We start from the raw sequence: 121,279 nt of genomic DNA, 5'->3' as shown, positions 1-121,279 counted from the left end.
TTCAAGTACCTTAAGACATTTTTGTTCATTAACTTTAAATGTGCTGCACCAGACTTTTTCAAAGTCAAAGAAACTTCTCCTTTTAAGCAAAAGCTGAAAGGCTAATTGAAGTTATATAATAGGAATGTTTTAGCAGTAATACTTGCAAGTGCAGTGTATGGCTTGTGGAAATACTGAGTTTGAATGAGATACTGATGCTGCTTGCTGACGCTGCTGAACATAATATGCTACCTGAGCACTTTTCCATCTCAAATTTGATCTTACAGTTTGCAACATTAGACTGAGACTTTATTGATCCCAATTTGGGAAATTCTTTTGTTGCAGCAGTAGGTTAAACATACACATAAACAGAAAATGTATACAATAAAGAAGAATCAGGATGAGAATAAAACTAAGACAAAAGAATGTTCATAAAAAATAGAACGAAGTATATAAACATAGAATAATAGCGATGACTAACGTCCTAGTGAGAGCTTAATATGGCATGCCTCTGCGTCATTTTTAGTAACAAAAATTGTGAACTGTGAAATTTTATTTTGAAGGTTGGGACCAGAAGTTGCGTGTCTCACCCTCGGCAATTGACTGTGGTCATAGCCTATCAAACACAGAACAATGGACCGTGCAGAGGAAGACCGACAGGGGAGAGAAGGGTGAGGAGCCTGCGGTGGCGGGGCGGGGAGCAGCTGAGCCAAACACCTCAGGGTCCTAAAAACTGGGCAGACACACAGCAGACAGACTGGAAGATTATGGATACAAAGCTATTAATGGCAGCAAATATAGAAACTTGTTGAAGAAATAGCCATACAATTTCCATAATCTGTGTATTTCTTACCTATAACAAATTAACTGCAAATATTTCCCAGGTATATTTTCAAACACATGTATTCAGCAGTTGTTAGTTTCAGAATTTGAAGTCCTTCTGGCGTTTAAAAATTAACTGTAGTTGTATTGATACCCCCCTGGCTACCGAGCAGAACTCTTAGATAGCTGGGGTATTGGGAATACCAATGATAATCAAGAGACCCTTGGAAGGACCAATCATCTTCTGATTTGAGGAAGCGCTGGCCAATCGGCATCAAGAATCACTTTGCGTGGGCTTGCGTGCCCTTGAATGAGGAAGAAATCACGATAAACCAAACCTCTCCAGAAAGAAGCTTACTGATCAGTAATTACATCATCAGGTCGTTTATTTATTTCTTAATTGGTTGACTTATGATGATTGTTAATGAAGTTTTGCTCTAGTTGTTAGCTGGCTACTCTTTTAACAGCTTAAGTTTTCTATATTCTGTGGATGGATTGCTAATGGGTCTTGTCCATTAGCAAGCCGTAAGATCCATAACGTCAATCGGAGTTCGTCCCCTTTGCTTATATGTCAAATTTGTCTGTTGGGCAGACTTTTAGGTTACTGTTATTCTAATAATATTTTTAATTAGCAGTTAGTCTGTTTAAATAAGTCCGATAGTGGATGTTTGAAATACTGTAAATTAGGTTATATAAGTAGCTAATGCTAAGTTTAACGAATTAGCTAGCTAGCTTGATTTGGGCTTGTAGCTAATTTTGTCTCCCACACAACAGGTCTCTCTGCCGAGAAGTGTTAGTGAACACAGTCAAACCAGCAGGTTGAAACCATTCCTGGTGCCTCTTTGACTGAAAATGGCAAAGGGAAACACAGATGTGGACAGGTAAAGTTAGCCAAGCGTAGCAGTCTGATTGCGTTTTAGCTAACGTCAATTCAAAAGCCTCATGTCACAAAGACAAAGTCAGACTCAGATTTGGGTATGGAGCCTGAAAGGCATTTATCAGGCACGTATTTTGCTAATTTAGAATATCACACACACATTAGCAATAAAGGAAGGCGTTATTTAAAATTCATAAGTGAGAGATGTCAAAGATGGCACAATGTTCTGCTTAATAGCCAAAACTCCAAGTATATATCCACATAACTCAGTCCAAATACAGAATAAAACTGTATTAGACCCAAGTGGCTCATTGAGATTGTCCATCATGAGCATGCATTTTATGTTGTTTACTTGCACTAACAGATTCGTAGCATGTGTGCACCTATAGCAGCTAAAACTAGCTATCAAAGAGAGTTGATACAATAGTCAGTGTGCAGTAGAAGCTATGGAAAAGAGGGTTGAAGGGACAAGAACAAATCAAATAAATACAACTGCAGTAACAGTTTCATTCTGGGAGATCCTCACTAACTGACCGGACTGGTCATGCTACAATAACTTGAGGGGTACAGACTAGTAACTTGGTTCCCGAAATGATCGAAATTATCATCACAACACATGCCCAGCTCTGTAGTCTTGTTAACCTTAGGAATTGTTCTTTGTTGATGCTCAGATTTGTCTTGATTAATTTTTCTTTCTTGTCTGTTAGTCTTGAGAAGTCTGACGACTTCTCAGATTCTGGCAGTGACTATGAGGCCACGATGAAAGCCACAAAGCGGAGAAAACAGGCAGTCCTTGAACCTCAGGTAAGTTATCTTATTCTCTCTCAAAATGGTTAACTCTCACTTAGATGTTATTCATTTAGATTATTCTCAAGGGAGTAGATCTGGGCTAAGACCTTGTCTAAGATTGGTATTATGATATTGAATCAAGTCGTAACTGCTGATCATCTTTCTATTTTTTACAGGAGACCAAAAAAGCTTAACTTGAGTCATAATAACTGCAACACTGTGGTAGATGTTTGATTTAAGCCTACACCTTGTCGTGGCTATCACTAATTCAGTTGACTGCGTCAGTTCACTTTAAATCCGCCCCCATTTCTCTTTGATCTCAAGCCACCCAAGAGACCCAGGCGTAAAACTGCAGTGAGGGTGACGTCTAGCCCCAGTGGTAGCCCCATCCCAACTCCCCCAGACCCCTCCCTGCAGCAGCTGCACTCCCGGGAGATGCGCAGGCAGGCCTCCCCTAGACCTGTGACGAGAGTGAATGAGGGGAGCCAGGTCATCAGTGCAGGGGATATCTATGATGCTGTCTGCTCTGGAAAGACTGCCATGGTGGTGAGCAAACCCTGAGCTGCAGAACACAGGGGGAAGGGGGTGTAGAAATAACCACATGAGGGGAGGGAGGTGCTGAAGGAGGCATGCGTAATGAGAAGAGAAACAAGGCTCTAAGAGCCAACAATGAGAGCGATTATCATCTGCCGTCAGTGGCTGACTGATGTGACCCTACAGAATTGCCTTTGATAGGCGAAGAGGAAAAGGTGGGTTCACTCGGTTGTGTAGTCAATGATTGACGGTGTGCGTCCATCCCAACCATTGTTGTGCTGTGCCCAGTCTCTTCTGATTAAAGACTAGAAAAGAAGGACCACATAACAATAGAAAGGCAGAAAAAAAAGTGGTGAGCAACAATAAAAAGAGTCTGTCACTACAGTATAGAGCAGCAGCACAATACAGATGGTGATTCTGGGTGAAGGCCCACTTTCATACAGCACATTCAGCAAATCTGGCAAACTGCAGTTCATGAGATTTTCCTCTGCTACACAAAGGTTTCTCAGTTCTACGCTAAATTTTCATCCTGCTTCTGCTACATTTCCAGTTTATTTCACCTAACAAACACTATGCTGTTAATATCAACATAACAGATGTTTTGAAGTCGTCTCTTTTTAAGTGTAATGGTGCCATGGTTGCCAAATATGATTATGCAAAGGCAATAGTGAATGAAACTGGAATTTAAAATGAAAATATAAGCAGGGGAGAAAGTTGGGCCATACGGACCCACATATGTTACTGAGAAAAAACACAAAAGGCTGCTGATAAGAAAGCTTAAAGCTGGGATCCATACTGTTTAAATGATGTACTGTTATTATATCCATCTGCCCTTTCATCTGAGCCCAGGCTTCTCATTGGCTGTTGTCTCCCTGTCAATCTTTAGACGGTGGTGGACGAGTGGCTGGACAGCTACAAGCGAAGCCGAGAAGCGGGCCTGCTGGTGCTCATCAACTTCATTGTTCAATCCTGCGGATGCAAAGGTCAGTGGTTGAGAGGAAGCCCTGAGATGAGGGGTCGGGGTCAAAGTTCAAGAGATTATCTTTCCAATTTCAGCTCAGGCAATGATCAGCAGTCGACTATTGATCTCCCAGTATGGTAACGATGCAACATCTAGGTGCTGTGTTAATCCTCCGTCTATTGGCAATACACCATTCATTCATAATGTGAGACGCTGCATGAACGTTTCATTCTTTGGTCCAGGTGTGGTCAGCAGAGAGATGTTTGACACCATGCAGAATGCTGAAATCATCAGCACATTAACCAAAGAGTTCAATGAGGTGAGAAAAGGAAAAAACTCGTTCAGAGACATAGTTGACATTTTGCTCTAAATAAATAAATAAATCCTCAAAGTAGATTATTCTCACAGGTCTGCAAGTGTGAATCTAGTTCATAGTCTTTGAAATATCCTCTCATTTCCAACGATCCAGATGGAATTTGCAGAGAAAGTCAAACCGCCTCCATATCCCACAAGATTATGATCCAAAGGATGGGGTACAGCGTGATGGAGCACACTGATTAAAATCTAATGCTGATAAATGGACATATTAATGAGTTAATTACTTTGTTTGGCTACTGATGTGATTGTCATTAGCAGGGCCAACGACTGGCTTCTGCCTCAAATAGCTATACTAAGCACAGTGTGAGATGTTTCCTCCATTTCTTTTGTTTCCTTTCATCCTTCAGGATTCAGTGAACTACCCTCTGTGCACCCCAGGCCCCCAGCTGAAGCGTTTCAAAGCTGGCCTGTTCGAGTTTGCTCGGGTTCTGGTGCGCTCCTGTCAGAATAGCTTCATCTATGACGAGTACCTTTTCACCTCCCTGCTGGCCCTGCTCACCGGTCTGTCTGACTCCCAGGTCAGAGCCTTCAGACACACCAGTACCCTGCTTGGTAAGCACATTGGTACAATATAGGCCCATGAGGAGGAAAAGTACACTCACGCTCAAAACTAGTTTCGTAAGGAGAATTTTTTTCACTTGCTGTAGAGTCAGTATGGTGCAAAGCTGCCCTCCACCCTCCATGCCTGTGATACTGTAGGTTTTGCTCCTGCTTTTCTGGGAGGCAGAACAAACTGCCCCATTCAGCTGACATCTGTTTTAGTTGCTGGAGAAGCTCTTTTGTTTCTCAGAGTGTGCTCCTCCTGTATAGCTTGCTTTTGTTGTTACTCATTGTTTTCTTTTTTCTTCAAAATCTGATCCATTTCTCCCCTCTGTTAAACCAAACCACAAAATGAAATACAGCATCTTATCTTTAATGTGATTAGGCTGTTAAGCATTGTGCATTAGTGGCGAGGATTTGCCTTTGGACACATGCTGATAGTGTATCGTAAATAAGCCGCTGTCTAAATATGGACAGTGACGATACCTATTGTGTGCAGCATTCTTCTGCATTATAATAATGAAATCTAATTAAAAGAATGGATGTCATGTTTAGTGAAAGCAACAAATCACCCGCCTTTCCCCCTCACATTGACCCTGTTTATATGTACTTCTGTCAGTGTTATCCAGCCTTGTCGATCTGCATGTTTTTCTCTGTTAGCCATGAAGTTGATGACTGGGCTGGTGGAAGTAGCTCTTACAGTGTCTGTTCAGCTGCGGACCACCCAGCGGCGATACGACGTGGAGAACAGCAAGAGGGCGCATGATAGATCCTCTGACAGACTGGAGGAGCTGCAGGCCTCCATCAATGAGGTGACACATTCACATAAACACTGGCATGAGTGCAGGCACAGCCACTTTCACAGACTAACAATGACAGGACATGAAGTGACATCGGCTTTGTAGACAGACCCTTAAAGGACAGCGCTGAGAGCCAACGTCTTCGAAGTGCTAAAACTGAAATACACAGATTTAGACTGTTAAGCATGTAAACCCTTTGAGCAGGTTTTTGTAGGTCCTTGGTAACAATACACCAACGCTTTCAATGCTCGACACAGATTGTTCATTTGAAACTGGGTTTGAAATGATCGTTTTTTACCGCCCAAATAGATTTTCCAATTAGAATAAGTCAAAAGTTGATGATTTGCTAGCCAGAGCCTGGATAATTGAGTAGAGAAGGTTGAGCCAGAATGCATAAAAAGTCCAAGATCTGAAGATATGTACTTTAATCAAGGACAGCAAGTAGTTCACGTGCTTAGTGATACTGATAATGTCGGTGAAGTAGCATCAGGAATGAAACAAGGGATATTTTCGCATGATGTTTTGTGTGTATGATGTCGATGTGACAATAACAGTATCACTCCTACCCTCACTGATAGATAGCGATCATTAGAATGATAAAGACGAATGGAGTAATTGTGAAATTGAATCCTCAGTCATTAAAAATCCTGGAAAAAGGTGGATAAGAGGAACATTTGTAGCTGTGAGGAAACAATGATTGCCCAGCCGAACCGCAGACTCTGTACAGAGGAGGTTAAACACAAATAGAACAGGAGTCTGGGCCCGAACCACTGATTTGCATGTGTTTCAAATGTGTGTGTTGTAGCTGTGTGAGAACAAACAGGAAATAGCCTCCATGATGAACAGCACATTCCGAGGTGTGTTTGTGCACCGCTACCGGGACCGGCTGCCTGAGATCCGGGCGGCTTGTATTGAGGAGTTGGGCATGTGGCTGAAAATGGACCCTGAAGACTTCCTCAATGATGGATGTCTTAAATACCTGGGGTGGACGCTGCATGACAAGGTAAACACATACACAGGTCTAGACGGTGGACAATTCATGACAGAGCGAAGCGTCTTTAATGTCATTTCACCACTCTGCTGCCCCCCGCAGGCCAGCACTGGAGATAGCAGCATATAGGGAATAGGGTTTTCCAAATTAAGCAGCTTTTTATTTTATATTCATGCTTATAGGCTTTGGCAGCCTGTCACACCAGACCCGACTGTACAATATGTGCAAACAGACACAGAGAGGCTCACATACACACACTCACACAAAGAGAAATGTCCACAGTGAGCAGACTTGGGCATCAGTCTGCATGCAGGTTGTGGAGGGTGTGTTACTGTACGCTCTTCTTCTTTCCCTCAGCAAAGTCCAGTGCGTCTGCAGTGTGTGCGTGCCCTGCAGGGTCTGTACCAGGAGAAGGAATTCATTGGCCGCCTGGAGCTTTTCACCAGCAGATTTAAAGTGAGGCTTCCCTCTGGATTGGACTCACATCTCATTTAGTGCCTCTTTTCTCCCTCCTTGTTCCCTCCTGTCTGTCTGTCTGTCTGTCTTTCTGTCTGTCTGCCTCAACATCTCTCTTTAATCTATTGTTTCAGCTTATTGTATTGTTTCTGTTTTGTTGCCTGCCTCTGTCTCTCCACTGTCTCTCTTCACTGACTTGTGTGCCCCATCCTCGTTTTTTTTTCTTCTTCTATTTGTATTATTTTTGTTACTGTTATTCATATTATTCTACTTTTTATTTTTTGCCTTTTTGGTTACACTCCCCCAATTCCTGTTTTTTTTTTTTTTAAGTCTCTTCCTTTGTCTGGGCATGTCTGGGCGCGTTAATTGCTGCCAATTACTGATTTTTAATAAGCTCTTCTCAAACACATAAAAACCCTCCTAAGCCACATGTGCTGCAGCAGATAAATGGTTTTGGCTCAGCCATTAGAGTGTGTGTATGTGTGTGCGTCTATGTCTGTGCGAGTGGGTGCATTTTTGCATATCTGTGCGTGTCTCTTTTTATGTCTGATGGTCTGCTGGCATGGTTGTGCTTTTGTCCGTGTGCATGCGTGTGCCTCTTCATATCTGAATGTCTGTGTGTGTGTGTGCGTTTTAGGAGAGGATGCTCAGCATGGTGCTGGACAAGAACCCAGACGTGGCAGTGGAAGTGGTCAATCTGTTACTGCTCATCCAACAGTGAGGGGTTTCTCTGTCTCTGGTTGTTCTCTGTGCCACTATCTTCAGCATACAGTACAGAAATTTCATTTTAGTAGATCAAAGCAGACCAAATATGGTAAATTTGGCTCATCCAAGTTCCCGTTCTTCTGCCCATTTGAAGGTCAGAGGATTTTGCATCAAATCCCTGAATGATAAACGCTTCAAGACCCCTGAGTAAAACATTTTCTCTCTGAAAAGTGGTGCGCACTCACACTCAAACAGAATTCTCACCTGAAATGTAAGGTGAAAATAACCAAACACTGTAAATATATCCTGGGTCCACAAATGATTCCAAGTCCAGTTTCTCAGCACTCGAAATGAAGTGGTTACTCATAACTGTGATAACACTCTTTGTCATTTATACTGATTACTCACAGAATGAGTCACGGTGTCTCACGCTGGCCCACATCTCGCACCACTGACTCAAGTCCGATATAAATTAGATGTTTTTAGGATTCATTAAAAGAGAGATGAAATGTGGTAGTGACATTTAATCACACAGAAAGTGCTGCACGAATCTTTCTTAGTAAGTACAGTGTTTGATGGCAAAGTGTGTGAGTGTAAGCTGAGTTTGGGTTTTGACCTGTGTGTGTTTTCATGGGTGCGTGTGTGAAGGAGGACAGAGGAAGGCCTGAGAGAAGAGGAGTGCAGCCACATCTATCCCCTGGTCTACGCTTCACACAGGGGCCTGGCGTCTGCAGCCGGCAGCTTCCTCTACAACAAGTACATTTCCATCCATCCTTTCTTTCTCCATGCCATTATGTAGTTATTGATTGTGTTTTCATTTCTTCATTTTAGAATGTGAAAATTGTTTTTGTGCGTGTGTCAGACTGAAAGGTGTGATTGCCAGTGACAGCCTGGAAAGTAATAAAAGTGACAACGCAGGCTTCATTCAGATCCTCATCTCCTTCTACATTCAGAGCGAGGTAGTGTCTCTTTCAATCTCCCCTCTACTCTAATCTGTCTCTCTCCCCCTCAGTTTGAAAGTAGAAAAATTTGACAATATCATAGAATGTATATGTATAATTTTCTTTAATTAGTTCTCCACCTGCTGTGGGATTTGAAGAAGCACTGATTCTTTCACTGACTGAGCTGGAATATTTTCTCTGTGTAAATTTCTCATACGTTTTGCTTGTAGAAAATTGATTAGTTGTCATTTTGTTTTCATTATTAATTATAGAACAACCGTGCCAATAATTTTAAGTTCCTTATGAAGTGCTTCACTAGCCACAAGGCTCAGCAGGAAACGTTATTCTTACACCAGAAACTACAAACATCCAGCTTATTGTGGCCAAATTCTCTCCAAATCCTTCTTTTTTAATGGAAACAGGCCATTTAATATCCTGTTGCAAGTAATTAAAGCATCTGTATGCGTCAAATAGTTCAGTACAAACACTGACAACGATGGTGCACATGTACAAAAAAAAAACAACAAAACAAAACAGTCCCATAATGACTTTGTTTCTATACTTGACTGATCTGGTTTTGATCCGAACATTGGTCATGTTGTGGTTCCATGTTTCAGTAACTTAAAATTTCAAGGCAGTGGTGACTGATATTTTTATGTTGGAACAACTTTATATTTTTTTTTACAGTGCATAAATATTTTTACGGTGTAATGTTGGGCGCTGTCTTGTGGGTCACAGAGTCAAGTCAAGTCAAGCCTCTTTAGCTTTTTCCCTTCAAGTCAAATAGAGTCCAAGTCAAGTCCTCAAGTCTCCAGTCTCCTCTTTCACGTCTTAAATTCTGTATACTGAAACTCTGAATGGTGGAGAACATGAGTAGGAAGTTTTGTGTCTAATATTAGTGTCGAGTTTCAACCGTAGACCATGCAGTACATCACGAGCGACGTCAGTGATGGTGATAGCAGTTCAGAAACCGACTGGTGCTTGACAGCTGTGCAGTGAAGGAGTAAAGTTAATCTCAAAGTCATTCACTCTCTTGACAGTTCCATGAGCACGGGGCGTACCTGGTGGATAGTCTGTGGGGTGTAGCAGGATCTGAGCTGAGGGACTGGGAGACTATGACAGCACTCCTGCTGCAGGACGCTGGTGAGGAACAAGACATGACTGTGAACACACCAACTTAGCTGCATCAGTGCATAGAGCTCAGTTAAGCACCAGCGTACCATAATAATTCATAGACCTCTCATGTTGCTCCCTCGCTGTCTCTGCGTTGTGTAGTCCCAACCACCACCCACTCAGTTCTGCACCTGTTTGTCCCTTTGTGTTGTCAGGTCTGATGTATGAGGAGGAGGGTGCTCTGATAGAGCTGATGATGTGTGCTATCAGACAGGCAGCAGAGGCAACCCCACCTGTTGGGAGAACTCAGGGCAAGAAGGTGGTGACAGACAAATAGATGATAATTCTGAGTCGTTTGTGTTATGGAACTGTGGAGCTTGTGGGCGAGAGAAATGTCATTTGTTTTTACTTCAAATGGTACCGATCATACAAACCTCAAGAGTTTTAAAGCCGCAATATACAACTTTGTTGCATGAAACTGGAATAGATTAGATACATCACATCAGTCTGAACCAGGAAATATTGTTTCCTGATATTTTCACTGCAGTTCTCACACATTTGTTTTTGGTTACCTCAGCCTTGAGCTTCATGCCATTTCACAATAAGATATCACACGGAATGACAAGTGCTGCTCATGAACCTTTTTTTAAGATGAAAAACTGCATATTTTACCTCTAGATATTCACAGTGTTGTGAAAAAATGGATTCTTTTGTTGTTGGTAATTTACTCATCTGTAGTCACATTGCTTTGAACACATAGGAAACACACTCTGCCATGATATCTGAATGCCTTTAATCCTCACACATGCACGTCTACGTGGCTGAACTGCTGTCCTGTGACCCCTCCCTGAACGTACATGTGGGATTAGATCCTGAATATGAAGGAGAAGAAGGTCCAGGAACAAGACAAGAGACGTATCACTGCACACTTCGTCCCTCTACTGCCACAGCTGCTCGCCAAGGTACATTCTGCACCAAAGAGTCATGCAGTCTTACTTTCATGATATATTTCTACCTCATATTACAGTGAGAATGAAGGTGAAGTATACATATGCAGTATTTTTGTGCACTTGTCTTTTTCTCCTCCCCTCATTGACCTGCAGTACTCAGCAGATGCAGGGAAGGTGAGCCTCCTTTTCAAAGCTCCCCTCTACTTTGACCTGGAGATGTACAGCAGCGCTCCGCGGCTGGAGAAGGTAAGAGTGTGACCAACGTAATTCATTAACCTGAATATATGATTAAAATCTAATCGGAAATTATATCTTGTTCCTTCTGAATAATTACCCCGCTCCAAAATTTTCCCTCCATTCCTGCTTCAACAGGATTTTATTCTAAAGATGTCTGTATGAGAAATGAAAGAAGGAATTTAGCTGCTGGTGCTCAGAGAGAGACATTTTAATGATTTCAGTCGAATTTAGGCTTCACAGTTAAGGACCTGGCATGTTCAAGTTATTAATGCAAGCATAATAAATGAAAAATGGTTATTAAGCCAAATATTAGGGGAAAAATAACCAGAACAGAAAGTCTGTCACGTCAAAACGAACAAAGGTGAACAAAGACTAACCTGCTTGTCAGGCACACCGTGAGGCTTGATTTAATGAGCTCACCTGTGGCAGACTGCCTCAGACAGCAGACGCTGAAGCAGTGGTGGCGGGGAAGGCACATAATGGACAACCAGCAGGGATGTGAGTAAGATGAAGTAGGGAGGCACTTAATTCTGTCATGAAGTGAAATTTGTCACCACAAGACACATTTAGACAAGATGTAAGTGATTTAGTGGTAGTCAGGTGGTCATTGGTTGTGTATTATGGGAGGAATGCAGCGAAAATATAACACAAGAAGTGTGCTTCCGTAAAGATTTACCCACTGGCTTTGCCTCCATTCATGAAACATGAGGAGCCCAGCTCTGGTCTGGGCATTTAAGTTTCCCTAATAATCATTAATACTTTCTGATTAACATCAGTGTTGTTGAGCGAGGGGAGAAAAACTGCCCAAAGCAGTATGTACATGTTCTACTTTACCTGTTCTTCTTCCATGAGGACCTTTTCCTCCTCTCTCTGTCAGCATCTGGACCTGCTGCTGTGTGAGATATGTGGTATTGTGGCGAAGCACACAGAGGTCAAAGTGTTGGAAGCTTGCACCCACCTGGCCAGCACGCTTTGTTCCGACCGCTACACCTTCTCCAGCCACGCACACCTGGCGTTCAGCCAGCTGCTGGACGACCTGACCGAGCGCTTCAACACCTACTTAAGTGACATACTGCAGGTGGGAGAGCATGTCAGTGAGGCTTGCACGCATACAAATATGGCATTTTAACAAGTGCGTGATAAAATACTTTTTGTCCTCCCTATTTGTATCAATTCAGTAGAATTAACTGCAGCTTCCAAAAAGGTAGGAGTAACAGGAGGACTGTTGTATCAGACTGCATTAGTTTTAGCTAGGTGTTCCTAATAAACTGGAAACTGAGGGCATAACACAGGACATTACGATGCACCTGTTCTCTCTAGAGTGTATCTGTATGTGTGTGTTTGTGTACTTAGGGTAATGCAGATGATGATGACGTGTACAGTGCAGCCACTGCCTTGAAAAGGATTGCAGCCTTGAGCAGGTAAGTGTGTATTCTTACAGTACACACAGCAGTAGTACAGAGTATTTCTGGCACCGAGGTGTGTGTCTGTTTCCCAGCGCAATGGACCCGACAGGCTGGAAGCTGTTCGACTCCTGTCTCGAGCTTCTGAAGCGCAGGATGGAGTCCAGAGAGCTCGACGAGGAGGTCTGTGATGCAGTCACACGTTCTGATATTTGAGGGGGAGTGTTGCGTTGTGATACGCGTTTATACAACCTCTGAATTTGCCGAACTGAAGTAAGGACAGTTTTGTTTGGGCTAAATTAAGTGTTGTTTTGTGGAGGTTCAGACGTTTTCACCTCGTCTGTTTAGTTTCATGTGAAGTGGAAAACATTAAATGAAGCTGATTTTAATTCTCCTTTTGGATGATTGCAGCTCATGGTGTCAGCTCTGAAGTGTGCGGCCTTTCACCTGATGTGGGCTAAAGTGAATGCAGTCAACTCGACACCAGCTGAGGTGCTCATCTGACATCATTTATTGGATGTTTAGAAATAGTTTAACCTTCTCTCAGTCTGACACATACCAAGAGACATCACATACAAACTCCTGCCACCCTGCACGAGATGATGCGACCTGCCTGATAAGCACTGCTTGTCAAATCACAGGCAACCCATGGTGGCCATGTTTGTGGTCTGCCTGTGTGTTTGTAGAGCTCTTCTCATTCACGTTGTTCAACAATTCACCAACTGCGCAGGCAGCAGGCAATTAACACAACAATCTGTTAGTGTATATCCAAGCCCACGATGACTCTCAGACATCAAGTTTCCCACTGGTTCACACTTAATTGCACTGTTTCTGATAGTTACTCTTTCTCTTTACATGTTTGTTCTGTCTCGTTCTATCTTCACGATCTTGTTCTCTCTTGAGCTCATTTTCACTTTTTTTTTCTTTCACACACACCAGCGTTCCAAGAAGCAGCATAAAGTTCCCTTCCTTGTATTCATGCCTTTGCAAATTTAAGTCTTAACATAATTTAAATGAGTGAGTTATATTAAAATTCACCCTTGTGCCAGGCCGTAGACAAGTTTATTTCTGCTGCAACGTTAGGCATTTAATATGGGGGTCTATGGGGAATGACTATTGAGCCAACATAGCGTTGGTTTCATTTTTCAGCCCCGGAGGCTGCCACTTACCTGATGCTCAAAGGCCTGTTTTGAATCAGCTGACATTGCGTGTTTCTGGCTGTGCACCCCTGGTCATAATGTCCTCCTGATGACAGCAGACGTCCTTGCACCTTGTTCCTGATCTCGCCACCTCTGCTCTTTGTCCCTCCATTGCCATCTCCTCCAGGCGGAAGTGAAGCATCTGAAGAAGAAGGTGCATTCGTTTTGCAGGGTTTGTCAGAACTGTCTGTCTCTGAACCAGACTGAGATCAGAAATCAGGTAAGAACTGTGTTACAGTTAGCATCATCCCACTGGGAACTATCATTTTGAACACTAAGGTTTTATGTTTGTGACTTATCACAGGAAGAAAGGTTATTTTTCCTTTTATATGCTAACATTTCTGACCATACTTGTTACAGAGCAGGTAGAAGTTCTGGTCCTTGAGACTAGTTATCTCCTTTACCCTCTGACACTAAAAGAAAAAACACTTGTTGGCAAAGTTGGACATGCTGACAAACTCAATATTACCTCCTTGTACACATCTGAATTTTAATTTACAGAGCTGGTGAATTCTGCTAAAGTTTGCCCCCCCCCCCCCACAGGCGTTCGAGCTGCTCTGTGACTTGCTGCTCTTGTTCAGTGCGAGCCCAGCGCGTTCTGAAACTGCCCTCCAGACGCTGGTCCACCTGCCGTCTGATTCCCTGCGTTCTGAGATGGCTGCTTTCATCCTGGACTACGTCTTCTCTGAGACTGAAGATGCTGAGCTCAATGGTATGGTCAACACTGACCCTTAATAAATGTTTGCGTAAACTGAGGCACTTTGTTTGGTCTTTGTTGACAAAGTGAACGCTGTTAAAGATGTCATCCTCTCCATTTTATAGACTACTGAATGATGGTGTTCACAAAAGGATTTTGTTTTCCTCGTGGATATGTAGTGTTTTGGAAACTAACTGCTCAATTTCAACACTGCCAAAGTTTTCCCTGTGGACCCTACCATCATTTATGCCTGCAGACACAGTTTTTGATGTCTTGTTTTGAGAATCTGCTGCTGTAACAAATCCTTTTTTTTCCTGAATTTCACAATGTGCTGCCAATTCGCTAGCCAGACACCAGTCTTTTATCGTACACTCTGTTTAGCTTGTGTCTTATCAACACCTAAAAGCTTTCTCCATGCCTTTTCATGCTAACTATTGGTCTATTACTGCCTCGTCTCATGCCGTCCTCATTCTGGCTTTCCTCTGTAGCTGAGGGTGAGGAGGAGATGAAGATAACTCTTCTCCAGAGGAAGCGCAACCAGCTGGCCGGCTACTGTAAGCTGGTCATCTATGGGGTTCTTGATCTCAGCGCTGCCACTGACGTCCTCAAGTACTACGATAAGGTTAAGAGGGAGATAAAGGCTTTCAGGGATAATTAAGTTGTATTAGCTTAGCACATGAGATAGTATTTACATCATAAGCTCACATATTCATATTAAACGACCGGTTGTGTTGGTTGCACATGTAAGCAAAAATGTGTTAGTAGTTGAATTGGTGAGTTTAGAAATTGATAATTAATAGACCATCTTTTCTTGGAGAAATTAATTGGGATAGAAATACAGGAAACATGTTCATGAAAAATTAATAATTGGGAGGATGTGTAAGAGAGTGGAGGAGGGAGAGAAAATCCATTTTAGAACCAGCGAGGTGCCAAGAATGAGTCAGAGGGAGCAGTGGTTAAAAGAAGCACAGATGACTAGAAAAGACTGGATTATTTTTACAGGTATAGACAGTGTCATTAATTAAACAGACTATTATTCATAACTGAGGTTTTTTTTATTTCTCCTGGTTTTCTCCAGTACTTTAAAGACTTTGGCGACATCATTAAAGAGACTATAAGCAAGAGCAAGCTCATCAGTCCTGTTCAGAGCGCCAGGACTGTCTGTCTGAGTCTGCAGCAGGTTCGTATTCTCACGTCAGTAATCAGCCTCCAGTTATATCCCACTGAAATTCTTAATTTGTAGCATGATGCCAATGAACTTTTAATGAATACATGAAATACCTTGAATTTGTAGTCTGTGTGGTGGAGAAGCAGTGTGAAGAAACTTCGTCCAAGGTTGAATGATATGAAGGCACACAAGGCGGTGGCCTCCTGGTTAGATTAAACAGGATTGAATGCACAACAGATGGCACACAAGGTTCAGCAGTCGTTTCAGGTCACACACACAGTATGAGAATACTTAAGCTGCATTTTGTGAAAATTGTTAGCAGGTCAGTCAAGCTTTTGGCCAACTAGAGCTTGTTTTGCTTTATTTCTACATGCTGAATATGTCCAGAGGTAAGCATCCTATCATTACACGGTGACGGTGTCCCAGATAGAGTTTAATATTTTTTCCTGTTAATGAGGCATTTTCTGTCCTGGGAACAGAATTGGTATTCATCGTCCATATCTATACAACTGTCTGAATGGCATTCCTGTGGATAACATGTTCATGTAGAGTCATGTTTGTGTGTGTTCAGCTGTTCTCAGAGATGCTGATGGAGGACCACAGCAGGCAGGATCTCGCTGAGATTAGAGACTTGGCCAAGAGGCTTGCGATGAGCTTTGGCATCGATCTTCATCGTGTCCGCAAACCATTGGTGGCCCTGCACATGCAAGTAACACACGTGTCTCTGACAAACACTGACACACACCAACCCTATCAGGTTATCACTCTGTTTATTCAATTTTGATATTACTGTCTGACTTTCGTACAACTGTGAGTACAGTTTGTCAGCTCTTAGAGGCAGCCACAGCTCAGTGAATGTAAAAGAGACAAACACTTCACCTCAGTCAGAATTGGTGATGAACTATCACACTTGAAAGTATTTTTTATATTACAGCTGTTTGTTCTACGCTGGTCTTTATGTTAGAATGGTTGTGTGTGTTGTGTTTCCTCTTAGGGACGGGATACGTTTTGCATTTCGGGAGCCACAGGAGGGAGAAGAGCCTCACCCGAATCTGGCCTTCTTTGAGATCCTCAGCGAGTTCAGTTTCAAGCTGCTGCAGCAGGACCGCACCCAGCTGTGAGACGCTAAAACCCACAAACTCGTCCACATCCACGCAACCATGTTCACTCAAATATGACCATGTGTTTGTTACCAGGCTTTCAGTGAATCTCAGTACTGTAACGCAATCTAGAGCAGTATATGCTTGTAACAATGGTCACACCATCTCACTGTCCTGGATCCAGTGTTTCAGAGGTTTCATAGCTGCGTCTTATATTTCATTACATTCGCTGGCATCATTACAGGCTCACAGCAAATAAAGATAATTTTCTCCTCAGAGAGGAAAAGAAAGCTACAGTTTTGACTTTATTTGATATCTGAACAGTATTACAGTGAAACTTATTCATTATTAGTGATGTGAACGGGACTTTGGTTAATGTATTAGTCATTGTATTGAATTTGATTGTGTTCATCATAAATTTACAGAAACCTGAAGAAGCTGAATCACTAAATATTAACAAAGGTTTCTGAGTCTTTGTCCTCATCTCCCTGCCTCTCTGTCATCCCCTCCCAGGACCGTGTTTCTGAAAGCACAGTGTCCCAATGCTGCCCTCTCCTGGCCATCAGTCAGAATGTATCAGCGGTCCCTGGAGGCCCGTTCCTCTTCTAAAGTCAGAGAGCCGGAGGAGGGAGGTGCTGGCCCCTCACATGACACCCCTGTAGCTAAACGCAAGAGGACCACGGTTCAGGGTGAGATGGACGCACATCTGTATGGATACACAGCACATGTTACTTAAAAAGGTGCTACATGAATGATCTCACATTTGAAAGCCTGAAACCAGGGAGTGTTGGTATTCTCACTTGACAAAGGATCCTCTAATGGTCAGTCTCTCTTGGCTGACTAACTAATTGGCTCTTGGGAAATGAACTTCTGCCTCGTCCAGGTCCAGGTCCAGTGTCCAGCACAATCAGAGATTCCTGGTCGGACAGCAGCAGTATGCTCAGCCACCTGCACACCCCAGTCCTCACCTCCACCGTCCAGAGAGAGCAAGCCAAGCAGCCGGCCTCCAGGAAACCCAGAGCCGCAAAGTCTGATGTTGGCAGCGGCTTAACTGAGCCAGAGTCTGAGGATGAATTCTCCTCTGGGTTAGTTTAATTTTATCTTTTTCAGCGGTTCGGATATTACTGCCAGGCACCTGCCAAATGCTGAAAATTGCCAAAGGGCAATCACTTTGTCTGTCTACCAGCCAAAAATCAGCCACTGTCTGTTCAGAACAGAACAGACAGTGAACAGTTTGTGCAGTGTAACTGAGCAAAAGGCTGCTCAGTATTTGACTCCAGCAGTCACTGTTGTCAGTAGAAGAAAAGCCTTATTTCTCTGGGCTCATGTTGCAGCTGCAGATACATTTGTGACTGAAGACCCTGCTAACAATATTTTTGTGTTATCAGAATGGATTTGTACAGTTAATTACTAGATAAATACTGTATGTAGATGGGAAGACGGACCATTTTAGCACCTTGCCAGAAATTGTAGTAGCATCAGACAAAGACGTCACGGCTGCCAAATTTTCCTGCTGCTGTTCTGCAGGACCCAGATGCGAAAGGTGAAGCCCATCAAACGCCGCCAGCCCTTGTCCAGCAAGACCAACTCCAGTTTGGATCAGCAAGACCTGAACTCCCACCTCACCTTGTTAAGACTGATCTCAGAAGAGAATCCAGACTGTTTCACAGCAGAGTTTTTTAATATTTAGAGAATGTGAATCTTTGTCTCATGTCCTGATAGCTGATGTGCTTTTCTCTCCAGACTGTCTCTGATTGAGGACGACAATGAAGAAAGAGAAGAGCCTGAGATTGAAGATTACGACAGCGACTTTGATCGTGAATCTATTTATACACTGGTAAAAAATGTTGGTCATGCCATTTTAGAATAAATTCCACACTAATTTACATCAGGTTTACTGTACTTACAGTTAATGGGTCAGTTTTAAATTCTACATTTTAAAGTTTTTTTTAACTATTTTCACCACTTAACCTTGTGTTAGACAGCCCTTTCTGATGGGAAACTGTTGACACACACACATGCACACACGCACACACACAAAAGTAATTTAAGTTTAAGGGCTGCATTCCTGACAAGCTCAAGCTTTTTTCATTGTGTTTTTGCTTTGCAGCCCTCCACACGTCACACCTCGGCTAGTGTCCTGGACGAGCTCTTTGAGTGAGGGCAGAGACCCGGACCGTCCTGGGAACAGCAGTTCTTTTTGGTTAATGCATCTCTTCAACACCTCTGTGCTTTCAGTGATTTAAATACAGTTTAGTGTATTAAGTATTAGGACCACCTGTTCTTCTAAATGACCCCTCACTGAGTTCAATCAGATCTGTTTGTCATTCATTTTGTTGGAGGTCAAAGACAAAAGCAAATGGTGATTATGAAAGTTATCAAAGTTATCATTCGCTGTATTAGGAATGTTTATGTTTTGAACACAAAATACACCAAATGTCTGAGGCTGGCAGCAAGACGAAAGTCTCTTTCTGAGTTCCACGTTTTGAAATCAGTTTCTTTACATTTTGCACTGTTGTTGACTGAACTTTTTTTTTGAACACGTGTTAAGTTTGAGTTTATTAAAAGATGCTTAATTGAACAAAGCAACTCTGAAATCTGTCTTTGATAAAGTCAGCAAAAACGTGTTGAGCATAACAGAATGATGCACAGAAGTAAATTAAACACTATAGAAAGGCAGGCTCAGTACCGTTTAGAGAATGCACACAATGTACGATATGAGTAAATGAATATGAGCAGAAAAAGCTGGTTACCAATACAGTTTATGCTCCCAGGCTACTTTTCAGTAATTGGCTTTCATTTTTTTTAGTCCACAATGATAACAATTTATCACAGGGTAGTAAATTGCAGAGTACAGTACAAAGGGAAATTTTAATGAACATGGGAAAAAGCTGGTAAAATAGAAATAAAATACCAATAATTAAAAGAAGATAATGAACGACATTAAATGCAATGCACTCATTTCATACATTGTTTTTTTTATTGCAAGGATCTTCAAGTACTGCTCACATTTGGTGGTGGCTGTGCATGTATGAAACTGACAACGTATGCTCGTTTTAATCTTTTGTTTTCAGTGGAGTATATTCATAAAATAAAGCGAAATCCGCCATTACAGTTTCAATAATGAACTTAGAAATACTGAGACTTGCCACAGTGTTGCACAGTAACAATAGCGAAAAAGACGAGGCAGTTTTATTTAGTGTTTCACAGGATAAAAGTTGTGTACACCTTTAAGGACAACACCTTTGACTTATTTGTAATGAGGTATTTGTGAGGAAACTACCAACGTGAAGATAGTTCCTAACATGCCGCCATTAAGTGTCACTATAATGAGGAAATAGAGTTGTAATCGGTCAGTTTTGGACATGATTTCGTGTTTATGTTATTTGCACTACAATCTACAGTGTGCGAGTTCACGCTGGGGTCACTCAGTTATATGAAATCCAATGATCGCCTTTCGCGCCATTCCTGACTCACGGGGCGGAAGTTTGTCAAGTCACGTGACGTACAATCGCCCACAACTTTCGCGCCACCACGAAAGCCCGCCTCTCCCTACTGAAAGAAGCGACACAATTGGCTGCTGCAGACGTCAGACTCGCGCCACTTCTTGCATCGCGACTGGAGAGAACCGCAAGCTGCAAGTGAATGAATACTGGTCTCCGGTGATTGTGAAGTAACTAAACCGTGAATTTGAACTGTTTTTTGGATCGCTGGTGTCTTAGGATTTTCGAATCAAGTTATCTCACCTGAGGGTCGACGTGTGCAGCCATGGCTCGTAAGGATTATGCAGCAGAGAAAGGTAATGGATCAACATTCACAGTAACGGCATGGCAGCAACAGGTTGGCCTAAATGACTGAGCTTTTAACTGAATGTGTTCTCTGAAATGGCCTTTGTTAACATAAATTGGTGAATGCATAGCAGGAAGTGCACTGGGTATGAAGTCAGCTAATTTAACGTAAAGCAATCTCATTTCATTGTGTTAGTGCTGCCCGAAATAGGTATTCAGTCACTCTTCTGATAAAGTTGACGTTACATTATCGTTTTCCCCTTAGCTTAATGTTACTTCATTTATACAACACTGGAAATAATGTGTCAGTATAGTCTATTGTATGTACTGCACAATAGACCATATTTTACTTTGAAGTTGCACTAACTTTTCTGAACGCGAGCTAACTTCTTCGGAAGTAATGAAGCATTGTCTGTGAGCCTGTGACTACAGTGACCCGGATGGATCCGCTTAAACAAAGGAGCAGGCGCCACAAGCACATGTTCAACAACAACTGAAACGTAGTAACATAAATTAATGACGGCTGGACGGAATTTCGTAGTAAATATATATTAGATAGTTGGCATGACATACTCTTTTTACTCTTTAATTCGTATCGTTGCCATTTCAACCGGCAACGCACCTCACAATAAAGCAATTTTGAGGATAGTATAGCGTCAGGTATTGGATGATGCGTTCACAAACATGTTTGTAAAGTTACTAAGCCCACGTTATTTGGACCCAACTTCTTATTAGCTAACAATGATGTTCTCACGTACAAGGAACCGTTAGGCGATTTCTTGTTGTATTGCGTGAAAATAGACGTAAGTTAATTATTTTTACACCAAAACGTACATGAGTGAAGCTGTGGTTTTTATGTTGTATCTTATCCACAGTGTTTTAGAGAGTTTAAGGGTCTTAGAGTCAAGGTAGTCTCCCGCTTACGTTACACATCCACTAACTGCTGCTAGCTGCTCCAGTCTACGTTAACGTTATGCTAGCATACTGTTAGCCAAGTAGCTCTCTGTAGCTGACTGTCAGTTACACAAGTGAACACACCATTTTGTACCGTTTTAACATAATACCAACTGGTTAAGTCGACTTGGCCCGGTGCCTTGCTGAAAGGCCCCTGACTGGACTGGTTTATGTTGGGGTTTGACCCCACGCCTTTTGGGACGCAAATCTTATTTCAATGTTGTGCAAACCATAATGTCCATAATGTGTAGTCTTGCCTGTAACACCCGTAATTGTTGATTTAACATAATAAAGTATGAACTGCTCTCGCATGTATTTCAGTTGCTTAACCAATATGGATCAGTGACAAATAATTTGGCTATTAATTTTTCCCCCTGCTTAAAACCGAAACTTTACTATGACCTTATTCCTTTTCCAATCTGGGAATTGTTTAGTTAAAAGTTTTAGGGATTTGGAGTGTTTCAATCGTCGGAAATCTTCATCGCTTCACTTATTAGCGATCACTTATCGCTTTGTGATGACATTTAGAGCAGTAGCTTAGTTGATAATGATGGAGCTATGGTGTGTTCCACACAATTTAGCTAAGCTAGCGTTAGAAGATGGCTGGCCACGGTTTGAAAACAACAGCCAGGACTATTTTTAAGAGCGGATGGGACGCGGATGGATATCCCAGTGACGAGGCACAAAAGCCATGTGCTGCTTTGTTTACAATAACATCCTCGAACAGAGAAATAATAAACCACAGCTGCAGTTTTTCTGCTACACCGTCAAAGTAAGTGGAGTATTTTAACCGCCGCGCTTGCATTAGTTTCGTTTCTAGTAAGGTGGAATTGAATATTCTTAGTAGTTGTGGCTCTTTCGAGAAGTGAGGGATATTTTCTCTACAAAAAAAAAATGGACACTGAACTGAGCGCGACTGTTGTTGTATTTACATTCTTACCCTGAAGCTATCTGCTGCGTAGCCTCACTTATTTCTCTCTGAAACTATAATACTATGTACACTCGAGCGGAATTTGCTTCGTATAGCACATCGGTGGCAGTTTGTGCTCTACTGTAGGCAATAGTGACTCATCGAGATTACAGGATGCCATGTTACTCAACAAAGGGGGTCGTCGCAGGACAACAAATTAGCTCCCAGTCTCTAGGCCCACTGGTGGTGGTGCTAATCAACATTTCCAGCTTTTAAACTTACAAACTATCCTTAATATTTAAACACATGAAACCGTAGCATCAGTAAACAATAAGTCCTTTGTCTGTGTGTGTGTGTATATATGGCTAACAAAAAACCACCACCCTGTGTCTGCTGCATGTGGCCTGTGTTTTTCTGCTTAGAAACAGTCCTGAAGGTGTTTTTGTTTGTGTTTTGCAGACAAATGCAAAAGGTTCCTGCAGGAGTTTTACACGGAGGATGACAATGGGAAGAAGGTGTTCAAATATGGAGCTCAACTTGTAAGTGTAGTAAACAAATGGTAAATAGGCTTAGCTTTCTGAGCTGGCTGTTGTGGCCTTGATTTTAATATTTAATATTGCTGACTGATAGATGACATTGACATTATTACAGAAACATGAATAAACCAGGTGGGGAAAAAAAAGTATTGAGTGGCAGGATATTGATGCCAATTTTGTCCCATTTGATAAGATTTTTAGCCACTTTTTGTCTTTTTGGACTGTAGCATAACTTGGTGCACCCCTGTGCCTTAAGGGTTACGAAGCTACCTTTGGACGACCACATCAGGATTACCAGAACCTGGATGTCTTTAATGCACCTCTCTCAACCTTTTCACTATCACTGTCTAATGAAGGCATAGAACGTCAGGAAAGATTTTTTTTTTTTTTCAAAAACAACTTTTTCCAAATGATTGAATGATGAATTAATGAATGAATTGCTTTGTCTCCCCCAAAAGATTGCTGGTTCACACAACTGGCATATGACTTTCAGAGTTATTTAGTCTAATGTGATGGCAAAGCGAGTTGTTGCCTCAGTGTTCTTCAAATAACTGTATTACAGGACCACGTAATAACCTTGTATCTTGTTGCAGCCAAGTTTGTGGATGTGTTGCTGTGTCTTTGTCTGCACACACACGGCTCAATAATAAAACAAAGTGGTGTAATGAACTCGCTTGTGTAATTACTTGTCTGTGTGTGCAGGTGGCACTGGCCCACAGAGAGCAGGTGTCTCTCTTTGTGGAATTGGACGATGTGGCTGAAGAAGACCCCGAGCTGGTTGAGAGCATCTGTGAGAATGCAAAGCGCTACACGGGCTTGTTTGCTGACGCCGTGCACGAGCTGCTGCCAGAGTACAAAGAAAGAGATGTACGTTTGTTTGCACAGTGTATCCTGTACAATTTCTAAACAAGTGAAAGCATTTAGATTAGAATATCAGCTGTAATAATAAACTATAATCAATGTCTAAAAGCTTCCTGCAGGAGTTTTAAGTAAATATGGTGTGTGGCTCATCTCTAGCTCTGATGCTTCCATTACATATAAGAATGCAAAAACACTTTGGTTATATCCAGGTTGTGGCCAAAGATTCTTTGGACGTGTACATTGAGCACAGGCTGATGATGGAACAGAGGGGTCGCGACCCTGCAGACACCCGAGACCCTCGTAACCAGTACCCACCTGAACTCATGAGGAGATTGTAAGTTGAAGCTGAGTCATGGTTCAGTTTTATTAACACATTTCAGTTATTTGATAGCAGCACAAACGTCACACAAACTTCATCTTCCGTCCACAGCGAGATGTACTTCAAGCCCCCAACCACCACTAAACCCAAAGTGGTGCGTGATGTGCGAGCGGACAGCATTGGGAATCTGGTGACGGTTCGAGGAATAGTGACCCGTGCCACTGAGGTCAAACCAATGATGGCTGTCGCTACGTACACATGTGACCTGTGTGGTGCAGAGACATATCAACCAGTAAGATTGGTTTTAGTCCTGTAATCATTTACATCCTGTGACAATTACAGCTGTACCAAATGGTTCAAGCTTCAATCATTATGTTGACGTGAATTCCAGGTCAGCGTTTGACAGATGAGAGTTCTCATCACTCAGTGATTCACATCTGATTTTTGTTCTAGGTCGAGGTCCAGAATGATTGATGATAACAAAATAGTATTAGAACAATTAATGTCACATTTGTTGTGATCTGGTCAGCACAAAACTGAGACAGACGAGGCTGTTAGTCCATATTTATGTCTGACTTACTATATTCTCACAACTGTTGTGTCCAAGAGAAAACAGGATGTCATTTATCTGTGATTTAGGAACAACACTCGTTTAATGTTGCCATGTCAACTATAGACATGGTGGTGAACTTCAGTGATATCTGCTGCTTTACCTTTGAAGCACAGCTCCACTCGCTCACCAGAGCAACTCTTGTCGGTGCATGTGATCTGTGGCACAGTAACCTTCAGTGTTGATAGGCTGTTACTCATGATTGTAACCAATCGGATGGCTCAGCAAGACTACAGAGAGGCAGCTGCATCAGAGCACTAAATACGAGTGTATTAGGATGGGTTTATGTTGATAAAGCTGACAAGTTTTATTCATTAAAGAAATTTGATTAAAAAAAAAAAAAAATTAAAGACCAACTCATTCCTGAATCAAGGATTTTTATTATTTATCTGGGTGGTGGTGTCTTAAAATATTAAGACAGACATTCAAAACTTCATTCAAAAACCTCAAAGGAAGCTTTGAATGTCACTTAAGCACAAGCCCCAGTGACAATACATACATTTATCAGTAGTCCTTCATGGTGTTTTTTTTTTTCCCTCAGATCCAGTCTCCATCCTTCATGCCCCTCATCATGTGTCCCAGCCAAGAGTGTGTCACCAACAAATCTGGAGGTCGACTCTACCTGCAGACCAGAGGCTCCAAATTTATCAAGTTCCAGGAGCTGCGTATTCAGGAACATGTAAGGAACTGTATCCAAGAAAGCGGTTGCCTGCTGTTGCCATAGATCGTCTTGATTTTCTGATGAGTTTCTTCTGTTGACCTGCAGAGTGACCAAGTGCCAGTCGGTAATATTCCAAGGAGCATGTCTGTGTTTGCCCGTGGAGAAAACACACGTCTGGCCCAGCCAGGAGACCATGTAGCCATCACTGGAATCTTCCTCCCGCTTCTGCGCACAGGCTTCAAACAGGCTGTTCAGGTTCGTGACTTTTGACCTGAATTTAGGATTTGTCTGCTTGAACCCACACGGAGCTCAAACCTCTCTGAAGAAATTCAATCTGTGGCAGGAACTTTGTTCAGCGTTGGTATGTGAGATACGTGCATCTCTAACCTATCCTGATTTGGTCATTTCAGGGTCTGCTGTCAGAAACGTACCTGGAGGCCCACAGCATCACACTCATGAACAAGACAGAGGACGATGAGCTCGGCAACGACGAGCTGACCGATGAGGAGCTGCGTGGCATCACAGGTCGGTGCCTGGACTCGAATAACACTAGACTTAAATAACCGGTGTGAAAACCTGACACTGCTGATAATTTGTTTCTCTTGTAGCAGCTGAAGTGATTTTGTTTTGTGTTTCAGATGAAGGATTTTATGAGAAACTAGCCGGCTCAATAGCACCAGAGATCTATGGACACGAAGATGTCAAAAAGGCTCTGCTCCTGCTGCTGGTTGGAGGAGTGGAACAAGCACCTAAAGGCATGAAAATCAGAGGTGAGCACTAAATGTTAAATGTGTACATCACATGCATATCACCATTGCCCATCTTCTATCTGTGGAGCATTTCTCAAAAACAAAGCATCTGTAAAAACTGCAACACTCTTCCTGTTTTGGCTTTTGTCCCCTTAAGGCAACATAAACATCTGCCTGATGGGAGACCCAGGAGTTGCCAAGTCCCAGCTGCTGTCCTACATTGACCGTCTGGCTCCTCGAAGTGAGTATAGTCCCGTCTGTGGGAGTAAAAGTCCTGTCTGTGGTTTAATATTTTATCCAGTCAGGCATCCTCTTTCCATTAAGGCTTACATGGTCAAATATTAACTTTTGATGTCCTTTTCTGACTAGAGTGTAAAGGCTGTTTTTTTTTTTTTTGATGCCAGATTATAGACACTCGACTCATTAAACAACAAAGCAAGCACAACCAGTTTCCACTTTGATTGACAGCCTGTTAACAGTGTCTGAATGTCTTCGCTTTAAAAACGTATTAGACATTGTCTTCCATCGTAAAAGCGAAATGCATGCTTTGACCTCTTTCTTCTGTCCCCTCTCTGGTCTTCAGGCCAGTACACAACAGGTCGCGGTTCGTCTGGTGTGGGGCTGACTGCAGCAGTGATGCGTGACCCCCTGACTGGAGAAATGACCCTGGAAGGTGGAGCCTTGGTGCTGGCCGATCAGGGCATCTGCTGCATTGATGAGTTTGATAAGATGGCCGACGCCGACCGAACAGCCATCCACGAAGTGATGGAGCAGCAGACCATCTCCATCGCTAAGGTAAAGCCAACCTCACTTTTTCATTACTCCAACTGGTGGCTTAATTAGGCTAATTAGCTACGTTCAAATCTAATGCCTGTGTCACACCAGTAATGTTCCTCCCTCCTCTCCAGGCCGGCATCATGACCTCCCTCAACGCTCGTTGCTCCATTCTAGCAGCAGCCAACCCCGCCTATGGCCGCTACAATCCCCGGAAGAGCATTGAGCAGAACATTCAGCTGCCGGCCGCTCTGCTCTCCCGTTTCGACCTGCTCTGGCTGATCCAGGACAAGCCGGACGCCGACGCTGACCTGCGTCTGGCCCAGCACATCACCTATGTCCACCAGCACAGCCGCCAGCCGCCCACGCACTTCACACCCATCGACATGAAGCTGATGAGGTACAAATTTGCTGCAATATTAATATCTTTTAACATGTTGGAGCAGGCCATTCTCCTACATACCAGCTGTATACTAGGAAATATTATCTTAACAAACAAATGTCCCCTCAGGCGTTACATCGCTGTTTGTAAGAAGCGGCAGCCTGTGGTGCCCGAGTCACTGGCTGACTACATCACTGCTGCCTATGTAGAGATGAGGAAAGAGGCCCGCGTCAGCAAAGACACCACCTTCACCTCTGCCCGTACCCTCCTCTCCATCCTCCGTCTGTCCACTGCCCTGGTGAGAACTACACCTCAACTCTAGTGAGCCGTGGGTTTGCTGGGACCTCTCAGACACTAATAATAATACAAACTGCAACAGGGCTTTATTTCTTTTGTCAGATGTAAGAGCTTGATTACACTGATTCTTTTTACTTATTCTGAATATTTCTGTATTTATATATTTGCTGTTGCTAATCAAGTTTAAGTATGGTGGTCATCCTTGTGTCTTCATCAATAGTCCCGTGTGTGATAAAGTGCTTACAGTGCAGGTAGTGATGATAACCTGGCCTACTGCAGTGTGAGCACTTCTCTCCCACGCTGGACAAAAGATCGCCTGAACACTGGAGACACCTTCATCATTCCTCGGCATGACTGCAGCATCTGAGATGGACACGTGTATCTGTGATATATTGTGTTAATGGCTTTCTAAAAGATGCTAATATATCCTGAATTGTGTGTTTTATGGTGTCATCTCGGCCTCTGGCTGTTAAAAGTGCTGTTTGTGCAGGTAGCAGTCATCCACCTACTGCAAAACCAGCACTTCAGGCAGACAGAAGGCAAAACCAGCACTTCAGGCAGACAGTACGACAGCGTGCTGCACACAGATGTCCACACCACAAGGGGGCAAACTGCAAAATCCCTGTGTGAAAGAAACTGCTCTACCTGCAGTGCTGATGATTTAAAAGCTGTATCATTTGCACCGCACCTGCACATCAGCTGGACTCTGCATTGGTTCAGATGCTACAGATTTTTTTTTTTTGTCTGTGTGACCACATGAGTGGGCTGTCTGATCCCGGCCAGCTTTGCAGGGTGGGCAGTCAGCCTGCGTGCGTTTGGAGCCGCTGTGCAAACCCATGCAAAGCTGACCGTGGCCAGAACGGTCATCAGAAGGTCTACATGAATGTCTAACTCAAGCTCTGTCTTTGTTTTCATGTCAACCTGTAGAGAGACTAGCTGGTGTTGAGAGGCGGAGACTTGGGCAATTGCCGGCCTTCCCAGAGGGCATTGCACTTGTCTCGGTCTGACAGTGCCGGCACAGCGCAGCCTTCATAATTAAGACGGAACAAAATTTCCACTATGATGCACATTCACTTCACCTCATTCCATCTCAAACCACAAACTCCACTTTCCTTCTGTTGCCTTTCTGCAGGCTCGCCTCCGCATGATGGAGACTGTGGAGAAGGAAGACGTCAACGAGGCAATGAGACTGATGGAGATGTCCAAGGATTCACTACAAGCCGACAAGTCCAGCACCACAAGGTTAGTGTTAACACTGGATGGTGTTCTTAAGCCCCACCTGCACAAAACATGAGTGACCGGATGTGGCCTGATGCAGAATCCCCCTTTATGAGTTTCTCGTATGCCTGTAAGAGTAGCTGTGTATCCTGGAGGAAGCTGTAAAACCTCTCTGTTTTTATGGAGCTCTGTTAACACGGCAGCATGTTCAGAGGCAGCCTGGTGTTCACGCCCCTAAACCTGTATACTGTTCTCCTGGCAGTGCTTTAAAATTCCCAGAAGGTATTTTGTAACAATGGCCGGGAAAGAAATGCTATGTTTCTGCATTTAAAACATCATATTGACATGTTTTTAAACATGTGAAGCAAATAAAATTTTTACTTTATTGCAGAAAGTTGGATAATAAGATTAATATCACACCCATGTCTTTGTTGAGATTGAAGTCTGAGGCAGAGGATGTTAGCTTAGCATAAAGACTGAAGTCAGGGAAATGGGTAGCCTCACTGTTCAGAAAGATGACAAAAACCACCGACAAACACATCAAAACTTCACTAATTAACACAGTAAGGCTGATTAATCATACAAAAACTGAACTGTTAAAATGACAGATTGTAGTTTTGGGGCATCGTGTTACAGACAGACTCGAGTGGCAGCTGTCCTCAACTGAAACTGAATAACTGAATATTCCTTTAAAAGAATACTCACTTTCTACAGCTTCCATTTTGAACATTTAACTGACCTTCACCTTTGAATCAATGCAACGAAAGTCAAACAAACATTGAGGTCTCAAAACAACTCTTACTACTTTGTGTTCAGGGCTCAGCGCCCGGCCGACGTCATCTTCTCTCTGGTGCGTGAGCTCTCCACGGAGGGCGTGGCGGGCCGCGGCGGAGCCGGTGGGGTGGTTCGCATGGCTGAGGCGGAGCAGCGTTGCGTGTCTCGTGGCTTCACTCCCGCCCAGTTCCAGGAGGCCTTGGAGGAGTACGAGGAGCTGAACGTGTGGCAGGTCAACCAGGCCCGTACCCGCATCACCTTCGTCTGAAGAACCTGCAGCACGTATTCATGAGGGGAAGACTCTTTATTGTGGGCTTTCTGCAGACTCGACTTGAACTCTTCGTTTTTCCTCCTTCTGCATTTGGTGACACAAGTCGAGCAGAATGTGGACACTTTTTAAGCATGAGCATTTGCAAGAATTCTGCTGTTGGAGGCCCGTAGCTTTTTATGTTAAGAAGTAAAGCCGCTTGTAAATATGTATGTCAGATCTTGGGGTTGAGTAGCATCTGCAGTTTAGAGCTTAAAGCTTCCAGTCTCTTTGACACAAAGCATTTCTGTACATTTTATACGCTGAATTACAAATAACTAAGGCAAGATAAGATTAATGTTGAGTCTTGTTTGGTGACAGTAAAAATAAATTGATGGTTCAATACTGTGCTGTTTGTGGTTCATTTAGACTCCAGTGTGCACACGAAGTGGGATAAAGAAGCTGAAGTGTGCCACAGTCACCTCTGAACACCTGGTTTGTTGCTGGAGCCGCCTTGTTGACATAATTGCTGCGTTCAGGAACACGTCTCGCTTGTAAAACACACAAACATACAGGCTTGCAACATGTGATTATTTTCATTTGGTCCATAAAATGTCTATAATTTCCTGAAAGCCCAGGGCTATGTCTTCAAATATGAATTATTAGTTCATGGCTTAAATTGTGTTCAGTATTGTTTAATGTAGAGCTTGTTTCCTGATAAGTCATTTAGTCCAAAAATGGCAGATTTAAGCTCCAAGAGCACAAGATTCAAATGGTCTCACATAAGAAAAAAGTTGTAAATCTCAGTTAAGATGCTTGAACTTTGTAATTTTGCTTGTTAAATGAGTAACTGATCAGCAGATGATTCATTTATCTGCCAACCAAAAGTGGTTTACTGTGATTGTTTCTTGTATTTGTCACTTATGGTATATAACATGTGAACATCACCTCAACACTGCTGTTTTTCATGGGTGATAGTTGAATTTTGGATGGGCTGAACATGGTTTTACCCAAAAACATGCATTAAGTATATGACATGTAGCTCATGTTGGCATGACGGCATCCAATAAGAATGCAGCCGTGGTCTAATAAGCGCTTCACGTGTGTTGGTGAACATGCCAAGACACAGAAGAAGCCCCTTTGTTGCTCAGTGATTCGATAACCTAGAAAAGCAGATGTTCTCTGTGTGGAAACAACCACCTTTTGGAGCTGACAGTGATTCAGAAATCTCATTATACATGTACATTTAAGGCTGTGCGGGTTGTCATCTGTAATTTTTACTGTATTTCTGGCTGAGATATTGTGTTAGTCGGCAGCATTTTCCCCACAGTTGCAGTTGACCCAGCAGGTGATGCTTTCCTCCCAGACTTAATGGGGAGTTTCCATTTGAAGTCTGTCCTCTTTACGGCCTTGCTGCTAAAAGTGCAGGGCTTTTATTCCTAATTGGCGCCAAAGGCCCCATATTAAACGGTATTAAAAGAGAGGTGGAGACAGGATTTTGGTCTCAAAGTTGGTGGAGTCCTATTGGACGGAAGATAATGTTTCAGGAGGTCCGACAGAGAGGCGAGTATTTAACCCACTCGGCCCTGTTTGTGCAGTGAAGACAGCTTCCTGAGCCAGGTGAGTGAAACATTCTCAGATGATTTTAGTCATTTAGCGCTGACGATGCTGCTTAACTGCATTTAATTCAGATAAATGTTGTCACTTCATGTCCTGTTGCTGCTTTGTGTTACATTTAGAGGAAGGTTTGCTTTACTTTTTCCATAATCTATTATATACTTAAATGAGCCAGAAAATCTAATGTGAAAAGTCCCCATCGAATCCTCTAAAATGTGTCTTCTTTGTGAGTAGTGCTGTATTAATCTTCTGAAAAGATTAGATGTCATACTTCTTCATACTTGCCATGACGCACTTCTCTGTTGGCTGCAGGGGTTCGAGATGATTTCCTCGTTATGGATGGCGGGGACACTCTGCTGTCTGATGTTGCTCCCAGGTCAGTTCTGATTCTTTAAATGTACGACTGCAAAACCAAAAAAAGTGTCCCAAACGTAATAATGAACATCCATCACATGACTTGTCTTGTCTTCCAGGCCTGCTGGAGGCCAAATCTTTGCTGAATGCCCTCAAGCAGGAAGGTAAGTTCATCTGTGAAATAACTTCAGATGTACTTTATCATTGAAAGCGCTGAGCTTCATCTCCTCTTTTAACAGAGATGGTCCCCGTCAGCGATGTTAGTCTTGACTCGGAGAGAGCAAACGGCTTTCTGACGTACTCCAGACCGAAGCGCAGTGCAGACCCCAGGTGGTACAGAGCAAACCCAGACTTCCAGGCTTACTACCGCTACTACAGCAGCATCGGACACACCGAGGGGGTAACACACTATACTCTGGATCTACATTACCTCTGAGGATAAGGGATGTGTTCATATTCTTATTCTGAGAGACTCCAGTGAGAATCTAACACCTCATTCTGGTCGAATAACTTCCATAAGAATCATAAAAGCAGAAAATTATCCAAAACTGAATTCATCCAGTGATTCTGGACAGTTAAGTTTTTTAAACTTTTTAAATATTACATTCAAATGAAACTTGTCTGGCAATAGGATTCCTGCTGTGAAGCAAAAACACATTTCCAAATCACAGCAAATCAATCATTTAACATATTTTGTGTCAAGTTTTATCCAAAATCCAAGAGTAAAAGAAATGTGAGTAATGTAACACTGGACTGGGCTGATGCTCATTTGGGAGGTGAGATTTTCCACCGTCTTTAGTGGTTCTGGGGTGCAGGGTGGAGGCAGGCGTGATTGGAGGGTGGACAGTAAAAAGCTTGCGGGAGATGAGGGGAGAGAGTTTGTGGGGAAGCTAGTGGACCCAAATCAAGGATGTTCTGATTCCACAGCATCGGCCGGAGGTTTTAACCCGAAACCGTTGCACTGTCCTGACTTTGATCTTCATTTTGCATCGAACAGTGCAGACAACATGTACTTTTCCACAATGAATATTAAGCTGTAAAATGTAGAATATGTATCGTCTACCTTGATTAATCCTCATTAAAGGCCTCTGAATGTGTCTTCCCTCTCAGCTCTACGAGATCGACAAGCTGCGGATGCTCTACCAGCAGATGAGGTACCTGGAGCACACCTACGGCCCCAACGCCTCCTATTTCCAGAGCAAACTGGGAGTGCCAGTGATCATGTGTGACCCAGCTACAGACAAGAAATGCAAAGTCCCTCCTCCTCCTCCTCCTCCACCTCCGATGAAAGGGGTCCCAAAGCCCACAGAGCCGCCTCCTCCTCCTCCTCCAGCCATCTCCCAGGCTGATGTCCTCTACCTGTGCAACAAGAAGGACCCCCTCTGCAAGCCCCACATCGTCTACCTGCCCTCCGGCGCTGTGCCTGTGCTCTGCGACCCCCGCAAACACCCCCACTGCACCCCCAAGAAAGCCGTTGAAGAAGTACCCCACCTTCCTCCCCCTCCACCTAAAAAGTCTGCCCCACCTCCTCCTCCACCTCCACCAGTCTTCGTCAAGAAGTCTCCCCCGGCCCCCATCCGCACCTTCAAGGGCATGGAGTACGACTGTGACCCCTACTGGGACCCCGACTGCCTGATCGACAACCCGCCCAGGCCCATTAAGGGGAAAGTCGTGGTGCCCCCACCGCCACCGCCCCCTCCCGTGGAGGAGGAAAAGAAAGAGGAGCCAGTAGAGGAGCCGGCTCCACCTGCTCCCATCGAGAAGAAAGTGCCCCTCTACCCTTACCCTTACTACTATCCAATGCCCTACGACCCCAGGGATGACCTGTACGACCCGGTCCGCTTCCAGTACCCACAGCCTGCAGCCTCTGCTGATGAGCCTGCAGAGGACAGTCAGTAAAACATCCAGGATGAGCAGGAGGAAAGGTATTTTTACTTTAAAGGAAACAGACTTTGATTGGAGACATCTTAGATGAACGTTTGCATATTTGGGGGGATTTTAACATCTTGCACATGTACAGTCATGGAGCACAAACTGTACTAAAGCATTGAAAAGTGGCTGTGTAAACTTTATTGACAACAGTTCATGTATTTACCATCATTGTCAGCAAGAAAAAAAAAGCAGTTCTCAGTCAACACATGCATGTGATGCAAATGATTAACAAGATAATAAAAGGTCTCAAAACAGTTTCTCATCAGTGAGTGAATATTTTTTTTTACTTTTAAAAATGTGGAAGACAGAAAAGAAAGACGTTTGCTCCTCCCAGTGCCACATGGCCGGTAGCAGCAGACGTGCCAACGAGGCTGGGGGTCATTATGCTCAGTTCCGCTGTGCATTTAATACCCATAAAAATGCTGACTCCTGTTAAAGCCCCCACCACCACCACCTTTCCTGCCTGTCTGTTTAAACGCCGAACAGCAGGAACACGACTTCAAAAGACGAGCTAACTGCAAACACTCCTGACAATAAACCTGCAGCTCCACGTAGCTGACTTTCACGAGCTCATTTCAAGTGCAGGTCTGACTTTTTTACGAGCTGTGTCGCATATTTACTATAATGCGTACTATAATGTCTAGCCTGTTATAATCATGCAAGCTTAGAAAGAAGAGTCAAAGTCCCATGAAAAAAAATCATTTATTACACACAGAAACATGAAACAATAAAACAAACGGGGTAAAATAATATAACGATGCACAGGTCTGCGCATACCCAAGAACTAGTTGAGTGCTTCTGTACACATCTCTTGCTGATTGGTGTAATTAAGAGCTTTTAGACACACTTGTGGTTGACAACGGTAAACTGGTTTGAAAAGCTACTGAATTTGGTTTAGCTGACCAAAATATAAACAAACCAAAAAAAGAACAAAACAGAGAAAAATAGGAAACTGCAGTGCTCGTTCGTCTCTGCTTCGGCTAACCGCCAGCTCAAAAGAAGAGTCCTCTCATCCTCCGGCCGATGCCCTGTCTGTCGTACAGCACGTTGAACTTGTTGATGAACTGGTTCATACTGTTGCAGGTCTTGGTGATGGTGCCTAAGTAGGCCATGAGGCCCACGTCATTACATTGCTGCAGGGAGAGGGGAGGAAAAAGGCACAGTCTTAGAAAGCAGTCGCTTGGCCAAACAACAAAGAGGGAGACTGAGCTAAAAGCTGTGATCAGAACATCTAAGTTTCTGTCTGAGGTGCAAACAAATCTTTCACATCAAGCAGAAGTAAAGAGTTTATCTTCTGGATAACAGTGAGAACATCTAACCCTTGTCACTAAATTGAACACTGCATGTGATTTTCCATATTTTTCTGTCAATAAATTCCATGATAAGACCAAAACCAACAATGACCTCATCCTACTAACAAATACTGTCTGTGTATCCAAAGCCTGATATGCTGTATCTTAGTAATCTGTGCCACAGGCTTCAGCTATTCTCCAAATATCAAAGATGACCAATGAACGGCTCTGCAGCACTGGGTGACAATCTACATTACAACAAAAAAACAAAACATGGCCACCATTTTGAGTCAATCCCACAAACATCCATCTTACTCACCATCAAACAAAAATGATGTAATGTTTGCCAAAAACTACAGTGCCCAGGTGTTTACAAAAACAGGGTCTTTTGTAAAATATATATTTAGAAGCTCAGGTTTGTGCTTTGACAGAAACATTTTGAGAGCTAATCTCTGTGAATTCTAACACAAGCTAACACAAGAGCCTCAGGTCAGCATCATTATCAATAATCACTGTACTTCCATCCTCATGCCTGAGTATTGTTACTACGTGTAAAAACAACAATCAGTGTTAACAAAAGGATTTGTAATATTTTGAGGCAGTTTGGGGAAGTCAAAGCACTGACAGGTTGTCATAAGAGGCTGAGATGTCTCTTCCCTGAACACACATCAGAACTGTGAGTGAAAGGACTTTTTTTCACCCAGTCCTAGTGTGCTAATGTAATACACATGAGCTTTTCGAACAATGATTGAATTTAAGCTGCTGTTATTGTAACCAAAAAATGAAATCACAGGAATAAGAGTGACAGAATCAAGTAAAAGGTTTTTTAAACTGAGCTCAGTTATGAAATACAAGTTATGATTTTGGGATGTCGAATCAAGGGAGTCACGATTAATGATTCAACTACAACTAATTGTAGTCCTAATTGTTGATTTTTCTACAAATTGGTTTATTTACTGATTGATTTTCAATTATCCACTAAGAGATTTAAATCAGATTATGCTGTTCTGATTATGCTTGTCCTTACTTGTATGTATGTATGTATGTATTTATGTATGTATATACATATATATATATATATATATATATATATATATACACTATCTTATCTTAAGAACTATCTTAACTTATACTTTGATTATTTATTTGCAATTTGTGTACATATACATATATATATATGTACTTTGATACTTTGATTATTTATTTGCAATTTGTACACAAATTGCAAATAAATAATTAAAGTATAAATTAAGATAGTGAAGTAGAAGTGTGAATAGTAGAAGTGTTGGACAATCCTTTATTTTTACAGTTCTCTCATGGTAGTAAAATGTTGGTTGTGTGAAGAACATCTTAAAGGTTCTTAAAGATTGCTTTAGCCTAAAGAAATGAACAGACCCTTGGGGATTATCCTTGCACCACGAGAACCAGATCATTTAGAGGAGAGCTGCCATTAACGGCTGATATCTTGTTGCACGGTAGGCGCCCGGATGTAGGTAGTTAGAAGCTAGACGTGTCTCCTTGCCACCAGCTTAAGTAGTTCTTAGTTATAACCTATTAGGGTAAAACTCTGTAGGACTGAGAATCAGAGCCTTCAGATGGAGAACTGGTCCTGTATGTCCTGTCCAGGGGTGACTCAGGATCTTAACAAGGTGGACTAACGATTTGCAGGTTTTAGCCTTTTCATGGAAAATAAAACATGTTGTCTGTGAAGGTACGTAAAGCTTACTTACATCATAGAAGTCAGTTTTGAATTTTGTGGTGCTGAGGACCGGCAGTCTGTGGCACAGGGCGTTCGCTTCTCGGAGGATCTCGTGGTTAAACGGCACCTCTCCTGCAGGAAAGGGAGAAAAAAAACAGTTAAGGCTGCAAAACAGTGGAGTGAGTTGATGCTGTCAAGACAGTATCAAACGGGGGCTTGTAATTATGGAGCTGCTGTTCAGGGGCCTCCCTTAATGTAAAAGTGAGGACAGGAAGCATCTCATTGAAGAACAGCTGTTTTCCAGACTTATCTTCACATTCTTTGCTCTCGCGGCCTCATTAAAAAGCCCAATTATCCTCTCACCTGCTTCCACGGCTTTGACGTACTCTAGAATGATCTTCACCCGGCTGTGGAGCATCTTTATCGCACTGTGCTGGGCTATAAGGTGTTCCGCGACTGACGAGACACAGACAGAGGATTGAAACATTTTCAGACAGAATTCATTTTTAATGAGAGTGTCTGGTGTTAGGCAGCTCACAGGACAGCCACAGAGTTCATTCAGTGAGGGAGAATTCAGCCTGAAGTTTGCACCTTCACCATCTTTTAAAGACCTCTGCCATTTGATTGTATATTCCTTCTTGTTATATATGTGTGCGTATGCATGCTGTTTGTATGTAGGTGTTTATTCTACTGTTTTTTTACTCTATTACTCTCTTATTAGCAAATAATTATCTCTACAGATGATCTTGAATTTAATATGAGGCAGCAATCACAACACATCTGTAATTCATTAATGACTAATGTGCAATGGATAAGAGAGCCTGTTATCTGCTTCAACACCATGAAATGGCACAGGAGTCTTGCTTTCAGTGGTTACACATTAATTCCAGAGATATTTTTTTACCTGTCGAGTTTTCTCCTGTGCCTGTGGCTGTCATTCGAGCGACGTGGTCAACGCCGATTCTCTCTGCCTCCTCTGTGGCCAGAGTGTACGTCAGCTCAGCGAACAACATGGTAGCCTAGATAGGAAAAAATAAAAAATACATCAGGTAAAACTTAAAGAATTCTCTCTGGCAAACTGGCTCACTGCTGCAGGAAAAGATGTGTAAATAACATGAAAAAGAAAGAATACCTCGCCATTGATGATGTCAATCACAGATTCATAAACAGTAACAGGAAGCTGGAGGGGAAAGTGACACATTGTTCAAAGCAGCTGTATCTAAATGCACCATTATGTTATGTTCTCACTGTTGAAGTGACCATGCAGAGGGACTCACATCGGTGTGTTTGGTCATTGGGTTGAGTTTGAGAAAGAGAGGGCTCTCGATGATCTCGCACACCTGGCAGAGAAGAGGGGAAAAAAACAGAAGGAAAGTGTATCAGAAATAACTCAGGCGTTCACTTGTAATATAATGATGGCACCGTGTGAACTGTTTTTTTAAGTCGACAGTATGTTGGAATTCAGTGAACACAATTTCCTTATTGGCTGAACATTGAATCATTAACAACACATGCCTGAATCTCTGCAACATTAACACCACTGCTACGTTATGTGCTTTTCAAAGCAAAAGTTCTTGGTCAGGAATCTGAACAATCGAAGTCAATTCTGCAGCAGGAGAGCGTTGCTTAACTAGCCGTGCATGAGTGCCAAAGAAATTAAGGATGTTCATCTTAATGTACACATTGCACCTTTAACTTTTGCCTACCTGCTTGTGAATATGGATATCTGATTGGTCAGGAGGGCCGCCTGTGGTGTACCAGCCTAAGAACTCCATGTCTTTGAAGACCTGTTTGACTGAGAGACAAAAGGAAATATTACCAAAAAACTACAGCAAGCACCCGACTTTGCCGATGAACCACCTCTGATCATTTATCAATGACTGGATCTAATTTTGCTCTTCCCGGGTGGAGCAATGTGACACTGATGTTTCTTTAAAAGGATTTAGTGGGTGAGGACAGGTTTGTCATCCAAGTCCTGACTTGGACAACTAACATCACGTGTATTATTCATTACAGAAACCAGAAACACATTCGGGAACAGCTAATCTGTGAGAATGTATTTCAGGAATTGATCTCGTAGATGTTGGTTTAGCCAGCAGCATTAATTAATCACTTCCTGAAACACAGGCAGGGCGCTGAAGGCAATAACTTTTCTGTATTCTTAGACCAACACAGCCCTCAGAGGGAATCACTGCTGCATTGCGAAAATTAGTCAGAAAAGGAGAAGCATGAAAAAAAGCTGTATTCTCTATCTGGCACACATACAAAACACTTACATTGTTCTTCCTTGGCATAGTAATACTCCTTGTCAATATGAACTCTGTCATCTATGGTGTGAGACAGCAGCTCAAAGGAGTTCATCACCTCGATGTTTCTCCCCTCCTGCTTCCCGATCAGGGCTCCAATCACTAAGCAGGAGAGAAAAGTACAATTACAACCTGTTTTGTTACATCCAGTTACAACTGTACACTACATTACTGCTGTTTCGCGCACAGTGTTGTCATCATACATACCCTGCATCGGTCGTCCTTCTTGTGAGCGGATGCGTATCCAGTGGTCGGATATGTTGAGGATAACCAGAGGGTGTAAGGCCACAGAGACGCTGCCGGTGACCCCTGAGGCCATAACACTGGGGCTGGCTGCAGTCACATGGAAACGCAAATAACAGGGCCAACTTCAATAGTGCTGAGACAGGCGGTGGATTAACTGATCAGATGCATGAGCCTTAATCAGCCTTTCTGTTTTAGATCATTCTGCAGTGATTCAGTTATGTGTGTTTGAAGCCAGTCCAATATAACAGCAGGGCAAAAAACAAAAAATATCAAATCAAAAGTATACCATGCAACTATATTAAAATACAAATATTGTGATCAAAGGTTTTTGACTCTCAAACATACACACTGGCCTGAAAAACCTAGTCTCACAACCACAAACATCTGATAACATGCCATGCAGGGGGGTCATTTCTTATTTCTTATAATACTAATGACACGATTCCCTTCATCTGTAATATGTTGCCATATTTTACAGTTTGTCACTGACATACTACTGGGAAAATGTATCCCTAGAACAATTATCAGCATAATATTAGATGACGATATGAATTTCATTTCCACATATTGAACGATAGACATGGGCCGATTTGTCGGTACATCTCAGGGACAGCGGACGTCCACGACCATCCCTACTTGGAGATTGTGTTGTTATTACGGGTAGTCAGTGGGGTTTTCCTCAAACCTGCCTGCGCTCACCGGCTTGAGTTTACATGCCTGGTACAAACTCCAGTAACAGAGAAGAGGGTAAGACTGTCTCAACATTAACTGGTTGACAGCTTAACAGCAGAGCCATGTACGTTAACCCGCCTGTGTCAGCAAGCACGCTGCCGACCACCTTTAAGACCACAAATTCACCACTTCCGGCCACCATAAGGCGAACGTACAACACATGCTACAAACTGCACACAGGCTCAGGTTGATATCAGGCAGAAATAATAAGATAAGAGAGAAATAATCACCTGCCCCATCAACTTCCATTCCTCCACCATTGCTGGTCGCCATCTTGTCCGGTAAATCGCGCAGGCGCACTGTGCTGTTCGCCTAACGACCGTTAGGTGGCAGCAGCAGAGCCGTCGAATAGAAAGTTGGACCTCGTGATCACGTGGTTCACGAAACGCTCATTCTGAGTGACGTCACGCAGGCTGCGTCCATGTCTTATACGGTGTATGGATTTTACAGGGTATTTTCAGATCAGCTCTACCGCATATTATTGTCTTATATATGTCAGTTGTTTACAGAAAGCAAGACTGCTTTTAACCGAGACACGCCATGTTGCGTGTAAAGCAGCATATTTGATTTAATCGGCTAATTGCCGCTAGGTACGACAGTCGATGGTCAGCTGTTTCCTGGGGATTGCTGGTGAGAGCGCAACCTGTGTGCGCCGGAATATTAGTCCGTGTCCGAGGTTTAAAGAGTTTTGTTTACGAAATGGATGAATTTAAAGGCTGTAATCTGGACTACTTTCCCGAAAACATTTTAATTGATGTGTTATCGTATTTGAGCGTGCGGGAACTCGTCCGAGCCGGAAGGTAAGAGAAACGTAACTTTGGTGACAGTATTTTACCAGTTATTCGTCTTGTGAAACAAAAGTCAGTGCCAGCTCTGCCTTTGTTATGACTCATGACACGTTATTAAGTTATTTGTTGTATGTCACGGTGTTTTTTAGGGTGTGTAAGAGATGGAAACGCCTTGTTAAAGACCAAAGACTGTGGAGACTTGTCGATCTGACTGCATGGAAAGGGGTAAGAATATTACTGGCAATATGGCTTTATCAATTTATTCATTTGTCTTTTCATGCAGTGTAGTGTTCTGCCATCCACAATATTAAAAAACCTATATAAACTCATAAAATGGCCGTACAACACAACTGCTAACACATGCAAATCATACGTGCCAAAAAACACTTGCTCCAATAGCAATGAGTTTAACACTTTCAGACAGCGCTCAGCTCTCATCTGTGTCTTTGAAAACCAATTCAGTAATCTTGGTGTAATCAGGAACTCAGAGTTAAACTTTTTGTGTTATCATCTTTAAAAAAAACCCACAGGAGAATCAGAGGATTCCCTGACTGGCATGGCTTAGAAAAACTTCCAGCAGGTCTCACTTCAGATCTTTAAAAACACTATTCTCCAGGATTTTGAGACAAAGTAAGCAAGTGCATCAGAACTGAATGGATCTCGAATTGATCACCCATATACTGGAATAAGCAAAAAAAAAAAAAAAAAAAAAAAAGATAAATTCTTTATCACCATTGTGAAGCACTTTGAATTCCCTATGTGCTCTAGAATTACACTTGCCATAAGTCTCTGTTGAAGTGAAAGCAATTACATTTGGGTTGTTTGTGTACAGTTATTGACAGGAACTATCTCTCTTTTGCCTTCCATCCCCCATCCTCATCACGCACGTCATGGCCTGTCTATTGTGTGTTAGGTGACATCCCGTATACTTTGGCTCCTGCTGCGTCAGTACCTGGGTTGTGGACTAAGGTGCCTTCGGTTGCGTGGTCTGCTGCTTTCTGCCCGAGGGGGCACCTTCCTCTCCGAGTCTTGGCTCAGAGCTTTGTCCACTAAGTGCCCTCGCCTGAGTAAGCTCTATCTCTTGCATGCTGACCTGAGAGGCCTGCCCAGTTGCCAGATCCTACCTCCGTCTTTGCAGGTACTGGAGCTGCGTGGCTGTGAGCTGCCTCGCGAATTTTTCAACCAGACTCCTACTTCACCTGCTTGTTCCCAGGAAAGAGCAGAAGCCACATCCAGTGTTGGTGCTCAACAGCAAAGAAAGGATCAGAAAGGAAAAGGGCTTATACCATCAGGGACTGGTATTGAGCGGTTAGTCCTTAACAACGTGCCCTCTTTCACAGACCAGCATCTGCTGAGTCTGACATCATGGGAGAGGCTCAGTCGATTGGAGCTGCGTGACACCTTTCGTGTGACAGCTAATGGCCTCCGGAGCTGTGCGGCCAAGGATGGCATCTGTGGTGTGGAAGGGCTTTCCAGACTAAAGTTTCTGGAAATAGGCATAACTGGGCGGCAAGGTTACCAGTTGCAGATGGCCTCCCTTGGTCTTGGGGCAGGATGGCTTGGACTGGAGGAGCTTAGTCTGGGTGGTAAGGAGGTGGGGCCAGGTTTGCTCTGTGCCAGCCGTCTGAAGGACCTGAAGTGTTTGCGCCTGTGGGCCTGCACGCTCAGCGAGATGCAGATAGTGCGGAGCTGCAGGATGCTCCGTGGACTCCGCCGGCTGGAGTTTTTGGACGTGATCTTCCAGCCTCGGCAGTGTCCACCAGTGGTGGACGGGGAGGGTGGTGGTGGAGAAGAGCAGGACAACGAGGAAGCCGAAGGTGGCGATAACAGCAATGATGAGAACAAGACGATAGATATAAATGATCCCATTCCAAGTTTGCGTCGCTCACTGGCTGTCCTGCTGCCATCCTGCTCACTAGTTTTCACCAGCTGCTCTGTTCAGATCAATACAGACTAAATGAGCTCTCTTCTAGTGCTGTGCTCAAGCGGCTGATCTAGGTAAAAGTCTTTCACACAGGCATAAGTAATTTTATATAGCATTATGGATATCGTGAATGACGTGCTTTTTTGTCATTGTGTCATTCATATAATTGTGCCCAGTCAACATGGGCTTACAAGATATCACAAATTCAGAGTCAACTCCAAAATGCCACACAAACATTTTCAAACACTACAAAAAGTCAAAAAATAAAGAAAAAACAAGGCAATACATTTTCATAATTGGTTATTGTAACTTTCGTATCAACAAAATGTAAAAATTGCTGACCAAACATCAACTGTATAACACTGGAGAAATCCGAAATTTAATTAAATAGTCCATCTTCTCCTTCTTATTTTCCTAGCTTTTGAGACTGTTTTTCTCCTGAATATTTTCTGCCAATGTCAGTTGCCAGAGGAAGAATACCAGTTCTCTACTGCACAACTAAAAATCTTTGGCTTCTAGATAAGTGAAATGTTCCGTATGGTTTAGGGCCATACTTTTGTTTAATATGCATATATGTCTTTAATTTTGGTTTTGACAGGATATTTTCAAACCATTTTTCTTCAAGCTTGAATTAAAGTGTACTTTTAATTGAGCTATGTATTGTGACATCATACATCTATATGGAAAATCAAGTGAGAATCTTTTTATGGATGAAATAGCCAGATGAAATGCCAAATTAAGGTACTTCATCACACTGATGATGTCATTTTGTCACAAAGCGGTCATGGTCTGTTTGGGAAAAATTATGATTGTAGACACATTATCACATCTCACAGGATACATCACCATATTGTCCAACTCTACTGCTTTACCCTGTGTCATTAAAGCAAACCAGTGGGCAGTCTGACTTCCAAACTGAAGGGAAAAAGGCCTGGCACATGCAGACAAACAAGTTTTAGCAGCCTTTTTAAACTCAGTGACAGCATAAAACGAAACATGGACCTATCACTGCCGGACTGTAACATAAGCAGGTGCCAAGACAGAGAACTGAAGCATACTGCTGGCACTGAGCCACCTGTTTCCTGTTCCTTCAACAATTTATACATTCAGAAAATATATCTGTCACAAGCAGGTGTTTGGGTTTCTTGTTGCAGAAGAACAGCGTAACATATATTTAAACAAATCTTCATTATGTCCCAATTGCCTGTTACTTTCCCATTTTTTTCCTTCATGTTTTTTAGAACTTATGAAATAAGAAATAGTAATTGTAAATGTCTGTTTATTGTATTAATCAGGAAAAAGAAACAGGACCTGTGTCATTGACATGATATTGCATTTAAACCAACCATTATAATTTTAACCAAATGAGTAGTTGTTTCGAATAAACCTATTTTGAATAAAAAATCATTTCTCTCTGTGTTTTGTTAGTTAAATGCATCATTCTCCATATAACATAAAGACCTTTGTTTTGACTGAGAGGCTGACTTCCCATTAAACTCAGTGGTGATCAGCAACCCTGCACGTATTTTATTAAACCAGGTAACTCCCATTTACATCACAAAATCTCTTTTTTGAGGAAGCCCTGGCTAAGATAGCTCCATTATAGTGTTTCAAGTAACATACGTGTCAACATACTATATAAATATTATAATAAATAACCAGTCTTTAAAGACAGTTACTAACGTCACAGCTATAAACATGTTTATTCAGTTTTGTTAAGGAAATGCACGTGGCAATGGGCTTCAGTTAATGTGGCGAGGCTCACAAAACAAACAGTACAGAACCATGACAACAAACCCCAAGGAGCGAGGATGGGAGGGCGGGTCGAAGTGTGACCAGCGTTGCTGTACACCAATCACACGCTTTGGCTTCCAACAATTCTGGCCAATGGGAGCCAGAGGTGTTGATAGAAGCCTTCTGTGTCAGCCAATCGACTTCATGAAAGGTATTTTAAACCGTTGGCAGCCGCGGAAGTTCAAAATAGTAAGACTGGACTCGTTAAAAAAACGTATTACAGTTACTCTCAACAATGCAGGTAAGTTGTGTTTTTAATGTCTGATAGAGAAATAAGACCGAGCGATAAACGTGTACAGCGAAAGAATCATTAAAGCGCATATTGCCTGAATCGACAGATTTTGGCAAACTAACGTTAGCTAACTTACCTTCGAGAGCTAACGTAGCATAACTCCACATTATCCTGTGTTGTATGATTTATTTAAAAAATAAATGGCATGTCGTTACCTAAGGTTGTTAAACAGTTTAAAGGACAACGGTTCATGGTTACTAACGCTATGTTTTACATTAGTAACACACAGCACATCTTCCCGTAATATGGTGCTGAGCGTGTGTACATTGAAATAGCAAACCAGAAAGACAACTTGTACAGACCAGTGCAATCCAGTACAACAGAGCAGATCATAGATATGTTTTGAGGCTTGGAGGTGTTGATTTAACGTTAATTCTATGTGTCATTAATTCAGTAGTCTTTTGGAAGCTGTGTTAGTTTGTGGCATTGTTGTAGACTGTATTAGAGAAAGGTGTTTCTTCTTCTGTGTCGTCCACAGTGGGCAAAACCAGAAAAATAAATAGTAGTTACCTTGAGTAACTTCATTTCTAGGAGTATGTACGTAAACACTAACAGGGCGTCATTATTGGCTTATTGACTCAACTTCCAGGTCATCCTCTTTCAGGAGTGATTGGTATACATTATAAAATAATTGTCTAAAATAACAAACACAAGTCAAAGCTAAAAATGAGTTTGGTGGACAAGAAAATACACAGCTCAATTGCACTTGAAGTTAATGTTATCTGCACATTTATTTCTTCACAGAATAAGGAAAATTATGAGCCCCGCAGTGTGGTGGCAGGCCACTCTCTCTCTCTCAGGAAGGCCTCCCTGGCAGACTTTGACATCGGTCGACCACTCGGAAAGGGCAAATTTGGTAATGTTTACCTTGCGAGGGTGAAGAAGCTACAAGCCATTGTGGCGCTGAAGGTGTTGTTCAAGTCACAGATGGAAGAGGAGGGTGTGGAGCATCAGCTCAGGAGGGAGATTGAGATTCAGGCACATCTCAAGTGAGTGTCCTTAAAAACATTTCCATAATGTCAGTATATTGGCCTTCCTGCACTCTGCAATATCTGGGTAGGAGTGCATGAACTGCAGCTTGTGTCATTTGTGACAACTTCTCATTGACTGCAGTGGAGATGTTTTCTAGTTACTCGTTTTCATTGGCTTTATGGTTTTTTTGTTTTTGTTTTTAATATTGATTAATGGGCTCTAAATTAATGTTAATGGTGGTGTATTTTCCATAAACATTTTCTGTTTTTGCATTTGTTTTTTGTTTTGTCCATCTTATCAGGTGGATACGAGATGAATTCTTTAACTCTACTTTTATACACTTGACTGGCTCAAATAGGAATTTTGATCCAATGCTATGAACACACTGCCTTTAAGTTTATTTTGCTTGATTTTGGAAATGCAGTCTTAGGCTGTCTCAAAATATAATCTTCTTTTCTTGTCAGGCACCCCAACATCTTGCGCTTCTACCATTATTTCCATGATCAGAAAAGAGTGTTCTTGGTGCTTGAGTACGCCCCACGTGGTGAAATGTACAAGGAGCTACAGAGATGTGGAAGATTTGATGACCAGCGCACTGCCACTGTAAGACTTGATCTTTTTAGTTATGCTATTGTACTTTTTGTTGGTGAACCTAGTTTGTAAATCACTGGAGAGTAAATTGCTAATCCTTACTTGTTTGACCACTGAAGATGGTTACATCTATGTTTGTTTTCGATTATCTTGCATAGTTTGTATATTTTAAGTGTTAAAATCCTGTTGTGATCTGATGCAACCTCTGAACATTTCCAGTACATGGAGGAGATCGCTGATGCACTGATGTATTGCCATGAGAAGAAAGTGATTCATCGTGACATCAAGCCAGAGAATCTGCTTCTCGGTTACCGTGGAGAGCTGAAAATTGCCGACTTTGGTTGGTCCGTCCATGCGCCTTCTCTAAGGTGAGGAACCACAGCTGTTCGGGTTTCATAATGTCGACAGACCACTGTGTTCTGTCAGAAAGTGCTCAACGCTTCTGTATCACGACCATGAATGTGCTTTTTACTGCCTCTCTGCTTCCCGTGCTCACCTCTTTGTTTTCAACCTATCCAGACGTCGTACAATGTGCGGGACACTGGACTACCTCCCTCCAGAGATGATCGAGGGCCACACCCACAGCGAGAGGGTGGACCTGTGGTGCATCGGGGTCCTCTGTTACGAATGCTTGGTCGGCAACCCACCTTTTGAAACGGCCAGTCATACAGAAACCTACAAAAGAATTACAAAGGTTGGTGTTGGTGTCGGTGTCTCATATATAGGATGTTACAGTGTGTCTCTTTTAATCTAATTAATCCTTCCAAACCATGTTTTTGCATCCGGGCTGCTCTACAAGTTTTAATCTGGACATGGCTTTTTTTAACAATCAATTATTAATGAATTGAAAGGTCTTAAAATCCAAAGAGACTTTGTTGTGCATCCCTAATGACTAGATGTCATAGTTTCTACTGTACCGGGCATTCTTCAGGTGTAATGAATAAATACTATCTTCTTGTTTGCAGGTGGATTTGAAATTCCCCAGAATCATCTCAGATGGTGCACGGGACCTGATCTCCAAGCTGCTCCGCCACAACCCCATCGATCGTCTCTCACTACAGAATGTCATTGACCACCCGTGGGTGCGGTCCAACTCCCGCCGAATCCTACCCCCCATTTGCTCGTCCAAGAAATCCTGAGCCCACCTGGCCTGCCTGCTTGTAGCTTCCACTGAGGGGTGCTTTATCTGTCCTTCACAACAGACTATGAGCCAGCGTGTTTTGGTTTCACTGCCTGGGGCTTCAAACTGCCATTATTCTGGCACATTCTTATCATGGAATCAATAAGATTGACTTCCTGTGGCTCTTTACTTTATACTATCGTAACACAGCATTTATAGCCTTGGCTATGCTGCCACCTGGTGGAGATTACAATACACCACCAAAAGCAGTCAAAAGTGACCTGTACCACGAGAGCAGCTACTATAACAAGAACATTGGACAATCGACATCAGCTGCAGAAAAAAAAAAAAAAACAACTTAAAAATGTTTACTGTTTATATTGTCTTTTTGTCTGACACTTTTTTAAATGTTTGCAGCTTTATATCTTACGGTTTTGACACCAAAGTCTCATTGTCCAATAGTTCAGAACACTTTTTGAGGGCTGGGGTGGAAAGTCCCCCCCCAGACAAATTTCTAATAAATGTCATAAAATGATTTGTGGATATTTAAAATTGAAGTTGTACTTTTACATACACTTTAGCCAAATGCATTGACACTTACTGTTAATGTTATCAAAAACACTTGTCACTTTATTAGGAATAAACAAACTAATAATGCAGCAACCTGCATTAAATTCTACTGAACGTTTTTATAGAAGATATATTGTTCAGGGCTGCTTTAACCAACAAAACAGGGAACTGGGTGCACTCTGAAGTAAGGCATATTTCATTTGTATAAGTGACCAGGATCCACAGTGAATTACTGGCTGTGACCAATCTAAGTTTGTGCTTTAATTGCAGCAAATATAACGTGAAGGTGCATTTGCAAGTCAAAATTCTTAGAGCAAATATAACGTGAAGGTGCATTTGCAAGTCAAAATTCTTAGTCTCACTTCTCACTAATGGCAATGAGCCACCTGTTTCCTGTTCCTTCAACAATGTATACATTCAGAAAATATATGTCACAAGCAGGTGTTTGGGTTTGTTGTTATTGAAAAACAGCACAACATATATTTAAAGGAATCTTTATCGAGTCCCAATTGTCTACTACTTTTTTTTAGAACTCATAAGAAATGGTAAATGTCTGTTAATTGTATTATTTAGGAAAAACATTGAGGATCTGTGTCAGACATTATTTAAAATTATAAATGAGCAGTTGTTTTGAATAAACCTATTTGGAAAAAAATAAATCTTCATCATTTGTCTTTGTATGTTGTTACACACACAACATACTCTATCAAACATCAGCTTGACTCAAAAAAATTTCAACACGTGATACTTCTGAATGGGGAAAAGTGGTATATTATACAACATTAAGTTATTATTCAGACTCAGTTTATTTTATTCACACACATTTGATCTGCAACAAAAGGATATAGACTGCACTGAAACAATGAATCTATGGATCAAATATTGGATCAATAAAAAATGAATTGCCAATGTTGGAAAAACAAATGTTGAAATAAATTAATTGTTTCAGTCATTTTTCAAGGACCACACCATACTTTTTTGGTGAGGATTTCCACTTTTCTTTACTTTATCTATTTATATTCTTAAGAATCTTTGGATTTTTTCTTTTCTTTTCTTTTTTCTTTTTTTAAATCTTTTAATTAAACAAAACAACCAATCTGAAGATGGCACCTTGAGGTCTGAGAAATTAATTTGAGCACTTTTTCCCCACTATTTTTGATATTTCATTGAACAGAAGACTGATTAATCGTGAGCATGATCGGCAGATATTTCATGATAATAAGAGACAGTTGCAGCCTCAGATGTCACGAATTTTAACATCATTTCATACTAAGAAGTATTAGGTTTTTGTGATGATAGTAGTAACGAAAAGGCCTGAGAAGAACATCAATTAACTTAGAAACTGGCTTTAAAGATGGTAAATAATATCAGGTAGAAACATATTTCATCAGTTTTAGTTAGGAAACGTACATAGAAATGGGATTCAATTTGTCGAGGCTCACTAATAAGAACACAGCAACGAACCACCTTCACCGGAAACACCAAAGAGCCTGGAAGAGAGGGCGGGCCCAAGCGCTGTGGTGTACATTTGACAAGCATTGGTGCATACCAATCACACGCTTTCTCTTTCCACAATTCTGGCCAATGGGAGTCTTCGGTGTCAGCCAATCGGTTTCATTGAATGTAGCTTAAAACGTTGGCGGCCGCGGAAGTTCAAAATAGTAAGACGGGACTCGGTAAAAGTTGATATTACAGTTGTCCTTTACGATGCAGGTAACTTTTGTTTTTTCATGTTTCACTGTGGAATAAGACTAAGCAACAGATGAGTGTAACGAACTATTTATTGAAGGACATATTGCTGAAGTAGACACATATTTGAGCTAACTAGCTAACGGTAACGTTAGGGTTTGCTAGCTGACTTACCTTACTGAGCGAACTTAGCATAACGCCACTTTATCTTGTATTAATATGATAAGCAGTAATTGAGATACGCACACAGCAAATGATATGTATGAACAGGTATTATTTGTAAACTAAATTCACGTGTGGAGTGGTAGGCAGTCCCTGTATTAACGTTAGCTACATCCAACATGAGGCAAGGATACCTTGCCAGCGTTAGCCTACCCAAACAATGGCCGACTAAGCCTTTATCATTTTTAAATGGAGAATAAACCAAACTCACTTACTGAGCGCACAGGAAGCCCCTGCAGCTAATTTGACAATACAAGTCTGTAACTGAAAATATGACAATCGTGTGGTGTATGCGTTATTTAAATAAGAAAATGTATTTCGTTGTCTAAGGTTGTAAAATAGTTTAGAAGACAACATTTTAAGGTTACAAACCCCATGCTTTCCTTTGATACCATACATAGAAGATCTATTCGCAATATAGTGCTGAGTGTGTGCAAACCAGTGGGAAGACTCACACAGTCCAACGTAATCCATTACAACAGGATTCAGAGGTGTTGATTTATTTAATGTTTTTCATTCATTAGTCTTTTTGGAAGCTAGTTTGTGGCATTGTTGTAGTTGTTGTGTCATTTCATCCAAGGTGAACAAAGTATCAGAAAAATAAACGAGATCCCACAAAGATGCCAAAAAATGTCTTCTGTGGTAAACAGCTGTAAATACAAGCAACTGCTGTCACATTCAGGTGAAAGTCACAATAAATGTAGTCTTGACTCCCCAGATTTAGACTGTGGTTATGAACCTGTCATTGGCTGCTTATTACCAGAATAATAATGGGTGCAGCCAGGCCTTTCTGCAGCGCCAGCACAGTGCTGTGGAGATAGGTCTGACTATGTGAGACTTCAGTAAGCGGGAAGACAAGATGAGCCGTAACACAGCTGACTTGACTTTCTGGTTGTCATTCTGGTTTAATTAAGGTGGCTTGAGCAAAGCAACTCCTGCTAAAATACTGTAACCTTTAAACAAAGAAAAAAAACAGCTAGTGTGTGTTCCCTGGAGTCTTTTCAGGATTAACTGGTATGAACATCCTCCTTGCTGTGCATTCTAGAATACAAACACAACTCAAAGCTGAAAATAAGGCTGACTGACAGGAAAATACACAGAAGCTCAAATGTCCTGTAAATTAATCTTAGCTGTGTATTTATTTTTTTACAGAATAAGGAGAATTATGAGCCGAGAAGTTTTCAACGGCCGGTAAGATATGATATTTATTAAACAATGTTTTGATTTGCTTTCAGGCAATATTTGATTACCAGCAACTGTAGTTAGAATGCCATTATTTACTGATCAAGGTGTGGAAATATTGGACACTAGTATTGGCATAAAGAAAAACACTCAAATGCATTATTTATTTTTGTTTTTGCTTTTGAATGTCAGTTTGCGACTCCTAGCATGGTGGCAGGTCCACAGCGTGTTCAGGTGAAGCCACGGGCAGAGATGGACAGAAATGCCATCACAGGTAACTTTACCCTCCTCACATACACCAAACAACTCAGGAAAAGCACCTGTATTGATTGCATTCTCATTTTAGGCCCTGGGAGAGAGTGTGTTGCCTCCAGTTCAGCCTCAAAGTAAGTATATTCCAGTGCTCATTGAGTTGTGTATCGTTTGCTGGTTCTGTTTTTATGTAATGCATATCTAAGTGATGGCCTTGACCATCTGAATGGTTAACATGAGAGTATACATCTTTATACTCTTTCTCAGGAAAGTCTCCCTGGAAGACTTTGACATCGGTCGACCACTCGGAAAGGGCAAATTTGGTAATGTTTACCTTGCGAGGGTGAAGAAGCTGCAAGCAATTGTGGCGCTGAAGGTGTTGTTCAAGTCACAGATGGAAAAGGAGGGCGTGGAGCATCAGCTCAGGAGGGAGATTGAGATTCAGGCACATCTCAAGTGAGTGTCCTTAAAAACATTTCCATAATGTCAGTATATTGGCCTTCCTGCACTCTGCAATATCTGGGTAGGAGTGCACGGGTTCAGTAACCTGAAATGTAGCTTGTGTCATTTGTGACAACTTCACATTGACTCCAATGAGGATGTTTTTTAGGTAGAGATACTCAATTGTTGTCATTTGGGTTGTTGTTTTTTTTTTTTTTTAGTAATGATGAATGGCCTCTTAAAAGCTGACCAGCATATTAATGGTGCTGAATTTTCCACAAACACAAGAGGAATTTTGATCCAGTGCTATGAACACACTGCCTTTAAGTTTTTTTTGCTTGATTTTGGAAATGCAGTCTTAGGCTGTCTCAAAATATAATCTTCTTTTCTTGTCAGGCACCCCAACATCTTGCGCTTCTACAATTATTTCCATGATCGAAAAAGAGTGTTCTTGGTGCTTGAGTACGCCCCACGTGGTGAAATGTACAAGGAGCTACAGAGATGTGGAAGATTTGATGACCAGCGCACTGCCACTGTAAGACTTGATCTTTTTAGTTATGCTATTGTACTTTTTGTCAGTGAACCCAGTTTGTAAATCATTGGAGAGTAATTTGCTAATCCTCACTAGTTTGGCCACTGAAGATGGTTACATCTATGTTTATTTTCGATTATCTTGCATAGTTTGTATATTTTAAGTGTTAAAATCTTGTTGTGATCTGATGCAACCTCTGAACATTTCTAGTACATGGAGGAGATTGCTGATGCACTGATGTATTGCCATGAGAAGAAAGTGATTCATCGAGACATCAAGCCAGAGAATCTGCTTCTCGGTTACCGTGGAGAGCTGAAAATTGCTGACTTTGGTTGGTCCGTCCATGCGCCTTCTCTAAGGTGAGGAACCACAGCTGTTCAGGTTTCATAATGTCGACAGACCACTGTGTTCTGTCAGAAAGTGCTCGACGCTTCTGTATCACGACCATGAATGTGCTTTTTACTGCCTCTCTGCTTCCCGTGCTCACCTCTTTGTTTTCAACCTATCCAGACGTCGTACAATGTGCGGGACACTGGACTACCTCCCTCCAGAGATGATCGAGGGCCACACCCACAGCGAGAGAGTGGACCTGTGGTGCATCGGGGTCCTCTGTTACGAATGCTTGGTCGGCAACCCACCTTTTGAAACGGCCAGTCATACAGAAACCTACAAAAGAATTACAAAGGTTGGTGTTGCTGTCTCATACATAGGATGTTACAGTGTGTCTCTTTTAATCTAATTAATCCTTCCACACCATGTTTTTGCTGCATCCAGGCTGCTCAAGTTTTAACAAGTTTTAATCATGACATGTTTTTTGTTTTTTTGTTTTTTTTATTTAGCAATCAATTATTAATGAATTGAAAGGTCTACCGGGCATTTTTCAGGTTTAATGAATAAATACTATCTTCTTGTTTGCAGGTGGATTTGAAATTCCCCAAAATCGTCTCAGATGGTGCACGGGACCTGATCTCCAAGCTGCTCCGCCACAACCCCACTGATCGTCTCTCACTACAGAATGTCATTGACCACCCGTGGGTGCGGTCCAACTCCCGCCGAGTCCTACCCCCCATCTGCCCGTCCAAGAAATCCTGAGCCCACCTGGCTTGCCTGCTTGTAGCTTCCACTGAGGGGTGCTTTATCTGTCCTTCACAACAGACTATGGGCCAGCATGTTTTGGTTTCACTGCCTGGGGCTTCAAACTGCCATTATTCTGGCACATTTTTATCATGGGTATAAATGCATACCCACTTTTTTTTATATGTTTAGTATGTTGCCTATAGGTGTTTTGTATTTTTCTTGTCATTTCTTCTCTGACACTTTTTTTAAACGTCCACAGCTCTATATCTGCCGGTGCTGACACCAAAGTCTCCAATAGTTTTAGACACTGTTTGAGGATTGGGGTCGAAAGTGTTTTATTTTCCCCCAAGCTGTATTTTACATTTCTAATAAATGTTATGAAATGATTTATGTACATTTAATGACTGATTATAAAGGTTGTGGCCAGCTTGCAAACCTGAACAATGTTAATCATAAGATTAGGACCTAATAACTTTGGAAAAGTGTCATCAAATTCATTTGCTAGTTTATTAGGTATGCCTAACTAAATTAATACAGCAGCACCCTGCAAGACATCCTAGTGAATACTTTAGTAAACAGTGTGTAGTTCAGTCTGTGTTTTATAAGATTCAACTTTTTGGTCATTTTGGAGGCTATAATTTGTGATGTTTCTTGTTTGTGCATAGGCATTTTAATATGCACCCAATTTATATCAGTGAGGGTAGAGTCAAAAATAAGTCACCAAAACTAACCATTAGTGCCTTAGTGGAGGTAGAATTTATATTAGGGCAACTGCATTAGTTTTAGCGAGGTGTGCTCTGAAGTATGACATAGTTCATGTTTGTAAGTGATCAGAAAGTACAGCAAATCTGTAACCCTGTGCAGTCACTGCAGGAAGGCTCTGTTATCCTTCATAATGCTATCTGGCTAGTTTTGACACAGAAGGTAGCGTGGCCGAGCGGTCTAAGGCGCTGGATTAAGGCTCCAGTCTCTTCGGGGGCGTGGGTTCGAATCCCACCGCTGCCAACATGTTTTTTCTTCCTTTCTTATTTGGGATCGAAAAATGGCAGTCCCTAATTTCCAATGAAGGCGTGTATTTCGGTTTAATGCAGAGAAGTTTATACGATGCGCGAACTAATATGCTGTAACCAAACGTGGCAGTAAGAAACGTAGCTAGCGGCGAAAGTTTCGTTTGCTAAAGTTAATTGTTAGCGTCTAACACAATCTAAAGAAAGTCATTAATGAGGTGTTTTCTGTAGCTACTTATTAATCGAGTACACAAGTTATACCGAACAACATGAAACGAATATTTGGGAAATGTGGGTGTTTTTGTTATATTCACGCCGCTAGATGTCGCTAAATGAAAGTACGTTAAGGCAAACTGAGTTCCCTTAAATGTTCAGGCAGCATCATTTAGTATCATCGAGGATTTGCAAAATAGTAACCAACCATAATCTAACAGCTTTGGCAAAAACAGACTATTATAACTTTCATGATGATTGCAGCATATTATAATCGTTAAGAATTATAATTATAGCATCCATGATAACAAGCTGTACTATGCGTTAGTCATGTTTTGCTTTCTACGCCTTTCACTTAATAATTTTCAAAGACCGTTAGAATATAAATCTTGTTTCTCACTGTGAATATTTCCTTCATTCGGATGTTTTGAGCGGAAACGGTATGTTGTGTCTTTTTATAAGCTAAGTAAAACTACCTGGCACAAAACCTTAATCTTCTCAAAATCTTAATGACTGTCTCGCGTTATAGCCGTTTACACACAGCGGACATTTAATAGATTACTATGCTTTTATTTTGTTACCGAGACCCTCGTGTTCAAAGCTTTTCCGGTTTAGTGGACTAGTTATCGTTCATAGGATGAGATGTCCTTCCGGGTCAAATGCGCTTCGAACTTCACAAACCATAACAGAAGCGCGGAGCGTCTATGTCGGATATCCTCTAATGCATTGTCAATATTAACTGTTTTAATTATTCGGATCGAAGCTAACGCTACCAGCATTCAGACATGGCTGGTTTACCACCCGGGGACCCTCAGCTGGTCTCAATGATCGTCAGTCATCTAAAAACACAGGGTCTCTTCGACCAGTTCAGGAGGGAATGCCTGGCAGACGTTGACACAAAGGTAACGGCTGAAAACGTCTTCTTAACGTGTTTAACAGTGTTATGTGTAGCCGACCGATAATGTACCATTTAGTGTATTTTAGGGGACATTGAAAGCAGCGGTCTGTGCTGGGCTCTCAAAGCTACGATTCACTGTGAACACAACACATCACGTCAACTCAGTCACCTAGTACTAACTCAGAAATTATGCTAGCTGTCGTCAGTTACATCAGTTTTTTAAGATTTAAGCGTCCGTTTTTTCCGCTTTAGTGGCAGCCGTTGATTTTCATTCATTTTCTTTCATTTACGTACAACATAAAATCCAAATTACTTAGAGCTCAGCATGGACAGATGATGTTAACCCATCTCATTTAACATTTAAGCACTCTATCTATCACCTTTTTTTCAGGGCCAGTATACTATAGTTAGTTGGATTATTGGTTTGTGACAATATAAGAACTGCAAAATCAACCCGTTTTTACTATGCCAAATGAGAAAATTATGATATATGGGGTGTGCATTGACAAGTAATTGATTTGGTTGTCCAAACAGTCATTCACAAACAAAGAATTCAAATCCTCCATCGTGATGTTACCTGTGTTTGACTTTATTGAGTTCATGACTTTTTAACCACTTAATCAGTGATTACTTTTATCAAGTCTGAATGTCCGACAATTCTTGGTGATAGCTTCTCAACTGTGACCATTTTCTTGCTTGTACTCTTGCAGCCGGCTTACTTGAACCTGAAACAAAGAGTGGACAACTTTGTCTCTAATCACCTGTCGAACCACACATGGAGCCCTCATTTGAACAAAAACCAGCTGAGAAACAACATCAGACAACTGGTTCTCCAGTAAGTGAGAATGGAGCAATGTCCCGTTTCCTTCCTCTGTTCTTCATCTCTGCTTGAGCTCATAGTCCAGCATCAGGAAGCGTTTGTGATTTTTTTAAAACTAGTTTTGAGTGCCAGGAGTTAAACTGAACTGTTCCTCTTAGATCTGGGATGCTGGAGCAGGGAGTGGACAGGATCGTGGCACAGGTGGTGGATCCCAAAATCAACCACATCTTCAGGCCGCAGGTGGAGAGGGTGGTCCGTGAATTTCTGTCACCTGGCAGCTGCTCGGAGGAGCCACCGGTCCCACCGCCTTTAACAGAGACCAAACCAGACAGCAGCATTCTTGAGCAAGGTGCACAGCATTTCATCTCTTCATCAGCCATGACTGCTATTTTTGATGTTAGGCTGTTTGTGATAATAATTCTGACCACGTCTTCCTCTGTGGTGGTGAGCAGATAATGCATTTTGCATCATTTGGACCTTTCAGAGGCATTCATAGACAATCAGTCACACAAAACAAGCCAAACAACCAATAATTAAGTGAGAAAATATAAGATTAATAATAATCATACCTTAAGTTCTGGCTTCCACCGACAGTTAATGCTGACGTTACATTTTTTACAGCCTCGTCGTCTGCTCCAGCTACCACTTCAGCCAGCGACGCCATGTCCATCCTGGACACCATAACCTCCCTCAACCAGGAAGCCAGCGTCAGGGCCAGCTCAGGCACAGATAAAGGACGCAAAGGCCAAGCTTCAGATGAGTCCATGCAGGTGGTGGAGGAGGGAGAGCAGGACATGAGCGTTGCTGAGGAGGGAGACGGCCACCATGAAGGCAAGACACTGGAAGAGGCAGAGGAGCTGGCATCAGAGGTCCAGGCCTTAGAGGTGAAGACAGAGGACACTCAGGAACAGATGGGTCTTGGAAAAGAGGGCTTATTAGAGGAGGTGAAGATGGAAGAGGAGGAGCTAGGAGCTCAGGAGCTGACAGAGGAGGACAAAGATAAAGCTGCTGGCAAGACAACTGGGAAAGCCACCGAGGAGAGGCAGGATGATGATCTACTGAAATCTACAAGTCAGGCCAAGCAGAAAGCCAGAGAGAGGATTAAGGAAGGTGAGCTGTTGTACCCTCTGTATGTAAATAAGGAAGTAAAACACACAGTTACAAAGTAAGTCACAAGTATAAATACTGATGTGTCTTTGCCTTGCAGAATACTTTTTGGAGGACTCAGACCTGGAAGGCCTGAGCGACATCACCGTGAGCTCTGTCCACACCAGCGACCTGTCATCATTCGAGGAAGAAAGTGAAGACGAGGAGCCCCTGTCTGATTCCTCTGAAGAGGGGGAGCTTCCAGCAGATGGTCTCAACCCTTTTTTCCTGCCTTTGAGCAGTTACTGTATCATAAAGTGTTAAATACGGTCACTGCTCTCACATATATTCAGTTTTGAGCTCTTCTCTCCGTGTTGGATTGTAAAGTCTTCCTGTGTGTTTTCCAGATCACGGTGAGAGAACAGAAAAGAAGCAAGACATCGGAGAGGGAGGAGAAGAAGAACGCAAACCCCGCCGCAAGGCCTATGTTCACAAGCCCTTCCTCTACTCCCGTTACTACAGCGACTCGGACGATGAAATCACTGTGGAGGAGCGTCGAAGATCTGCGGTGAGTTCTGCTGATGTTAGCATTGAAGGCACAGCAGTACACTCGTCGTGAGCTTTAAAACCACAAAGATTTTTATGGTCGTTTGTTTTAATTGTTGCTTTGTGCTTTCTTGCTGTCTCTTTCTGGACTTAACTGTGTTCTCACAGGCAAAGGACAAAGAGGAAAGGCTGCTGAAGAGACAACAGAACAGAGAGCGAATGGAAGAGAAGCGTAAACAGAAGGCAGTGCAGGCTGAAGAACAAGGTATTTCTATCCGTCGTGTGGGCTTAAGTTCCTTAAATTCTCTCACCGTGGTCAGCCATTTCAAACCTGTTGATTTTTAATGTAATAGCTGGAGTTTCCTCAAGGTTTCTGGGTTACATGGTGTAAAAACTAGAGCAATGTGTGCTCACGTTCCTCACTTAGCTGTTCTCATCGAATGTTTTCCTGCTTTACATCACAAAATCTGTAAATTTTAGTGTGTGATGTCAAGTTTGTTGAGTCTAACGTGTTCTCAAAATAACTTTGTGAACTCTGAACTGCCCCATCGTTTACTAGGCATGATATCCAACACAGATCACAAAAAACAAAAGAGCGGGGACTCTGCTGGACTGGAGGGCCCCAGAGCCAAAGAGGCTCGCAAAGAGAAGAAAGTTCTGGAGAAAAAGATGGCTCTCAGCAGGAAGAGGAAACTGGACTCAAGGTAGGTGCTACCTGAACCGCTGCTGCTAAACAAAACAATAAGACAATATGACAAAATATCTCTCTGTAAAATTTAACAGCAAAGAAAGATAGGAAGTGCTGGAGGACTGTAGTATTAGACTGCATTTGTTTTTAGCTTGGTGTACCTAATAAACTGGCAACTGAGTGTGCTTGCATTGTACACTGTAAAAGCATCACTTTCATCCTTCAGGAAAGAGGGAGATGTTTCAAGCAAAAAGAGAGGAGATGCAGAAGGATCCAAGAAAGCGGTATGTGAAAGGAGTTCATCATAGGTAACAGGTTTGATTGGATTGCATTAGTGAGTTGTAAAAAGCATTTTTGTGTTTTTTTTTTGTTTTTTTTTTCCCAAAATCAGGAGGTGAAATCTACAACCTCCAAGACTCCACAGCCGAAATTGATAAGAAATCTGTCAGAATCGGCATCGTCTGATGAGAGGCACAGGAGGACGAGCGGCAGCGTCTCCGAAGATTCCAGTGAAGCCAAAAAGCTGTCTGACAAAGGCAGGACACACTCCTTCATCCTGGAGTTGGAGCAAGGTTCCCAAGAGGCTCTCAAACAACGTTCGATTGGGAAATTTGACAGGTTGTCCCGTAAAGAATTTCACTTTAAAGAACGCAAAGAGAAAGAGCGCAGCTTGTCAGACGAACGCGCCAAGCTCAAACAAAGGCAGGAGAAGAAATCCGAACATCAGACAGATGAATCTCAGCAGAAGGAAGGCGTTGCTCCTAAAGCATCCTCTGAAGACAAGGGTGAGAAGAAGCCTAAGATCAAAAGTGAGAAGAAAACGGCAGGAACCACAAGAGATGGAAAACCGTCTTTGTCAGAGGGAGTGGCAGACGAGGGTCCTAAAGATGCTGCTGTCAAGAAGGCGAAAGCTCCATCTATGGAGACTGCCAAAGCAGAGAAAGACAAGGACAAAATTAGGGAAAAGGAGAAAGATAAGGATAAAATCAAAGAAAAGGAAAAGGTCAAAGGAGAGAAAACTTCAGCGAAAAGTGATTTCAAGCTGCTCCTCCGCCCCGATTCTGCCGGTTCTTCTGAGGATCGGTCTGACATGGAGCCCGGGTCCGACAGCAGCAAAAAGAAAGATAAACACTCCAAGGAAGGCCTGAAAAGGTCGAGGAGCCACACCGAGGACAGGCCAGGAGACAAACCCAAATCTAAAATGGACAGTAAAGACAGCGAGAAGGAAAAGACTAAAGCAGATCAAGACGGCCAGAAATCAAACAAGCCCAGCTCTGAAACTGACAAAGATCCAAAGAGGGTCAAGCCAACAGAAAAGGGAAAAATCGTGGAAAAGTCTAAATCGAAATCCAAAGAGGAGACGAAGACTTTATTGTTACCAAAGACGGATAATAAAGTTCAGAGTTCAGAGGTGAAAAGTACAGGAGGTGCACCCGTCAGCAAACCTGAGACAACAAAGGAGAAGAAGAAAGAAGGGAGTGCAAAGGAGCAGCGGAAAGTCTCAGAGGAACCTCCCCATGAAAAATCAGAAATCAAGAGTGCAAAGAAAAAACTGGAGAAGAAGGAGAAAGTCCCAGAAAAGAGAGAAGACAGCCAAGAAGAGAAGAAAGTACCCAGAGAGGACAAATTGGAAAAGTCTGATAAATCCTCAAAGTCTTCAGTTTCCTCACTGAGTCTGGACGCGGAGGAGGTGCCGAAGACACGCTGTCTCCTCCAAGACACGAGCACAGACTCCGATCCCGTCACCACCACTGTCACCACCTCCTTCTCCGACGACACCTGTGACGCTTTGAGCGACATCACCCCGGAGCCGCCCGAGGGCGAGACGGAGTCACAGCTCAGCGAGGTGCCAGCTGTGCCGGCCGAGGCCGACGCTCTGCTGACTCTCATGGACGTCTGTACCTCGGCCGAGGCGAGACTCCCGCCTGAGAGCAGACGAGAGGACGCGACGCCCGACATGACTCTGCAAGATGCTGATATGAAGATGAAAGAGGCAGCTCTCACTCTGCTCTCCATGGATCCTGACAGTACAGTGTCCTCCAGCTTAATTTGCCAAGACGCGAGGGAAGAAGAAGCGGAGGTGAACCAGACTGCAGCACAACCGATGGAAACCGCTGCAGCTGAAGAGGAAGAGCAGCATCCTCCCATGGACGTGCAAACAGACCCTGAAAGTGAGCTCGCAGCCACCGAGCCGTCACCAGGTGCATCTCTGCAAACTGTTGAAGTTGTTGCTGAAAAACCAAACACTGCAGGTAAGTGAAAGACGGTGATGGCGAAATGAATAAGTTGCTACATAAACATGTCAGAATGTCTCTCTAAATAGAAATATGTCTCTCTTACAGATGTGTCTGAAAATTCAGAGAGTGAAATGGATGTGGCAACGGTTGAAACGTCTGAATCTGTTGCTCCACAGGTAAAGAAACACGTTTGTAAATTTAAACTGCCTTTGGCTTTCATTTAGCCTGTTTCACAACTCCCTGTAAGCTTCTACTGGATCACAAATATCCATGAAACAAGTGGAAAAGATCTTATTCTGCTGTGGGCTCTGTCTCCTACAGGAGGATGACACCACCTCAGATGAACGTCAGGCTCCTCTAAATGAAGATGAAGCCAAAGGTGCAGAAGTTGCTCCTGAAACACAGCCAGATGAAAAAGTGGCACCACCAGCAGCTGGCAAAGAAGGAGAAGAAGGCAAAAAAAAAAAATCATTTGACCGATGCAACTATTATATCTTGTGATTTTCAGTGTGTTAGTTAAAGTTAAATTCTTTTTTTGACAATATTTCAGCTGCCGATGCTGTTGTGTGTGAGCAAGAAGAGGTCAGAGAAGCCCCAGAGGGAAGCACAGTCACAGTTATTTTTGCTGCCGCTGAACAAGCCGCAGAGACGTCCAGTAAACAAGGTGAGTGCTTGAAAACACAAGAACAAAGTGTTTTTTTCTTTGGCTGATTTTTAACCATCTTATTCTTACTTTAGAGCAAACTGAGCCAGACGTGGAACTCACAAACACGAGCCCCAAGGTGAGGAGCCATTCATGGTTTACGATTGACTGTCTTAAAAATGTCATGTGAGACTTAAATTCAAAGTCCTGTCTCTTAACCAACAGGCAGAGGAGGTGGTAGCTGAGGACAGCGAGGCCAAGATGGACATAGATCACAGTGAGTGTTTTCTCTCATCTATCTTAGACATCAAAATCTCTAAGAATACTGTTATTTCATCTGGTGGAAGCTGCAAAATGGGTGACTTTCTAACCTTACTTCTTTTCACCACTAGGTGAAGCCGAGAGTAAGATGGAGGAGGAGGAAAGTGTTGCAGCAGAGGAGAGCGATCGACAAACGGTGAGTGTCCAGCCTGAGTTAGGCTCTCGTCCACTTTGTTCGACCTGTAACATTTGCACCCTCTGTTTTTGTTGATCTGTGTGTCTTTAATAAATTCTGTTCAGGTTGAACACGATGTCCTGGAGAAGACTGAGGAGATCAGAGGAAGTGAAGCTGAGAGTCAGTCCAAACTGGTCAAACAAATCAGTGAGTCATGTGACTTTAAGAAAATCCCCCCCGTGTTATAATTTCACTCAATCGTGGGTGTGTAGTTTCATCATTTTTAGTTATTTTTGGTGCTGTGTGTGTTATTAGGAGCTCACTGCACCTTCAGGAAGCTGAAGCTGCAAATGTTCATCTTCGTGTCTTCATGTTTTTTTTTCTTCTTCCTTCTTTTTGTCTTTCGTCTTTGCTCTTTGTTTGTATTCTTCAGGTAATGTCTCCAGCACAGACAGCCAGGGCGAGGAGAAGGGATCCGACGTGTCAGAAAAGGTAACACCAAACGATTTGTCTGAAGTTCAGCTCTTACAAATGCAGTAAATGATCACTGATGACACGGCGAACACCTTTTTGTCGTGCAGGAAGAAAAGACGGGGGGCAGAGGAAGACGTAAACGAAAGCTGTCCAATCAGAAGGCTAAAGAATCTGGTATAGTAGCTAAAACTATTGCTGCTGCAAGTTTGTGATTTAGAAGATGTCACAATGTTGTTTTTCTTCATTATATCAAACAATGTGTTTGCTTATGTTTTTGTAATTGATCAGGTGATGAGAGGGATGAAAAGGAAAGTAAAGAGCAACAATCTGCTGAGGTAAATATTCACCTGTATCAAAGTACAGTCGTGTCAATCAGTGAAAAGTCTGTATTTTGTGTTCTCTTTTGGCTTTCAAACCTTTTAAAATCCATAAAGAAACAGATTTGCAGGTGCATGTTTGTATTTGATATCTGTGCTCGTGCCTGATTTGCTCATTTACTACTTCTACCTCTTCAGGAAACAGATCAGGAGAAGGTTGTGGAAGTTAAAACACCACGCAGGGGTCGATCATCCAGAACCAGTGAGGACGAAGAGAAGGCCCAACCTCAAGAGCCGGAGAAGCTGGAGGAGACTCTGAGCCGCGGGCGAAGACCCTCAGGAGCTGAAACCACAGAAGCTGCTGCCGGTAGGATTGTCTCTATAATGAACAAGTTGGCTTTTTCTAAGCGAGTAGTTGATGAGTGATGAGTCTGTGTGATGTGATGTGATGTTATTTTAACGTCAGATGATCAGAAGAATGAGAATAAAGACGAGGAGAGCGCCGAAAAAACCCCATCAAGAACACCAGCCAAGAGCGAAGAGGAACACCAACAAACATCCATCATAAAGGTTAGATGCTCCACATTACTTAACATTAGCAGGTCTATACTGTCGTGTGTCACTACTCATCAGAAACCATGAATCAGATTTGAGGGCATGTCGCTGTAACTTATCTTTTACCGTGTTCTTCTCTGTATTTTTCCAATCTGTAGAAAACTGAGGAGGAAAGTGGGCCAAAGAAAATTGAACAGGAAGGAACTCAAGTGAATCCACCATTTCCTGTTCCAGAAGACACTGCAGCTGCAGGAAGCTGCGACTCCAAAGAGACCACTGACCCACGTACGTTTGTTTTTAATTCAAGTCAAATGAACGTGCTTTCCGTCCTGTTTTCTACTTGTTTGAATGACAGAACTGAGCAAGGTTTCCAGTGTGCAAGCATAGTATAAATGGTGACTAACATTAGTTGAACTGTATGGAGAGGTGCGGCTCCATGTCTGCCAGAGCATTACCAACTCTGAGAATAAGTGAGCCAAACCTCAGCAGCTAATTTGTGCGTTTCATAGCACGATGTTGTGAGTTAAACAAGTTTTATTTCGCTGTCATCGCTGTTAACAAGCTGTAAAATAGTATGAATGAGTAATTTGGCAATGATAGTTGACATGAGGGAAGGCTGGCAGCTTGACTTCAAGTTAAACTTTACAAAATGTTTTCTTCCTGGTCCCTGTATGTAAAAGAGATGATGAGATCCATTTCTGTCAGCTTTGACCTGTCGAATGTCCAATCCAGGTAAACCAGCTGTGAAGAGGAAGCGGTCAGAGGAAATGCAGGAATCAGTGGAGGTGAGATTTGTCATTTCTGATTAAAACATTGTCTGTATCGTGGTCCTACATCTGTATCCACCTCTCCGGTTACGTGTCTTGATGTGTATTCAAATTATAAAGCCACAGGAACCCCAGGCTGGAGAGGAGGTTAAGGAGGACGACAGTCAACAAGAAGAGAGCGAGCAACAACCAGAGAAAGACAGTGGTGAGAAAGCACACACACACACACACACACACACACACACACACACACACACTTTAAACACTTTTAAAACACCCCAATTTATATTCTGGATACTTAATGTAGAGAAAGAACATCACAGAGTCGTCTGAGTTACCTTGATTACAGTCTCTGCGTGTACATTTATCCTTTTGCAGGTGGCTCCCCTTCAGTGAGTCAGGCGGAGGGTCAAGAGGAGGTCAGAGAGGAGGTCAGAGAGGAGGTCAAAGTGGAGATCTGCAGTGAGAAGAACCCAGGGGATGTATGTTGGCAGTAAAATTTAAGAAACCAGTTGTTCTGTATGTTGTAAACACAGTATGTGCATCCATCATGTTCGCTGCACTGCCTCTGTAAGGCCCTAAAACACATCTTTGGTTCTGTACATCACTCACTCACCACCTCATTTAAACTCTCATTAGGCTCAAGGACTTAAATATTTGTTCTTATGTCTCCAGGCTGAGGAGGAGGAGCCTCAAGAGGACCAAGAGGTGACTCCAAAGAGGCGGAGGGGGCGGCCGTCGAAGGCAGCGGCAGCCACAGAGGATCCAGGTGAGGAAATTTAAAACCACAAACACGCTGCTCCAAAGAAGTGAGCTTCTAAGCTTGAGCAACGTTCACTGACAAATTAGTGCAAAATGAACGAAACTGTTGATTGCTGGTCAAAGAAAAAAATATTTTTAAGCTGCATGCTCCTAAATGCACGGATAACATGGTGGGGAAAGATAAAGGCTGTTTCCCATCTCAGTGCTGTGGAGGAGCCAGTAAGAGAGAGGTTTTTAAAATGAACGCATGTCAGTGGGAAACAGATCTGATATCAAACCCATCATCATCTCCCCACAGACAAAAAGGACAAAAAGGCAGAAGAAAAAGAGAGCGAGCAGAATGATGAAGAGGAGGAGGAGGAGGATGGGGAGGAAAAGGGGACTGCGACCAGGGCGACCACACGCGCCGCCTCTCGGCTGGAGGCTGAAAGGTATTTGAACAACAAAGACAGTAACTAAACGACCCCCAGTTCAAACTTAAGTGGAACTTTCTGATTTGTTTGAGGATTTTACGGTAAAAACCTGCAGTAAAAGTGAGTAATTAGAATTTAATAAGATCAATTAAATCTTAAGTCAGATGATGATTCGCGTCACAGCTCTGAGACGCTGTCAGTGTTGATGAATGAGCCTGGGATTGTCTCGGCGCTGAATGTTTGCACTCTGAAGCGCCCAGCGGGCATCGTCGCTGTCACATCCTATTAAATGAAAGCAGGGGAAGATTTAGCACTAAAGCAACAACTGTTGTTTCATATTTGTTTTTACTGCTCCTCAGGAACAAGCCAAGTAAACCATCCACCCGGGCAAGCCGACAGAACGGTAAAGAGGAGACCGCAGCTGGCACACGGTGAGTTTGTCTCATTGAGGTTCAGCAGAACGAACGAGCTTAAAGGGGAATCCGACCAAAACTGGCTGCTGGGCCGCCGCTCTGTGAAAGGGAACATTTTGCCAAACGCTTTCCCGGAATTTCTAAATGTTTTTGAGGTATTAACCCCAAAAATAAAAATAAGGAATCATTTTGCATATACTAAGCTGTTTTTAAGGAAGATATATTAACACATCTGGAGTTATACGACAGGTATGAGATCGCTGTAAAAAACAATACAAAAAACAAGCAAAAAATATGTGTGTGCGCGTGTGTGATGAATAATTTGAATTGATAATGTTTTTCTTTATTTTGAGAGTTTTTTAGATCCTCAGTCTGCTTTTTTTAATCTGCCTTCATCACAAATCCAGAGTACCCATGAGTCCTTAAATAGTCTTTAAATTTAAATGATGATAAACTATCAAAATCTACTACGTTTAACAAGTAGTGTCACTTTTTACATCACGTTGTTTGTGCACTCGATGTTCACTCATCAGTGTGTACAGAACAGGTTTGCTCCTCCAATACGAGTCTGTCCAAGTTAAAACGTTTATGGGTGGATTTTGATTTTTCTGCTTTTCTATTATTCACCACTTATACTCTGTACACAAATACTGCAGGTCATCATTAATACTTCATACAAAATACAGTCTTTACTCTTAGGGGATCCAGGCGTTTACAAGTGAAATTTAAATTACCATAAATACAAAACAGAAAATGTCAAAACAGCTTTTCAAAATATTTTTTTAGCAATTACAATTCTTGACAAAAATACCATTAATTATTTAATACAGAAAAACGTTTTTTTAACCCATCACTGGTTAAAAAGGTTGAATATTATTTTTCTAAATCTCCCCCTTGTGTCAATAAATACACCTAATCAGTACCTGTATGTTTAAGGGAACAGACTAGATGATTTATTTCCATCAATAGAATGTGCAAAAGTTCTTTTCTTAATCATATAAATGTGTCTGGAGTATCTGTCTTGTTTTTCTGGGGTTTTTGTTCCTTTTAATTCGGCCTATTTGTAGCTTCCGAGCAGATTTGTGCCTTTGTTTTGTTTTGGAACTCAAATTAAATTCCAGCGTTAACATTATGAAAGTCTTAAAGGAGTCTCTTAGAAATCTCTCCTCTCTGGACGGGGGGATGTGCACACGCCGAGCTCCACTCTGTGCTCTGGTGTCTCATAAAGGAGTGCCGCTCACTGCAACACCTCTCATGAATAACTCTTAACAAAGAGACATTTTCACAGCACCTGAACATGACACTTTAGACAAACGGACTGACACTTGCTCCTTGTTCCCCTCCTGCAGCGGGACGAGGGGCCAGGCTGCAGCGGCGGCGAAGGGGGGCCGTAAACGGGAGGCCAGCCCCCCTGTGGTGCGAACGCGGGGAGGACAGAAATCGGAGGAGCCCCCTTCCAAGAGAGCCAAACGCTGAAACCTCTGACGGCGGTGGACTGGTTCGCCCCTGCAGTGTTTTCCCTCCACTCCAAGTCAGTTTTGTTGTCGGGGGCTCTGCAGTCAGTCAGCACGTAAAGCTGCCTCTGCTTCTTTGATTGTGGATATTAAAAAGCTCTGGATAGTATTATACACTCTCCTCTGATAGCTGAGTGTAAACCTGAAGATCTGTGCAGGAATCCCCCCAGAATACCTTCTACTGCACTACGCCCATATGGTTTGGATCAGACTTCATCATTCCGCCGTTTATTCAGTAATGCCCAGTGAACCGGGGTATTTCAGGCCAATCAGACGCCTAATGTGCAGCAGAGTCGTGCTTTCAGATAAAGAGGGTGAATTGAAATAAGGCCAGAGTGCGTCTCAGCTCCTGTTTCACCTCTATAGACGAAACCATGATGCGTTCAAATGTTATCTGGTGATTTGTAAATCCACACACCTGTACACAGAAATCACTGTGTGTCACGTTCATTATGAATTTCATTATTTAATATTCATTCTGTGAATGACAGGAGGACTTTGCCACTTTTTTTAAGTTTTTGTTTTTATACTTAATATTCAGAAGGTTAGGGAAGTTTTTTTTATGTTTTGATTGCAGTATCAGCAGTATTAGACTCAGACATGAAAATGAACAGTTACTCTCTGAACTGAATCTTCTTCAGAACAACAGTCGCTGCAGACAGTAAAACAGCTGTTTCTTAGCGTCTAAATGGAGCAACTCCAGTCATTTGTAATGTTTTAAAGTTAACTGTATGTCAACAGAACGCCGTTGGATATCTTGCCTCCCTGTAAATGTAATTTTTTTTCATAAATGTAAATATACACAATATTGCTTCATTTTTTCATTGTATAAATCACTTCAGGTTCTTTTTCAACAGATTTAGTCGCACCACTAGAATCAAATTATATTTTTTATCGATTTTCAATTTTCAAGTTGTAAAAACAGCTTCGCAGCTTGTGATAAAACCCTAAATTTCGCTGCTTCTGTTCTTCAAGACTTGATGAAATCGTGCACAGAGCAGAAAACGCAGATCTTTAATAATCGACCCGTATTTTGTCTCAAACGTTATCTCCTCTGTGTTTCCTAAATGGATGTGCTGTCTGTAACGTGTAAATAGCCGGAGACATTAACCAATCACCGGGGAGCGGAGAAGACGAGAGGACATTCCTGCCTGCTAATGGGGGATAAAACTGACAAACTCAGAATGAAATATTCCACCATCATTAACACGTTAGGAGGCTTTAATCGCTGCACCTGAACTTACGGGATCCAAAAAAGCGCAGAGGGAGGTTACGGAAAGCCCGAGTTCTCTGGTTTGAGTTTTCCAACCATTCCTGCGGATTGCTAAATTTGATTCCTTAAAGGTGTACCTCTCAGGTATTTCCTGGTGCTGCAATCCAAGCCTTAAAATATTAGCCCAGCGGCTCTCATTTAAGGGTTTGGATCAGCTTTCGTTTAGCCACCAGCTCTGGCAGACAAACAGCGCTCCTTTCACTCGCCGATGCCGTTGGAGCGACTTGAGACGTCATTTTATTATAGTCGTTTGCATTGTAGTCCAAAATGATTTTTGAATTTGCCCAAGCAGGTTTCTGCTGCAGAGTATCAGCAGTTTGAGGCACATTAGACTGATTTATAGGCCGTATGTGTTACGTGTGAGGCGGAGGGTGGCTCTCAGCTCAGCGGGGACCTCACATCAAGAGGAGAATTTTAGAAAAACAGAAAGCGGCAACATGAGATAATAATGTAAAGCTGTTGGTTTAAAGGCTGCAGCACAAATCTGTGCAAGTGCTCTTAGGTGCTTTGAATCTGCTCTACCTGAAAGTACTTTTCCACGTACTGTAAGAAAGAGTGTCAGCACTCAATCACAAGCAAGGTACAGTTTTATCCTCGTTTTTACTCCCCTGACGTAGTTTCTAATACATCAGCCTGACTTTGAGAACACACACACAGCGAGGTGCATGTGAGACATCAATGACAGAATGTGATAATTTGCTAATCCTTTTTGACATAAAGTCAGTTGAAAACAGCACAAAAACAATATATTTAATGTCTGAGCTCATCAGCTTCATTGATTTTTGTAAAAATCTGCTTATTCTGAATTTGATGAAGCAACACATTTCAAACAAGTTGGGACAGGAGCAGCTAAAGACTGGGAAAGATGTGCAATGCTCCAAAAACACCTGTTTGGATCATTCCACAGGTAAACAGGTTCAATGATAACAGGTGATAGATCATGATTGGGTATGAAAGGGGCATCCTGGAAAGACTCAGTCGTTCACAAGCGAGGATGGAGCGAGCTTCACCACTTTGTGAACACATGACTGTATGAAGGATGTTACTACATGAGCTCAGGAACACTTTGTAAAACTGTTGTCGGTAAACAAAGTTTATTGAAAATGATTTAATTCTGTTTTTGTTTACATTTTGCACAGAATTCAGCTTTTTTGTATGTGGGTTTGCACAGCTTACAGTCATTGATCAGTCATGTTACTTATAGATCAACTACTCATGTTTTCTAATAATTTTTACAAAATACAATATTTACTCAGAGTGGATAGAGAAATATAAACGACCAAAAATACAAAATGTGTCAAACCACTTGAGCTGAAATCAGTCATTCAGTCATTAATGGATATACAGAATATTAATCAGCAACTAGTTTGAGAATCAATTATTCATTTCAGTAATTTTTTAAGAAAAAAAAAAGCAACATTTGCTGTTTTTCTTTATCAATTTTTTCCCCTTTTTTTGCATTTCACGGACAAATTGATAAACTGAGAAAATAGCAGATGAATTGAAAATGATAATTGTTCATTGATAATGAAATTAAGGGCAGCTTTTCATATTACGGCCAACTTTTCACAACATTCTTGGTCCCGTTCAGTGTTACAGTGTTTCGTTAGTTAGTAAAAAGGTGAAATCTCAGTTTTTTAATACAAAGCAGCCTTAAACTGCAGATCGATGTAGAAATTAGGATTATCCATAAACATTAAGAGATGGAAGAGCGTACTGTAATTCTGAAAATTAAGTATACAAAATAAAGATTTAGAGAGTTTCAGTTGTTTTGTAAAAGGGACATTCAACCTTTTTACCTGCAGAGTCCCAGTTAAGATAAAACTCTGAGTTTGTGTGTATTTGTACGTGTAAAAAAACTATTTTGAAAATGTGAAGGTGTTGTTTTGTATTGATGGAGATCAATAAGTCACATGGCTGATCACTGCACTGACGGAATATGTAAAGTCCTGCATTCAGAATATTACTTCATAGTAATACTTCATACTCAAAGTACCAAAAGTACTCCGAATGCAGAATGGCACATTTCAGAATCACATCTATCATATTATTGGATCACAACTATGGATGCATCAATGTGTAAACTTTACCTTAATGTTGCAGCTGTTAGTGGAGACTTTATACACTGCTGGTATCTATAGTATTACGTTAAAGTGTATTGATTTTATTATTTAATTACAATCTGCAGAGCAACTCGAGCTGCCAGAGAAATGTAATATGTTTGCCTCCAAAATGTGGCAGAGTAGCAGTATAAAGTAGCATAAAATTGAATTACTCAAGTATGAAGTACCACAAAATTGTACTTTACTGCATATTATAACAAATAAATTACAGCACTATTCAGGTAATCTTGCATTTACAGTCTGAAGTGCAGACTGTTCGTAGTGGGTGGTGCAGGTCATTTGGATTCTGGCAGGACACGCTGCACTGGCGTCTAAATGTGAGGGGGGAAAAAAACTGACTTTGACACAAGACACCAACAACATGAGCTGCCTAAACCTCCTCACATGGCCTCTGTTCGCCTCTTAAGCAGGTCTGCCGGCGGGTAGCGCTGCAGTTTATCCTGCAGAGAGCTGTGGAAAGATGGCGGTTTCACGCAGCTGTCAGCTGGAATAGAGGTAACTGTTGGTTTTTGAGCTGAGGGGATCCTCGCAGGCTGCGGGGATAAGGGGGCTCTCTCGCTCCTGCTGCTGCCTCTCCGCACTGGGAGTGGTCTTTCCTCTACTGGGGATTTAGCCAGGCCGACCAGCACCGAACATAATGCTCTCCCATTCAGCCACTCCTCTCACAAGACATAAAAGTTAACAGGTGTTTAACGTCAGAAGTGTTTCATATGAGAGTCATGGAAATAGCCAGCGACAGGCAGCAGGGAGGGGTGGCGGCTCAGACCCTTAAGGTTTTTAGGTTTTCTTTTTTTTTTTCTCATTCTTTTGCAGCATTGAAATAGTTCTGCAGTTGAGTCGAGATTTGGATCGACTTCTGGCATCTGAGGCTGCGACACACACACACACACACACACACACACACACACACACACACACACACACCAGAGCGCACGAATATTCCTGTAAATGTGTTTACAGACCAAAACTTTGGGGTCAAATTAAGTGGCTGCTGCATGTCAGGACTGAGTGAAGTTAAAAAGGCATCAAATGTTTGTTCTTATGTAACAGAGAATTTTAAAGAAGGAGCTTTTCTTCAGCTTTACTTTGTAAAATACTCTGTCTTCTGCTGCCATCTTTAAAACGTACTTTTAAAATGACAATGACTTGTTGTTGGCAGTAGATAAGAAAAGAACAGGACTGCGACACGTGCAGAGGGTTTGCATGCTCTATTTTCATTTAAAGCCCCTGAACGCCTCAGATCTCTCTCTACAACATCCACTATCTATATTTTAAAGCAGCAATCAAATCAAAGCTCAAAAGAAAAAAAAAAAATTTCTATCATTTGTCAAAACGTCACCTGGACTGTGTGTAGAGCTGCAACTCTTAGTTGACAGACAGAAAACTGATCAGCTGTTTCGATCATCAGTCACTCGGAAGCATTTTTCACGACAGATGGTTCATAAAAAACAGGATCGACAGACAAACTGACGGTGAGAGTGATCGTTACTGTAGCTGCAGCCCTAACTGTGAGTGTGGTCTGATCAGATTTGATTGACAATCAATTAATTTTGATTAAAATGTTGCTGAAATGTGATTGGTGCAGAGAAGTACGTGACCATCTTTTCACAAAAATGAACATATGAATGGGCTTGAAAAAACGGCGGCCTCATCCTCTAAGGCTTCTGTACAGGGTTGAAACAATTCACTAATCGATTGGTCAATAACAAATTGATGATCAACTAATCGTTTAAATCGTTTATCAAACAAAAAGACTGAACGTTGCAGCTTCACACGTCAGGATTTTCTGTTTCTGACTGTTTCATATCACCAGAGTTGATCATCTGTGTTTTAAACGTTTAATCGATTCATCCAAACAACAATCAGCGGTTTAATTGAGAACAAAATAATCAATATTTGCAGCCTCACTGCTGGACTATAAACTGCAAACACCTGTCACACAGGTAAATCTGTTCCCTGCAAACACCCAAAAAAAGCCGAGCTGCAGCTGCAGCCTGACACCCACTTCACCCTCGGAAAAGAAAAGGCCCATAATATCTCAAGAATTTCTAAATGGTCCTTGAAGTTTTCATAACTACATCAACTCGCATGTTCAAAAGTGCCGTTTCACATGAAACCACTGAAAGGGGTCTGTGGCTTTGACGGACGTCTTTATTTAGGCGTGAGCGCAGGAGAAAGGAGCCGGCCGCAGAGACCCGAGCAGGCAGGAGAAAGACCCTTCAGACCTTCACGAGCCTTTCATGATCTGCTTGAGCTGCGTGCATTATCTGTTGCGTGCCAGAGGCGGATGGAAGCTCGTCTGTCAGCGCAGCAGAGCCGAAAATAAACTATAAATCACGTCTGCCCTATCTACACACATTAATTGGACTGTAACAGCGGGCTGTCCCCCCACTTCTGCTCCTGTGTCTGCAGTAATGCAGCCATTGCTGAGATGTTTTGAATAGCTTCCAACAGACGGAGGAACCTCTCTCTGCTTGTCTCTTGGTTCCATTTACTGTATTAAGTGTTCTGTCCCAAGGGCTCTTCCATTTAGTGCTCCATCGCATGCAAGGATAATTTTTCTTGGGGATGGAGGGTTCAATTGTAACTTAGGAGACTAAAAGCATACTTAAAGCTGGCAGTAACCCCCCCTTCCCTTCCCTTTCCTTCCACTTTCCAGTGTTGAGGTTGATTAAGGGTGCTATCATGGAGGATCTGATATTTGGTGAGAAATCTAGAGGGCATTTTGGGAGCATTTACTGCAAATGAGTCTTGGCAATGCCCTCTCATGTGTTGCTCCATCTGAACACAATTTGGCAGCTATTCTCACATAAGAAGGGGTGGAGAGGGGGGGTGTATGTATGTATGGCGTGCTGTGAGCCTCCTTCTTCATACCAGCACGCAAGAAAAAAATCCAGGACCTGTCATAAACACACCCTGGAGAGGAGGGGAAACAGAGCTGTTACCACGGCGACTGGCATGTTGCTGCATCAGGCGAGATTTCTGTTGAAAACACGAGATGAAAGTAACAAGAAGAGGCAGGAAAAAGGGGGTTTGGGGGCTGGTGGGTGGAGGCAACCTTAATAGGCTAATATGCCATTAAAGTTTATTTCTTTACTGGAAAGGTGGTGGGAATTTAAACTGGAGGAGCGCAGACAAAGAGTCTGGGGTATTCAGGAATGGTGTCACTGTAGATAGAAAAAAGAGACGAACCTTTTCCCGGCAAGGCCATTATGAAGTGAGCGGCTCATCTTTCCTCATCACCGTTTTCAACGACAGCAAGTTCTCGTCCTCGCCAGCAGAGGGAGCCCTCGTGTCCAGAGACGGAACCAGTTTCAGCTTCGTGTTGACTGTAAACAGACAGAAAGGGTTTATATAAACACCGAAGTGTCTTTTTCATGTCCATGCCTTATTTTCATTATCAGTGCCATGCCATTATACAAATAATTAAACAAATATATAAATAAAAATGATAGAAATATTGTTTTTTGCTGCAATAAAATGACAATTTTCTACTTTAAAAACTACTATTACTTCGCCCACAACAACTAATGATGATAAAGATAACATTCATGATAATAAAAATGCATCATATCCAGAAAGCAGTGGTGGAAGAAGTACTTAGATCCATTACATGAGTAAAAGTAGCAATACCACACTCTGAAAATACTCCACTATATGTAAAAGTCCTGCTTTCGAAACCTGACTGAAATAAAAGTATGTGAGAATTTTAGCTAAATGTACTTACAGTATCAAAATAAAAGTATTCATTGTGCAGTAAAATGCTGCTGTAGATGTTTATGGTTGAGCTCATTTTAACTCCTTTATATTCTGTTGGTTAGTTTGATCTACAGCATCATATTCTATCAGATTATCATATGTTTGTAACATCGATACTGTGAGAAAAACAGAGAAACAGCCTGTTTTCATCTTGGTGATGATGCATTTTCCAGCTAATTCAAGAGGGTTTAAAATAGTTTATGTATTTTAAAGAAGTAGGAGAATTTTCTCAACCCATAAAGGAACATTTAATCCTCCAGGTTATAAGAATAATGTAAGGAAATATCTGGGGATACAAGGTTTTCACTGCACAGGAAGCATATGAAAAAACTGTAATCTGAAAAGTAACTAGTAATTTAAGATGTCAGACAAATGTAGTGGAGAAGAAAGTCCAAAATTTGCCTCTGAGATTGAAAAGAGGACCTGAAATACACCAATAATCATTAGATTTGAATGTACTGTCCATTCAGTGATGCTGGTCTGACATTGGATTATATTCTTAATTTATCTTATTTAGACTTGTTGCATATGAACTTTTCTAACAATAATAATTATTTTTCTCTAAAGCTGCAGGAGTTTTTTTTTTTCCAGATGAATGCAGTTAGATGTATTTTGAATAAATACATATCTGAGTGAATCCACCTCAGTTGCTCAGGTGATCGACTCCACTGTACTGGAAGTGTGATTCTCAACAAACCAGCTGTGTATCAGCTGAAATGCGCCTGCAGTTGTCTCAATGAAGCCAAGCTGCCGTCCGTGCTGCTGTTTACATTTCCTGCCACTTAAAGCTACTTACTGCTTATTACTCTTCCTCGCAGTGTGGTTACCAAAACACAGAGTAACCCGTGGAGCTCTGCTGGACATCACATTGATAGGCACACACTGACTCACTCTGTGGGAGAACTGGCCGACAGTTTTATTTATTTTGCATTTTTCCCGGAGCAAAGCCTTGTGTACGGGTCAGTTAGGCTGCTTTTAGGACAAAAGACAACAGCATGGCATGAAGGACACAGAGACAAAAACTTCTACAATGCAAGAGAGAAAGAAAAACTATGTAATGTACCACTTGTGTACTGGCCTTGGGTGGAATGAGCAGAAAGGAACAAGGGCAGAGTGTGTGAAAATATCCAGACGGTGTCAGTGGTTTGTGCTTTTCCCTTTTCCAGTTGTGTTTTCATTGCTTGCGGTGATGCAGGAATTCATGCCCAAGGCCACATCCAGCCCTGAGACAATGCCACATAATTTAATAATTCATTTTCACCGAGCAGGACGATGCTGTTCAATGAAGTCAGAGTGTTGAAGGGATTTACAGAAGTTTTTAACAGAGGCAGCAGTCTTTGCTGTCCTGCGCTGATAAACAGGATGTCATAATTTCAATAATGTCTTCATAGCTAATAAGGTCATTATTGATGGGGCAGAGAAGAGAAGCTGGGTGTGTTTTCTGAGCTGACCCCAAAGGTAGAAGATGTCAAAAAAGTCAAGATGAAGAGGTTTTTTCAGTGGCCACTAGATGGTATAATGTATGCATGCATGCAACCGGTTTGCTCAAGGTGACAGCTGCAGTCAGGTTAGAAGAATATTAAGACAATTTAATTTGCTTTATTGTTCTCATAATGTTAACGGGATCTAACAAAGGTCTTAATGAGCGCAATGATTCAAACACGCGCGTTTTTAGTGCGTAAATATCACAAATCAAGCGACGTGGAGGAGAGAAATGATTTATATTTTATTTTACGGGTTAATATTTAAAACACGGTGATTTAACCCGCCTTTTGGAGGACTTTTACAACAACACGCTGCATGAATCAGGCCTCAGGGAACTGGGAATATTGACAAAGCTTCAGAGATTAAAAAAACAACTTTAATCGAAGTTGAGAGGCCGGGAGTCGTTTTGTGTCTCAGAATCAGCTGCCGCGCGCTCAGTCTGCAGCTTCATCTGCGCTCAACGCAGAAATACTCCTACACCCCCAACGACTGATGGAAATTAAAATGATGAATTCATCAAAAACCTGTCTCCCTCCTTTCAATAGCTGATCTGCGGCCAGCATCATCTCTCAAAGGCGTTTCAGCTGTTGAGTTTTCGATTTTAAATCATTTTTTCTTATCAGCTGTAACGTTTTCCGTTTAGAAACACAAGCAGCGAACAGGTCAGCAGTCACAAGATTATTATCACTATCAGGCTCATAGTTATTATTATTAGATTTTTTATGACGTTGCTTATTAATTATTCAATGCGTCATTTTATAAAACAACACTTGCGCTTTTATGGCTGCAGCACTGAAGTCATCAGGGCACTTTAATTCATATTATTTGTTATAGACCAACAGCCTGATCAGTTTCATTTCACATGTTTTGATTACATTAAATAATTAAGAGGCTGGAGATTTTATTTATTACGGCGAGTTAAATTAATGAAGACTGATAAACCACGTGAAACAACGCAAAAGAAACACCGAATTAAAAGGACCAATTAAAAAAGAGCTTTATTCTACTCTACATATTCTGCAGGAGATGCGCATAAATCAACCATTCACTTCCTTTTAATACAGCATGACAGGAACAGAGTTATCAATTAACAACTGAATAATCTCCCTTTGTGCGTCCAATAAGTAAAACTAAATATTTATGTTATTTATCTGAACATAATCTCAGGGGATAGTTGAAGTTTTAGTAGTTAGTGCATGAACGCAGCGGTAAAGCTGTGAGATCTGCGCTGTGAGAAAGACGGCAGAGGTCACGGCGCGGATCTGCAGAGACAGATGTTTGTCCACTGGGACCGTGAGACAGACGCTTCATGTTTAATAAAAATGATAATAACTAATGTTCATGCACGCGGTTTCTGTGACGGATGGGGTTATACAAACAGAAGATCAACATCAGGTGCAAGAAAACGAAAGCAGTTTTCCTTTTACGCTGCAAAAAGTGTCCGTCTGGGAATTAATTCTGGCTTACAAATCGATTTTTTTAACGAGTCTATTATTCTGCTGGTAAGAGGAGATCAGTTCAGTTGTTTCCTGTGTCATTTATTTCAGAATGGTTCACAAACAGACGTCAGGGTTTAGGGGACGTCGCACAAGCTGACTGGCACTCAAACGAACATATAATTAACCTGTAACCTTTTATCACATGCATTGCCTCTTTTAATGACACATTTTACAGTATATAGAGTCAACAGTAGATGAAGTTACTTGTGTATTTTAACTCATATTCATCCAGAGCAGGATCTTGGTGCGCGCACAGGCTGAGGCCTACCTGGTCATGGCGATTCATGATGCAGGCTGTCATGGAAGGGGTAAAAATGAGCACTTGGGTGACTTTAAAGTTGTAATAAAACGTAGGAAGAGTGAATCGATAAGAACCTGAAACACGCTGGTCGGTGCCCAGAATATCACCAAAGAAAACCCCGCCGCATTACGCGTTACGCAGCACAACTGTTTGGACGGTGAAGGGTTAAGTTTTAAAAAAGATGACATATCCTACAAATTTATTGTCCTGGTGCTGCATTCAAGTGATGGAGGGAAAATCGGAGACACGGCGTTCCCGTTTATTTTCGAATGGCGTTGCTGCTAAAATCTGCTTTCTTGTGCTCTCAAAGTTTTACGCACAAGATTTAGCCTTGTGTTACAGGATGGATTTTGAACTCTGCCAGCACAGAAAGTTTAGCCAAATTAATCCTACAGCATTCATCAAAATCAACAAGCTGCTTTGTTATCAGAAGCCTGCAGAGGCGCAGTTTGCTCTCTTGCTTTAAATGAAGTTTCAGCTGAAATAAATTGGCGCGGCTGCAGTCAATTTAGCCTCCTGTGAAAAACTTCGACCAAACTTTCCTGGAACTTTTTCCCACACGGTTGAAAGCAGCATGACGTTGTTTACAGTGGCCAATCGTAAAACGGCTTTCCCCTTCTCCGGACCAATAGGAGGCGACGAGGAGGGCCTGTCAGTCACAGGTGAGGGTGGATGGTAAAAAAAAGTTGGGTGAAAAGGGCCGGAGACTGGAGTGAGCCTGGGCTGATGGCAGAGCTATGCGGAGGAGAAGCATCGCGCCTGCGGATGTAGCAGAAACTTTCCACAGCTTCTCCCGCGGGGATGCGACCAGGAACCAGAACTGGAGGGAAAACGTTCAACGACAGCAGTGCTCCGCGGAGGGAGTAGCCTAAAATGTGGATGAACTGACATTTCCTCCACTATACGGGCCGGTTAATTACTCAACTAGAAGAACCGAGCAAACTTCACTGTTTAAAAATGGCCGTTCGTGGCAACTCGCTGATGCCCTTCTCAATCCAAGCCATCCTGAACAAAAAGGACGACAGCCGACACTTGCCAGATTTGGACATGTGCTTCTCCAAGACGGCGTGCTGGAAAATATTTGGGGAGATGAACGGCGGGTCTCGGGGAGATGATGGGGAGGCTTGTGAGCCGACGGACCAGAAAAGCTACGACTCGGACTCGGGACTCAGCGACGACAACGACGGAAAGACCCCGGCCGTGTGCAAGTCGGAGAAAGACGGAGACCCTGCGTCCGATGTGCCGGAGGAAAGTTTGCAGGAGGAGACGGACCACGAGTCCGCAGCGGCGGAAAACACAAAGAGTGACAGTGAGCCCAATAATGCTACGGGTGAGTAGGACAGAAAGACTTATATGCAACTGTTTACAAAGCAAAAATAAAGTGTGACTCTGATTTGAATAAAACCGTAACGACGCAACGCAACGTCTGGCTTTAAATGCTTTGAACCCTTTTAACACTTCAGTCTAATTCTGCTGGTGCAGTTTTCCAGAATCGTAAGGAGTGCTGTGATTGTGTTATTGTAGGGTATCAGGCCTACTGGCAAAATCTCTCTGCATCCTGCTAACTTTTACGCACAAATTTCTTTACTTTTACGCACGATTATAATGGATAACCTGGCTCATAGTCAAACCCTGTCATTATAGCACTAATTGTTAATGGACATACTGGATTCATCGGGATTTAGAGATCATTTATTCTAGATTAGCGCGAGTTATCTTTGGACAACAGTTAGAAACTACCAGAAACACGCGTTTAATCGAAGCCTGTTTTTAAATAAACATCTGCACACTGCCTGTGGTGGTTAAGCCTGAATGAAAACTGTGATCAGATGTTTTCCACATTAATTTGAAAACGACAGCATCCTGCGAATTAAGATACAGATCATTCATGGCAGCTCACCTCTGAAACATAAAATTGAAACACTCTTCTGTATAAGTGCTCACACTTCTTTGAATCTGGATTTTTTTCCTTTTCATTTTAAGGAGAAACGCACCAAACTCCACTGAAATCAGCACAAGTGATTCCAGCTGTACTAAAATAACAAACAAATACAGGAATTGACTTGCATGTTGCATCTGCGTGTCTCCCTCTCCCAGACTCCAGCACCCTGGACGAGAAGAGCCTGGACCAGCCCAAGCAGCGGAAAAAGCGCTCCAGGGCCGCCTTCTCTCACGCGCAGGTCTTTGAGCTGGAGCGCCGCTTCAACCACCAGCGGTACCTGTCCGGGCCGGAGCGGGCGGACCTGGCGGCCTCCCTGAAGCTCACAGAGACTCAGGTCAAGATCTGGTTCCAGAACCGACGGTATAAGACGAAACGCCGCCAGATGGCCGCCGACCTGATGGCGTCGACCCCGGCGGCCAAGAAGGTGGCGGTGAAAGTTTTGGTGCGGGACGACCAGAGACAGTACAGCCCGGGAGAGATCCTGCGGCCCCCGCTGCTCTCCCTGCAGCCGTCCTACTATTACCCGTACGCCTACTGCCTCCCTGCATGGACACTCTCTGCATGTGCGGGGAATCAGTGAGAATGAGACTGTATTTATTCATTTTGGTTTTATTATTTTGCTCCCAGGAAATCAAACTAACTGTATTTTTTTTCTGACAAGAGGAGGAGACCCGAGGGGACGGTTTCAACTGCTCAGCGTTTCTGATTAAACTGCCTCATCGCGCCGCGCTCCCGTTTTTCCCTCAAATACTTAAAAACGACTCCTTCTTTCGTGTAGTAAGAGTCTGACCAGAGGAACCACGTTAAAGAAGATATTCCTCATGATTTAGGCTTTAAAGTCAGAGCTGTCTGAACTGTAGGTGCGCGGGAAGACTGGACCTCCTTATAAAATGTCAGTATGTTAACCTCGGAGGAGTGACACAGTAATAACATTAAAGTATTCCTCTCTTTACTCGGGAGCCCCTCAAAGACCTCTGAAGCCCCCTGGACCCCACTTTGGGACCCGGCGGCCTAAACAGACTGTCACCTTATGTTGGTTTATATTTTACATGCGCCTTCCTACCTCTGCAGTGATTGGAAATAGGCATATTCCATTGACTTTTCATGTAACTGTCTCTGTTACAGGTTGTGTTTTTTTTCTTGCTGTGTTTGTAAAGGTAAGATATTTCAGCACTTTTGAACATATACGTTGCATTATTTCAGTGTAAAACAAATAGTGTGGACATGTACGGTGTCAGAGCGAGAAGAGGCGCTTTCTTGTGTTATTGGCCGGGAAGTGATCGTGTGGCAGGAAGCGGGCAAAGACAGACCAACTCCTAAATGTAAATGTGTTATTTGTGTTAAATGACTGTTCAGATCGAAAAAAAAAACAAAAAAACATTAAAACATATCAGGCATATACCATCACTTGGATGCAATTTTATTTAAAGGTCTTCAAGTGTAATATTGGGAGGAGACATTTTTCTATTTGAATAACAGTAACAGAGCGGATTTTTACTAATAACGATAAAAATTAACAACGTATTTACTCTTCAAGGATGCACTGGTTTATAAATAAACTTTAATCTGACAATCGATGAGCGGTTGGCCAGGAGAAAAGACCAAAATACACGCTAAATATTAGTTGGTGCTTAAAATTGTAAGCTGCTACAACCTCGGTTTTGCAAGCCTTGTTTTCTTATACAAACGGATACAAAAACCTTTGCGCTTCTCCTTTCAAACCAAAAGGCGCCTCAGAGTTTAGATAAATTAAAACTGGCCTACAAATAAGACTGAAATGGCTTTTGGATACTTAAATTGCCATTTTGTCATTAGCAGATGGTTTCGGTCAGCGTTTTGTGATCTGTGAGCACAAACCTAATAAAACAGGAATGACTAAATATGGAATAAATAGATATCCATTCTTTCCTTTTCTACACCAGCTTTTAAAGTTATTTTTCCTGCGCATTGTCCATACAGACCTAAACCTCCCCATGATGTTCTTGCTGTGCACTCAAACCTCATAGGCGTCATGAGCCGCTTTGACTTTCTTCCCAAAAACACCTGTCAAACAATGATGAATAGCCTTGTGATTCCCGGACACGGCAAACTGACAGCTTCCTTTAGGGCTGCATGTCAACACGAGGAGAGGCATCTGAGAGGAGGATGCGGGGTTAAGGAGGCCCATGTCACTGCGCCTACATTGAAGTAAAAAACGGAATTTATTTGTTGTCTTTTTTCTGGAAACATGAAAATACTTGAAGCTTGTCTTTGTAATTTTAGGCCTAATAGTGGAGTTGAAGTATTACGGGAGTACTTTTAGCTGCTATTCTGTCTCCACTAAGAGACTGAATGTTAAGTCGGGGTCAGCAGGGAGCTGCCGTACATCCATCTTTGGCCTTCTAAAATACCTACACGCCTTACAGACACTAAGACCGTCTGCGGGATGCTGTATGTCAGGAATTAAAAAGGTATTATAGTTGACACTGACAGCGACGCGGTGATGAGGCCAAAAAAAAAAAAAGAGGAAGACGGATGTCCAAGAAATCACGATTGTTACAGCACAGATGTGACTTCTATGCGCTGATAGATGGACAGTGAACGCACCAGTGATCCAAAGTAACACGTGTCATTTACGTGAACGTAACGGGGAACATCTGTATTTCAGCACAGGCAGCACTGCGCAATGATAGTGCGCTTTTACGCACGTATACGCACCAACAGCCGGGTATATGCAGGGCACTGGCTGATCGGAGCCCCATCTTCTTTAACCCTGTATGGTGCAAACAGAAAGGCGCCTATATGTCCTAAAATCTGATCTTGATGCAGGTATACACGCCACCTGAGTCCATCTCCAGCGGCGACGATGCTTGTCATTGGCTGCTCTGAGGCTTAAAGGACAGAGAAGGATACTGAGGAGTGGACCGTCCCACATGACTTCCTCTCATACCTGCATGTGGAGATATCTGATATAGAGGGACATATCGCGGCTGTGCCTTTCAACCTCCGATCGTTGAAATGAAAACACCCCCATCGGTGTACATGAACCCCATTCCAGCGTCCCGTTATTTTATTTTTTTCACAATTTACGTTTAGTGCGTGGGAACCGTGATCATCGTATTCATTAATTAGGCTGTGGCTGTAGACCACATGTTGAGTGAGTTTTTCCCAAGGGAAGAAATGTAATTTATAGCGGAGGCTGCCCCAGAATATGTATTTTATTTGCACCCTATAACACCTACTAAATCAAGTGCGCACACTGAGAAAGTTTCAGCTCAAGTAACCTTTGCTCTCCATATGATTCTACAAAAACCGGCTCTCTGTAGATTATTTTAATCTCTTTAAGCGCGGTCTTTTCTGCAGCTGGAACAAACCGCGCAGTTTGGGAATTTTGATGTAAAAAACCTTCTGGAATTTCAGTTGCTGGAATTATGATTTTTCCCAACAGAAAGCCATCTTCATCAGTTCCTTGTTATTTGACATCTGTTATTTCTGTTAAACAAACTGATCTTTGCGCATGTGAGTCCAGGACATTCAGGCGTTTGCTTTTCGCTTTTGTCTCCTCAGTTGTTGTTGATGAGAGTGATGAAATAAAATTGGCGTTTAACACACATTATTTGACACAGAGCCGATTTATGATCTTGCCTTCTTGACTGAGATGAAGACTATCTTTACAGTTATGACTTTAAAAATACGGCTGCTGATGAGCAGTCACTGCTCACTGTCGGGGTCATTTTTTTTTAAATTATTATTGTATTTGCGTCTTTTTGTGGAGCGACCAGAGACTCAACCTTGGGAAATTTAATGGAAATGTAAAATACCCTGAGATCTCCGTTAAATGTCACCGCAGTTAACGCTTTACCACCAAATTACACTGAAGAAAATGCCCACTTAGCTTAACGTTGCAGAATACAATTTGGTTTTGATTGTCTAACTATGAATTAACCTTTGTTTAAAAAAAACTTTATTTTTCACTGATGTAATTCGCCCAAAATTAAGATTTACAAGTACCCTACAAGAACATACACACATTTATGGAACAAGGTCTTTTTTAAATTTTTAGGCTGTAACAAATCAAATAAAGCTCAAGACCTGAACATTTCTCTCCCTGCGATTTCAGATCATATACTCGAGCTGCGCGTAATAAACCAACAAATCAAAGAATATATTATAAAACTTATTAAATAGAAATAGACAGATACGTATAATGTGTGTAATTTTATGCTCACAGGTCGGTTTTCAGGTGTTTGAACAGTGTTATTGATTCTGCTCCCGGCTTATAAATTCCACATGTTGATTGGTGCTCTAGTTTTCAGCTGTTAATGTACATTTAGACTACATGTTCTTCATTTGCATAAATGCTATTCATCAGTATTTCGAGGACTAACGCTGTGCAAACTAGAAAACCCGCACAGGTCAGCTGCAAATCTCAGTTCAGCGACATTTTGCGTTTCCATGTAACTGTCTCAAATACTTACGATTTTACCATAAATATGATCACAAGCATTAACATTAAAAAATCTCCGGAAATCACAAATTATGATGAATCTATTTTCTCAGTTTCAGTGCATTTCCGTGGAACAGCCGAGCCTATGCAGAACACTTATGTTACTCATGACGGATAAATGCTCCGTCCTTCATTCATTCATGTTTAATCCATTTGCTCCTCCAGCTTTCAGATTCTTTTGTTCCTGAAGGGATCAAAATGAATAGAAGCAGCTGACAGAATTTTTGTCTCTCCACAGCAGCTCGGCCTTCATCATTTCTGCCTTCAAGCTTTTAAAAACAATTAGACTTAATTTGGCTCCAGCTCTCTGTCAATCACACCCTCATAAGCATTTTGGGTTATTCTGACCTGACAGTCACTGGCACTTGCTTCAAAGTGGCCCAGGTGCGAATTCCTCTTCATCCCTCATGTTACAGCGACATCCTCCTCCTGCACTGAAAAGCAAACGTGAAAGACGAGGACTGACTCAGCCTTTTGGCTTGTAGCTGACATTTTCCAGAAATATTACAAACATATAACATGAAGGCGAAAATTAATGATGAATCCATTTTACCAAACATGAGACAGGCGCTACTGACAGAGTAGACTTTGGGACTTCTGAAACTTTTCTTTCTTTCTTTTTGTGCGTACAGTAAATGCATCTCCGTAGACACTGTGTTTATAAATTGCTCAACATCACACCTGAGCTGCAGTGAGATACTCTTTTGTGTTTGGCTCCACAGGTTGTAGGTACCCGCTTTTAATGGTAAAACTGTTGAACAAAATCCCTTCCTTATCCTAATGGTCCTCTTTGACAGATTCATGTAGCCTATTATAAGAATGTAAGAGGGCTGGAGTTCAAGGCCGCTGACACAAAGGTTTATCCTTGTAATTCTTGATGAATTATTTTACTTGTTACTGTAGTCGAACGTTTTTAAAGGATACTTTGAGTGCAATGAATGTTTAATCTTCTGGACTGCAAACTGGAAAACACCTAAAAAAGACCCCCTTCAAACATGCAAAATGATTTCAAAAAAAGAATAAAGTTCGTGTTTCATGCAGAAACATGAAACTAATCCAACCCTGAATCATGATTCTTCCCCCAGTCGAGCTACCTTTTGTTTATGCTTACATTAAGCATTGAGTCTTGAACTACTTGGGAATAATTTACAAATACACTAGAGGGAAATTTCTCGTAATAATTGTCTGTAAATTTTCTATTTTGTCACTTTATCCAAGACTGGAGTTAAATTTGCCAGTAATAGCCATACTTCATTTGGTTAATACATCAGTGTGTCATCTGGAGCAATCACATTTCACAGCTGGTATATTCCTCAAAACTGTGGCAAACTGGGAGACTGTTCAGCTGTGAACTGAGTGGTGGAAAAAAAAAGAAAGAAATAGGTCTGTCTGTTGATCTATGAACAGGATGTCTCAGGAATAACGTTAACATTTGAAAAGTTGATTAACACCACAGAGTCCATGACAGTCTGAGAGCAAAAACCCTTAGAGGTGGCAATAAGTGATGTTGGCTCTCTTCAGACTTCACACTGTTGAACAGATGAAATCTGTGTTTGCATTAAGGTGAACCTAAATAATCATAATCGGCACCCCAAAGACTTTTGATTCAGCTGACATGAGCCGTGTGTATACATATGTGAGTGTGTGCATGTGTAGAGGGCGAAAGACAACCTATAGGATGACAACTTTAAGATAAGTAAAACTGTAAATCTTATATATTACAGATATCTACTACAGTCAAAAATGGCTTTATAGTTATTAGCAAAAAATACGTAGACTTGATAATAAGCTATGATGTAGTATAATATGAATACGTTATTTTAATAGTGTTATATTAAGTACAGTTATATTTATAAGTGTATGAACTGCATTGCTACTAAAGTAAATGAGAATTAAAGATAATGCATTGAGCATATTATGTACAAATGCTTGAATAAAGTAGGCACACTGTGAAAGTGTGTGTGTGTGTGAGAGAGAGGAATGATCAATAATTAATTATTTGAAAACTAACAATCTTAAATTTTAAATAAGACATATTTAGTGGGAGTATTGTGATCCCCTTTTCAAGAAAAAGAAACGATGGCACACTTTTTTATATAAAACACTCCTTTCAGAAAGTCACATATAGATTATTGGATTATTGTTGCTGATGCTTGAAGGTGTATGCAGCATTTTAATGTGTGTGGTCGAGGGGCAGCTTTTGATTGCTTGAGTTAGTGTTTGGTAGTTTATTATCATACTTCACAGGCTGATCATGTGTTGTGTGTGTAAACTGTGACTGCACAGAGACTCCAGCTGTCATTAAAACAAACAGTAGTGCAGACAAAAGTGAAATATTTCCCCTGAACTGTTGTGGAGTGAGAGTAGCAGAAAGTGGAAATACTCAAGTATCTCATAAATGTACAGAGGTACTTCCTGTGTTGTTTTGTTGAGGTAATCTCATTTTTGTTGCCTTTATACTCGCACTTTGACCTTTGTAGCCATGGCAACGGCAGCGCGTCACACGCCGGACGGAACCACAGCGCCGATGGTGGGGTTTCCGGTTCTGATCCTTTCCCGTGAAGGCAACGGGCTTGGTGGCGATACTGAAAATACCTGTAGGCTGACGTGCCATATGGCGGCCCCCGGCTTGTTTTCTGGTGGTTGTTAGCACCGTTTTAACCGAAAATCAGCGTGCCCCGAGGCAGCAGTGAGGGAGTGGATCGAGCCAGCAGAGCAGCAGCGTCTGTAGAGTCAAAATGGCGTCCGCCTGCCCGCTCCGCTGCCGTTTAATCCATCTGTGATTAGCCTGACACCGAGATTCAGCAACTTCTGACTCTTTTGTAGTGCTTCGGTTTTCCACAGACACAGTCGGGACACATTTTAACGACATGTCGGACTCGGAGGACGACAGCCAGGACAGGCAGCTTAAAATTGTAGTGATTGGAGACGGCGCGTGTGGGAAGGTGAGACCATCACAGACACTCCTGAGTTGACACACTCAGTATTAATGAAGAAGATAGACCTTAAAGTCTGAAGTATCCTCACCGGCACTGGTTTTTTACCTGTTACACAACCGTTTAGTCAGTGTCCTGCTGTTTACGATGCTCATCCTGACGCTGCACTGTCTTCACAGTCACCATGGCGACCGACGCTTATACAGCAACGTTAGCTGTGAAGCTAACAACAACCGCGGCTAACAGCCACAGCTAGACAACATAACGGCACATGAAGAGCGCCTTAGTTGTCGTTTGGGATTATATCGTAATTTAAACACGTTCTTTTGTCAAGACGTTTATAGGACAAATCCTCCCCAAAACAGAGCTCCAGCACGGTGTCGTGAAATGTGAAACAGGATTAAATGAAACATCATCAGCTTTGAGATGCTCGGAAATGCTGACTTTAATGCCAGAATACAGTCTAAAATACATTTTACAGTAAATCACCCTGGTTAGGACTCAAAGTTTTATCTCTATCAGCAGTTCAACATGATATCTTACACACTGTTATTTCTTTTTTTAAATTGAACATTAGGCTTCACTCCTTCTGCATCAGTAAATTACTCCTGCTTAAAAAGTTGCTAATTAGCATTTGCCGTTGTGGATAGGCAGGGAGATGTTGATAGTATTTTATGATTATGGTCATGCTAAACCTATTTCTGAACAGACAGATGTAAAGAATAGTTTGACAGGTTTTGCATGTTGTTGACCATGTGTGATTGAACAGCTTTGTTGGTTATTTCAGCTGTAGCCTACAGGAGGAGACACCCAGACTCAAGAAATGCGATTGTGAGGAAACAGTCCATATGGTGGATGATGAGATTTCAGATGGGAAGTTGCAGCTCACTGTAGTTTGCGGTGAGAGACATTGAGAGGTAGAGAGGCTAAAAGTGTGCAGCAAACCTAATATTGTATACTATTTATTGCTTAAGCTCACCTTTACTGCAGTTTAGTAGCAAATTTCTTTATTTAAGATTAAGGAATGTAACAAAATTAGTTACCAACTAAATTGGAAAATCAACCAATGTTACTACTAACAACATCACAAAGAAATTCTGTGATGGTTTAATGACAAAAAGTCTAGCATTAGGCCTGACAACAAGGTTGAGCTACTAGCAAGTCTCCCAAAACTGATAAGGTGTACATTTCTATACATAATGAGTTTTTCTGAGATTACCCATCCACACCGATCTCGGGTTGAGGATGTTCGTCCCAGTCAAAAGAGATTGAGATTGTTGAATTATTGATAGGAGAGAGTACTGAATGAGAAAACACTACAAAAATCTAAACCTAAATGTCAGATAATGGGCATGGAGGAATAACATTTCTAAAATGGCAATGCGTACCACAAATAGCAACTTAAATAGCTCTGTGGTACATGTGACTGCATAGTAAAATAGAGATAATGTTGGCGTTAGTAGACAAACAAATCATGTAGCACAAGAACTGCTCTCAGTAAAAATGCACTTTTGAGTGCAAAAACTCACTTTTGAGTTTACCTTGAAAATACAGACAGATTCTGTCTCAAAGATAGCATGGTGGATTTAAATCTGACACAAATCTGTCGTTGTAAACCTATTAAGTCTACCCAGCCCTTAATCCATGTTGCATGTGCCATTGAACGTAGTTGTAGGCTGTGTGCCGGTGGTGCTGTGTTTCAGAGTGACAGAGCTCATAGACTTAAACTGTGAAGAAACTATATGTTGTTCTGTTATGCTTTTATCCACCATTCTAATTTTGGTAACTCATCAGAAAGGGCCCATTTAAATGACTGGTGTGAAACCTGTGTGAGATGAGGGTAAGGCTCATTATAGTGGATGGTCATACTGGTTTTCATTATCTTGCCCTACTCCTTCCTCTTGCTGCACCACCACACGTTTGTAAATCAGCCAACTAAATTCACAACTGATTTACAGCCTGCTTTTACACCCATCGACCGTATCACTGCACAGAAGGAAGTGTGCATCTCCTCATGGACGATGTGCTCGTGACAATGCGGGATGTCAATATTAATGGTGTCCTCTGTGGCTGAGCTGGAATGATAGCTAGCAGTATCGGTTGGCTATAAACTAATCTCCAAAAGATAGCAATGTCAGACGAGGGTTAGGGGAGTAGATGCACGTTTCCTCCCTGATACAGTCAGTAGGTGTGTTTTAGTAGAAAGAAAATAGTTCCTACATGAAACTGCTCACAACAAGGTCTGTGGATTATCTTGAGTAAGCAGGTCATAATTTCTGGAAAGAGACATGGCTGTTGAGTTTTTCAAAAGTATTTTTTTGGCACGTTGAGCAACACGAGTCGAGTGCCATCTGGTTTCATTATATTTGAGAGAAGGCAGACATCTCTACAGCTGATATCTCCAGAACAACTAAATTACCACGACACTAAACTTTATGAGACTTATGTGGCCCAATAAGCAGCAAGTAACACTCATGTAGCACCTTTGCGGAGAAGTCTTAAATCAACTTACATTTTCTCATTTGGAGTAGTTTGTTTAAATGTTTTTTTATAGTTTTGAATAGGAAGTATAGCTACATGATTCATTTTCACAGTCCCTACATTTGTCATACACTTTGGGGCTGCAGCTACTGCTCAGTGAACTCAGGGTAAAACGCTGCACTGTACAGTATTACACAGAGTGTGACAGTTGCTTAGCCTGGCTGTGGTCACTGGTGGTTGTTTTCCATCAGTATACCCCTCTTGTCCTGGCCAAGGACCCCCGTATGCATTTGGCTCCAGAGTGAGGCTCCATTTAAAGAAAATTATGTCTGGACAGCTCAAATGAGAAATGTTTCTGTTTTCTCTTTTTATAGAATAATATAACAATGGGGAGAGATTCCTGTGTGGATACTTTATGAATATCTGAACTGTGAACAAATACACCTTTTTGTCTCCATCTTTTGCCAAATCGATGTTTCATGACTGCTATTATTCTGTGTTCCCTTCAAAACGACTGGACTGAATCATTCAGTATGTCCATTAAAATCAATTCAAAGATGAAGAAGGAGAAGAAGGTCTAACTTACATCCTCGACAGGGGAATATTTTTTCTAGTCACACCAAACAATCATTTGCAGCAAAGCAAGGCGGTTGTCATGACAGTTGAGCTATGTTTCTTCTTCACTGCATCTCGAGTCCCCGAATGAATGACTGTGAATGTGAGGCAGAGACGTCAAGTGCTTTTCAGCTACACATCTCCTTTCGTAACTAATCTCTCCTTCCTTTGGGAGACAGAAAATGAATGTAGCAGTAATGGTGAGACTCAATGAGAAAAATGAATGTTCTCATTCTGGAAAGTCGACATTTTCTTTTGGGGGAGGTGGGGCAGAGAACACACACAACTCAGTTCCCAGTAGATACGCTACATTAATAACCCTCCTCACACTGCTGCCAGGTGTCAGCTCGTCACTGTCTGAATGACTTACCTGCTTGTCTGTTTTGGGCAGAAAACGGGAGCCCTGCCCCCCATTTTGAGCAGGCACCACTGACTGACATCTTGAATGCTGTTTCCCCCCTTATTAATGTCAATTTGCTCAGCAAATTGCAATCGGATCAGTTTTTCTTGGACTGCACTTTCGGTGGTATTTTTGCTTGTGGTTGGTTGTCCATTCAGAAATATAGGGAGATGTGGGAAGGCTTGTCCACCTGAGCAAGATGTTTTTAAAATATGGAGTCTCACATTCAGCCAGGCTCTTCAGGTGCTGGGCCTAACTTACACATAGGTCTATTTTTCAACCTGAGCTGTAGGCCACTCAGTTTTCCTTAATATTTACTGTTCTCTTACCCATAGAGTGAAAGGGAGCTTTAAGCACAGGTCCTGTACATTAACAGATTTGGCATCCCAGCAATGTTATTTACGGTCAGTCTCTTCATCACAATACCAACATTTATATCTGTCTTACATGTTTAAGGAGAATAAAGAAGAAGTTTTGATACGATGCTGCAGAAATGCACTGCATCTCTCATATGAGTTGCATCACATGGACACAGTCAGCTTGCCATATTTTTTTCCCTCTCTCGCAGTCTCTTGTTTCAGTAGAACTTCCCCCATTTCCCGGCATTGGTATCATTGGTGACCCTGTGCTGTTCTCTGTTGGAGTGTCAGGATTACGCCAGCTTTTACATTCGCTGGTTAGTTCCAATTGTACGTTGGAAAAAAAGGACTACGTTGAGGGAGGAGAGCCAAGCTACTGGAACGCCAAGACAAATGGGCGACTAGGCCAACGCGAGCATGTGGAATAAATTTTTGCTGTCCGAGCTTGTTATTCCTGTGTTGTCAGTGATTGTTTGGGCTACTTAAATGGCCGATTTTCTCCTTGTTGCGTCAGTCACCTCTAGTAATTTTTCAGTCACTTCTTGAGCCTGTCATACGCTCTGCAGGCTGAGATGAAAGACAGTGTGTAGGTTAGTGAAATTCAGGTGAAATCAGGTGGACAAAACTTTATTCTGCACCAACCAAGAAAGCATTTGAAAAGGTCAGGATTACACATTCAATAGGTTAAAAGATTAAAATCCAAGCTGGGATAAATATAAAGGTTTGACATTAAAGGTGGCTTCTACAATGACAAACCAGTGCTTTAAGAAAGCTAAATAGACTCTGGATTACTTGAAGTAGATTTGGGTAAACCATGACAAGAGTTTTCCTCATATTATTTCATTGTTTCTCTGGCGTAAATTGTAAGAAACGCAGTCTTATGTGAAACATTATTTGGCCAAACCTAAACTGCCTGAGCATGAATGTTAGTAGATAAGGACATAGGCTCAAGTGAAAGCTTAGTCGATTGAAAGAAGGAATTTAGTTTTAAATCCTCTAACCCACAGTGATTGTCAAGTACCACATTAAGATGCATTTGCTGCCACATGAACACTCAGGGAATCCCATTGCTTCACTTCTCTGTTGTGTTTATGTAAGCACACAGCTCTAAAGATAGCTAATAGACATTCAGCACTTCATTTTTTTTCCCTATCCTCATCCATCAAAATGAATTAAACTTGGCATGTCAAGTCTGCACTGTGAATTCCCATGGATTTCAGGAGAGCCCCTAACATGCTATTTTTTTTCCTCCTCAAACACAACAGTGACAGTGATGGAGGTTTTATAATTTGTGGCAATTATTAGGTCTGCAGTCTAGAGACATGACACATACTCCGGCACCTGTTTTTGTAATTCACGTTGATTTTACTGTCAGAACCGTGGCTGAGCAGGGAGGCAGCAGAGGAGGCAGACAATTACATCAGCGTGCCGTCCAGTCAATCACGAAGGTTCTGAAGGCGCTTAAAATGGATCTGTACTGATTAAATTAAACATACTTCAAGGTTGCATCACCAATGAATGTGGAAAGGAACCACATAGAAGTGTTGTGATATGATAAATTATACCGTCGGATCTATTTATTTATTTTTTGAATCTGAGTGTGAATGAAATCAGAGTTTTTCTACTTTTGCTCACCACAAAATATCCCTTCCTTAGGAAGTTCTTTAATACAGTGTATATTGTCTCTGAAGGAGTTTTGCAGCATCTTGCATTTTGCCCTTAACCATGCTGTGATTTAGGTTTTTTCACATTATACATATATGTGTGACTCCTTATTAGGCAAAAACTATGCACTGAATCAACGTTTCTCTTTAATCCTGAAAGCATTTTCTTCTAAAAAAACACTTAACTGCTTTAACTGACACACCTTCAGTCCTGCAGATCGCTGCAGAGGTGTTCTGGCACTCACTCTCCTCGTCTTTCCCTTTTGTCTCCCTGTTTCAGACATCACTCGCCACCAGGTTTGCACAGGAGGCCTTTGGGAAGCAGTACAAACAAACCATCGGCCTGGATTTCTTTCTGAAGAGAATAAGCCTTCCAGGTGAGACACCTTTAGAATCTTTTGGGAGGGCTCGCTTGTTCGGAAAGTCAGCACAGACACGTGTGTTGCACAAGCGGGTAGTGGCAGAATGCAGACTTGTTAATTCAGTAAAATACTGGAGATATGTATTTGGCAAGATTGTACTTCGACATAGTGGCTTAACTGTTTGTGGTTGTTTGTAATACTCTAATATTGACCTTAAGGTTTTGGATGTTTGTGTGCTTTTAACATTATCAGTGTTAAAGATCCAGAATATTAATTCAAAGTCTGACAAAGAGGCCTGTTATTCCACCATTACTTTCTGTCATATTTTTATTGCTCAGATTTTCTGGTAGCGTTCATATTTTCTTGTCCTACCTTTTCCAGGCAGAGTTTGTCCTCCAGGTTAACTCAGGAGCTGAATGTGTCTTTTCTGGTAGCTCCTCATTGTAGAGTGTCTGCCACTTCTCAGGCTTATTCACTCTGAAAGCTCTTCTCTCCAGAGCAAACAGCACACTTTTTTTTTTCGGACTCCACAAGGCCAATGGACAGCTTATGTCCAAACGGGCGAGTCTCGCTCATAATTCTGTGGGCACAGTACAGAGTAAATACATTAACATTTTATATCCATATCGCTGATCCCCGAGTTCAACTGATCTTTGTCCTCCACCACATAAAACATTCATGTTCTTGTTTGTTTATGTTGAACCCACAGACATAAAGCCACACTCTGTATCCCCCTTAGATCTGTAAAATAAACGTTTATTGACTAATGCTATATTTAGACGAAAGCACTCCATTTTTACTTCCTACCATGTGAAATGGGGATTTTCAGCATTTTAAATGGCATTTCTAAAACTCTGCCAAGGCTTAAGCTCCAGAAATCTGCAAAGTGCCTCCATTCTTTCATTACTAATAAAACAACATTAAGCGAGGGCAAATTAAGTGCTAAAAGTAAAAGTTACGTTGATTTGTGAGTTGGCTGGAGGATTCTATTTTGATTTTGTGTCAGTTTCAGCTTATGAGACTTAGGAGAACTAAACCCCCAAAAATGCTGTGGTGGAGTCGGGATGAAAAGAGCCAACCATAAGCACAGGCTGGGCTCAGGTCCTTAATACGAACTCGAACAAATGCTTTTAATCGTTTGACTTTGACTCTTTCCAGTAAGTTTCTTTCCTGAGACAGTCACAGTGTCAAACTGCAACCTTTGTTTAAATATAGCATGTATACATCTGTATCACCGGGGCAGCAACAACACTGGGTCCGACACTGAAGTTGTTAAATGGCCCATTTTCTGGGGAATTGGGTGTTGATGAGCTGATGAAGAGGAGGGTGGCTTACAAGCTGGGTGGTCCCAAACTTCGTTAGGACCCCCACTCTGCCTTGTATTGCAGAGGTTGTGTGTCTCTCCGGGTCTCTATGGGGCTGTAAGGGTCTTTTGCAGCAGGGGGGAGAGTAGCCTTTAGCCAGCGTTGGCCCCTCTCACCATGAAGGCCCAGCTTGTCAAACTTAATGTACATTTTCCAACGCAGAGAGAGGTGAGGCGAGGCCGGCTGGCACACAACAGCCTCCTCTGTGTGTGCTTTTTATAACAATACCTCTTCCAGATGTCTCTGCCAAACCAATGAGGTACAGGCGCTGAAGGGGATTGACTAGAGGGGACGTTTACTTGATAAATTCTGTCAAGCTCTAACTTCTGGAAGTGGATTTGTCTGCGTCCACTTCACGTCACGCTGAGAGGACAGTTATCTTATCGAAGTGCCTTTTTTTTCTGACCTTGTTATCAGCTTTAAGGTTTGTCCGTTGAGCTCACAGTCACAGTTTCTACTTCTTGCGCAGCACAAGCAGAAAAATGTCAGCACTGTTGAGTCAGCGTGAATCTTTGAAACATAAATAAAGCCCGTGTCCAAGCATGGTGGATGGGTGGGGATGGCTCTTTATAACACCAAAGAACCGTTATTCATTGCACTCCTCACTGTAGCTTTACATTGACACTGTATAGTCTAGATGTAGTGACTGTGAACCTCAGCGTTTCCTTCCCCTGCTTTAAAAAGGGGACTTATGAAGGGGTTGAGTCGTCCAGCCGTGTCCACAGTGTACGCTCTGCTCCCCATCGCCGCTCCAGCCCAGCGCAGGGCCCTCATCACACCAACATAAACTCCTCGCTGTCTGGTCCTCCCTCCTCCTCCCTCCTCCTCCTTTCTTGACTTTTTTTTTTTCAACCACCCCTTTCATTTTCCAGAGGAAGAAAATATTCATTTGGATTTGGTTTTTGTGCCCGTCTTTCTCTCCCTCCCTCCCTCTCTCCCTCCCTCTCATTCACTCCTCCTTTTTCTCTCCACAGGCAGAAGGACTTTTCCTCTTATTTTGTGTTTAATTATTGCTATTTTCCTTCACAGCACATAATTCTCCTCACTTTTCTAACTTGGCAGGATATGGCACAATGCAAACAGCTCTTCCCAGGCTAATAAGAAGTCATTTTTTCACTGCCAGGGTATAGAGAATGTTTAAATTAGGGGGTAAGCGTACCTATTCATCCCCCTCAATCTCTGGGCTGGATATTCTTGGATGTGAGGTGTGGGTGACCTGCCAGGCGAGAGTGCATAGCATGAAAGATTAATCACTGATTTATTGTTTCCATTATGTACATCAACAACGTTGGCTTTTATTATAGAAATTGCTCACCCAAAATACAGGCTCCAGTTTCAGCTGACTCGTTATTTCCTCAGGATTATGAGCTTTGTTCAAACAAACAAGTTAATGATTAAAAAGAACAAAAACATCTGGAGTGGAAATTTCATTTTTTATTATTTTTTTTTATTTAGTTGTTAGCAGACAGAAACATTTTAAAGAAAAGAAAGTGGGAATATCAACTCTGAAACATCTATGCCCCCTTTAAAGTCATTCAAATGTTTGTCTTTTTTGATGCTGGAGGTCATTCTGTCTCTTTTCTCTACTGCAGGCAATCTGAACGTGACACTGCAGGTGTGGGACATTGGAGGTCAAACGATAGGAGGCAAAATGCTCGACAAATATGTATATGGAGCTCATGTAAGGCGACACACACACACACACACACACGCTAAATCCTCTGCTACTACTTTTTATTCTGCCTAACAATCATATATGCATCTCTAGTTTGTGCTATAGTCTTTAGTTCCTCCAACATGAAGCAAGAAGACGTACTGTCGTTGACTCCAGTTGCCTCAGGAAGGATAGGAAATGTGTCAGTGTACAAACCAACTGCTGTTGTTAAAAAGAAATATGAAGCACAGGAAGAATTAGTTTCCAAATCCCTAACAATCTTGTATTGGTGACTCTGTTCAAGCTTATTATTACAGCCTCGGCAGCTTCATTCAGGGCCCGCCACTCCCTCCCTCTGGAGCCAAATCATAATAAACTGTCATTTGGATTCACAGTAAGCGTAGCAGGTCAGAAGAGCTTTAAAAATCAGCATATCTGTGCTTTTTTATACAGTTTGTTGTTGTGCAGGTCAATACAGCGAGCAGTAAAAATATTGGAAACTACATTCTGAGATGGAACTTTATTCTAGTTTAAGTGGAATTTAAAGAAATTTAATCTGAAATTATTAAAAGTAATTCCCAGTATTTGATAGTACTCGTACATGAAGGAGTGTAGGGAAACAGCTAAAGCTACTAATTGGCCTGTTTACTCTCATTTAGAGCTTATCCTGTGGAAAATTCAACAATGTGTTCATTAAAACGACAGCTGAGCTCTCTGCAAACACTGTAATTTGTGTCAGCGCGTACCACTTTGTACGTGTGCCAGCAGCGGCAGCGTCCACATGCAGCCGTGTGTTGCTGTAGACGAGCGCTACCTGTCACCTCCAGAATGTCTCTTGTTTGAAGAGGCCTACTTAAAGACCGCGGTTTGTCTGATCTGAGACCTGTACTGCATCACAAGCTCTAACATTCAGCCACAGACAGGAAACATGCCACCATATAGCAGCTATAGTATATGCAAGCACACTTTGTCGTTAGTCCCTTTTCCATTCCGTGAATCTACCTGCCTTTAAAAACACTGAGAGCGACATGTTTTTTGGGTGTTTTCTGTGCTGACTCTAAACACTGTCCCAATAGTTTGTATATTATCCATGTCTGCAGCACTTCCTTTACTGTCTCTGTTCCTCACAAGCAAAATGTCACACACATTACGACACTTTGCTTAGGGAGTTTCTCGTCAGCGCCGTATGGAACTTTCACACCTATTGTTCAGCGCTGTGCGTCCTGTAATCAATCATGGCTGTTCGGAGAGGCTCGCAGTAATTGTCAGAGGCCTAAGCTGTCGTCACTGCCCTTGCGTGTTGTGACAGTGCGTGTCTGCCGAACAAAAAGCAACAGACACCCCTTCAGTCGTGTTGCATCATGCAGTAAAAGTAGAGTATTTACCTTGGCTCACGTTAATTTCCAGCAGACGTTTAAGCAGTGATATCGATTGTCCAGCTATGCGATTATTTGTCTTTAATTTTGTCAGCAGCTCTTGTATCTGTGTTTACTCTTCGATTAATTCACGTGTTCGTGTAAACAGCCCCCTCTGGCCTGAGTGTTTGCTCAAACATGGCTCTGGTGTCGTTGCATGAGTGTTTCTGCCGTGCATTACAGTGTTGAGGATTACATAGGGAGGAGGAAAATGTCTAAAGGTAAACAGCTTTCGTTCATTAGCTCAGATAGTGGATAACCTCGCCACAATTCTTCTGCTTAATGTACAAACCTCATTTTAAAACAGAACCAGTATGAATTCACACATTCTTACGTTCTATCATAATAGTGCTGAACCTACCTCAGATTATGTGCGAGTGTGTCCCCCTCTATGTGAATCTGTCCCCCATGCTAAGAAGAGGAGCAGTGCCACCTACTGTTCCCTTGCTCCCTCAATATTACTAATGTTAATAAGAATGATTATGAGGTGAATAAATTAAGCCATGGACTCAAATCCAGTATCTCCCAGTGAGGGAGTGCAGAGGCGAGCTGCTAAAATAAAGTCTGAGGTCTGTGTTGTTCCTGTTGTTTTTCCCATGCAGGGGGTTCTCCTGGTTTACGACATCACCAACTACCAGAGCTTTGAGAATCTGGAGGATTGGTTCAGCATGGTGAAGAAGGCCAACGAAGAATCTGATATCCAGCCTGTTGTCTCCCTGATTGGAAACAAAAGTGAGAATTACACAGACATAAACACACAAACACTCATGAGCTCCTTGTCCTTCAGTAGGGAAGAAGCATACCAGTACTGTGAAAAACATAGTTGTGCAATATATCAAGTTTGGAAACTGCTTTATTTTCATTTCTACTACAAACCCAGTTCCAAAAAAGTTGTGACACTGTACAACGTAAATAAAAACAGAATCATTTGGAAATGCAAATGAACAACAGTTTTCCGAAGTGTTCCTGAGTCCTTTTAGTAACATCCTTCATCCAATCTTGTGTTCACAAAGTGGTGAACCTCTCTCCATCCTCACTTGTCAACAACTGAGTCTTTCCAGGATGCCCCTTTCATACCCAATCATGATACTATCACCTGTTACCAATGAACCTGTTTACCTGTGGAATGTTCCAAACAGGTGTTTTCGGAGCATTCCACATCTTTCCCAGTCTTTAGCTGCTCCTGTCCCAACTTGAAATGTGTTGCTGCATCAAATTCAGAATAAGCAGATGTGTACAGAAATCGATGGAGCTGGTGAGCTCAGACATTAAATATATTGTCTTTGTGCTGTTTTCAAATGAGTTTATGTCAGAAAGGATTCGCAAGTGATCAAGTGTTCAGTTTTATTTGTTGTACACTGTGTATTAACTTTTTTGGAATCAGAGTTGTAAGTAACTGCAAATGAAACGAGGTCATCTTATATTCATTGGACTGAGTTTTTCTCTTTTCATTTCACCCTGAAGCATTTTTCAGTTGCGTGTCTGTGTTTGTGCGTGGAGGAGTGAGTGTTTGATGGCAGCAGACGTGTTTGTTAGAGCGCCAGATAATTGATCGGTGTGATAAGCCAGTTGATAAGAGAGTGAGGTTTTGGAGCGATGGGAATGCTGATGTTTGTGAACTCCGGGGAGTGACTGACGATGATTTAAGATCCAACGGACCGAGGGCACCGCTTATCTGTGCCCCCCTCCCAGCCAGAACCTGTCTGCCCCCCCCCGCCCAGCCCGAGCCTGCGCTCCTGTCCCAAGTCGTTGGTTAAGGAGAGGAACTCGATGTTAACCAGACGAGCCTCCTCCTATCAGCCTGCACCCATCCACCCATCTCCAAAATAAAGAGTAATAATGATGACTCTTTTAAACATCCCCTTGACAGATGTGGAGTCATGGCTGCCGCCGTGTTATTGTAAAGTGGGGCGTCAGTGTGTGTGTGTGTAATGGCGACTGTCCACCTTCCCAGGCGATGATGAACAGTCAACAGAGTGGTGCCTGCACACAGGAAGCTTTCGCTAATGTTACTCAGCAGGGACCACAGGTCACGGTTTAATTCGCCTGTCTAGAGCAGATTCGCTTGTCTTTGCATCCGTTGCATCTCCTAATGCCTCGGCTTTAACAGTGGGCGCCTCTGTATTTAGGCTAGGTTTTGGGTGTGTGGGTGAGTGTGTGTACAGTAATATTTAAGTTGTGTTCATCTCGCTGTCACGCTCCTCACCCCCACACTCGCACAGTCATTCCCCCCCTAATGGCTCTATTGCTGGAATGGCCCATGTGTGTTTTTTCTGTTCCTGTAGCCTGAAAAAAAGAAAAACAAAACCCCACACAGATTGCCCCGCAAGGAGCAATCAATTACCTTGTGAGACTTTATGAATCCCTGAACCCTCCCATGGACTTTTTCAGGGCGCTTGAAGAGAGTTTAGCTATCTAGCTGGAAATGTCCACACATACATTTTTGTTTAACTTTTTGTCTGAGTTTTTTTTCCTCTGAGGAGCTAACCGTTTTAAAAACTCAAAATCTGTCTGTACTCACTCGAAAACAGGAAAATTTCACTTACCAAGCTTTTTAAACAACTAAAAATATCTAGCCTCAAAGACCGCACAGTTATCTTAAAAGTAGTGCAGCCAGACTAAAAATAAGTCCACGTCTGGATACACAGAAAGTCTGACTTTGCCAAAAGCAGTTTTGTGCTTGTCAGTTTTGATCAAACAACTTTATAATTGTGGAAATTAAAGTTTCAAGCATGAAGTGCTCAGAACCAGTAATAAAATCCCAGTAAGAAGTTTTTATTTATACTTTATTAAGATAATCAGGGACAAAAAAGCTTGACACAAGTGAAAAGCATGAACATAAAAACTGCCTGGTAACAAGATTGTCAGACAAACAAAAGCATGTATTGCCTTGAATTAAGATATCTTACTTTCACTTTTTGTTTTATAGCATTTTTGCTTTTTCTCCAACTTGAACGGTTGGCACACGTTAACAATAAGCCGAATATATGAATATGCAGCATTCTTTAGGGAGGGGGGGTTAGATTTCCTTTAAATGGTTCCCATGATGTTGGACAGAGTGAGGCAACATGTTTGTGACAACCGAAATAGAAGTACAGACATAACAAGGAGCTTATAAAAACACCACAGATTTATGTCTCTGTGAGGACTTGTCTTTGGGGAGACTGTGGTGTTTCATCACTCTGATTTTTTGAGTGTTTCCACTTCGATAAACTTAAGGTGAACACAGTCTGGAGATGTCGTGTGCGTAGTGGTTCTGACTTTGGTTTCTGGCTAGAGCATAAAGACTTTTATATTTGCAGCTGAAAGATTTTTTTTTTTACATCTACTAAAAGACAGTATTCTTGTATTTTAAGCTCTTTTTAATATCGGCGGAGGCTTCTAAAACGCGACTCTCTTCGCCTTATTAACAGGACATGTGCTACCGTATACATTGAGCTTAAATTTCCTGTGCCTGCCTTCTAGTTTAATTTGAACACTGTCTTCTTTACCCGGAGCACGGTAATTGAGCCTATGGATCAGACTGGTTCATTAATGATGCTGTCCCCTCCTCTCTTTACCCTGGCCTGACTGCCCTCCTGTGCCATGTCCCTGCTGGGGAACAGCCTTTCCTTTCTTCTGGCTTAGCATGGCCGGCTGGGGTTAAGTGTGCTTGTTAAGCACCAGCATGCTGCACCCCCATGCCCTCAACAGGGCTGCCCAGAGCCTTGTGTTAAATAATGGCACCACTTGTAACAATTCAGAGAGGAAGCCAATGAAATGTTTTATTGAGGACACACAATTATTTATGCAACTGCACGGCCATGCACACACAGAGAAGCGTGCACTTAGGTAAAGCGACACACTTGAGTTTCTGGGAACACACGGGTAATGGAAGAATGCTAAGCTCTTGGTCTGTCTAAACATACCATAACTGTTTATTAGAGCGCAGCCCAGTGTAACACCGTATGGTACACAGGAACCTCTCAAGAAAAATGTTGGCTTGTTGTGCAGTCATCTCCTTCACCACTCAAGTGTTTCATTTTTAGTAGACTAATAAGTGCACCGTGTTTTGAAAGGTCTCCCAAGGATAAATTCTGTTGCTCTTTGCTTAACAGCAGCTGCTTTTGGCCTGTTCGCGACTGTTTGCCTTTTAGATCAGAGATTGTCTGAAGATAAAAAAAAAAATACGGTATGCTGTTCGCAGTCCTAATCCATATTGTGAATGTTTTTATGTGTTGTAACGTACACATATAATCATTGAACGAGGCCATCATCATATCAAAATGTCTTACATTTCTGTGTGAGATTAGAACACATATTTCTCTGTGGACATTAAGCTTGTGTCGTTTATCAAGCCAATTTGTTTTTATTAAGTGGGGATCACAGGACCCCTGCTTGCTCCCCACCCATCACCCTTCCCATTGCTAGCACTCTCTCCCTCAGGAACTCGAGAGCATCCATCATGGGCTTGTACAGCCCTTATTTGGGTGACTTAAATGGGTTCAGTTCTCTTAACCCCTCCTCATCATTCATGGCTTTTTGCTCTGGGGTTCTACCAGTGTTCACTGCCGATCCACTCAGGCCTGCCATGGGAAACGTTCCCTTCTGCAGGCAGATAAAGTCCCCGCATGAAGACAATCTGTGCACTCAATTACATCTTACCTGTCTATCTCCTCTGCTCTGTTTCTTTTCCCTCTTCCTTTCTTCTCTAAGTCCTATCTAAGTCATCTCTCAAGCACACTTGCACATTCATTTTCATCCCTGTGCAAACATTAACTCTTTCAATCACACACTTAGACCTACTCCTAACGCTTATCTCTCACATGTGTAGACTAACACTTCTGCTATAGCTGCTTTTACTTACAGTAATGTCTTTTCATTGGCTCCGTGTCACTGTTGTGTTAAACAACATGCATGTGTTTGCTTTCTGCACGCTACGGCAGATCTCACCACATACCGTTACCCGTCGCACTTCTCTCTCCCCAGTTTTCCATTCAGCCATGTGAAAATTAAAGCGAAACATGGATCTCTCCTAACTCTTGATTCTTGTGAAGCATGTCCTTGCCACCAACATTGTTGGTTTTGAGTTGTTTGGCCTGTTGGCAAGGTCTCAGGTGGAGTTGAAGCCTTCCCCCTCCTCAGCTCTTTCACCCCCGTCACCTCCCTGCCCCTGTAAAGCTGCCACAGTTCCTGTCTGTTCAGTGCAGGCCTGCACATTTCTTAATAGAGAGATGCTCAGAAGTCCAGGAGCGCAGCGGAGCTCAATGCGCTTCTGTTTTTGGTTTAGCTCAAAAATGTTTTTCCTGGCTCAACCCACTCGTACTTAGGTCCTCTTACAACAAACTAAAAGGTCCTAATTGCCCCCAAGGGAAAGGTTTAGCCACAATAGACATGTGGTGGGACAAAAGCCCAGTACTCTTACCCCGGCACCCTCACCCCTCCCCAGATAGAAGGGATGAACACGTCAGCAGTGTCTGTTTTGCACTGTGGGTAGCGCAACCGCAGATTCGACACTGTAAAACATTATATATACAGTATATAGACATAGTAAGGCACGGTGTATGGTTGGGTTAAGATCTGGAATGTTTACAGTTTACAGCAAATCCAGTGTTTCCTGTTTCTCTTCACATTTTATTGAAGGTAAAGGGTCAGAACAGACATGTGTATCAAATTGTCTCAGTAACCACACTGACTGTAGCCTGCTGTCTTTCTGTACGTCTGGAAAAGATGGGAAATAGAGATTCAGGTTACAACAAGGATACGGAGGGATGAATGAAGAATTACAGCTGTATTACACTGCGGCTGATAAGTCGGTGTAAAATCACAGCTGCAGATGCTGAGACGTGTGATTAAGAAGTACTTTCTAAGGTTTGTTTAAGCCTACTCAGGTGGCTGATTGGTGGTCTTTCCCACACAGAGCAATGCAACGAGTGCAAACCTGGTACTCCTTGCTAAATGGACTAAATGCTAATATTTAATTGCAACAACTGTTTGACCCAGCTCTGGTCCCCACTCTCATCTCTCTTGACTCTCATGCCTGTCGAAACATGGAAAGTCCTCATTCATTTTAGCCATCCATAAAGCAAATATTGTTGCACATGCAGTAGATGATCAGTCTTCACATACCTTCTTGTGTGGTAAGTCATGGGCCATTTGAGTTGCACAGCACAGCTTAGCCACCTGACCTGAGTGCAGCCTGGAACCCTCATCACGCTCAGGCTGTACTTTATTTCTCCGCTGCTCCACAACATTGATATGGAGGAATTCCTGGAAAGGGGCCTTGCTGACACAGGGTTGGGTAAATAACTGATTGATCTGGATCCACAGGCATATATTATAAATATATGTGAAATATCAACATAGATTTTCCCTCCTTTTTTGCTAAATCTACTTTTTTGTGGTGTGAAATATTACATCACTGTCTTTGCACCGTGTTCCTGCTTCGGTGTTTGCTCAGGCAGTCATGAGGAGAACACACTTTCCATCCAGCAGTTCACTGCTGTGGCTTGAAGTTGAATATGTAGGCCAGTCGAACGCATCATTGCTCATAGGAAGACTTTATAATTATAGATAGACTTATAGTGATGCGATGCGTACAATTACGAAAGCTCCCCTGTGCTTCGTATAATTATTATAGCTCATAGTTACGCTGCCGGCTCACAGAGGCATGTATTACTGCTCGCCCATAAAAGACCACTTAGTTTAACAGCGACAGGAGAGCTTGGAGGACATGGCCAGTGAAACCCCGGGCAGCGTCTTGTGCGGTCGGCTCAGAACTGGGCCTTTTGTTCACTTTTCACGAGTCCTGGGAGCCCGTTAACCCAGCCTGCAAGGCCCTCGGCCCCATGTTTTACTGTAGCAGTGACAGCCGGCACTCCAGCTCTCTCCCTGCCTGTAGAGCTACTGCTAGACACTCTGCTTCACATTCCCTGACCGGGGAGGAAGACCACATTGTTTTACTAGCCGCCGTGGAGTATCTGATTATGTTTTTAAGTGTGACTGCATGTGTGTGCATGAGCACGTGTTTGCACGCGCGCGTGTCTGCACGTCGTTTCATGAAGAACGATCAAATGACAAGATGAGCTGTGATCAATGAGCTGTCGACAGAACACTTCTGACCTAGTGGAAAGCGAGTCCCCTGACAGTCCTGGCCCGCTTCAGGCCACCGGGGCAGGGGCGCCGCAGCACAAAGAGCGCTCTGTCTCTGTCAGGATCCCCCCGAGGACTCCTGCACAGGCCCCGCTCACCTCGACAACACCGGGCTACTAACAGCGCTTCATCTGTCTGTACTCACTCAGAAAAGTCATGATAATATTATTAACTTACCCTCAAGCTTTAATATACTGATAATTATTTCTAATTATTCCACAACAAGTTGAGCTCTCACACATCCAGTTATGCAAAGTCATAAATAGCTGTATAGAACTGGCTACGTGGTGCTGAATTATTATGCAAGTGTAATGATGCAGGGATTATAATTTCCTCAATTGTACAGGTCTATTAAGGCCAAACGCAGTATTAAAATAATTTTCAGTTTCAGGTACTTTTGCACTAAATCTAGATGATCCAGTCCTCAGAAAATAAACATTGCCTCCTGTAAACAATATCTACACTGTTAAGGTCTAACGAAATGTGCAAGAGTGCCATTTGCATGGTTACTTGACTTCTGAATGGCTGCATAGTGCCTAAGAGTAAAGAAAACACAACATTTTCAGTGACACTTCTGTGTGATACTGTATTTCAGAAAACAGAAATGAAAGTGGGAAACAGCCAGTACTTTTCTGAAGGGGGGGACGTAGTTATTGTTTGTATCCACATTATGTTGTCCATATTTTAATAGAGACTATTTGAATAGAGACTTGTCACGTCCTTCATATTTCAAAATGCTGAGTTTTTATGAGCTCTCTCCAACTCACGTAAACCAGTTGGACCCAATCATTTAAATGCCTCACATAAATTCTAGTCATTTTGTTTTACTAGGCACTTGTGCTGTGAAAGTTAAATCAATGCCTAATTTAATCAGACATCACATAGAATGATTCATTATACTTTTGCTGACTTTTTAGGCTAGTAAAGGTTTCCCTGTATCTTGTACCGGAAAATTTAAGGGTAAATAAAATGTCACTTGCAATTAATCTAACCTGCTGCTTTTTCAGACTCCTGCAGTTTAACATTAAGTTACATGATAATGTGTCCAAGTGTCCATCGGCTTTCTTTTTTTCATAGTTCAGGTTGGTGGGGGGGGTCTATGACACAATTTTGTAAGAAAATCGACTTACCGCACTAAAACATACATTATGTTACGCAGTGTTTTTGACTGAATTCGTCACTGTAATCTGGGTGGCTTCGACTTAACCCAACCGTTACCCTGTGGAGTTTGTGACCACTAGTGGTATCTTGTGCTCTGCTAGTATATGCATACATATAAGTGCCACAAGGCCAGGGGCAATGCAAGCATGGTGTTATGAAGGGTTGGTGGCAGTAATGTGCCTTGAAAGTAAAGTTAAGAAGGAGCAATGCAAACCGACGTAAAAAGGTTTTAAGGGAGGAAGCCATGTGGAAGCGCCTTAAAGCTGCATTCTTTCTAATGGCCAACAGGGGGCAACACCGCTGGCTTCAAAAAGAAATCCAATTTTATGTAAAATGACCATAACTCTCACTTGATTTTTTTACCTCAGTATACGGTTTCCTAACGAGTTTATGGTCTCAGTCACTAGTTTCAGGTCTTCCTCAATACAGCCTGATGTACATTGTGTAACATATGGTCCCATGTAGAGTAAAATAGCTGAATAACTGAAGCAGCTGTTCATCTCATGTGGCATTAAGAGAAGTGAAGAGTCAGCAGTCAATGGTTGTATAAAACAGAGCAGTCAATAAAATTGTTTTTTCAAAAATTGGGAATCACAGCAACTTTCCAGGTCTTTGACCATACAGTCACAAATGTGCTCTGAAAATATTAGGCTGATCGGTCCATTACTATGTGACAGTAGCTGTGGACGGATACACACATGCACACGACCAAATGCGTTACACAACTATGAGTGAATGGCTTCAGTTTGGTAAGAAATGTCAATAAACTATAATAAATAGAGTCCAATGTGAGGACATTGTGCTGATGCATTCATGTGAAAGGCTGCTGTGAGTGACCAGGATACCTTTTCTGCTTCAGAACTGAGTGCAGCGGGAAAGACTTACAAAACCCCATTGAATGTCAGAACTACAGAAAAGTTCTGGGATGTTTTCAAACTTAGTGGAGCCTGGTGAACAATTTGCTCAGACAGTTATAAGTCATTTCATTAGGAGTTGGACTTGGTTTGATGATCCTTGCCCTCACTATACAGTCTGAATTGGCTCATGGTCGTCATTGAGGGGAAACCGAGGCAAACCCTCTTAACAGGGTCTTAAAGGCGCAGTGTGAGGTAATGTTGGAAGTGATAGGTTCTCCCCTGGGGTTGATTAGGCTCAGCCTTGTAACTTTCACTTAATGTGATATGACCCCTCAGAGCCCCAAGTCTCACAACGCACACACGCCCCACCATTACTACCACACACAGACACATAGACACACACACAATTCACACATTCCACCCTCAGCCCTCACACTCCCCACTGCACCAACTGCTGTTTAGTTTAAAACGAGGCTGCCGGCAATTAACTGTGTTATGTCAAGCTTATTCTCTGGCTGTTGCTCGCTGGGTAAACTGTTCCAATTGGTCCCCAGCAGCCGACTCGGTAGAACAGTAAGTAGGTGTCTCTGTTATCACAGCATAGTTTTTAAAAGCCCACTGAGGATCACACAGCGCAGTGTAGGATTTCAGGCTGGTGAGCCAATGTGCAGCTATGAGCTTATTGTTTTGCCTTGGCAACATGGGTTGGTGAACTCTCAAGGAAAAATTCACCCTTGAATTTTCACGTCGTCCACATTTGGCCCGTTACTGTGTCAATGAGAATAACAATAGAACGTGTCTGGAAATTCAAGGTACGTTGCCAGCAAGTTTTTGCTTTTGGTGTGAATTCTCCCCTTCAAAGTGAGAGTGTGACTTTATAAAGGAAGAAATAACATAAATCTTGAAATGAAAACTTGTATTCGTCAATAAAACCAGTTTCTTATGGTGGCCAACACTATGGTTTAGCATTATCCAGTAATTGTCACTTATGGCCACAGTGGCAGTTTCTTAGCAAAAGTTATGAAACAGGTCTGTTACTCAGTGAAAGTGAATTTAAGTGACATTTCCCTAGTTTTATATGTTTGTTTTTGTATATTGTCCCTGTTTAAATAAAGATGCAAGAAACAATTATGGAACAAAAGAATAATAAAGTCAGCAAATTGACTCAGTAATGTCCGTTACAAAACAATATCTAGCTCAAGCTTGCTAACGTCAGCTTACATTAGCCACCATTAGCAGCTAGTTATATAGAGCAAGTGAGGCTGTCACACCAACCACCACTGCTGAACTAAGCAAAAGTGTGTTTTCATCTTTAAGAGGAAGAACATGTTATTGCTTCCCTGAAAAGTTACACAGTGTGCTCACATGCTTATTAATATCCTGGTTTTGAGTCTTATCCTTGATCTTTTAAGATAAGATAAAACTTTATTACTCCCACACCAGGGAAGTTATTTTATGATGGAAATATTTTTGATATGACATTCACATGGAACACGAGAAACCTGGTTAAACTGTACCCATGTTTCTGATCACGTGTTTGCAGGTGTGTCTTGATTCCTCAGTATTTGTCCACCAACAGAGAATGTTCAGAAACCTGGATGAGGTGTTTACATGCCATTTCTATTAGAGTACTCCAACTAGCAAATCCAGGTTTCTCAAAACTGTGATGTTTGCATGCACAACAACTGCAGTACTCATTTACTTACTTATTTTTAATTGTTTCTCTCGTATCTCATTTCAGCCATTGGCATTTGGTTGTCTTCTTCTCAGAGAAGGTGATGTAGCAAGGGTATTGGTTTAAAAGCATGCACTAGGCAGCTCCATCCAACCAAAATCCAGCCTCCTTACTAATTTAAAGTGTTTTAGCGGCATAAAAAACCCCTCCAAGTCTGTCTGGTTTCAGGATGATCAGGACTGCCAGTGAGAGGATTCTTTCCATGAAGAAGCGAAGCTGACATCCCCACAGACACTAACTTGTGGAGAACGTCCATATTTTCTTCTCATTTGGTTGTGTTCCCATTCATGTAATAGGTCACCGCAATAACAAACCAGTTATTTACGGTAAAAGCCTAATTTATTCGCCAGATATTAATCTATAACAGTTGTCTAGTAATTCACCGCAATGACAGGCAGACCTTTTAAATAAACACTGATGGTGACCAGAGCGAGGGAGGGCCATCGCTCTTGACGAGTGATGATCCCCTCCACTATCTCTATGCACTCGGAGGCCTAAACAGTTTATTTCGTGTTTGCAGTCACTTCCTAGGGGTTGTTAAGCTGATGTACAGTTTGACAGAAACAGAGGGAAACCAGATCATCAGAGGAAGATTGTTTTGACCTGATAAGTAGAAATGGGTACATTAGGGAGAAAAATGGAGCAAAACACTAAAACTGTGGGATTAGTCTTGTGTTCGGTCTACACAGACAGATGCCACATGCTGCAGAATTCTTTTGTGTGAGAACGTGGGCCCACCTACAGTATTATTTTGTGACTACAGGGAGCGACGGACTTGTTCACAAATCATGAAATGATAATTGTGTTTTCATGCATATCGGTGTAGTTATCCATTAGAATAGATGTTGACAGGAATCTCCCAAGCTCCATTCCTTGGTGCTCTGAGGCTTTTGATCATATCCTGTGATCTTAAAGTTTGACCAATTACATCAGAAGTCATTGATTTTTTTTTTTTTTTTGCACTTTAACCTTGTGTGTTCAGAAGAAAATGGAGATTTAAACTGACACATCAATTATGTTTCACTCTTCAACTGAGAGCTCAAATACTTCAATTGATATTTTAACTGCTGACATAACGTGTGATAATGATTTACACTGCGTCGTTGGCACTTAAGCTTTAACTGAAATTTTTTGACATTTCAGTACTTACACCTCAACTGTTTGCCTGCGTTCAGTGCTTTAAACTGACTGCAGTACGTAAAGTTGAACGTAAAAATTCAAATGCCTTTGGTGATTGCACTTCAAGAGACGCCTCACACTCTGTCAGTGCTTCAGCTTGAACTGACGCTTCCACTGCTTTAAGTGTTTGAGCATAAACTGCGACATCCAGACATCTTGTATGCAAGCAGTTAAGATGAAGACTGTTAATGCGTTCACAGGGTTTGCACCATCAATTTCCAGTGAAAGCGAGCACACTTCAATTTTCCTCTCCTCTCCTAGTTTTATTGTTATTTTTTAAATTTTCCCTGTGGCCTAGTTATAACAGCCCCTCCCCTTGATATTGAACACATACCCACAGGCAAAATTCAGAGAAGTCACTCACTTGTACACCTTTTCACTTACAGTAACGTGCCTTCCTCAGCTCCTGAGCCACTATGTTAATGTTGGCTAATCTGACTGTGACACATGATTGATAACCTTTCCCAAGTGTGCAGGATCCAAAGGATTAGCAGTGTTTACTTCAAGTAGCATGCTGGGTACCTCTGCTGTTAATGACTGAAATTAATAACCCGCTGACGCCTATGAGACAGCTATGTTTATGCACAGGCGCAGACATGACAGTCTGCCCTGGACATTGAGTAGTTGTAAAAGTGTCTGCCCCTGTCCAGAAAGGTTTGTGTTTATATGTCACTTATGATGATGGTAATATTCGTTTTTGTCTAAAATGATTCTGTCCAATTTTTTTTCCTTTAACATTTTTGGGTAATATGACTTACTGATAATATGGGATTAGTGCAGTGTTTACATTTCTTACTTGCTATGTATCTGTCTCTCTCTTTCCCTGCTTCTGTCTTCATCTCCCTCCCTTCCTTTCTTTCTCACTCTCTCTCTCACACACACACACACACACACACACAAACACACACTAAGGGGCATGAGAACAGGGTAAATCCTTGACAACTTCAATGAAACCTCACACAAAGAGCAAAACTCGGGGGGACGAGAGAAATGCAACACCGTACAGTAGCCCGACCTCCTCCAGCTACCATAGACATGTACGCACCAGATACCGGGCGTTGCCGCCTTTCTGCACAAAGCCAGAAATAAAGAGCAAAGCTATTGCTTTCAGCAGCAAGACCCCCGGGTGACCTTCCTCATCGACCCCAGCATGACCCCATATTGAGGAAGGAGAGAAGCAAAGCGCCCGGTATCACTGCACAGGAGTCAGATGCACATCACAATAGCTAAAAAGGAAGGCGCTGTCATTGTGCGCTCACAGTAAATCAGCATGAAGGTGACAGTCCCAGTTCTTGGGCCTGCGTGCCCACCTTAAAGGCCGGCACACTCATAAGTCAAACTGTTTTCTCCATCTACACTCTCACTGTGAGTGTCGCCTCAAGACTTCGGTCATCCACGCATTGTTTCTTAAGCATTTCTCCACAGCTGGGCTGGTTTGTCTGTTTCGGGTCAAATAGAGGTTCATGGCTTCAGGGTTCAACTGTACTAGGCTTACACTGAGGAATGTGTCACATCAAGCTTTAATACCAGCGAGGAATGGAGGCTCGGGGCTACTGAATTGATCATTTCCACTCTCACACTCACCGAAATACCTCCCTCCATAAATTAGAAAATACAACAATCGGTAGACTGCAGCTGGGTTTGAAAGCAACATAACAATTGAATGATGCTTTGTTTTCATGTGCCTTTATGTGCACTATGCTTGTACACTAGGCAGATCCCCCTCCATCTTAACTCAAGTGTAAACAGTTATCTTTTCTGTTTATGTTCAGATACGTGACAGTTAACCCCGCGTGAGTGCTGCATAACCAGCGTATAAATCTATCTATCTCTTGTAAGTTTTCTCACGTCATGCTGTGTTTCGTCCACAGTCGACCTGGAGCACATGAGGACAGTGAAGGCTGACAAACACCAGCGATTCTGCCAAGAGAATGGCCTCATCAGTCAGTTTGTATCAGCCAAGACGGGGGACTCGGTGAGTATCAGCTGACTCTTTAAGTCACGGTAAAAATGTGGAGCGCTCAGTGACTTTGAAAAGACTTACGCTGTCTTATCTTTCCTGTTACCACTTCCTCCAGGTGTACCTTTGTTTCCAGAGAGTCGCTGCAGAGGTTCTTGGTGTAAAGCTAAACAAAGCAGAAATAGAACAGTCCCAGGTGAGCCATAATGGCATCAAGCCGTCTCTGAAATTTCACAAGTCTTTCTATAGAAGCCATATTTTAAATGACTTTTGCTCCTAACTGCAGTGAACCAGCCACTGTTGAGAGATCACACTGTTCTTGAATTTATAATTGCTCTATAAAAAAGTGAAAGTAGCTGGTGATATTTATGGGCTCCTCTCTGCTAGCAGTATGTGTAATGCTATGCCTGAACTTAAGGGAGGTCAGAGTGAGGGTGTTAGGTCAGCAGAGGTCACCACACACTGTAAAGGACCTTTTGTTGCGTAAACACGAGTTTGTTACGTCTGCCTCCTGCGATGGTCTACCTGCCACTGACACTGCCCATCTGTAAATAGACCCACATTGACCACATTAGTGCGTGAAGTCAGAGGTTAAAGGTAGACAGTTGTAGGGGTGAGAAGGTTAGGTCTGGCTGGCTGATTTATTTGGTTTATCTCCCACCGTTTTGGGCCAAAACAGCCTCTCAGCTTGCCAGCCAGACCAAGGTGCCCGGTGGTGGCAGCTGTAGGATTTACAAGGTCACCTCCCCCACAGGCATTAATCCTGGGCCTGATATGACCGGTTGGAGCCACACTGGCTGGGTAGTGGTTGATGAGCCTGGGGGCTACAGAGAGGTCAGGACCCTCAGAGAAGGGAGAGCATGTAAGGGAAGGACTGGTCAAATTCTCAAGCCCCTGTCCCATCACCAACACTACTGCTGACTAACTGAAAATGGCCATCGACTAATGGAGCCGTCCATCTGCCGTCATCTTCCTGCCCTCTGCTGATAACTCTGTCAATAAAGCAGAGTGTTATAATCCAGGTTAATTAAGCAGTGTGAGCAGCTGGATCCAGTTGGCTCTTCATAGAATAAGGCTACAGATAGATGACAGAAACAAACAAAACTTGACAGCGTTAAGAGCTTTTTAAAATCTAACAACCCCAATTCCAAAAAAGGTGGGACTCTGTGTGAAATGTGAAGAAAAACAGAGTGCAATCATTTGTAAACAATCTGTTTAAGAAAGGTTTTACAAAGTGTTCATGACCCCCTGTAGTAATGTCCATTATACAATCATGTGTTCACGAAGTGGTGAACCTCGCTCCATCCTCGCTTGTGAACGACTGAGCCTTTCCAGGATGCCCCTTTCATACCCAATCATGACACTATCACCTGATACCAATGAAGCTGTTTTTGACATTATTAAAACAGTTGCAGACTAAATTTCTCTTCATTGACTATTTGACTCAGCTCCAGTTTGGTCTCCAGAAAGATATTCTGTGACGTCAGACGTCAGATTCTTAACAGACAATAATGTTTACTAATGTTGGAGATATGAAGGAGTGACACATGGAGTTTGTGTCATGGATACAGAGATGAGGCTCTGAGCAGGTCATGGCTCTGGGTCTTGCCGTGGGGCCAGCGAAACCTCATTATCAGCTGTCAGCTTTAGAGGGCTGAACACGAGGGTCACAACCCCTGACAGCATTGTATCTGCCTGGCAGCCCTCTCCGTCATGGTCCTCTGTCTGTCGGATCAGATAGCGAGGCCACGGATCACTCACTGACTCCGACACCGGGCTTCGGCAGCTCGTTAATCAGACAGCCAACCAGGGGCTGCTGTTCAGCCATGTGGTCTGTTCTTTGGTGGTTCTGTGGCAAAGATTCCAGCACCATTAAGTTCAAATGTAGGCTAATAAGAACTTGAAGGGCCAATCTTATGCATTCCTAAAATTTAACAGCTGCCCCCGTAAAATGTTCCACTACAGACATGAGTCAAAACTTGTAAAGTATAACTTCAGAATGATCTACGAGGTGAAAATCATTTTAATGATTAAATGATTGATTGAAACTATCAACTGTGTAGACGATAATGAAAATAATTGTTAGCTAGACCCCTAATTTACATTGTTTTGTGAGATTTTTGGGTCACTGTTCGATTTGACGTCAGTTATTCTGTCTTAAAGATGGACTTTTCACAGCCCATGTTGTCGGCTTGGCTGTGCTTTTCATCTGTACACACTGATGTCATGCTTCACTTTTGTTTGTTTCTTACATTTCTTATGATTTCTCTCACTCCATGACCTTCTCCTCATCCTTTCCTATTCATCGCCCTCACCCTGCTTGGCCTCTCCACTCTTCATCCACTCACCTTCCTCTCCCATGCCTCGGTCCTTGTCCCGCTGCTTATGTCCGTCTCTCCACTGTTCTGATGTCTTGAAACTGCTCAGAGGATTGTGAAGGCTGAGCTGGTGGACTACCCTCAGGATGAAGGACCAATTAGACAAGAGAACAACCAGCAAAGCAAAATATGTTCTGTTCAATAGTTGGAAGTATGTCTCTGTTAACATATATATTCAGTAGATCTGTCATAGATTTTAGAGAGCATAACAGTTGCTGTGTAGTTGTAGTAAATATCACAGTCATGGTGGGTGTATTCGGTGCCTGTGGTAGAGAACGTAGAGACAGTGAGTGATTGAGTGAGGAAAACCTTCATGATGAGCGGCTTTGGACCAGTGTCTTGAATCATTGCATGGATTTTGAGCCATGTACTACCAAATATTAAAGGGGTAGTGGTGGGAAACGTGTTTATTTGCTTCATTTCAATGAGTGAGATGAGACGATCGATGTCACTCTAATGTTTGTGCATTACATACGAAGGCTCAGCCAGCAGCTCATTAGCTTAGCTTAGCTTAGCGTGAACAGTTCTTGGAGTCTATACTAGTTGCCTGGTAATCTCATGGAGGCCCCTGCATCTGGAAATATTCTGGCATGCAGTTTTTACACTTAAGTATTTCTACAGATTAAACAAAAAAGATATAACATGTTCATAAGTTGAGGTTTAGAGGTGCTGGTAGGTGATAGAGCCAGGCTAGCTGTTTTCCCCAGTTTCCACTGTTTATGCTAAGCTAAGCTAACCGGCTGCTGGCTGTAGCGTCATATTTACCGTACAGACATGAGAACAGTGTCAATCTTCTCATCGAACTCTCTGTAAGAAAGCAAAGGGTATTTCCCAAAATGTCTGTTCCTGAACTGTTTCTTTTTAATAAAGTAAACATTTTTCAGACTGAAGGTTTTGTTTCACTGTTTTTACAGCACATGCTCTCACTCTCTAGAAGTCTTTGTGAAGCTGTAAAATGTGGGAAACTTTCTGCAGCTTTTTAATTCTGTGTGTGTTTATCTGTCTTTCCACCTTCAGCGTGTGGTGAAGGCAGACATTGTGAACTACAGTCAGGACACCGTGGCCAGGACAGTCAACCCCCCTCGCAGCTCCATGTGTGTGGTGCAGTGACCCCCTCCAAAACACACACACACACACACACACACACACACACACACACACACACACTTAAAGATGTAAGATTGTCTTCAGTCAGTATTCCTCTTTCAGGATAGTCGGGGTGACTGGATGAAATGTGTTCAGGGTGTGTTCTCTGTATTCCTGTGTGTCAGTCGTACGGGTGAGATGAAGAACAGACTGCGTGGTTTCGAGGCCTTGGCCTGTAGTTTGGATATTTAGCAGGAATGATTTCTTGGGTGGCTCACCAAAAAAAGCAAGCGGGACCTCCATTTTTTCAAGTTTACACGCAGCTATCATTTTATTTCTATGATTCACCTTAAATACATATATATATATAAGCGATTACTTGATTCATGTGTTAGTATGACGCTGGTTGTTTGACGGAGAAAGACAACTACTGTTATCAATCACTTTGGTAATTTCAAATATTTTTATATATAAGTACAGTATATTTTCTTCTGACATGGCTGTTAGGAACATTCGTCTCAATGATTAGATCAGCTGCAGTATCTCTCTAAAGATAACACCATCAACACGTGTCCAATCTCCATGACTGCAGAGTGGATTCAGTGTGAGTCAATGGGTCATAAACAGGGAGGTGAACCCAAATGCTCTCTCATGTGTTTCTTTGTGATATTCGTTTATGTCTGTGGTGCTCCTCAGTCAAACAGGAGGGAAATAGGCATTAAAATGCTGTAGTGGACTGAAACGAATCTCTGTTTTCAATTTGCCAATTAGCGGCTTGCACTAGCAGTGCTGTGACGTGAACTGTGTGTTGTTATTTTCCATAGAAATGTTTAAATTTTACTATCTTAAATTAACATTTACATTTTATATTCTTATTATTCTTCAGATTATATTCAAATAGCATCCCCGTTCTCCACTTCTCTAGGGTCTTCATTTGCATTTTGATCATTTAGCTCACACTCTGTGACGTTCCCGGGTTCGTCCTGTTAGAGGACAGTTCAGATGCTGTGTTGATAAAGTGTTGATTGATGAATATGACTCAGGAAGGAAGTACCTGAGAGTCAAGCTGAGCATGACCTGAGGTGAATGACGTACAGCGTTTTAGTAGAGGTCTCTACATAGCCTTATTCAACTGTCCGTTATAGAACAGGAGTTCGCATTGAAGAATGGCTATGAGGCATGAAATGCTTCATAGGATCTTCATTTTGACCACATTTTAAGAGCCTGTTTGACAGTGTGTGTATTGTTAGAGACAGCTGAGATACTGTCCGTTGAACCAGTTTTGTCAGAGTTGTTTCTACATGATAGTACATGTTGGCATGCTGGGTTTTAATGTGGTGTCCACCCACCGAAATATATGCCATATGTGTGATATATGTGTTTGTACAATAAAGGCAACCTCCGCTCCGTTTCAAAGCTCCTTTCATGGATAAGAAATGATCCGAAAGCATCCTGGAAATTCTGATCATGTAAACAAAATGTACGCTTTAAAAACTATTAAGAATGTACAGTTTAAGGTGAATGTTTAGTTGACGTCTTACAGCGACTCAGTTTTGTGTTTCCAAATAAAAATGCTCCATGGAAAACTGGAAATGTTTGTGCAGTGTATCTGTGGGAACGTGTCTGTGACTTTCTTTTTGGGATAATTATTTTTTTTTTAATTCGCAGCTTTTTAAAAGTCATTTTGCTTAATCTATCCATCCTTTGTCTGCTGCTTATATGGGTCCAGGTCACATTAATTTAATTAATTAAATCTTCAGGGAATTATTGTTCTGTACTGTTGGGAAGGACTGAAAAACGTGATGTAATAATAAATCATTCTTCAGGTTTTCCATCAGACTTTATTACTTTGGTTTGAATTCCTGTGAAATGTCTCAGATTTCATTCTGTGGTATTAAAATATAATTTGGTGAATCCTTCAGAAATTAGCAAATGATGTTAGCTTGAGTAGTGTAGTTTTACCAAAATATGAGCTCTATGAATGTGTTCGGGCTGTCTCATTACTCAGCCTTTGTTAGCTTGTTACCACGTTTGGGCCTTGGTTTCATTGCAATTTTTCACCGCACGTTGCGAACACAAACCAACAGGCCCCGGAGGCTCACGTGAGCGGCAGATGACGGCGACTGGACTAAAGCTGATGAAGGCATTACAGATTAAGGATCCATGTGTTGAAATTTAAGCATAAGGACTGAAACTTGACCACCCCCAGAGATCCCCCTCCATACAGACTCACCAAAGTCTCTGGTAGCTAATGAGCCACCTGGTCTTTGTTCAGTAAATCTTCTCTGAAACAGCTCCTAAATCCACTCTGGACAGATGATACAAACAGCTTTATAAATGGTTGTAAGCTGTATTAATTAATCACTTAAATAGTCCAACCTTTTGTTGCTGTCACACCACTGTAAGAGGGTTCTGGTTTTGGGTTCAGCTTTTTTCTTTCTTTTTTTTTTTTGCTGAGTCAATGTCACTGAAACCGCCGCTGTATTTAGGAGGATTATGTGTATCGGAAACCACAGAGACAAAACAAAGACTGCATCTATCCAGGAATATCTTGCATTTTATCTTCCTCTCAGTGTTGTTGAATGCCGTCTGTTGCAGAGCCACTACAAACAACACTGAAACTTAATGGAGAGTGAGGCAGCCCAGCTGGGGTCATTCCAGCACACGTGCATTGTTTCGCTTGAGTGGACGTCTTAGGAATTGTCTCTGCTGAATTTTTGTCAAGAGCTGTCACCAGCGCTGACAGGCGAGACTTGCCCTTGGCTTTGCTGCTGTTTAGACAGGTGTTTTTGCAAAGAAAACAACGGCGGCCCCGTTTCCAGCTTAGACGCTCACAACACTGACGTTCCTCTAAAGACAGGAGGAAAGACTATGGCAGCGCGGATAATGCCAGAGAGGGGTGAGGCTTCTGACAGATCGGTAAAAGTCAAGGTCGAGTTAACGTCAAAATGAATTTGTCTGCCTGTTTCCTCTGTAGCGCCATGTGAATCAGTTTGTGTGTTAGTTGGTTTTTGGTGTTTGCTCTCTCTCCGTTTGGGCACACATACCAGCGAAGATGCAGAAGTAAACAGACAAACTGTGCGATCTATTTGTTCATATTTAGTTAACCGCTGTGACACATTAAATTTTGCTCACGACTTTGTAGTCTCAGAATAAATTTTGGTCCACCATGAAACCAAAACACTTCTTCCCTCTGAAGGTCTTCGGCTCTTCGCTGAGCTTTCAGCCTGTATTTACTTGAATTCAGTGGGTACAAGTCCTGCTTTCTTGTCGTTCTCTTTCCTCTTCCTCCCCGTCTGTGTTTCTCATTGCTGTGCTTGAAACTGCGTGATGACAGTCTCAAAAAACCACACACGACAGGCTGGTAAGAGGGCCATAGTTGTGGGTTGTGCTTTTTTTGTGTGGGCAGAAAGGGGGCCAACACCCTCGTGATTACCCACTCACCCTCTTCCGTTTTCCACCTGTGCAGAGTGCCAGACCCACAGCGTTGAGGGAGTAGGCAGGACTGAGTCAACCCCTCTGATGAGCTCCAGTCCCCCTTGTCCCCACTCTGCCTCCTATTCTCTGTTACAGCGCACCGGGCCAGCCAGCAGCGAGAGGAGTGACAGGCCAGGCGAGGCAGGGCAGCGCCTACGCTGGGCCAGAGCTGGCATCCAGCTATTCAGAGCCCCGAACTGAGCCAGCACTGCTTCGTTCCCAGGGTACTTCAGAGGATTGTTCTCCTCTGTTGTCTGTGGGTGTCCTGAAGTGTGGATGTGTGTTAGATTGTGATCTGAGCACTCGGCCCGTCTCGTTTGCAGCTGTGTAGGCTGTCCTGGTAGGTGCCGTGTGTCTGCTCCAGCTTAAAGGCACATGATTTATTTTAGGGGCAAGGATGTGGGCATTCAGAGGGGTCATATTTATAGTCCGCTGGTCTGGTGAGAGGACCTGCCAGTAAAAGCAGAGATTCTGAAAAAGAGGCGCGGGGACAGAAAACTGAAAGTCTTTCTCTCTGTGGAGGCCATGGATGAATGCTATTTTCAGTGGGCTGTAATGAATAGCACTTAAAACTGAATAGCTCTTGTATCATATTTTAGATGCAGAGGGAAGGGGAGCAATAATGAAGTCTCTTTATAGGGCATGTGATATTCACTCAGCTGAACAAAAAACACAAAAATCAGGTGTCGAGATAAGAAATTACCATCTATCTTTCAATACCAGATTGATTAACTCTGATCCCCAAAATCTACCTTGAGATTATTCAATGCTCACTGCGTTTAGCTTTGGAAAGTTAGTAGCTCGCTGAATTCGCTGCACTTCAAACTGATTCTACTGGTGACCAAAAGTCAAGACAAAAACAGAATGTCAAGATATTAAACATCGAAACGTCCACTAAATCCTTTTAAAGCTAAAAGAGATTCTTCTCATGGGACCCAAAGCAGCAAGACAAAAACTGCAATCAATGCCTGATGAGCAATTTCATGCCCCTAAACTGTGGAAGTCTCTGCCAAACACAGACAAAGACGTACATTTTGAATCTGGTTTTTGTTCAGAGTAATGTTGCAGTCTTAGTTTTTAAGCTTCAGTCACTGGTTTTTACATTATTTTTAACAATAAAACATTTTATTGTTTATTGAATTGAATGAGTTTCTATGGATGTTTTGACACATTTCCTCATTAGAAATGCTTCATGTTCAATGTCTACTGTCCTCAAGCTGCAAACTCTTCAGAGCCAGTTGTCACACCTACAGATGCTGAGTATTTTTACACTCAAATGACAGATTTTCATCTGGTTATTCTGCGTCACAGTTGACCTGACCTTCCCTCCATGTCTGCATTGTTTTAAGTACCTTTTACCTGTTGTATCTGCAGTAGTCATGCGATTGCTAACGAGTTCATAAAAGAGTTTTAAACAGAGAAACAGAACTCCAAGTGGATAGTCTGAATGCTCTGTGATACACGTCTGTGTTTGAGATTCTGTGTTCTGCTTTGAGAGATATTTCCAAACTTCTACCGTCCGAGCTCAGTCTCACTGAGATACGGTGGCACTGGCAGACACGCTGCATTGTGCACACATCATGATTGTGCACACATCATAACGAAAGCTCAGGCGACATCTCATCCTAAAGCACATGATGAATGAACTTGGCCTTTTCAGAGCTGATAATTGAGACCTCTCCTGACTTGCAGGCCTGTATAGATCATGTGTTTGATAAAGGATCTGCTCTGTTGGAAGAAGACACAATGATATCATCATGTAAAAATGACAGTAACCATCTAACACTTGAGCACTTACCCTCTTCTCAGCACCTGAATTCAGCCTGTGCCATCCTCCAACAAAGAGACGGTTACTGGGTGGGACCAGTGTTGGGTGTCACTACTTACCGCATCTGTTGGAAGATAAATATACATAAAAGAGTTGATAAGCGCAGTGAAAATATAAGCAGGGAGGCAGATTACAAGGTCATTACTCAACTCTGCTCCTCTCTGTCTCTTTGGCTTTGTGATTCCTCCTTCATTGTTCCCCAAAATACTTTGGATATAAAACCTGATACGAGAGCCATTCAGTTTTTTAAGTGCTATTCATCACAGCCCGCTGAAAATAGCATTTGTCCAAAGATGACGCTTTGAGGCTTTTCAAAAGACTGCTTCAGAGATGCTGCAGCACTTTGAGTCGCTGAAAAGTGTGAATATAGATGTAGACATTCCACTGTGGCATTTCTTGAGGTGGGAAAGTATGGCTCTGGGATTAAGTAAGTGCCCCCGTGGAGAAAAAATGGTCACGGCCACAATGAATTGAGCATTATTGCTAATTACAGAGGACATATCCCTTCTGGATTTGTGGAAGTATGCTAATTCCATGTTGATCTGCACCTCAAATTATGTCCCATTTAACGTGCGACAGAGTGGAACTTTCGCTCCACATTTGACTGGAAAATTCATCCAGCGTGGAGCCTCAAAAATGAGTCGGGCACAGCGGAGAGACAGCAGTGTGTGAAGATGGCATGTTACACAGTACAGTGTTTACTGACATCCATGACTGACTGCTTCAGGTGTTCATTTCTCTCCCGGGACGACCGCTTGAAATGACAAATTCAGCTGAAATGTGTTGACAATACTTGGTCTCTCTTTCCTCAGAACAAAAGGCGCAGGAATATGAATTGTTCCACCAGGTGTCTTTGGAAACGACATGCTTCATGATGTGCACAGAAGGTACACATCATCAGTGAACCTCCACAATGTCAACTTTTCAGGAATCAAGTAAAACGACTTTTATTTTTAGCTTGACAGCTCGTGTTATCCGAAGGGATTAGAAAGGGTTTTTAACAGGCTGAGAGGTCGGAGTCTCAGCCCCAAAAAAAGACAATAAATGAAACGCTACATTTATCTGAAGTGAGCATGAAAATCAGCAAAAGTTGATGATTTTTGCTCAATCTTTGATGGATGAAGCAAATACTTTTTTTGACAGCTGGTTAGTATAACTTGGCCGAGAGACGTAGCAGACTACACGCTGGACACGAACAATCAGCCTCTGGACTTTTACGACTGCCGTGACGTACAC

General features: G+C 42.2%; 10 protein-coding genes and 1 non-coding gene across 13 annotated transcripts; 10 read left to right on the top strand and 1 right to left on the bottom strand.

The window, feature by feature from the left end:
- The first annotated feature begins 1,653 nt into the window (after positions 1-1,653).
- On the top strand, positions 1,654-19,063 carry stag3 (STAG3 cohesin complex component). Its single transcript, XM_076739479.1, has 31 exons — positions 1,654-1,682; positions 2,386-2,482; positions 2,792-3,013; positions 3,888-3,984; positions 4,205-4,281; positions 4,688-4,892; positions 5,541-5,692; positions 6,486-6,683; positions 7,029-7,127; positions 7,765-7,844; positions 8,481-8,588; positions 8,695-8,791; positions 9,814-9,916; positions 10,102-10,205; positions 10,756-10,848; positions 10,990-11,082; positions 11,951-12,151; positions 12,427-12,494; positions 12,572-12,659; positions 12,888-12,968; positions 13,803-13,895; positions 14,219-14,387; positions 14,861-14,994; positions 15,451-15,552; positions 16,112-16,245; positions 16,535-16,657; positions 17,154-17,329; positions 17,530-17,725; positions 18,168-18,269; positions 18,384-18,477; positions 18,751-19,063. Exons 1-31 carry the CDS (start codon positions 1,654-1,656, stop codon positions 18,799-18,801), a joined length of 3,666 nt encoding a protein of 1,221 aa, XP_076595594.1. The 3' UTR covers positions 18,802-19,063.
- A 1,176-nt stretch (positions 19,064-20,239) lies between these two features.
- On the top strand, positions 20,240-30,128 carry mcm7 (minichromosome maintenance complex component 7). Of its 2 annotated transcripts, none has more exons than XM_076738342.1 (15): positions 20,240-20,439; positions 22,752-22,831; positions 23,531-23,695; positions 23,899-24,023; positions 24,120-24,300; positions 25,160-25,297; positions 25,385-25,534; positions 25,690-25,804; positions 25,918-26,049; positions 26,186-26,269; positions 26,612-26,823; positions 26,937-27,202; positions 27,314-27,482; positions 28,614-28,723; positions 29,516-30,128. In XM_076738342.1, the coding sequence occupies exons 1-15, from the start codon at positions 20,409-20,411 to the stop codon at positions 29,739-29,741; spliced, it is 2,184 nt and encodes a 727-aa protein (XP_076594457.1). In that variant the 5' UTR covers positions 20,240-20,408; the 3' UTR covers positions 29,742-30,128. The 2 variants fall into 2 exon arrangements, with proteins under 2 accessions (XP_076594457.1, XP_076594458.1); XM_076738343.1 differs by lacking the exon at positions 20,240-20,439 and adding an exon at positions 22,041-22,154.
- Positions 30,129-31,676: 1,548 nt separating this feature from the next.
- Positions 31,677-33,590, top strand: and4 (actinodin4). Its single transcript, XM_076739755.1, has 4 exons — positions 31,677-31,713; positions 31,811-31,855; positions 31,931-32,091; positions 32,802-33,590. The coding sequence occupies exons 1-4, from the start codon at positions 31,677-31,679 to the stop codon at positions 33,588-33,590; spliced, it is 1,032 nt and encodes a 343-aa protein (XP_076595870.1).
- A 716-nt stretch (positions 33,591-34,306) lies between these two features.
- cops6 (COP9 signalosome subunit 6) lies at positions 34,307-40,229 on the bottom strand. The gene is made up of 10 exons (XM_076739542.1): positions 40,129-40,229; positions 39,128-39,253; positions 38,891-39,022; positions 38,321-38,409; positions 37,892-37,954; positions 37,747-37,794; positions 37,519-37,633; positions 36,978-37,070; positions 36,646-36,746; positions 34,307-34,756 (listed from the first exon to the last, which is right to left on the bottom strand). The coding sequence occupies exons 1-10, from the start codon at positions 40,169-40,171 to the stop codon at positions 34,616-34,618; spliced, it is 951 nt and encodes a 316-aa protein (XP_076595657.1). The 5' UTR covers positions 40,172-40,229; the 3' UTR covers positions 34,307-34,615.
- A 72-nt stretch (positions 40,230-40,301) lies between these two features.
- Positions 40,302-44,005, top strand: LOC143326069 (uncharacterized). The gene is made up of 3 exons (XM_076739541.1): positions 40,302-40,698; positions 40,836-40,911; positions 41,600-44,005. The coding sequence occupies exons 1-3, from the start codon at positions 40,598-40,600 to the stop codon at positions 42,641-42,643; spliced, it is 1,221 nt and encodes a 406-aa protein (XP_076595656.1). The 5' UTR covers positions 40,302-40,597; the 3' UTR covers positions 42,644-44,005.
- Positions 44,006-44,568: 563 nt separating this feature from the next.
- On the top strand, positions 44,569-48,597 carry LOC143326285 (aurora kinase B-like). The gene is made up of 6 exons (XM_076739849.1): positions 44,569-44,645; positions 45,441-45,685; positions 46,133-46,271; positions 46,479-46,627; positions 46,779-46,953; positions 47,225-48,597. Exons 1-6 carry the CDS (start codon positions 44,640-44,642, stop codon positions 47,396-47,398), a joined length of 888 nt encoding a protein of 295 aa, XP_076595964.1. The 5' UTR covers positions 44,569-44,639; the 3' UTR covers positions 47,399-48,597.
- Positions 48,598-49,572: 975 nt separating this feature from the next.
- Positions 49,573-53,729, top strand: aurkb (aurora kinase B). Its single transcript, XM_076739848.1, has 9 exons — positions 49,573-49,662; positions 51,013-51,051; positions 51,235-51,316; positions 51,389-51,428; positions 51,562-51,750; positions 52,132-52,270; positions 52,478-52,626; positions 52,778-52,952; positions 53,186-53,729. Exons 1-9 carry the CDS (start codon positions 49,657-49,659, stop codon positions 53,357-53,359), a joined length of 993 nt encoding a protein of 330 aa, XP_076595963.1. The 5' UTR covers positions 49,573-49,656; the 3' UTR covers positions 53,360-53,729.
- Positions 53,730-54,267: 538 nt separating this feature from the next.
- Positions 54,268-54,349, top strand: trnal-aag (transfer RNA leucine (anticodon AAG)). The gene has a single exon. It is a non-coding gene; the product is annotated as a tRNA-Leu (tRNA).
- An 862-nt stretch (positions 54,350-55,211) lies between these two features.
- bod1l1 (biorientation of chromosomes in cell division 1-like 1) lies at positions 55,212-67,957 on the top strand. Its single transcript, XM_076739450.1, has 30 exons — positions 55,212-55,466; positions 56,173-56,297; positions 56,441-56,631; positions 56,904-57,392; positions 57,490-57,639; positions 57,776-57,936; positions 58,083-58,179; positions 58,474-58,618; positions 58,829-58,886; positions 58,994-60,854; positions 60,945-61,015; positions 61,161-61,293; positions 61,390-61,503; positions 61,578-61,621; positions 61,708-61,759; positions 61,875-61,939; positions 62,044-62,125; positions 62,352-62,410; positions 62,500-62,566; positions 62,681-62,727; positions 62,908-63,076; positions 63,176-63,279; positions 63,423-63,549; positions 63,997-64,049; positions 64,152-64,236; positions 64,410-64,513; positions 64,707-64,800; positions 65,092-65,224; positions 65,566-65,637; positions 66,969-67,957. The coding sequence occupies exons 1-30, from the start codon at positions 55,350-55,352 to the stop codon at positions 67,093-67,095; spliced, it is 5,196 nt and encodes a 1,731-aa protein (XP_076595565.1). The 5' UTR covers positions 55,212-55,349; the 3' UTR covers positions 67,096-67,957.
- A 10,573-nt stretch (positions 67,958-78,530) lies between these two features.
- Positions 78,531-80,095, top strand: nkx3-2 (NK3 homeobox 2). The gene is made up of 2 exons (XM_076739681.1): positions 78,531-78,903; positions 79,671-80,095. The coding sequence occupies exons 1-2, from the start codon at positions 78,531-78,533 to the stop codon at positions 80,093-80,095; spliced, it is 798 nt and encodes a 265-aa protein (XP_076595796.1).
- Positions 80,096-86,513: 6,418 nt separating this feature from the next.
- On the top strand, positions 86,514-116,325 carry rab28 (RAB28, member RAS oncogene family). Of its 2 annotated transcripts, XM_076739454.1 has the most exons (8): positions 86,538-86,946; positions 92,737-92,833; positions 95,775-95,863; positions 97,854-97,983; positions 111,186-111,289; positions 111,393-111,470; positions 113,702-113,803; positions 114,670-116,325. In XM_076739454.1, the coding sequence occupies exons 1-7, from the start codon at positions 86,872-86,874 to the stop codon at positions 113,795-113,797; spliced, it is 669 nt and encodes a 222-aa protein (XP_076595569.1). In that variant the 5' UTR covers positions 86,538-86,871; the 3' UTR covers positions 113,798-113,803; positions 114,670-116,325. The 2 variants fall into 2 exon arrangements, with proteins under 2 accessions (XP_076595570.1, XP_076595569.1); XM_076739455.1 differs by lacking the exon at positions 113,702-113,803 and having other exon boundaries at positions 86,514-86,946.
- Positions 116,326-121,279: the final 4,954 nt, after the last annotated feature.

Source organism: Chaetodon auriga, chromosome 9, assembly GCF_051107435.1.
Source record: "Chaetodon auriga isolate fChaAug3 chromosome 9, fChaAug3.hap1, whole genome shotgun sequence".
NCBI classification, from domain to species: domain Eukaryota; kingdom Metazoa; phylum Chordata; class Actinopteri; order Chaetodontiformes; family Chaetodontidae; genus Chaetodon; species Chaetodon auriga.
The sequence above is the reverse complement of the archived record's forward strand: the minus strand, read 5'-3'. Positions and strand labels throughout refer to the sequence as shown.

Coding starts and splice junctions, on each gene's coding strand:
- stag3 (XM_076739479.1), top strand. CDS start 1,654: ATGGCAAAGGGAAACACAGATGTGGACAG. Junction 1,683..2,385: donor GGAAACACAGATGTGGACAG/GTAAAGTTAGCC, acceptor CTTGTCTGTTAG/TCTTGAGAAGTCTGACGACT. Junction 17,726..18,167: donor GAGGATGAATTCTCCTCTGG/GTTAGTTTAATT, acceptor GCTGTTCTGCAG/GACCCAGATGCGAAAGGTGA.
- mcm7 (XM_076738342.1), top strand. CDS start 20,409: ATGGCTCGTAAGGATTATGCAGCAGAGAAAG. Junction 26,824..26,936: donor AGACCATCTCCATCGCTAAG/GTAAAGCCAACC, acceptor CCTCCTCTCCAG/GCCGGCATCATGACCTCCCT. Junction 27,203..27,313: donor ATCGACATGAAGCTGATGAG/GTACAAATTTGC, acceptor ATGTCCCCTCAG/GCGTTACATCGCTGTTTGTA.
- and4 (XM_076739755.1), top strand. CDS start 31,677: ATGGCGGGGACACTCTGCTGTCTGATGTTGCTCCCAG. Junction 31,856..31,930: donor GAATGCCCTCAAGCAGGAAG/GTAAGTTCATCT, acceptor CTCTTTTAACAG/AGATGGTCCCCGTCAGCGAT. Junction 32,092..32,801: donor GCATCGGACACACCGAGGGG/GTAACACACTAT, acceptor CTTCCCTCTCAG/CTCTACGAGATCGACAAGCT.
- cops6 (XM_076739542.1), bottom strand. CDS start 40,171: ATGGCGACCAGCAATGGTGGAGGAATGGAAGTTGATGGGGCAG. Junction 37,071..37,518: donor CACAGGAGAAAACTCGACAG/GTAAAAAAATAT, acceptor GTGTCTCGTCAG/TCGCGGAACACCTTATAGCC. Junction 34,757..36,645: donor TCAAAACTGACTTCTATGAT/GTAAGTAAGCTT, acceptor CTCTCCCTGCAG/CAATGTAATGACGTGGGCCT.
- LOC143326069 (XM_076739541.1), top strand. CDS start 40,598: ATGGATGAATTTAAAGGCTGTAATCTGGACTACTTTCCCGAAAACATT. Junction 40,699..40,835: donor GAACTCGTCCGAGCCGGAAG/GTAAGAGAAACG, acceptor GGTGTTTTTTAG/GGTGTGTAAGAGATGGAAAC. Junction 40,912..41,599: donor ATCTGACTGCATGGAAAGGG/GTAAGAATATTA, acceptor ATTGTGTGTTAG/GTGACATCCCGTATACTTTG.
- LOC143326285 (XM_076739849.1), top strand. Junction 46,272..46,478: donor ATGACCAGCGCACTGCCACT/GTAAGACTTGAT, acceptor GAACATTTCCAG/TACATGGAGGAGATCGCTGA. Junction 46,954..47,224: donor CCTACAAAAGAATTACAAAG/GTTGGTGTTGGT, acceptor TCTTGTTTGCAG/GTGGATTTGAAATTCCCCAG.
- aurkb (XM_076739848.1), top strand. Junction 51,317..51,388: donor GGACAGAAATGCCATCACAG/GTAACTTTACCC, acceptor TTCTCATTTTAG/GCCCTGGGAGAGAGTGTGTT. Junction 52,271..52,477: donor ATGACCAGCGCACTGCCACT/GTAAGACTTGAT, acceptor GAACATTTCTAG/TACATGGAGGAGATTGCTGA.
- bod1l1 (XM_076739450.1), top strand. CDS start 55,350: ATGGCTGGTTTACCACCCGGGGACCCTCAGCTGGTCTCAATGATCGTC. Junction 63,550..63,996: donor CAAAGAGACCACTGACCCAC/GTACGTTTGTTT, acceptor TGTCCAATCCAG/GTAAACCAGCTGTGAAGAGG. Junction 65,638..66,968: donor GAGACCGCAGCTGGCACACG/GTGAGTTTGTCT, acceptor CCCCTCCTGCAG/CGGGACGAGGGGCCAGGCTG.
- nkx3-2 (XM_076739681.1), top strand. CDS start 78,531: ATGGCCGTTCGTGGCAACTCGCTGATGCCCTTCTCAATCCAAGCCATC. Junction 78,904..79,670: donor TGAGCCCAATAATGCTACGG/GTGAGTAGGACA, acceptor TCCCTCTCCCAG/ACTCCAGCACCCTGGACGAG.
- rab28 (XM_076739454.1), top strand. CDS start 86,872: ATGTCGGACTCGGAGGACGACAGCCAGGACAGGCAGCTTAAAATTGTA. Junction 97,984..111,185: donor CTCCCTGATTGGAAACAAAA/GTGAGAATTACA, acceptor TTTCGTCCACAG/TCGACCTGGAGCACATGAGG. Junction 111,290..111,392: donor CAGCCAAGACGGGGGACTCG/GTGAGTATCAGC, acceptor CACTTCCTCCAG/GTGTACCTTTGTTTCCAGAG.